This window comes from Talpa europaea (assembly GCF_964194135.1).
Source record: "Talpa europaea genome assembly, chromosome: 4".
NCBI lineage: Eukaryota > Metazoa > Chordata > Mammalia > Eulipotyphla > Talpidae > Talpa > Talpa europaea.
Window position 1 is genome coordinate 94519422 of NC_140070.1, and position 144179 is coordinate 94663600.

Below are 144179 nucleotides of genomic sequence, written 5' to 3' on the forward strand. Positions count from 1 at the left end.
AAGAAGGGGACAATAATTTTCAGTTTGATATCTGTCATCACCCTCTGTTACTTTTCAGAGTTTATTAAAATTAAGTGTGTTAATTCTTTGTTCACCCTGGAGCAATTCTGGAAAGAAAACCTATTTTAACATGGAACAGAGAAACTATTATGAAGGATACTAAGCTCACATTTGTTAAATGAATTTGTACTCTTGAAAAGAAATGTATAAAACGCACATTATAAACTGCTCTGCATGATTTATTTGTTTGGGTTTTGAAGCAACTTGACTGACACAGAGATCCTGCAGGAATGAATCTTTGGATACTGCAAAATCTTTTAACATAAGTAATACATAAAATTTAAAGAAGAATTTCAACACTGTAAGATATACTTAGCACTGAACCACATTATCTTCCTGCCTGCTTTGCATTTCCTGGGTCTAGCGAAGTCATAAATAGACTTAGGCGTGTGGTAAACTTGGGGTTTCTTAGCACGAACAGGGTGGCTAGACGTGGCTTAATTAAAGACATCAATTAACACCTGTGATACTATGGAATTGCTGCTGTGAGGCCTTCAGGAGACGATGGAGAAGAAATGGACATACTGTGCTGTCTATTCCATCATCCAGATACATTTTGTCAGGGGTAAGTCTTCCGTTCTTTCTTGTCTAGCCAGCCGTTTTAAGAGTGAAGGGGGCCTCTGTTTATTTAAAATGTCTGTGTCTGCTGCTGAAATTAATCACCAAAAAACAGATCTCTACTAAGGTTTTTAGTTATGTATTTAAGTGACAGCTATTGGAGAGATGTTAGCGTATAGCAATGATTACTAATGAATACTGAAAACAAAAAAGAAATGGGTGCTTTGTGCCCCTGCACTGAGACATTTTCACCCATTTCCTTCCTAAAAGGATCTCTGGAGTAATTGCACTAGTGTGCTTTTTGGAAATGAAATGTTCTCCAAGCAGTAGTCAGAACAATTTCAGAATACTAAAAACTTCTCAGAACCCCTCATGCTCAGAGATCCTTGCTCAACTTTTTCTCTCTCATGTATCTTTTTTCCTTTTAGATAAAATAAGCATTTCCTCTCCCAATACTAATGACTCTGGGTATTGAACATATGTTGAATTTTAATGAGGCATGTTAGTGTGTGGACCTGGGAGACGGAATGGGATCCTTAAGACACTGGGAACCAATACCTTAAGGGCTTATTTAAAAATAGCAGGAGGAAAGATTAGTTTTGCCTACCATAGCATGAGCATATTACAGTGAGCCAGGGTGTTTTAAGAATTAACTGCCTTTCACATTAAGTTACCAAGATTTTAAGGAGAATTTCTAAATCAAAGGTGACTTTGGAATATAGTGCTATCCATAGAATCAGAGCATATTGTCAGACAAAGGAGAGCTCACAGGGAGTTCCATTAAACTGACTAACCTCTGCCTACCCAAACTTTTGCATCCATAAAAGTAAAATAATTCCCATTTGTCAAGTACCTTTAAAAATCTTGTATCTTCTCAGATGTCTGTCATCTTTTTATCTCTTCCCTTTGTGAGCTTCAGTGGCACTCGTCACAATAATATATCATTCCTATAACAGAATTCCATGTTAATTCTAAAACTGAGGCCTATAATATTGAAGGCGTGTGAGAGACTCAGTGCTTAACATATTTCAAGTGTGCAGTGCTATTTGATGAGAGGGACTCTTCTTTTTTAATGTCTAGTATTTCAAAGCATTGATTATTGACAGAACTAACCAATGGTTTTTTGTCTTTAGTGGAAGCCCTACCTGCAATATTTTCTGCTTTCCTCCCCTTAGGATCCCCAGCTACAAAGAAATGAAGGTCCTTTCTTTCCTCATATCTCAAATGTCAAATTTCCTGCCCTTCTCAACTAATTTGGGAGGCAGTTGGAGATTATGAGGTTAATAGAAAGAACACAGATTCTAAGCAACCAAATTTATGTTCTTTACTGGAGATATGTCTGTGACTTGGAGCAAATCATTTAATCTCTCTGCCTGTTTCCTCTTTGATAACTAGTGTTAACAGCATCACTCTTTGGTGTGTGAGAATTAAACAAGCTAGCATGTGTAAAAGCCTTTTGGACACATGCATTAGTAAAAATTGCTGTATGCATATGAGTTATGTTTGCAGTTTCAGAAAATGCCTCTAGTATTATATGCAGCTGTTGATTCATAATCCCACCCCCATAAAGCCATTACATAAATGCAAGATTTATTGTCATAATAAGTTTGCTTGTAGACTTTACTTTTCAAATAGGCTTAATTTTATTCATAGGTAGTGAGAGATAACCAGATAAAGGGATAGTCAGAAGTTAGTCAATTCATCTAGTGCCCTTAAGTAAATGCCTCTTCCTTTGCATTAAGTCTCATGCTTCTGTGTTTGGATCAGGCACATGCTCTCTTCTGCCCCTACTGCAGCCAGCGAGATGCTTCTTCATTGGCTTCCTCACCTCACCAAAGTGATCAAGGATTTAAATTAAGAATCATTCAAGTTGAATTATGCAAACTGATGTTCATGACATTTCTTTTCAGGGATATGGGGAGAAACATCCAATGCGGAAAATATTTATGCTTCACCTGGCTCTAATGTCAGCCTGATTTGCCAAACCCAAAAGAAAGGCTTGGTGCAGATGCAATGGTCCAAGATCACCAATAAAGAAGAACTGATTGCCGTTTATCATCCCCTGTATGGCTATTACTGTACCGGTGGGAGTCCCTGTGACTCACTGGTGGCTTTCACAGAAGCTCCTGGAAATGTGTCAGAATGGACTCTGTACTTAAGGAACATGTCCTCCTCGCTCAGTGGGAACTACGAGTGTACCTTTACTATGTATCCAGAGGGCATTCAAACGAAAATCTACAACGTTCTCATTCAGACAACTGGTAAGCATGACACATAGAGGGAGGATAGTGCTTGTTTCCATCAGCTTACATTCATTTGACAAATATGCATCATGCACCTGCCCTGTGGTAGGCATGGGGCTAAGTACACAAAGATGAGGCCAAAACAGGAATTATCTGTAAGGGAAGCAGACATTGATCACACATACTGTGAAACAGGGATAAGTGATAAGAACTACAACCATCTTGAGAGAGAGCGCATGACAGGCCAGGGAAATTGACCCTGAGAAAACAACACCTCCACTGAGGACTGAAGAATGAGTAGACATGAGAAAATGTGTCCATGCTGGTGGGCCTGCAGTGTGGACACTCAGGGTGAAGATGGAGATAAGGAAAGACCAGATCATAACTGGACCTACTCACCCATATCCAAGATATAGATTTTCATCAAAGGGCCATGGGAAGTTATTGAAGTATTTTCAACAAAAGAATGGCACAGTGTTTGGAGCCTGATTGTATTTGTTTTATAAAATGATTGTGTTGGTTTCAAAATGAGAATGGATTGAAGGTGGACAAGAAGGAGAAGGTAGAGCCTAATTAGGAGATAAACCCAGGAAAGACAGAATGGTAGTGCAAGTAGATATAGTAAGAATATGTTAAATTTTATGTATTGGACATAAAACAGAGTGTAATAGAGCGGATATGGGGCAATGGCAGTATGAATGACGGGGAGAGAAAAATTGAAGATGACATCCAGGTAACTGGCATGCACACCTGAATGGTGGTATCATTCATTGAAATGGGGGATGGAGCAAAGAAAGGAGAGCAGGTTTGTGGGGAGAATTTATAAAAGTGGCTTAGGATATAATTCAGTATAAGGCAGGTAAAGTACCTCAGAGGAGGGAAGACATGCAGCATTCACACATACTTGCTTCAGAGGTCCGCATTTGAAGGCAAGAATCTTAGGCTTGAGTTCAGGCTTTTTTCTGACTAGAAATGAATTTTGTCTGGTCATGTAAATTCTCTGTCCCCACTGTGCCCATGGAAAATGTTGATAATAACACCTACCTTACGTTACTTGGCCCTAAAGTAAATAATTTCCATTTCTACTCATGGAAAAGAATTAAAATGAAGGCCAACAAATGCAAAATGCACTGGATATGAAATGTTTTTGACTCAGGGGCAAAGTGGCTTGTTAAAATAAGAGAAAAATAATGACTCGTGGAAACTACACTAACAGAGTCATGGAACTGCCCCGGACAATAAACATGTGTGGATTTATTATCTCTGCTTCTTATCAAGAGATAAGACCAGGGTATTAAAACAGCCCACCTTCCTCTAGGAATTTCTCCACCATTACCTTAAAATACCCTGCTCCATTGCTGTTTTCCAGGAAAAAAAAATTGTTCAGTTGGGGATGGGGTGGAGTTGAATGAAGAGAAACATAGAGATCTCTATAGAATACTGTTCAGCTACACATACTTTGGAGTCAGGTAGCTGGGATTTGAATGTGGCTCTGTCACTTACAAGCATCTCATCTATGGCAGGTTATTTCAAGTCACTAATCTTTTGCTTCCCTACATAATAGGTATGGATAATTACAGTACCTCCTTCACAGGTACTATTATTTTGATGATTGAAGGAGATAATTTATATAAGGCACTTAATATAAATCCTGCCAAAGGGTACTTATAGTTAAGTAAATGATAGTTTTCATTAAGAATAACAATAATAATAATGAATAAACACTATTCTCAATTCTTATAAAAAATGAGTGCTCCTCCCTCTCTTTTTATTTGCCTCATTTGGAACCCAACAGGACATCTGCCATTCATTAGCACAAAATCATATTGACCTTGGCCTTGCACCTAAATCTGCATGCTATACTGTTGCATAACTGAAGATCTAATGTTTACTCCCTTGAGAATTAGCAACATGAATTGACATACCCTATAGAAAATTGGGTATGGGATGGCTCAAGATGTGAAGACAAGAATGAAGAAGAACTAGCATGTTATCCAGGAAGGAGAGTGGTATTGCCACTAAGGAAAGCATGTTTCTTACAAGCAGAGGGAGCTAAGTTATAGCTACTAAAAGGTGCCAGCCACTGGAAATGCAGAAGCCACATCTACATGCTTTGCATAGTCTGAGATTTCCCCAGACTTCTGTTTACAGTCTTGCTGTTTGCAAAACAGAAAGAATAAAAATGGACCATAAATGAGCACCTGGAATAGAGCTAAGCGGGTAGACACTGAACACAACCGGCAGTTGCCAAGCAAAAGCCCTACCAAGTCCCCACCCAGTGACACCTCCCTTCCCTCTTCTGCTTTTGCTCCTCACTCACTTCTCTCACTGTACCACTTCCCTCTCACATTCTTGTGACATCCCCAAACTTGCTAGCTAGTTTGGGAAGCAAAGTGTACCAGAAGTACAAATATTTATGAAGTACATAAACAAATGCAAAGAGAACTCATGTATAAAAATCTAAATATTAACCTGCTGAGGAGCCACTGGTGGTTGGAACCACTTCCTGTTTCCGTCTGTTATCATCTGAGTCATTCTCCTCAGGTCTTTGCTCACAAAAGAGTGTGTCTGCATCCCTTGTTCTGGGAAGGTCTGCCATCAAAGGGACTTTGTTGTTTTTTTTTTACTGCATTTTGCTCCTGCATGTACCCTGGAGCTCTAAGGCCATAGATGAGAAATATAATAAACAGTTTGACATTTCTTCTTTTTCATTTTTGGTTGATAGGGTTTTTTCATAAGTTAGGAGCTTTCTGGTTATTGCAAGAAACACAGTTCTCTAAGTTAAGTCTTGGGTTATTTTAATGGAGGTTTCCTTAATTTTAATGCCACTGGATTCCAAAATACTGCAGATTTTAATATTTTGATGCATTTTAAAATTTGTAATTATTAGGATGCATTATGAGAGTACAACATGGCTTTAATCTTCCATCGGGAGGAATCCTTTTAATTTGGTTATTGGAAGCATTAGTAAGAGGAGGAGGTGTAGTAGTAATAATAGAAGGAGGAGGAGGAAAGGTAATAGAATTAATGTAGAATATAATATTTTTATAATCTATCATTTGTAGCAGAATATAATCTTAATAATCTTAGTCTAACTACATGCTATTATCCTACGTGAGGTGATAGATGTTAACGAAACTTACTGTGGTAATCACTTTGCAATATGGACACATCAAATCATCATGTTCTACACCTGAAACTAATACAATGTTATATGTCAACTATATGTCAGTAGAACCAGGGGGAAAAAAAATCAAAGACTGTGCCTCTATCAGGGGATCAGCGTATTACTAATATTGAGCAACTTTTCATGTTCTTGTGGTCATTGACTGTCTTCTTGGGAAAAATGTCTCTTCAATTTCTTCTGCCCACATTTTAGGGTTGTATTGGGTTTTTGTTGTTACTGAGTTGCATTAGTTCGTTAGACATATTGGATATTAACTCCTTATCAGATAGGTGATTTGAAAATATTTTGTCCCATCCTACTGCCTTTATATTTTGTTAATGGTTTACTTTTCTGTATAGAAGCTTTGTAGTTTGATATAGTCCCACTTGCTTACTTTTGCTTTTGGTGTCAGACACAAAAAAGATCATTGCCAAGACTGATGTCAAGGAACAAACATATTGAGTTTGATATGTATGGAATTTCTACTTTTAATTTTTTGAAGAATAGCCATGCTGCTTTTAAAAAGGGCTGTACCAATTTACATCTCTACCAACCTTGCACCAAGGTTCCCTTCTCTCCACATCTTCTCCAACATGTCGTTTCTTTTCTTTTGGGTAATATGCTTTTGCATTTTCACAAGTGTGATGTGATATCTCATTGTTTTGATTGTATTTCCCTAATAATACACTATGATGAGCACCTTTTCATGTGCCTGCTGGCCATCTGATTGCCTTCTTTGGAGAAAAGACTATTCAGATCCTCTGCCCATTTTTTAGTCCAATTGTTTGATTTTGTTTTTCTGATTTGTGAATTATTTATATATTTTGGTTATTAACCCTTGTTGCATATGACTGTCAAATAGCTTCTCCCATTCAATGGGATGCCTTTTTATTTTGATAATCATTTCTTTTGTTGTGCAAAAACTTTTTAGTTTGCAGTAACCCATTTGTTTATTTTTGCTTTTGTTTACAAAATGTAATAATGCATTAAAGACTTGAATATAAGACCTGAAACTGTAACAAGGTGGTGCCCAGGAAAAGGGGAACTTCCTGCCCTGTAACAAAACCATAAAATACATACAAGAAAATAGGGAATAGGCTCCATGACATTGGCCATAGAGATCTTCCTGGGAATTTTATTCCAACAGTAAGGGAATGAAGTGGGCTTGCTTGAAAATAAACAACAACAAAGGGCAGAATGGAAAGGGCATGGCTCATCACGTGACCCATGTGCATTCAATTCTCCAAATCAAAGATCTAAACCTCTACCCCCAATAGCTTCTGGAAGTCCTTATTCCTTCCATAGGTGCAGCAGCAGCATCACTTCTGGCAGGAAATGTAAGGCTTGTTGGGTCTGGTAGTTAGCTAATCTGTCTCAATCTTTATCGCTTTAATGACTCTATGAAAAGATACTTTGGTTTTTTGGCCCCACCCATTTCCCCCTATGGTAAGAGAAAGAAGTTCAAATAAAGACTCAAACTGAACAAACATTGTGATTCAATAATTATAAATGTCCAAATAGATGATGGTACATAAATGAATGACATAAGCCTCTATTGCAGCCACAAGTAGTTTAAGAATTATACAAAACTACTTAAAAAGCATAGGTAATATTTGTAGGTAAATGGGACTGCAAAAGATGAGAAAACATATGTATACAAACAAAATCCACATAACTATAAAAAAAGAAAAGATAAGAAAATTTTCAGGATGCTGGGATGATAGAGCTGTTTTCATTTATAAATTATTCTTGCTATTATTATAGGGTAGTTGCAAATGTGTATGTATATGTACAATAACTTTCCCAAAAAAGAGAGACTTTAAACAGATATTTTTCTCATGTGCTTTCAAAGAGTTTTCCCTATATATTTTTCTGCATCGCTCCTTTTTTGAATAAGGGTTTATAAGCTCTAAAAGGATAATTTGATTTAAAGACAAAAAGCAGGCCGGTGGATATCAGGAATTTGGTGAGAAAGAGGCATGAATAGACAGAGGAGCATGGGGAATTTTTAGGGCAGTGAAAGTATTCCGTATGATGCTGAGTCCTAGGGCAACTTAGAGATAATTATGCAGCTTCAGGGGCAGTGCAGGGACTTCAGGAGAGTTAAGGAAGGCTCCAGAGATAAGGGCAACAAATTCCAAAGGGGACTAATCAAACACCCCAGGACTAGGGGAAACAGGACATTCCTGGACAAGGATGATAGAGAAAAAGGACTCTAAGATAAGGGCAGGGACACACAGACTTAGTTCTGGGCACAGAGACATTTAGGCAGTGAGACCACCGAGATCTAACCAATCTCAAAGAGACTGGTGGAACCTTAGAATAACTAGGGAAAGAAGGTCTATATTCCCTGAGGCCCGATTCCACTTCGGCTCTTTTGGCCCTCCCTGACCTGGTTCCACTGGCCTGGAAGTCCCACTTTATTTCTGTCCCTTTTCTCCTCAATAATCTTTTTCTTTATCTAAATAAATCTGTCTTTTTTCCACTTGCTTGCCTGAGCGTCAGCAAAGTTCCTGCTGGGGCTTCGTGAGACACCAACCATGCTGGCCTAGTGCCTGGGACTCAGCACTTTCCCCACAGCCTGGGATCCGTTTGGGCTGGGAGACTAGGCCTGAACACCTGAAAATACAGTATCAACACTGCAATGTTCAAAACCCATAGACCAGACAACAGAGTAAACCCAAATAAATAAACTATGGACTTTGGTGGTAATGATGTGTCAGTGTGGATTCATCAGTTGTGGCACTAGTTCCACATGGTGAGAGATGTTGACAGTGGGGAAGCTGGTGTGCATGGGGCAAGGAGAACATGGGCACTCTGTCCCCTCAGTTTGCTATGAACTAAAACTTTTCTGGAAGTAGTTGCCTATTAAAATGTCTTAAAATATAAAGACATTTATTAAATGTCTTTAATAAAATATTAAAATGTCTTAAATTATAAAGTTTTATAATCTCTCTTATCAAGGAAAGCACCCATTTGGGGTTAAAACAGAGAAACATAACAAGTTGGAGTTCACGTTTGTTAGGGCAGTTTTCCTGTAATTTTCCAGCGATCAGCATCTCCCTGTGCTTCTTAGTGTATCCATTTTGCTATTTGTGCAACAAGGATTACAGTCTGGTTTTGCACTGTGAGGACAGATGGATCTGAATATCAAAACTGTTCTCATTTCTTCAGTAAAAAACACTTTATAAACCAATCACAGACCCATGACTTTTTCACCTTATGTTTTGTTGCAGTGACACCGCATGAATGGAGAAGTAACCATACAATAGAAATAGAGATAAATCAGACTCTGGAAATACCATGCTTTCAAAATATCACCTCAGAAATTTCGTCTGAGTTCAACTTTACATGGTTGGTGGTAAGTGTTGCCCTTTTCAGTGAATAACTGCAATCTTTAAATATTAATGAAGTAAAAATGAATAACAAGCAATAATAGGAAGGTAACATATTGAATAAGAGACAGGCCTTATGTGGAAGGTTGGGGAATGGCCAAGGTTTGGGGAGGAGGGGTTTGGGCGGGGCACGAGGATTCCTTCTAACTCAGCAAACGTCCAAGTCTTTGAATGCAGCAATTTAGAAAGTCATTTCTAAAGGTTAGTTCCTATTTCAAACTATACACCAAATCATGATTACAAAGAGAAAAAGAGAGTGATGATTCCTGGGTAGGATTCATATCCAGCAGAAGCCCCTACTCATAAATATGTTTTATCAGCAACATATACAGAGGGTTAAGCCCTCTTTTCCCAGAACCCTTTGTACTGCATTCTGGGAAATACTGTTTTATATCAGGAAAAGCAAATTCTGATGCTTGTAAAATATAAGAAGAAAATGTACATAAGAGAAGCAGAACTTGTTTAAGAAATAGTCCCTGCTCAATTCTATTAATGTCACAGGGATAATTGCATGACCCCAGAGTTACCATGTTTTCTGACTTAAAAATTTAAGAAAGTGAAAAATCTGAATTTTTATGAGATCTTTTCTAATACTTTCAACCAATGGCAACCAGATATTAACAAATCCAGTGATAACATAAGACTAACACAATTGTAAAGTAAAACCATAAACATAATTTCAAGAATCACATGATAGGGTACTTGTTCAGATGATCCAGAATAAAATTATATTATTTTAGATTGTCATCAAAATGAAAATACAAAATTTAAAAATTCTTATAGAACTCAGAGATCTTCATCAATGTAGTATCTGATAGAGTTTGTAAAACAGTGTATTCACATGATTGATCATTTGTATTGCAAGTTACCTAGATTTTTGTGGACTGTCATGGAAACTAAGCACAACATAAAAAGATTTCTCTAGGGTTGTGATAAATACAAAATAACTGACTTTCAAGTAAGTCTTAAAATACACTGTCTAAATATTTTTTGAATAGTCAGGAGTATGAAAAGAAAAAATATTATAAAATTACTTCCTCATGCAGTTCTAAATTCTACAATGTCTTTCTGTCTTCTATCAGAAAACACTTTTTCTCCCTTTCTAGAGCTTGATTTCCAAAATATAAGGATTCCTTGGCATTATGCCTACTCTTAGTATCATTTATTCTTAACTTAATATATTGTGGTTCTTACAGAAAGGTTAAAACATACAGGTGATCTCAGGAGGACAGAAACCTGCTATACTAAACATGACCACAGCCACAGAAATGTACTGTCTATGCCTTGCTCATATTACTATTTTCCACTAATAAGCAAAAAGTTTCCACCCTAATTATCACCAATTCATTATCAATGGGAATAATAAAGTTCATAATAAAACTAATAATCAAATTTAATAAAATTTTGTTGTACCTATTTTTGCTGGCAATTAAATTGATCTGCAATACTCTTATCTCAAGGATATATAATGTGGTTTTGGCAAGTAAATTCAAAGCTTTCAGTCAGCCTCTGTATTTTGTGACTAAACCTTTCCAAGGCACAAAGAAGTGTTACTCCCTTTAAAATCACCCAGCGTCTGCTCTAGTGAGAGAATATAGACACTGGATAAATTCTTAATAAATAATGAATGGATCTGTTTCTTGTGTTTTTTTCCCCACAGTACTGTTCATTGCCCTCATATTAAATTGCTGGTCACTAAATTCATGTTGGTTGTTCGATTGGTTAGTGAATGGCAACTCATTAACTATCAATGACTAGGTAACTGATAAAACATTCTTTATTGTGGGTTTTCTTCAAAGAAACTTGGAAGGCTATATTGATATTCTCTTTGGATCCTACCGTGACATTTAGGATAAATTAAGGACAGAGTAAACCAAAGGTCACACAGTGAGAGCGTAAAGTCCTACACTTCCACCAGGCCCTCAAGCTATGCTGTCACTTTAAAGAATGCATCATGAAACAGACAACTTGAAGAATCTCTCTGAAAGAAACCTCTTTTCAAAGGGAACATTGTATTGGCAAACGTGCTGATTAAATTCCTACTGTGCACTCCCCTTTTAAATGTCACAATCTATTTGTTCGTATGATTTAAATCTGTGCTCCACACTGTTGATGGCTGTGGGATTTAACAATTCTCATGAAGTCATCTGATGTTTTTATATTAGGGAATAAGCTGTCGCTCTTCATCTCATAACTGGATGGGTGTTTCTGCAGAGCACATAAATATTCCCTCCAGTCCATAGTTTTCTTTGATCTCTTGTTAAAGAATAATAATCACAATGACAAGCCACTTGTTCTCACAAATGTGATATAACTGGCTTTTAGAAAGAGGTTAAAAAGTGAAGATGGTGAAGGTCACCTCAGGACAGTAGAAACCTGAAATGCTGAAGTCAGTGACTCTGGGAAACTACTACGAGTTCCCACTTCAAGAACTAACTTATGCCCTGTCAGCTATTTTCCATATTAAAATTATTTGAATCTAGGTCAACAGAAAGGATAAGTCATGTATTCCTGTATGTGGAATTTTGTAAAATCTAATTAATGCCTTTATGATCCTCGTGGGAAAAGTTTTTGGAAGGATTCCCAGTTATCATTTTAAAATTTGTTTGTGTCAGATCCTGTGCTAAAGCTATGTCAAATAGGTTCCTGGAGCAGATACTCTGCCCTGGGGAAAGTTACACTCCAGGGTTGTGAGTACACAGGAGCAGACAGCCATCAGGTACAAACAGGGTCCATTGTTGGTATAACATGAGCGGTAACAAGGTCAGCACAAAGGGTAGACACTGATGGTCTTCGTGCATGATGGAGTGATCTATAAGAGGGCATAGAATGTGTGTGTTTAGATGAGATGCAACCAGTAAATAAAGGACAAGTGATATTTTTTTACTTTATGTCCTGGGGCCCAAGCATACAGCCATCAGGGAAATTGTGTAGGCTTATTCTGGGAGCTTCTAAATATGATACTCTAATATTCTGTTATCATTACAAACTCTAGTCATAATTTCCCATAGTGTACTTTCTAATTCAATCTAATAAACACATGTGAATCTCTTTTCACATCTAGGTCCTACAGGAATACAAAACTATATTGGGCATATTTTTCCAACCTTGCAATATAACTTTAATAAAAATATTTAAAAATGGGAGCATAAAGGAAAAATAGTATGACTCTGACTATATGGATGTGGAAAAGTTTCTTTGGGTATGTTTGAACTGGATAATTAAAAATGATAGGCCTATGAGTACAAGTTGGCAGTAGGTGCTGGAGGCAGGTGTTGAGGGACAATTTGTCCCCAAAGTTGGGGGGCAAAGAAAAATCTATGATTTTTCTCCCTAAAATCATGAAAAGGAGAAGGATTGTCAGTCCAAGATATGTGATCAAGCCACATAGTTAAAATTTAGATGCTAATGTTTCTTTAAATTGTTATTTATAAATATATCTCTTCAATAGGCTCATCTTCAATATTTTTAATGTTTTATATTTAAACAAAAAGTGAAATGGTACTATAAGCAATGTTGGGAAAACAAAACTATCACCTTTTACCTGGTGGCAGTTGACTCTAATTTTCTTCACTGAAATAAAAATTAAAGTGCTAGCCAGCCTACAAAGTGTTGAGAACCCTTCATGATGATGGGAAGAATATTGTTCTGGTGCTCTGCAAAATGAATGGGAGAGCTTTGCAAGTAGCCTGCTTTGGCCGCACTGAGTGGATAGTGAATAAATGGAGGAAATGTGAAGACAGAAAGCAATTTGAAGATAAAGAAGCAGCAATCAATGCAGTTAACAGAATTTACTGAATGATCTCTATACACTTGACACCTGCCTTGTAACATAGTCAATACAGCCAGCTATGACTCAGTCCACTCAGAGATGAGACAGTATCACTAGTCAAATAGTACCAATGTCCCTTTTCTTGATTGAAAATTCTGATTCTAGTATAAAATTCAGAAAGCTTCCATGAATTACTTGAGCTTTTCTCAGTTCTTTAGAGCCATAAGGAACTAGCTTTCCATGATTCAGTATGACCCACCTAGTTCTCATCATGCTAATTATTTTATCCAACTCCCATATGTAATTATTTATTGGAATATTTCCATCTGCACTTTTTTGTGAGAAGAAGGCAGTTGGAGGCTGATGCTGAGTTTTTCAAGTTTCAAAAATTATTTATTTTTCTTCTGTGGATCCTGAATCTGTATTTGTTTTTCTTGTGAATTTGTTCTCCTCAAATAGATTCTAAGCAGAAAAGGCAAGCACTCTTTGTTCTACTACTTTTATGAGGTTGTACACAGCAAAGTCATTAACAGCCTGACTTTTGGAGGGAACTTTTTGTTTTCAAGTCTTGGCTCTACTATTTGGTAGCTGTGTGACCTAAGATCTAAAATTAGAGCGAGGAAGGCCTCACCTCAGGTAAGGTCTATTTTCCCCTGGACCTGGCATCCCTGTTCTTTGATGCTAAGACTTAACTATTTTCTTACTTTGTGTGGTCTTTGAGCAAGTTACTTAACCTCAGATTATTGTAGGGAGTATACAAGACTTGAAAGAACTTTACACAGTGCCTAAAATGTAGTAGGTGCTAAGTAAATGTAAGCAATGATGAATAGTGGTCAGGACATAATTAGTACTATTTCTCCTCCCAACACTAGACGTTTCATTGTTTGCCTGTGCTGGTTTTCTCCACCACTCCTCTTTGCTCCATGCAGGCAGCCACCCCCTTTATAGCAGAATTTCTCAGGATCTCCTGCTGTACATTGCAAGGTATACTTTGCTACAGAACTCCATTATTCCCCAGAGAAGAACAAACCCTTTTCTATCTATACCAGTCAACTTCCCAGAGAAAGAAAAAACTTTGGCACAATGTGGGCTTTTCTGTATATCTTTCCTTAATCAATGAAATCATCCTGGTCAGTCACACTCAGCCCCACGATAAAGGAAAAAGCAGTTTTTCTCATCAGCCTTGAAACTCAGCATCAGCCTCCAACTGTCTTCTTCCCACAAAAAAGTGCAGATGGAAATATTCCAAATAGCAAGTCATTTACTAAATGATCAAGAAACACTATGAGCTCCAAATTCTTTCCAAAACCATTATCTACATGAAGCAAGAGCTGTAACACTTAGCTGTTGTGCTACAGGAACTGCAGGGGGCACCTGTCTCCTTAATTATTGGCCTCCAGAACAGCAAAGACAGTGGTGCCTTTCTCTTTTTCTGCTATCACCATCAAAAGTTTGATGCTCCTTTTAATGGTGACGCTTCTGTCTTCATAATATAAGTCCTCTCCCTTTAATTTTACAGAAACACAGACTCTTCGGTTCTCCTTTCTGTAGGTATCAGACACACACACACACACACACACACACAGCTTCAAGAGTAAGTCTTAAGCAAACTATGATTTGTTGTGAACAGCACTATCTGTGTATCTGTGCATAGAACCGATACCAGTGCTATTGCCCTAAAAACTGTCTTAGGGTAGGAGTTTCTACTATGTATAATCTGGGACTGTCTGCTTAGCAAGCCTGCCTTCATGCCTCTGCTGTGTCTGCTCCCAGCCCATACTTGAATTCTCTTACTCACTTGCTTCCATTTCTTCTACTCCTAATCTGTCTCAGTTTTTAAGGCTAGAGATTACAAGTAACAGATCTTTGGTTCCATTATTTTGACTCCTTCCCCATCCACTGCATTCCTCTTTACTCTCCTTCACTACTGTTCCCTGCATTCCCCGGACTCTTGAGCATAAGGAGTCAGTCATTTTCTGTTTAGTGTTAGATCAGTTATTCTCAGGCCTGGCTCCCTTGAGGACCTTTAGAAAAAATGCCCCAGCCTGAATTTCATCCCAGAACAACTAAATTAGGCTCTCTGGAGAAGAAGCTTATACATCAGAATGTTTTCAAAGCAACTCAGTTGAGAATATTAACTTCCACTAAAGAGATAGAAGAACCTGACCCTTTTTTTTTTGGATCCTTCTCCTTGAGTCCCTCAAGACTCTCACTGAGCCCTCAACACATTTATTGATATTGAGCTACTGTGACCACCCCCTTCACTTTGTCCATGGAAATTCTGGGTAGGGAAAGAATAATTGTGGTTTTTCTTCATAGACCCATGAAAGGATATGAAACAGAGAAACCAAGTACTCCAAATAAACTTTGATTTCCAAAATTCAGATATTCAGATTATTTTTCATGCATCCCTTTTAAAAAAAAATTTGTTTGTTTGTTTGTTTGTTTATACAAGTGCCGGGCACAGTCAGAAGCGTGGGAAGGTGAGAGAACTCACCAGAGCCAGAGCAGGGAACAAAACAGGCAGGCTGACAAAATACACCGCTGACGGGAGCAGTGGGCACAGCAGGAGAGGTTTGCTGGCCATGTGGGACTCTCACAGGCAGCCGGGGATCCAGCTTCACAGCCCAGCGCTCAACCACTGCACCACCTGGGGAGGCAGGTGGGATCCTTTTTAAAGGTAGAAGGGCCAGAACCATGACTTGACTGATATAAGGAGGTAAGGAGGTACCTACAGCACCTCATTTTCAGGCGCACAACTTTCACTTAAAAGACCCCAAGAGTAAGTGTGTCCTTAAATTTTGTGCCCTACATACTTCTTTACCTCATCCTAGTCTAGGATTTAGAGGAGAGCTAAAATGAGACCTTTTCTAGAACAATTTAGGGAAGAGAGGGTGACTATAATTATCTAGTTCAGATCAAGATTTAATAAGCAAAAGTTATATAGCCTTCTCAACAAATTTTAGCAATAAGATTCCAGAACTTAAAGTGAGACTTATTATCTGCCATTAGTCCCCAGCACTATACTACTCAAATCCTCCTCCTCCCCCAAATATGCAGCTTATAGCAGGTTATGAAGGGGAAGATCTAGTCAGAAGAGGAGCAAGTTTCTCTCTATGTTAGTAGAGACTGTTGGTGGTTTGTGACTGAAAGTTACATGTAATGATACTTTCTCTAGTAACATTAAATATCTCTTAATTTAGTATCATCCTCCAGACTTTTATAAGATATAGGTGAATTCATGCATGTGGCAAAATTGTGCACTCAATAACTGGTAACTAACTTTTCTCACCAGGAGGACAATAGAACTCAGGAAATACTTATCAGGAAATACTCAGGAAATACCCAACATCATCTCATCAGCAAGTCCACATCACTTAAAGACAGAGTCAAGCTGGGTACAAACTACAGTCTCCAGCTTTCTCCAGTCCAAGTCCATGATGATGGCCTGACATTCTCTTGCTGCGTTAAAGTCAATACTAGCAAAATCTTGAGGAGCTTCACCAAGGTCAAAGTTTTTGGTAAGAGTTTTCATTCATTCTCTCGACTCCCTTCCATCCTCCTGTCAATTTCTCCTGCCTTGGTCTCTGCTACAGAAGAAGAACCCTACTAGCTGCTGGGTAGCCAAGCAAGGGTTGCTCTTCTGGAACTCTCTTTTCTTGATGCTTGTCATTCATATTGGGGACATGGAGGAAATCAGGATGTTAAACAAAATGATGGTTCAGTTAGTAAAATAAAATCACAAGATTTTAATTTAAAATCTTAAAATCATAGATTGATCGATTTCCTGGTCACCACAACCTTAGTTACAACTTTAATGTTTCCTAAGAACACTGGCAATCTCTTTAATTATAAATGCCAAAGATCAATTGCTTGCTCATCTAATTGCCTTAGTTGCTTGCTAGAACAAGGGAAAAAATGAGTCCTGTATGAGAAGAGAAAGATGATAAGCACAACTCCAAAGAAACTGTGCACTCACCCCACCAAGGCCACACGGGTTAAGAGATTTCCAGCTGCTCAGCCAAGCCACCCATAGGGGTGGCCCTTTAACCCTGCATTCTTAAGAGTGTGGAGCTGAACTGAGATATCCACTGTGGTCTCACTCAAATTGCAGAGACAACTTCATGATGCAAGTTTGAAGGGATAGGTAGAAAAATATTTTTCTATTTTGAATGGAAATATTGCTATTTTCTATTTATGCAGAAAGTTCTGGCTATAGATATTTTTTATCTTTATGACCAATAACTGTTTTTATTTATTTATTTTTATTTGTTTTTTTTTTTTTAAAGATTTATTTTTTATTTATACAAGAGCTGGGGTACATGCTAGAGGTGTGGGAGGGTGACAGGATTCACCAGAGACAGAGAGGGAACAGAACAGGCAGACAGACCAAAAGCACTGGTGGGGGGAGCAGCAGGCGAAACAGGAGAGGTCTGCCACGCCATGTGGGAATCTCCCTGGCTGGCCGGGAATGCAGAGGCTGCGGACAGCTTCACAGCACTGCACTCAACCTGCTGCACCACCAGGGAGGCCCAACTTTGTTTTTAAAATCATTGTTAAATGAAGGCAAAGAGAAAAGTGGTGATGTGGATGAACATTAATTGTTTTTTAAAGTGAGGTAAACATAGAAAAAATAATTCCATAATACCTAAGGCCATGAGATGCTAGTTTTTCCTCAGTTCTTCAAATGCCAGGACAAGTGGAAAAAATCTTTGTTTTTACTCAGAATCTTTTGCATTATTATTAGAGGGCAAACAATTCAGTATTTTGAAGACAGCACCAAGCCTGTAATTCATAAAAATTTGAATATTGACAGCCAAGATTTGTTTCATTTAAATCTTTTGCTCACACTCTCTTCCTCCTGCCCTCCTTGTCTCTCCTCAGGGATGAGCTAGGAAGTAGTCAATTGCCTCAATGATTAGGTTCCTTATGGAGCCTGAACAATGTCTCAAGAAGGATTAGAAAAGACTGCTCGGCTCTCTTATTCTACTATTTGCTCACTTAACAGAGTTTGATTGTCTTAATACAAACATGGAACTGACTCATTTTGTCTGACTATTGGCAAATCAACAGACAGTCATCAAGGATGTGAAAAGAAATATTGATTCCAAGTTAGGAGAACTGTGTCCCATTTGATTAAGGGGTTTGCACTGTTTCTTGATTTAATTTTCTTATCAACATTTAAAGCATGTCCTATATCTCTGTCTCTACATGTCTGTGTCTTCTTTTAGTAGATGTATAAAATTAAGAGATTCTACCTGCTTGTTCATAGAATTAAATTTTCCCTGCTTCCCAACTTCCCCCCTTAACAATACCTAGGTTGTGTTTGAACCAGAGTTTCATGCAGACATTAATCTCTTTGTGGATGCCACCTGAGTGTCTGTTATAGTGGTCCTGGCACAATATGTATATTTTATTCAGAACCTACTCGATACCCTTTCCTCAGAATAAATCAAAAATAAAGCTTGAAAACCTTGAATTAAATTCTCAAGTGTATCACAAACCCATTTTACATGCCCTGAATTCAGCTCATTTCTTCTTCCTGAAAAATGTCTCCATTTGCTAATAGACTAGGGACCAAAGCATCTCCAATTCCTCCGTGACATCCTAAACCTCCCCCATCGTCTCCATAGATGTTTTGTTACTGAGCAGAGGGTCCCCTGCCATCACAAGTTTGCTCTCCCTCAAAGTTCTAAACCTGACCATTCAGAGCCTCAAAAAGCATCTTTTCCTTTATCCCTAAAACCTTCAGTAATTGTTCTTTTTTTCAAGTCCTGTTGGCCCCAGAGTACTATTGCGAAAAGGAGGTCAGGAATATCCCCTCCTCCCATTAGAATTTTAAGGTCGCATCTTTGTTTGGATTTCCCAAAAGAAAACATAGAGACAATAATTTGAGTAAAATTATTTGAGAAGTAAGCCTGGAAAATGTCAGAAGAGGGGTGAGAAACAATTCAAAGAAAAGAAGTAAGGAAGATAATAAAATGCACCTGACCAAGTCCATGACCACTGTGGGCTTAGAGCTCATTCCCTCTGGGGAAGAACACACCTGAGGATTATCCCCAAATGTGCAAGGAAACTGTTCTGATTTACCAGCTCCCCAGGGTTTTCACCATTGGGTCTCTGGGGCTGGTGTACTGAGTGTGCTCCCGAGGCCCCAGTGAATCCTCAGGAGCAAGTCACACACATACCTGCCTGAGGCCTTCAAGATGTAGCTGAGTCACGTGGCAGGCACTGATGGCACGTTTAACAGAGGTTCTTAATATTTTCTCAACTGGTTCAAGGACAACTTCATCTGCTATGCTCAAAAACTAACTTGAAGTCACTTTAGTTCAATATGATATTCTCAATGATGATTTTGTGCTGGACAATGTTAAGTGCAGAGGTGGAATTATGAATAAAGCTGCCTGACTTAGGGGACCAAAAGAAAGCAAAGTCTCTGAAATTTTCTAGTACCAAATAACTGAATAGTGTCAAGTGTTTTTTCCTCCCATTCAGGGACCTCCAAGTTATGATCTATTTCTAAGCCTTTAGACACATAGGATACACTTTTCTTCTCTCTCCTCATTGCTTGCCCCCCAAATCCACATTCCCCATTTCAGTTGATTCACCGGTAATCATCCACATATCAGTGAGATGTCTCATCTCTCAGGAGTCTTTTTATTCCCCAGTGTTATATTGAAACTTCTCTTAAAATCTTCCTTTTAAGCTCCATGGCTTCAATTATCATAAATATATCAGTGTATCCTGATTTACAATTCATGTATCTTTATTCTCCGTGAAAATGTGAATTTTTTAAGAACAATGAATGTGGTTTGTCCACCTTTGTATCCCAGGCATCTAGCATAATTCCAGGCACATAAATAGTTGATGAATTATGGATCTTATACACATATGCTGCGACAGATACGCCACACATGCTTGTCGTGAGTAAGATGGCATTCATTGCTACTAACTGTTTTATTTGCCTTTAAGCTAAGCCAGAAATGCCCATGATTGTGGAAAATAACTCCATGGATGTCTTGGGACAGGTGAGTGACATTAAAGCCTTTGAAAATCTACAGTATAATATGGCAAGCTGTGTTGGATTGCATTTTGTCCAGAACATTTTCTCCAAGGACCTTAGAACTTGGCCTTTGCCCCTCAGCCAGTTGATTTCTGATGGTGATAAACAAAATAGAGTTGATTCTAGAAATCCAGTGAGATTCCTTACTTTCCAAATTAAGACTCTTAGAACATGTGATCTGCGATCCTCATTCCTTACAGTTCCTGGAAAAATAGTCTCAATAGTTTACATTTCTTTTTAATAAAAATGGAACTCGATAGTGAGGGGAAAGCAGGGCAAAAAGCAAAGTGATTCCTGGTGTAAGAATGAGGTTTTTCACTCAGCTGACATTTAATTTTTTCTAATCCATTTCCTATACCAGTTTTACTGTTATTTTATTTTGAAGTGACAAGAGGAAATGTGCCCTTCTGTGCTTCTGCAGAACCCTGGCTATTTCTTAGGCAGTGGGAGAAAAAGAAGATAGAATATGGTCTCTGACTTTAATTTCTTGTGTACAGTTCTCAGTCCCTAGTCCCTGGGACCAGGGCTCACTTGCCAGCACCTCCTCTTGATCGCTGTGACCTTGGAAAATATCACTCATATTTGTAGTCAGTTTTCCCACTATATAAAAGAGGTAATAAGAATGTTTGTACATTGTTGTTGCTTTAAGCATTAAATGAAATAAAGTATGCAAATTCTTAGCATATTTAAGTATATTATATTTTTAATGACTTAGAACTCTTCAAAGTCCTTTCATATACCACAATACTATTACGTAATGCTTCTAACAAGCATGTGAATAGAAAAGGTATCTGTCATTTTATAGATGAAAAATTGAGATCTGGAGAGTCTAAACAACTGACTGACATTAATAAAAGGCAGGGGTGGGGTGAGTACTGAGCATGTCCACATCCACGATAGGACAATATCATGAGGAAGAACGTGCTTCAGGGGAAGATAGAACGAATTGACCAATGACTAGCTACATATCCTCATCAAGTAGTTAACCTCCATGTTTTCAACAAACTCATCCTAAAACTGGGTCATAATAAGTATTTCATAGGCCTCAGGATAAAGTCAAATGTATAGACGGTAACGAGGCACATGACAATAGTGGACATCTCAGGAATATTTCTTCTCCACTATTTATCCCCCACGTTTTTCTCTGCTTGTACATTCATAACCTGTGTGACCGACTCTAGGGCAATGTGGGAGAATGAAATACAGAACACAGAATGTGTTATCTGATAGACCTGGGTCTGAATTCTCCTCCATTGCTTATTAATTCTGGTCCCTGGGATGTTAATTCCTTACCTCTTCAGCAATGAATGGCAGCTATGATCCCCTGCCTTACAAAGATGATATAAGGATGGAGGAGAGTGGATGCAGAGCATCTACACTTGGCAATTATTAAATGTTTGCTAATGGCAATTCCCTACCCTTTCCTTTCATTCCTTAGAAATGAACCAAATCGGCAAGGATGCCTACTGTGTGCTGCTTATTCACTACACCCACAGCATTCAGTCTTTAGGACAGTGGAACTTGGTCAGTCATGAACTGTGTCTTCTAGCCTCCCAAGTTAAACTTACAAAGTATATTACTTAAATTTAGCTTTCCTGTAAAATAGAACACCTCCGTATTACTCTAATGATGATGCCCCTCAGGCTTATACCTGCCAGGATGTCCAGGAAGCATGTCCCTATTGCGGATGTCCTGTTTTCGTGTGCTGTTTTAGCAGGTGGGACACAGTACACAGCTTGGCTTCTGTAGAAGAGATGGAAAGGGAGTCTTTAACCTAATGCTCAGAGCCTCTCGAAGTAGATTTTTGTTTCAGAGCAGAGGATGCCAAAGAACCCCTCAGCCCACAGTCCTGAGCCCTCCATATGCTGCTTTGATGATGGCCCACAAGAAGGCACAAGGGGGGATACATGAAATTCCAATTTATTCAATGGCTCAGACTTTCTACAGCCCACAGATACCTTTTAAACCCATGATTGTGCTTCAACTCAGTCATTTCCTTGGGTCCTGTCCTTGTCACTTTTTAACTTTATTATATTAAAAAAATTAAAGGAAAAAATCTAATGAGGACTACCTATAGGAAACAAAAGCAACTGGATTAAAATGCAAAAAAAAAAAAAAGTTAAACAAGGTTTAACATATAAAACAGGTTATAACAATATAAAATAGACACCATAATCTAAAACCCATGCAGCAGAGTTTAGCAGACTAGCTCTGGTGGCTTTTTATATAATTTGATTGTGGTTTATTTTTTTTGTTTTGTTTTTGTAAATTCTAAATCCATGTCCACTTCTTGACCTTCTTAAGCTCCATTCCAATTGTTTGTGTGGGTGTGTATGTACATGTGTGTTTAAGATTAGGTTCTATTTTCTCTCTTTCTCTGATCACCCCTTCCCTCTCTCCTTCCTCCCTCACCCCCTAGCATCTTTTTTGGTTTATTAAGGCTCTGAGTTCAAAGGTCCAGCCCCAGAACTCACACCCACCACCATCACTTGCACTACTTGTGTCCTGAAAGAATACCACATCCCTGCGGGGAAATCACATGGGAAGTGAAATATGAAATAATTAGAATTCTTTAAAAATCCAGTGCAGCCTGAATTTTTCACAGTCCGGGTGTTTGTGCTTGTGATTGTTTCACAAACAGCTCAAAAGGAGGATAGATCTGACTGTTAGAGCTGGCTGTTGACGAATGAGTCTAAGAAGCAGAAGAGGCAGCTACATAGGTGAGGCCTGAACCAGGCAAGCTGTCAATATCACACCAGGGTACATTTTCAGGGTGGTGTGTGCCACGCAGCACTGGGGCCATCTACAACATAAAGAGACACTACCTCCTGTTGTCTTCCCAGGTCTCACCATTTCCTTCCCCATACCCAACTCAATTGAAAGAACAAACAAACAAACAAAACTACAAGTTCTGGAGGAATCGTGCAATACAAAGTCAGCTGCAACACAAAATCCACATTGTCTTCCCACTTCATTTTATTTTTTTTAAATTGGGAACATTTATTTATTTTTAAATTTTTTAATATATTTTTTAATATTTTATTTTATATAATTCTTACATCATTTTTCATTTTTGCACAATGTATGCATTTTCATTCTGGTTATATTCCCCATACAATTGCACCCCCCCTTATTTTGACCCTAATCCTTCCTCTCCCTGTCCCCCCATTTCATTTTATTTTATTCCCCAGTTAACATTTGGGACATAACCCCAGCAGCGAGGAATTTTTTCTTTCCCTATAGACTGTTAAGTCCCTTTTTATAAAAGCATCTGTGACTCTTTAAAGATGAACAGTTTACTAAGCGAATACTAGGTCGGCATGGTTAGGATTTCAGTAGCAGGAATAAAATCCAGAATCTACAGCTCAAATGAATTCATAGTTTGTAGGCACAAAACAAAAGAAACTTATTAAAATTGACCTCAGGATCTAAGAAATTGTTCTCTGTCCTTTGCTTTCCCAGACGGCTGTGGTCTCTCATCTTTCCATGGTAAATGTCTTCTTGGAGCTGTCTCTCCTGTCTTCACATTTCTTCTCTCTCCCTTTTCGTTTCTTTTTGATTTTTCTGCTCTTCTTTCATCGTCCTTATACACCCCATCTCTCCATCTTTTTCTCTTTCTGAGTTTCTATCACCTCTTCCTCACTCCCTCTCCTTCAACAGAGCTTAAAATATAAAATTATTTTTCATATATTGAAAATATTTTTATATATTGATGAAGAGTCCATAAGTTCTTTATGTTTAATTCAAGTCAGCTGAAATGGCTTTCTGTGCCAATTCCACCTTCCTTATGTGTGAGGTGTTGAAAGGACTCACAGGGTTCACAGCTTACAGTAACATAACCGCTTTACGAGAAGCTGTGCCCCACACTGCCACAGGGAAGACACAAGCGCTGGGATGGCACAGAAAACTCAGACTCAGGCTTCTTTGCTCTTCCACAGCTGGGTCCCACAGAAGTTCTGTATCCAGTTCTCACATCACCACCAATATGGGTACAAAACCATCAGTCCCAGGAAGTAGGAGTTCTGACGGTGCTGGGGTCTCTTAGACACAGTCCAGCACCTCAGCCAGGCTCGACCATCAATACCACCAAAACTCAGCTCCACCAAAACCAAGTATTACGCGTAAATCCCATTATTTTCATTCATCAGCGTTGACAGGCAGGTCTCTTCTGCCCATCCCCAAACAACTCACAGACCCCTGGTGGAAAAGTGACAGTAATCTTTAGCTAATATGTTTTGAAGTGGTGGCCAGGGGTCAGGACAGCTGTAGAACCCCTGCAGTAAGCATTTTACAGGTTAAGGCCTGCTGAGATTAACTGCATTAAGTCCAATCTTTCTCTTAAAAACAAAAGCCCATTAAAGTTCTTTAAATTTTGGCCAGAACCAGAATGGACTCCTTACTATGAGACTGAAGTCAGTATTTTCAGAATAGACTCCCCCATGCCCCATTTAAAGAAAATGGAATGGATGAGCTGCTCCTCCGGACAGGCCCTTCTCCCTCTGGCAGGCTTCTCTCTCAGCTCTCCCCTTCCACTTCCTTTCCAGGGTGGCCCTTTCCACTCCTCAGGGCTTGCTCTCTCCTTTCCACAGCCCTCTCTCTCCTGAGCACCTCTTTTTCTCTTTGGCTGGCCCAAGAAGCCAGGGCCCCCACCTGCTGCAGGAGCCTGTCCCAGTTGCGCTCAATGCTCATGGGGAGCTGGGGCACTGGCGTCCTGGGTCCCAGTGCTGTCCTGACTGACCATGGCCACTCTTCTCCAGTTCCCCTCTGTGCATGTGTTTTAGATGCTTCCACAGGGCTGTGGTTCCCACATTAACCCCAGGGCCATGGCTCACCTGCCTGCCACACAGGTAGCAGGTGGCATACTGATTGGGGTGGTGCCCAACACATACAATGGCCAGGTGGAAATACTCCCATACTTCCGAAAAACAGCTTCCCTTGTCCTGGGGCACAGGAGTGCCAAAGGGCCTACCAGTTCTCCCATCTCACTGCTCTCTTCCTCCTCCTTCCATCTCTAAGTCCTCCTTGGCCTTCATCCTGTTCCCTGTTCTTCCTCCTCCTGCCTCATCCTATTTCTTCATCCTATCTCTTCTAGAGCTTTCATTGAGCCACTGTGGCTTTTGTTGTTTTTTTTTTTAAGATTTATTTATGCATACAAGAACTGGGGTACAGGGGTGCAGGGGGTGAGAGGATTCACCAGAGACAGAGCGGGGAACAGAACAGGCAGATTGACTGAAATACACTGCTGAGGGGAGCAGCGGGCGAGACAGGAGTGGTCTGCCGCACCATGTGGGTTGCTCCCTAGCCGGGGATCAAACTCGTGCTACAGTGGCTGCAGATTGCTTCATAGGTTGTGTCTTAACCCCTTGAGCCACCAGGGAGTCTTACCACCTTGCCTTTCAGAAGGGACTATGGTAGCTTTTGGAGATTTGTAATAATAGTCAAAGGCTGGCCATGCCTGGACATGTGTGATGTTTCCTTCTCTCTGCCCACGGGAGAGTCAGGGTGAGTCAGAGCCAAGCAAAATGGCCTCTGAGGCTCTCGGGTACATCCCCTCTATGCCAAGATACTTGCTGATCCTCCTTGGCTCAGTTACAAAGAAAAAAAAAATTAGTCCAACAATTACAAAATCTTGCTGTTCTCTATATCAACCAAGACCATGGGTATTTTGAATGTTCAAAATTTTAGATTTCTTCTTTCTTCTTGATTCTCTTCCTTGCTGCTTCCACTGAAACAGCCTCAGGGTTGAGGTTGTCAGGATCCCCAGAGCTGGGGCCTCACTGGATCTTTGTGAGTATAGGTAGGCACAAGCAAGGACAAATACCAATGTGAGAGACTCATGCTTCTAAGAACTGTTGCAACAAACAGTCCAGAAGATATAAAGCCCGTCAGGAACTGGGCGATGAAGTTCCTAGAGTATTATAGGTGAGTTTATTCCTAGAGAGATCCCTCTGGGGCTGGGATTCAAAAAACTGAACAGTAGACTTGGTTGTTTTCAGTTGGGGCACTGGCTTCCTCATAGGAGAGGTGGGGTTATCTGGTCATTCTCGGGCAAGCAGCATATGCACCACACCTTCCCTGCACTATCACCTGCAAAGCCAACAGCTGATCAGACCTTCCCCACAGCAGCTTATTTCAGATGTTTGGCTCATTTACCCCAATTTAAGAATGGATAATGATATTATGTTTTTAAAACATCTGATTTCTCTCTCCTCTTAGGGTCATTTCTTTAGCAAATGGAAGCCTTGCTCCTCGAGCTTTGCAACCCTGGACAGTTAGGAAACATCCCCAGCCACAGTGGGTACTTACAGCAAGCAGGCTTATGACCTGTCTCTGCAGACTCCAGTGCAGGCTGAGTCCCACACAAGCCTTGGATAGCAGTAAACTGACTCCAGCCCAGAGCAGGAGGGCACCTCCAACTCTTGTTCCCTCCCACTTTCAAGGGAGCCTTGTTTCCAAGTGGGTATGTCACTATTGGCCAGATTTTTTGTTGTTGTTGTTGTTTTGCAACACTTAGCCACGAATGCAAAGCTTTTCTCCTCCCTGCTCTAACATCTAGAGCAGACGTTCATGAAGTAAAACAATAAGCCAAGCACCTACAAGCTTTAGTTGTTTCCCAATGACTAGATCATCCAAGCTCTCAAGCAAAGAAAGCGATTTCGGGGGCAAAGAAGGAAATATGGGCTGAGAAACTACACTCTTCAGGACACCTCTCTCAAATTCTTTGTCAGATTGTTAGATGGTGAGGTTCGCTTTGTAGTTTGGAAACTATGGATATTGTAAATAAAGTCACTAGAAATGCCAAAGAGTGTACAGAAAAGTGAAAGGAAATCTTCCAAATTAAAAAAATATATAGCAAATTGCAAAACAGATTTGGTGTTTCTTTTTATTGTATTAAGTAACTAGCGTGGGGAAACTGAGATGTTTTTGCTTCTCTTAGTTGGAATGAAATGAAGGTATGATAACCGCTATCAATATACATTGCATATAGTAGTATCAGTATATATAGAAGGCAAATCTACCTGGATATAGGAACATTTTAGAGATGCTGTCCATCAAAGAAAAAACTCTGAGTCCATTTAAAGAAAAAACTAGGAGAAACAATAAAAATGACACAATAGAAAATACATAGAGACTAAGAGTTCAATTTCAAATGTCAAAAAAGATGTGGGATGGGGGAGGGTAGTAGTTGTTAGGAAAAACTCCAAATAGGAATGAAGAGTTGGTAAACAAATGAAACTTTTTTTTTAATGATTTCTCTTTCTAGAATAAAAAGGTAAATTTTTCAAAATGATTCTAGGAAAAGTCCTTTGGAAATGGTTTTATCCAAAGTTTTGCCCAAAGTTATGGTCACCACTTCAGTATTACATCTATGGGAATAAGGAAATGATCAGCTCTACAGCCAGATTTGAATTCATTTTTTTCTGACTTCTTAATTTCATTTTGCTCCAGCCATCTGCTGACTTCCCCCTGTTTCCCGGGGCAGTAGCCACTGCCAACACTTGACTAGTGAGATGCTCCTCTGTGGGCTCTTTCCATCCATCCAGCTCTGTGATTCCCCACCACTTTCCACACTGTAGAATACAAATCATCTCTTTCCCATCCACAAAACAGATCTGTTTTCTAAGTTTTCCCATATTTTACCCTTCTCTGTACTCCTACAGAACTGCTCATAAACTCCTTGGCACTCATTAGATAATCCTTTTTGCTTTTCTTGACTAATTCCGTATGTATTTAGAACATCATGTTGGAGAAACTAGTTATTTGGCTGGTCTCATGGATGTGACAAGCGTGCAATGAATGAATAAATGATTGTGATTTTTCAGCAGAGGAGCATGTGAGTGCACTTGTAAGTTTGTGCACTTATGCTATGGTACATATTTTTATCTAATTCAACATGTGTTTCTTCTTACCCGTTTGGGCAAGTGGAAGTCCCAAATAAATAAAACTCTGCTTCCTCAGCAATTATATGTGCTTGACATTTCATAGGATGTGTGACCTAAATTTGAACTTGTTTAGTCTTCAGCCCTTCTATTATAGAAAGATTGGGAGGAGTTTCAGGACAAGAACCATATTCTGAAACAAAAACTTGGAAAATGAATCTGGAAATTCTATAGAATATTTGTGATCTGAATCATTACAGAAATTCTGAACTCAGAGAATCCACGAGTTAAATCTTTTTAACATTTTTATAACTTGACAAGAGAATTTTTCAATGAGCCAGTTGCTTTTGTAAAACAATGGAAGCCCCATGTGTTCCTGATATTACCATATCATCATATTTTGGCAGGTTAACTAAATATGGAGGAAATGAATCAGGAATTGTTGGAGGTATTAGCATTAATGCAAACCTTTACAACTTTTTGTTTTAACATTTCATTCCTATTACTCTTCAGATAGTCTTTCATGGACCACCTGAAAATAAACCTCAATCTTTGCCCTTTTTTGGATTAAAGAAACTGAATTCTCTTTCTTTTACTTAGTAAGAATTTATTTTAGGGGACCTTATTTTATTTCTGATTTACTAGAACAGAAAATGACATGATTTCATGGAGAGCTTTCCTGCCACATGAACAGATCTCCACTGTCAAGTCTTGAATAAGTGGGAATTGCAGCATTTGCCACCTGCCACCTTGAATTTGATAGTCTCTTCTGAAAGTCTCATTATTTCCTTGGGATTTTTGGAGTGATGTGTTGGATGATGTTAAAATGCATCTTAGTAAGGTCTCACCAGAAAATGTTATTTAGTATCCTCAAGTTTGGTTTTTCAGCTCTGTAAACCCAAAATCTTGAGATAACTAGTCTGTGGGGAAATTGGCACATAGAGCACACAGTTGCTCTTTACTGTTTAACCAGTTGTTGAAATTATTTAAGAAATAAGAACAACAGCTAGTCATATGTAAAATACATGTATTGATGAGAAAACAAGTAACTTTAAATGGGATTGTAATTTTGCCATTTTTGATTAAGTAATGGTGATCCAATAAGCGTTTTTAGATGCTTTCACCAGGTTGTGAAGAAACTACCATCTCACAAAAGAACAAACACAGTCTTGTTGATAAAGCAGAATCAACTCTAAGTTTTCTGGTTTTTTAATATAAGTTCCCAGTTTATTTGTTTGTTTATATGCATTTCAATGCAATGTGTTTTAAAGAAAATATCCTCTCTAGGGATTGAGGATGCAGCATCCCCAATGGTGCCACCAACAACTTTCCACTCCCTTTAACCACTCTGTCTTGTTTTCCCATCTGTCAAGTGGCAATAAGACATGTCCTACTTACCTTACAGGATTGTTAAGATATAAACAATAACTCAATTCAAAAGAGAGGTATTTATATTAGATGGTTCCTGTAGTTGTTACAAATAGTACTTTACATCATTTGGGGAAGGGAATCAACCAAAATGTGGATCTCTTTCAGTCTTCAATATAACAGAAGATTCTTCTTTGATTTCTGCCTGTTACAGCTTCTTCCTTCTATTATTTGGCTGCCATTTGGTATGATTTTATTCTGCCAAAACGTAGCTATCATTTCTCTTTTTCAGAACCACAATCCAGACTTGGAATATTAGTATTGTCATAGATTCTCCTTAAGTTGACCTAGGATTCTAGCCTTAATTTATAATATCTCCGTAGGAGATAGCCTATTTATAGTTCACATTTTAGCACAACCTCTTAAAGAGATGCTGCCTTGTTAAAAGTGGAGATGTAAAGGGGCACCAGTTTCTTCCAAATTTGCAAATAACCCTTTCTCTGTTCTGACTTTATCCCCAGAGGACATTTACCTGCTTACTGAATAATGTATTTCCCACAGCAAATCTCACATGGTTTATAGACGGAAGCTCTCCTCAAGGTGAAAAAGGTAAGGAAATCAATGGAAATGGGTTCAGCAAAAAAAGAAAGAAAACAGAACAATAGACATTGCCTCTGCCAAGTTGATCTTGGCATTTAAGAACAATTCTCATTCTCCCAAAATGTGATCTTACCTCCCAAATGACATTTTCTGATATGTCATCTGGCTCCTGCTAGAAATTGGGTGAGCGGTGGGAGGGAGGTGGGACATTTCCCAGCATGTCAGAGATACGGTTGATTTTGTCATCTCACACATAAAATTCATGTTTTATTTAAGCATTAGTAAAAAGCAACTGTTAAAAAAATAAGTTCAGTTGATTTTGATTTTGCACTAATATTTTCTTTTTAAAAAAAGTTTTATTTATGCATACAAGAATTGGAGTATAGGCCAGTGGTGTGGGGGGTGAGAGAATTCACCAGAGACAGAGTGGGGAACAGAACAGGCAGACTGATGAAATACACTGCTGAGGGGAGCAGCGGGCGAGACAGGAGATGTCTGCCGTGCCATGTGTGTTGTTCCCTGGCCAGGGATCAAACTCGTGCTGCAGTGGCTGCAGATTGCTTCATTAGGTTGCGTCTTAACCCCTTGAGCCACCAGGGAGGCCCGATTTTGTACTAATATTTTCAATAAAAAATTTCTTCTTTTTCTTGTAAGGACCTGGGTGGGATGGGTGTGGGGGCACTAGAGGAAGTACATGTAAAGGTCATGACTCAGGCCTCCCTGGTGGTGCAAGGGGTTAAGACGCAACCAATGAAGCTATCCACAGCCATTGCAGCACGAGTTTGATCCCTGGCCAGGAAGCAACCCACATATGGTATGGCAGACCTCTCCTGTCTCTCTTGCTTCTCCCCTCAGCAATGTATTTCAGTCAGTCTGCCTGTTCTGTTCCCCGCTCTGTCTCTGGTGAATCCTCTTACCCTCTACACCTCTAGCCTGTACCCTAGTTCTTGAGTGCATAAATAAATCTTTAAAAAATATATAAAGGATATGACCCTATGACAAAGAATATGTTCACCAGGAGGATTATAAATTCCTGGAGCGGGAATACACATTGAGACAAACTCAGGTGATAATGTACAAAGCCACATTTTTCATAGGTGGTAAACACAGCAGCCTCTGCCTGAACCATCCCAGCCATACACTGCCTGGCATAATGACCATGTTCCTTTTTTCTGAGTCATTTTCCCTCAAAGCTTAATATATTTCCAATTGTAACTGTGTCACATAACTCTTGCTGCGTTATTTTGAATGGATAAAATTAAAAGCTTATACTAATGAATGATTATATTCATCACAGTGTATTTTGAGACTGTTAATCATTTTATTATTAGTTTATTTTAATACCAGCTCACCCACATTGACAGGCTGTAATCCTAAAAGTATCTTCAAAAGGTCACTAATAAATCCGTTGTCCCGTACATATTCCCTGATTTGATGTGCCCATTTTCCTCCCACCCATGAGGCCAGAGAGTGTGGTCAGAATTCTACAGCTCAAAATTGCATTTAGTTATTACTTGGTCAAGTAATATGTTCAGAACTAGCATTTAGGACCTTTAACACCAAGAAGCTGTGAGAGTTCATAAATTTCTGACCTATGCTGACAAATGGTTTTACATTAATTTTCTGCTGCCAAGCATTCTATTTGGAGGTTGTACTAACAGCAGCAATTAAACAGAGTTTTATTTCTAAAGACGACTCACAAGACTTACAATGACACTGGTTATAAATTTAGAAGAGAGAAATGATATAATATAGCAATATCACAGAGAAATGATACAATACCATCACAGAGAAATGATATAATATCCTCACAGAGAAATGATACAATATAGCTTATCACAGAGAAATGATACAACATAGCAATAAGAGTAAAGTGAGAGCTGGTATCACATGTATATAGTTATAGCCAGGGATGCAAAGAAGTCAGACCTGGGATCTTCGTCCTGACTCTGTAAAGAGGAACCACCAAGGCAGTACAGAACACCTCAAAAGTGACAAGCCCTAAATGGAATCTTAGCTAGGGTTGTGTTATGTTTCCCTGATCACAGAGGAGAGTCCTGCTAACCGGGGTCTCACCCTGGGCAGGTGCAAATCATCAATCTCATCGTTATCAATAAACAATGCTGATAAGCTAGGACAACTGCCCCAAAACTCCTTAGACCTGTGGTCACAAACAAAGTAAAACTGTTCATCAGTAGTTTTCATAGCCTGTCCTTGGATCAATGTGATGCAGAAGTTTAGGTTAATTCCAGACCCTTGGCTGTAAGAATACACCCTCACTACACAGAAGCCGTGTCTGACTACTTTCGACTCTGTGTTGCCATAAACCCAACAGTCTTCAGATATCCCTTCCTGCTTTGCGGTCTGTCTGGCTCACACAGAAAACAGTACTGATGAATGTTGTCCTTATCTGTTTGGTAGAAATAAGCATTACCAATGAAATGAGAAAAGACAAAGGTGGATTTTTGGAACTGAAATCTGTTTTGACAAGAGTGGATGATAATCCACCAGCCCAATCAAACAACCTGACCATCTGGTGTGTGGCTCTGGCTCCAGGCCCTGGAAATAAAGTATCGAATATCTCATCTGAAAAGATAATGTTTTCCTTGGGTAAGTTGTCTATTTAGTAGGGTCAAAAAGGGGAGGCCAAGATTACTATAAATTCAAAATATTTCAAATGGGAATAGAATTCTCATTATTCCCATATTTTAATTTCAGAAAACTTTTTCTACACAAATCAAAATCATTAAATTTCAAATTAAGCTTTGTTTTGACAAACAGGACTCTACTGGAAAGAATTTCTTCAAATAAAATGTAACTGATTCCTGTTTCCCCAAATTTCTGGTGAAAACAGCAAATATTGGGCCTCCCAGTGGCACAGCAGTTGAGCCCTGGGCTGCGAAGCTGCCCGCAGCCTCTGCAGCGCCGGTTCGATTCCCGGCCGCTGGCAAGGATCCCACATGGCGCGCAGACCTCTCCTGCCGCCCGCCGCTCCCCTCAGCAGTTGCGTATTTCGGTCCTTCTGCCTGCTCTGCTCCCCACTCTGGCTCTGGTAAATTCTTTCACCCTCCCGTGCTTCTGACTGTACCCAGTGCTTATGTAAATAAATAATTAAAAAAAATCTTTAAAAAAAAAAGGAAACAGCCAATATTTGGTTGTTTAAATTTCATTAAAAATAACTCTTTAAAGATATTAGCATTTGGTAACCTACCATATGATTAAAATTAACATTTATATGCTAATGATCAAGAGGCATTTGAAAAACTAAAATTTCTTCTGAGTAACTAAAAACATTCAATTATATATACTTAATATCCATACTTAGGAATGAATAAACTATGAATATGATAACTATCCCTTAAGAATAGGGACTGTAACTTAGTGATGTTAGAGTACCTAGCTTGAGGAACAGAATCTGACACATAGAGGACTTTTATGACTTGAAAATTGATTTACAGGGCCATTCCACTTATTTTTCTACAAGTACAAAAAGATATATAGGATGATTTTGCTTATTACTCTGAACCAGATCAGATAATGGAGATTTCACTTACACATGCTGAAAGATGTGAGCAAATGTCTCAACAAATACACTGGCAACAGATATGCCTATAAAAAAAATAGAAACTTGTAATGGCAACTGTCAAACATGCATATGTAACAGTGAAGGAATACTTATAAAACTAAAACAGATTTGCAAATCATTGTTACAACTCTTCAGGGCTATTTACCACATTCCTATTTTCAGAGATGTTGTAGTTCATAACATATTCATAAAAAGCAGAATAATTTATGAGGGAAAGTCTTCCCCTTTTTCTAAGGCTACAATCTGCACTTCAATCCTGCCCAACTCAATCATAAGTACAAACATTTGATTACTAGGAGCTTAGGGTGGAGAAGTTTCTGTGGCTTGCATGAACCCATTCCCACTACTCAGAAGCAGGTGCCTGCTGAAACTGGGGCAATGCACCAGCTCTGCCAGTGCATATATTTATACCGCTCATGTACTTAGAGTTGATCATTCCAATATGGTCATGAGTTTACACTGAAACATCCATACTCAATTTTGCTCAACGCTAAGAAATAGGTATAGTTCCTTTTTAGAAAACTGGACATGGTTAGGGCTGCAGTCTTGGAATGGTGTGAAGATTACTGGTTTCCACTGGTTAAATGTCTCTTTCTCCAGGAAGCTTTCCCAGACTGCCCAATCTTGATTGCTTCCCCTCCTCTACATTGTAATACCCTGCGCTTCCACTATCACACGCTCAACAGTGTATCTGCCACCTGTCTGTTTCCTAGGCTGTGTGCTCTTTAAAGACAGCTCTATCCATGTCTCTGTCATTCACCGATACACCCTGTTGCCTTGCCCATAGCAGGCCCTCAATATTGATTTGTTAGAGGAAAAAGTGATGGGGCCTTAAGGGTGGGGAGGGGGGCTAAATCAATGCTTTTTCTTTCTATTGCAATGTTTTGTTCATTATAAGTGTTGTTTTATTCTTTCAGGATCAGTGAACACTCCAACTGATCTACCACTCACCGTTACAGAATTGACATTCAGCACTCAATCTTCTGCCAAAAGCATATCTCCTGCAAGTAAGAATGCTTTCATTCTTTACTTTCCATGAGCAAATATTCCTTTAACCAAGTAGACTGATAAAAATTTTTTTAGGAAAATGGCATGATATATGCTCTTTACTATCTATGACATTTTAGATAGAAATATTAAGGAATATTCTCATGACTTCAAGGCATTAACATAGCTGCCTAAGTCCCTCACTTGATGCCCTGGGAGAATCAAGGTCAATAAATATTCAGTGAGAAATTTAAATTCTGTGTTTATTATTAAGTGGGTTAATAAATTAATAGTCCTCCTCCTGTGTTCTCAGTGGGGTATTTAAGAAATTGGCTATAAATTGGGATTCTGTGGGGTAAAGGTAGGTAGATGGTTTTAAATTTAAATTTCATTTGGTTCAAATTGACTTTGACAAAGTTGACTTGTGAGGGCTTTGTATACAGCCTCCCAGTGGCATTATTAATAATAGAGGTCAAGCTGGTCAGTGTTACTATGGCAAAGGAACTGCACTGAAAGAGAATTTGGCATTGATGCAACAAATAATAAAATTCCCTTGTTTGTGGCCTTTGTGTTTAACAAGAACTGTGATGACTTTCTCTAATTAGAAAAAATATATAGTCTATGAAGAGTAGAAGTACAGTTTTCATTTCTAATTTAATTAAAACTATTCATTTTCATACAAAATGAGAAGGAAATGTGGGATAAAACAAAAGCAGCCAGTAGGAATAAGCAATTCCTTTCAGGGAGCCTTTGTCTAAAAGCCTGCAGTAACTGCAGGCTTCAGAAACTGAAGCTTGTAGCAGAGTAAGCACTGCTTGCAGATTACTTATCAGAAGTTTTACACATATGTGACTTTTCCTAGTTTTTGTCTTTTGTTTCCCTTTTTTTGAAGCTTTTCCTCTCCTATCTAACTCATAGCAATAAACATTGTAGTCTATGATATTCTGCATCAATAAATAATAGCAGATTCAAAAAGAATACCTTAAATTTCTTAGTACTGTGTAAGAGTTACCTATTACTGCCTAACAAATTACGCTCCAAATTTAGCAACTGATAAAGCAGTTATTGTCTCACATGGTTTCTAGGGTCAGTGACCCAGAAGCCACCAGCTGGGTGGCAGGCTCAGTTTCTTTCCTGAGGCTGGGACTGCAGTCACTTGAAGGCATGGCAGGGATGAGGCTGCTGCTTCCCAGCTTGTTGAGGAAGTTAGTCCCTCCCCACATGGGCCTCTCCATCTGGCAGCTCTCAATTTGGTAGCTGGCTTCCCCAGACCAAGTTCTTCAAGAAATAAAGTGAACAATACAAAAACCACACACCTTTTTATTACCTTCTCCAAAACTACATGCCATCACTATTCTATGTTAGGAGTGAGTCACTTAGTCCCACACATACTCAAAAGGATGAAAATTAGTTACAATTTCTTGAAAGGAAGAATACCAAAGAGTTTGTGAACAAATTGAAAACACCATTTCCTGTCACTTAAGAATTTTTTGCACAAAAAATTAAATGTAATTTAATATTCTTTGTGATAAGGTGATAAGAGGTAGAGTAAGCATTATCAGTCCCATTTTCCAGATGGGGTCACTGAGATGCTAAGAGTTTAAATGATAACAAGACTCAAAAGTGGCAGTTAGTGTTCATGTCAGTGTCTTTTGTCACTAGATACAATTCTCACTACATTAGACACCGTATTTCATCAACTGGTTAAGCCTAGCACAGAGTAATCACACAAAAGAAATATTAGTTGAACAAATGAATGAATAAAAAATATGAGAATAAATGTTTCTTCACTATGTAGGTCCTATTTAAAGACCCTAAAGTGTTGGAAAATGATCATTTGTGTTTGTCTTCAAAATGGTTGCAGAGTATTTGGAGAAAGATCACTCACACATGACAATGACCGTTCAAAGTAGTAGGGAAAGGTGCTGCATCTTATAGAATGAAATGTTCAGGGAGAGGTACAGACCAGTAAGTCCCAGGCTTTGAGTAAGAAAATGGCTTATGGAGACAGGAGCTATTACCTCAAAGAAATGCAATACATTGAATTGTGTATTATGTTCATTTGACTCACTTGAGAGCTTAAATACTCTCAACAAAGTGAACAGTTGTGTCATGGCAAAGATGCTCATAAGCATTTGAGAAGTTATTTGTAGATAAGTTGGGGTCAGTGGGATGGGAAGATTAGAAAATGTAGAAAAAAGACTTTTAAGTCCCAACCTCAGGATTCTAAATGTTATCCCTTAAGAAATGGGACAGGGACCCCATAGAACTTTTTTTTTTTTTAAAGGAAGTGAATTCAGTCACCAAACATTTTATTGAGCACTTACTCTGTTCTGGTGTAACAGATTCTTTTCTAGGTGCTGGGAATATAATGATGAACCAAAGAGTGGTGGGGGCGGGGGGCAGTCATGCTGCCATGACATAAAATTCTGCCAACTAAAAGCTGAATTGTATTTCTTCTAGCTGAGGTTTAGATGGGGCTAGCTGACAGACATTAAATGCTTCTATCAGACAAAACACAATACTGATTTCTATGAAAAAAATTCTAGGAGAGGAAAAGGCAAGTTGTTATGCTTAATGAGGCTATAATCTAATATAACTCTAGTAATAAAGAGGAAAATAGAGAATACAATCAAATAAATGTTAAAAAAAAAAAAACCAGAACAAATGCTATCTGATTTGCTCAAAATTAAGGATATATACTTGGGAAATTTCTAGAGAATCAAAAGATAACATGGGATCTCAAGACTCTTAGATTGTCAAATCTCACCAGGATATTTCCCCCCACTCTCCAGAGCAATTTATCAATGTCTGGGGCTGCCACAGTTGAGAAGGGGATGCTCCTGCCCCTGATGTGCTGCTAACCATTTTACAACACAGGAAAGTTCACAACAAAGAATCATCTGGGCCAAAATATGACTGGTGCTGTGGTCGAAAAAACAGTTTTCGATCCATCTCAGGTGTAATAAAGTAGCTATTTCTCACTTTACAAAATCTGGACCTTTCTAAAGGTAGTAACAATAGATTCTTTTATGGACAATTTTCAGTCTGTTTATTTCTCAAATTCATGGTTGATTTTATCTAAATCTTCTTAGAATAATCAATGAATTATTACTGAAAAATCCAAATTTTGTATTGGCAACCTGAGGGTAATTATGAAATCACATGACAGGTTACTTCTGCAGCTGGTAGGATTTACCCTTGTGTGTTCATTTAAGAGAGGAAGCAAGATAGAACATGTCATGGAAATGAAATTCAAAAATGTTATTTTATTCCAACTTGTAGGAACTATATTATTCAGCAGCAATTATTAAACTGCATATGCAATTTGTGTTCTTATTTTCCTCAATAAAAGGATATTTTGAAATCAAATGTTGAAGACAAAGGAAACAATACATTTTTTACCTCAGGAGTTAACCAGGGAAGCCCAGCTCAATTCAGCCTGAACTAATTGGTGTTTGCTGAATCTCAGCTGCGTTTGCAATGCTGTCTTAGGAAAAGACATGGGACTGACAAGCTAAGTGGCAAAATGAGACAAGTCTACATCAATCAGACACCTGACAAGTCTAGTGTGGGCAGTGCAAGCCGAACGTGGGAGCTGCTAAAAGGAGCTCCTAATCCACTGACTATGAGTTGTATACAGGGTATGTAGCCTAGAGAGCAGACCCCAGAAATGACAGTCCAGATTTCAGCAAGTATCCAAGATAATCATTCCTTCATCAAATAAGCATTAAATGCCTATTTTGTGCCATGAATATTTTTAGGTGCTCGAATTACAAAGATAAGGCAAGTCAGGGCCTTAGCTGCCCAGTGTTGATCTGGCAGACCCCACTTGCCTCATTTCCCATTTCACTGCTCACCAAGCCACAGACCTTTGGTGTGCCTCCAATTTTTATGTCTACACGTCTTATTTTATGTCTTGGACCTGATGACTTTGATTTCTGTATTAAACCCTCTCTGAAAACTTATGTAATTCTCTGTAGATCTTTTTACTCCTGGAAACTTTGCATAAAAAAGTTCAGTCTGCCTCTAGCTATTGGCCAGTTCCCCTAGGTGAGCACACCTCATCCTCAGTGAGGGTGGGAGGGGATCAATCTGAAACAAGTAGCTGCCCAAGGGATGCAGCGAAACAACTAGCTTAAAAGAAACAGGACAGAACTGGGTGCAGGATCAACCTGGAGGATTTGCCAGGCTGGATGAGGTAAGCTGAGTACAAATCACAGGGCAGCAGATCAGAGGATCCCTTGCAGGTCTGAGTGCACAGACCTGCACCCAGGGGAACTAAAATTAAGAAGGGGAACCCAGAGAGGGTCTCTAGCAGCAATCCTGTAGGTTGGCAAGGCAGGGGGCCCCGGGATCTCAGAAACTGGCAAGCCTCCCAGCTCCCAGCAAATCTTTACACTCTTTCTCTGGGTTCTCGCTGGTGTTCTCTCTCCTGCATCATCTCATGGTTTCAGCTCTTTTCTGGTCACGCTGCTTACTTGTTCTCCCACTGCTGCCACTGCTTTTATCGCCACCCCTAAGCTCAGGTGTGCACACTTGCACATGCATGCACAGCCATGCTCCAGTTGTCCACAATCAGGCACATGTGCCCCGCGCCCACACATCTCTACATTAACACAATCAAGGCTGTAGGTGATAGCCACAGAGGCTAGTGGTGTAAAAAACCTGATTTACCCTACAGAGTCTCAAGACAGTGAGAAGACCGGTGGTTTTTCTCTGACAGGAACTTCTGGCCTCTTCACCCATCATGTGGGTCCTGTCTACAGGTGTCAGGATAACTCTGTTGCTGTCTGATATCTTTGGCCTTTATCAGATGTATTCAGACACTGAAAAGTTAAAAAAAATAAAAGCTAGCGAGTGCTGGGGAAGTCTGCTCAGCTGTGGAGGAAATAGACTCCTGGAAGAGATGTGAAAGAACAGCTGATCTTCAGTCAATCATTTTGTGCAAAGACAAAATAAACTGAGTGCAGGATGTGAGAAGACAGCCAGGATGACTGCACTTGTTGGGGAGGAGCTGCAAGGTTGCGGAGTTGAGGGGAGGCCAAGTTTAAGTTAATGGACTCTGGATTTGGGCTGTGATCTAAATATCAGCAAATAGCCACTGTGGCTTTTTGAGTATGTGAAAAATACAAGCAAACAAAAGCTGTATCTGCAGACAGTGGTATCAGCAAAAGCAGGGAGTAAGGAGACAAATGATGTATTATTTCACAGTGATACTGGTTAAATGATAATGGGCTCCTATAGAAACAGAGCAGGAGTCCTGCAACATGAGCCTCAACAGGGTGGTCTGCCCACCTCGAGAGGACAATTGAAGGGGTGTTAGAAGACTAGCGTACAAGGGTCTTCCAGTGTTTTCCTGGCAAGTACCTGTAACATTTTACCAACTTCCACTTTGTATTACAGTAATAAGCAATCATACTTATAATATGTGTTACTTTTTGAGGGCCTTTGATATGCCTGACACCATTCTAAAGTAGTAAATGTATTATTTCATCGTCCCAGCCACACAATTATATAGATACTGTCTTTATCCCATTTTGCAGATGAAAATTCTGAGGTACAAAGAGGTTAAATAACTTACCCAAAATCGTGCAGAAAGTGGAACAGACCAGAACAGATGGAACCCAGACAGTCCGACTTCAGACCCTGAGCCCTATCGCCTCTGAGTATCCATGACAGGTGCCCAAGAAATGTCTTTAGAGACTGAACAAATCCTTTCCACTGTGAAGGCGGTGGCACTGCTGTGAAAAGTCAGCATAGTAGCTGTGCCTACTTTCATCACCCCCTTCTTTGGACCAGTATTTTTTGAGAAATGCAACTTCTGGGAATGGGGCTAACATTTTCCTCGGTTGGAAATTAATCCGGAAAACGACCTCCTCCATTCATTACTCCTGCCCTCTCAGCATTATTATAATTCTTATTTCCCCAAGCTATGAATTTAAATACTGCATATGAAACTCCAGTGCTTTCCTTGAATCCTAGGGAATTCTGGCACTGCGTCATTTTCCCAGTTTTCACCTGGGGCACACATTTACAGCTTGTGATAGATCACTATTTTTTTCCCCATACCTGTCACCCATAAATCAAAGATAGCCTTCTTGATGACTGGTTTACTTTGGATATTTGTTTTGGGGAAGTCAATCAAAAGAACATGGCCATCTGCTGCCCTCAGGGCTGGACCCAGGCGATTAGAGGCTCCTCACTCCTCCCCTGTTCTTGGAATGTGCCCTCTGCTCACTTTCTTCACACTCAGAAGCTGCCCAAGGACATATCCCTGACATAAAATGTGTGGCCGAGGCATGTGGACAGTCCCTGTGACTAAACCCAGTAAAAAGCATCTATATAAACTGTTAAGATTTGGTAAGGCAGGGACAGAAAACTACTCATCTTGCAGCCACCCTAGAGGAGGCGTCTGTGTAAGTTCCCTTGGTTATAAAAACTGCTGCCTGCCAACATGGGGTAATCAGTCCCTTTCAGCCTCTCTTGGTCCTCCCCATCTGGAGCTGGTTTCAGATTACACTTGGGTTATGATGCAACAATTTGTTTGGTTTTCCCCCCTTTGGGGTGAAGTACCTCTGGGGAAAGGCTATCAGACAACTACTCCTCAGTGTCCATAGAGGCACTGTGTGATGTGTGATGAGCCCTGCCATCTCCCCTGGGGGGGGGACCTGAAAACCCTTTCTAGCCCAGTCACCTGGCAGCGCCCATTTCCCTTAGACATTCAGGAATGTGTTTCCCGTGGGAAAACAGTCCTGTGTGGGGACTCAGATTTCATTAAACACATCTCCTTTATGCTAGGCTGAAGGTCAGTATCTACCTTATGCTTAAATCAAGGGTCATAGGGATGACTTGACTGTGATTAGAGGTGGTTGTTGGCCTAGACTCTTCTAAGTGCAGTCCTCCAGTTGCTGTCATTATGGTTTCAAAGTTTCTTTGTGCTAGGCAATTTGATGGAGTAAAATTGCATGTTTGTCGAGGAGATTAGGTGGCTATGCCTACAGAAGTTATGTCGATAGATTGGAAGGTCAAGTGAAAATATTACTACTTGAGAAAATTTCAGTTTCAATTTTACACAGGAATAAGGCAACATCTTGGAAAATTGAACATGAAACATGATGAACCAGATCACTCAGCCACCACCTGAACTTACAAATAACATTTGTCTTTGTGTTTGAATAAATAAGGTAGACTAGGTAGGTTAGCAAAAAATAATTTTCCTATTCCCGTCATTCTTTGCCCACTAAACTCTATTAAATAATTTCTTCCTGACCACTGAAAGAAATTTCAGGCTGTTCCTTGACTATTTGGGTGATTTTCATATAATAAATGTGTCTGGTTCCTGTCAGACACCAGAACAGACTTGTGTCAATTATTAAAAAGGCTTGTCAAATGTAATGTGAAAACTTTCAAAAGTTGATTTCATCCAGACAGTCTGCCCCGTCCCTCCCATTGTGGGTTTGTCTCATCTGTGGAACCTAGAGTATAAGGTGTGTGGCCTGTGTCTCCAGGGTGTGGAGAAGAGACTGTGGGTGACATCTTTTATGATTTCCTGCCTCATCCTCTCATCCACTCCTAGTTGTTGGCTCTGACTACCTCTTGGGGGGTCACAGGTAGGGAAAAGAGAAGAGATGTGGGTGAGGAAAGAGCTTCCTTGGAAGGTGGTTTAATCTGAATGTGGTGCCCTCTGGGTAGGGAGAATAAAAGTTGACTTCATGGGACACTTTGGCTGATTTCTCAAAAATCCCAAGACCAGCCTGTGGCTGCTGTTTCTTGGTGAGAATCACACCTCACCTCCCATCTTCTGCCTACTGCTTACCTGTAGTCCATGAGTTTCTGGAGGTCTGTCCCACTTGCAGGGCCTTTATTTTTTAAGTATTCTTTTTGGGTTGGATTTTATTTCAGGGCATCCTGTTTCATCCTGGGTAAAATCACTCCTATTGTATTTGAGGGACGTGTTCCTCTTCTCTGCAACTGCTCAGCACTGCTAGCAAATATGGACTCCCAGTGTAGATTCTTTAGCCTGAGTCAGGCTCTGGTCCCCTCTATCTCAAACTCTAGGACACACAACATGAGCTCTGAGTGGTTCCATTGAAACTACACTTCATTGGGCTAAGGTAAGTGAGTAGATTTTTCTTCCCCATCCCCATGAGAGGGGACCTGATGTACAGTAACCTGATAATTTTGTCCAAAGAAATCTTCACCCAGTCTTCTACCCTCTCACATAACCTTGAAGTTGATCATAACTGACAGGACCTACTCCGCTCTGCCTTTATATGTTCTTAGTAGGTAATATAGACTCTGCTTTAGAAGTAAGGATGACTTGTCTGTAACATTGTTCTTAACCTTTGGGACTTCATCTGGAGCAAGCCAATTAAAAAATGGGCAGAAAATCTGAAAATTCTGTTTTGTATTATCTATAAAAATGTAGATTTTTGAGAATAAAGTGACACCAACATCAGTCTATCTAAAAAGGAAATCAAGAAAACAACCCCATTACAACAGTGTCAAAAAGAATAAATATTTAGGAATAAATTTAAGTGAGAAGGTGAAATATCTTGTATACTCAAGTTGATAAAACACTGATGAAAGAAATTGAAAAGGACAAACAAGTGGAAAGACAACTGGTACTCACAGATTACAAGAATTAATATTCTTAAAATTTTCATACTACCTAAAGAGATCCACAGATCTGATCAATTCCTATCAAAATTTCAATCACTTTTTTTTTTACAGAAATAGAACAAGCAATCATAAAATTCATATGGAACCTCAGAAAACATTCAGCAGCCAAAGTAATATTCAGAAAGAACAGGCAGTTAGAAGCATCACACATCCTGATTTTACCCTGTACTACAAACATTATGGTACTGGCATAAAAAGTGACACATGGACCAACCCCAAGCATGTGCAGTCAACTAATTTTCTTTCTTTCTTTTTCATTGTTATAGCCAATTTTTATTTACAAATATAAATCTCTTCAAAAAGCTACATTCCTTCATTTTATCAAATTAACTGTAGTAAAAATGTAGAAATTGTATTTTAAACATGAAAATAAGAAACCAATGAACTAATTTTCAATAGGGGCACCAAGATATATAATGTGAAAAAAATTTTTTTTTAAAGATATATAATGTGATAAGGATAATCTTTTCAAGAAATTATATTGGGGAAAAATTAAATGGGACCCTAACATTATACCATATACAAAAATCAACTCAAAATAGATTAAAGACCTGGACATATGACCTGGAACTATACAACTTCTACATAAGCAAAGAGGGAAAGCTCCTTGACTTTGACCTTGGCAATAATTCCTTAGATGAGACAACAAAAGCTTAAGCAACAAAAGCAGAAATAGACAATTATACTACATCAAAGAAATAGCAAAATGAGCAAGTACAATGGTGGTTACCATGGAGGGGACTAAAGTACAGCAGAATGACTATAGTTAATGATACAGTATCAATACTAGAAATTTGCTAAGATAGTAGATTTTAGATGTTGTCTTTATAAAAAAAAATAAATTTTACCTATGTGAGGAATGATAATATGCTGGTTATCTTGAATATAGTGATTATTCTACTACATCATATCACAAAAAAATCATAAAAATCACCTTAAATATATAAAACTTGTTTTAAATAAAATAAAAATTAGTAACTCAGTGAAGAACTTATTGAGAGAAAAAGAAGGAAACATAATGAGGTAGTAGTTTCCCTGCTGAGACTATCAGGAAGTGATTATCCTTGGCTATAGTGTGATGGGTTGGCAAATAAAAAGCAGAGTTCTGGAAGGGTGGCCAGAAGTAAGGATACTTGGAGAAAATGGAGAAAAAAGGAGAAAAATAAGTAATATTATGGATAATTCCCTCTCCAAATGGGTTAATACAAGCAATGGAAAAGACTTGATGTGTAAATTGCCTAATACAATAGCTGATTCTTAGTAAGCATCAAAGTTCTGTATTTTGTTATTATTCCCTTTAAATTCCTTAGGGAAAACAGAGAAGGTACTTATGGTAAGAAATGGAGCAGTTGATTTATTAGCCCATCTTTGTCAAAACTGTGTGTGTGTGTGTGTGTGTGCGCGCGTACATGCTAATAGAAACAAATAATCTAGTCTTAGAATACTATGTCTATTTCTACTTGAGATGAATACTGAGTGGAGGAGGAAAGTGGGCAATGAGGAGCAGATACATGTTATCTCCAATTAATTATACCCTCAGTACTATATAACACCCCCCCATTTGTTTCAGCTAAGTTGGCTGTTCCTCCAACATACCTGGTCAATTCCACCTTTTCACTTGTTCTCTCTGCCTAGAAAATTCTTCCCCCAGAAATCTACATGGCTCACACCCTCATCTTCTAATTTCTGTTGAAATGCCACCTTCTTTTAAAGGAGTCTTTCCATGACTACCATATTTGAAACTACTGCTCCCCTCTGACTCACTTCCTATCCCCTTCCCCTGTTCTATTTTTCTCCAAAACATCGTTTAATATCCTGTGTGATTGTCTGATTTTCCCTGCCCATGGGGGCAGGGTGTTTTGTCTGTTCATTTGTTTATTTTTTGTCTGATTTGTCTACTGATATATCTCCATTATCTACAACTGTGACAACACATGGTTATCAGTAAGTCTTTAGCACAATAAATTATCTTGGATGAAGGAGAGTTTGAGAAACACAAAGGAGGAAGGGATTAACAAAGAAAGTTTTCAGGGATTCTCAAAAAAGGCCCCATAAAGAAAAAGGCACATGGTCAGGGTTTGAAGGCTTACGGCAGGAAATGGAGTGGTGATGATGTGAGAAAGGCATAGGTTATAAAAAGCCTTGTACAGATTTATGTGCCCAAATTATGTGCACCTAAGTGCCCAAGGACAGAAGAAGGGGCTTAAAAAATGTGGTGCACATGCAAAACATACTACTACTCAAAATTCTCTGGCCATTTGAGAAAACATGGATGGAAGTGGAAGGGATAATGCGCAAAGAAATAAGTCAGAAGGAGAAAGACAAACAGCAGATGGTCTTGCTTATCTGTGGAATATAAAGAAACAAAGCGTCAATAACAAATAACAACAACCAATAACAAACTCAGAAAAATTGACTGTGGTGCAAGCTTCAAGAGAGGGAGAAGGAAAGGACAGTGGGCAGGGGGCATACTGGACCTGGTGAAGGACATGCATGTGAGGCGGTATAATTTTATACCTCTGAAACACACGCATGTTGAAAACCAATGTCACCTCAATAAATAAAATTCAAAAAATAAACTCTCAAAAGAGAGATAAAAATAAAAAGCCTTCTATTCTGAGTAGTTAAGTGCTGGGTCCATGGTTGAATTTTCTATGGCTATGCCCTGGTTCCATCAATGCATGTGCTGCCCCAAGGTTGACTATACTTCACAAAGCCACCAGAGTGGAATGAATATAGGCATTGATGTCAGACAGCTTTGGAGTCAATTCTTGTCTCGGCTTCCTACCAGCTCTAAGACTGAGGGGAAGTCATTTCACCCCTTTAATACTGTCTCCTAAACTTAAAATATATTGCTTCTTTCGTATATTTATTCTGAACATCAAATATGAATATGCATAATGGGCAATTATAAAGCTAAGACCCAGATCGTCCAGTCAGGATAGTCATCCCATGATCAAAATCCAGCAAATGAAATTAATCTAAAAAGAAATTATGACCTTTACTTGTATTTTTAATTCCTGAAGGAGGAATGCCAAATCATCATTTCTTATTTCTTTTTTAATTACCATTTTACTCTTTATCCTCTACTTACCTTACCTTACAACTGCTCATTTGTCTCTTTTATTTGGCACATAACAGCTCTATATTAAATGATTCTCAAAATTTTAGAAATTCTAACTGTTTGGGAAATAAGAGTCCGTAACATTCCCATCTTTCCCTTTTTCTGGCAGTGAAGAGGGCAAATCCCAGTTAAGAGATTTGGTTCTTAATGTCATGAGCAGGCAACCAGAGTTCTCTCTGATAGAAAATGTTTCTGTCTCCTCCATTCAGCTCAGAACTGACTAGAATTGTCTTCTGGCTTAATCAAATTTCTAGTGATAATATAAAAGGGTAGTTTTAATTTTAGTGAAAAATGTTTTAAAGAGTGAAATAAAATTCCACTAGGAAGTTTTTCAAAATGTGTCATCTAACCTCATGGCAGTTTATGAATTAATATAAACAAACCATCTTGTATGAAGTAGTGTTTTCTTCTAAACCCCTTTTTCTGAAATTGAGTCATTATAATGTATCTCTGCACACCTGCAAGACTTAGTGACAAACTTTCAAACTGAAGGAGAAATAAACAACCAGCCAACAAAGCAAGCAACTCTCCATCACTGAGTCTGGCATATTACCTTCTACATAGTATGTCATCATATAGAACCAATATGTGAATGTTGAAGAGGCTTCGCTGAGTTGTAAAGTATAACCTTAACCTTGAAATAGAAAAGACAAAAAGCAAGCTGTCTAATTCATGTACTGAAATATGTGATGCATATAGTTTTTTTAAAGACATGGCTGAGAGGAATACAAATACTATCCTTTTAAAGATCTACTTTATGTTAAGAGACATTCACATATGTCCCTTAGAGTTACAGGATCTGATTTTTTATATTAATTTATTCTTTTAATTGTGATAACATTAGGATCCTCCTGATCAGGTACCCCACCCTGGGCACCTACCACCAGCTCATCCACAGTCCATTGTGCTTCCCACACTCTTTGTTCCTAACCCTCCCCAACCTCGCAGAATCTTCAGGTCAGATTCTTTTTTATTGAGGTAACATTGGTTTACAACACGGTATACATCACACCACCAGTGCCACCAAATGTCTGGTTACCATCCCCCACCATCCAGCAGTTGCCTCCAGCTACTCCACCCCCTCCTTGCCCTCTGGTAACTACCATGCTGCTGTCAGAGTCTAAAGGTTTGTTTTTGTATTTGTTTTGTTAGTTTGCCTTGTTTCCTTATATTCTGCATATAGTAAAATCATGTAGCCTTGGTCTTTCTCTTTCTGAATGCACTAAGCATGATTGCCTCAAGGTAAAAAGGAATTGCTGGGGCCTCCCCAGTGGCGCAGTGGGTTGAGCGTAGTGCTGTGAGGCCATCTGCAGCCTCTGCAACACCAGTTCGATTCCTGGCCGGCCAGGGAGCTACACACATGGCACAGCAGTCCTCTCCTGTCTTGCCCCCTACTCCCCTCAGCACTGTATTTCAGTAGATCTGCCTGTTCTGCTCCCCTCTCTCTGGTGAATTCTCTTACCCTCCCGTGCCTCTGGCCTGTACCCCAGTTCTTCTAAATAAATAAATCTTTAAAAAAAATTGCTTTCCAAGACACTGCCACCAGTGACTGCTGCCACAGTGTGATCGTTGTCCTGCCGCTGCTGAGGCCAGCAACTCTGTGCACAGTGACAGCTGATGTGCTGCAGCCCCACACCCAGCTCCATTCAACACGCAGGACACATGCTCCTCACGGGCGTCAAAGGCCCAGCCTTGGAATGCACAGGTCCCGCACACACTGCATTTACTAAAGCTTCTCAAGTGCCATGTGCAAGGCCACCTGCTGGGACTTGGCACCCGCTGCATCCACTGTCTGAAAGCCCCCACTCCACCCCACCCATCCCTCCTTTTCCTACTACATTCTTCAGAGGAGTTTTCTGTGGCTCTGAGTAGGCACTCCTTTTTTCATGTGTTTTCATATTTGGATTGGTTTATATGATTCTCGGACTAATGTCCATATCCTCCATGAACTGCGCTCCAGGGGAGGTGATCATTGCCTCCCCTGGGCTGAGCACAATTGGGAAGATAGAGGTTCCCAAATGTTGGGTGAGGAAATGAAAACCTGTATGCAAGGATTAGCAAGGGGTGATGATGTGGAGATTGTTAGAACTCAGTTCAGGAAATGCCAAGGATCTTAACCTTGAACCAGATATGAAGACCTAGGGTATGTGTACAGTGGGGATAAGGGGGATGGATATTGTAGATAGTTCCCTGAATGACTTCAGCTCTGACTTCTACATGATAAGCAAAGTCCACAGAAAAGAGATCATTCTCTCAATAATCTATGAAACCTGGTACAGACCCTTAGCCAAGACCCCCCACCTCCACCGCCTAAAAAAAATAAGAATTCAGCTGGAGACAATCAGACTGAAATGACCTTGGGCTCCCTGAGGATAGTGACTGGGCATCATTGATCCCTTTGTTCCTAGATGCTTATTAGCACTTATTCAGCGCTCAACAAATTCCATAGGCCTGCCTGTGAGAAGCATAGAGCGGCACTGATATCTGAACCAGCAGAGTAACACAAAGATCAAGGAAGCAAGCACGCCTGGGGCAATGTTCCTCCTCCCACACACTCCCTGAACAGCATCTTAGGTGGAATCAAATGAACCAATTCTCCTTCCCCTGCAGTAAACCTGCAGTAAGCAAGGATTTATGTCACATTATTTTCTGACCTCTAGAAAAGAGCATTTATTCAGTCATTTTAATATAAATGAAATATCCAGTCAAGTTATCATAATTCATCAGGATTCTAATGATCCCTGCCAGAATTAAATTACATGAAGCTAATAATCAGTGCCGATACCCAGTGCGGGCAGTCAGACTGGGTAGGGAGAATGTCTGTTAATGGTAAAAAGTATTTTAAAAGGTGGCTGGCAGTTGTTAATTAACTTGAGATCTCTAAGTAATGGTATTATAACTTACAAATAAGTCCAAAGATCTCTGATGATTGTTTCCTAGTTCTTTTTCTTCATCATCATGAATACTGTTGGTATCATATCACCCTGTTAAAAACTATTCCTGGGCCTCCCTGGTGGCGCAGTGGTTGAGCGCTGGGCTGCGAAGCTGCCTGCAGCCTCTGCAGCGCCGGTTTGATCCCCAGCCGCGCAGACCTCTCCTGGCGCCCGCTGCTCCCCTCAGCGGTGTACTTCATCACTCTGCCTGTTCTACTCTCCCCTCTGGCTCTGGTGAATTCTCTCACCCTCCTGCGCTTCTGACTGTACCCAGTGCTTGAATGAATGAATGAATGAACGAACAAACAAACAAACAAATAAATAAATACTATTCCTTTCTACTTTCACTTACTAAGTGACCATGTGAAGGTCAGTTCTCAGAGTAAGAGGCCAGAGGGCAGGGAAGAAGAATGAATGAGTGAATAAATGGATGAATGAATAGCACTGGTGAGTGGGAAGAGGGATAAAAGGCTACAGATGGATAATAAAATCCTCACTTTCTCCTACATGAAGAATGGGTCCCCAGAATAAATGGATCATTCTTTTCATTCTTCTGAGAATTGTTTAAAAAATGGTGGTCTCTCTTCCTTTTTCTCCTAACCTCCCCCCATCTTTTCACATTTTCTTCCTCTGTAACTGAGAATTACATCTCTTACTATTCAAAGCATTTCTTTACTTTGCCTTGTTCCAAAAGGGATATAATGTTATGAATGTAAAACAATACAAAATTAAAAAAATAAGTAACTAGAGAAAGGGTTGTAGAGAGGGGCAAAGATAAAACCATCCCAGTGAGCGAAATAAAATTCAAATTCACTCTGATCCATAGCTTCATGAAATTACAAGAACCAGTCAACCAAGAGAAAAGTATAGCTGCTCTTGATGTGGAGGCTGCTAGGCCCTCTTCTAGAGGGCGTGGTGGAGCAGAGCCCCAGCAACAGTATGTGAGCCTTGACCTCTTCCATCAGCCCTGCAATTAGTCTTCAGGCCAGTGTGTGCCAGTGGGAAAATGCCAGTGCTCAATGCTGTAATAACAGTTTTGCAGTGACAGGAACGTGATCCAATACTCAGCTCATGGCAATCAACGCTTAATCTAAAAATGTTTCATACAATCTTATGGTACATTTCTTATTTTCCCCAAGGCCTGTGGTCTTAATAAATGGTGGGTGGCTGGGAGCCAGAAATTCCTGCTCAACAATCTGAATTACTTACTGGTGGTTCAGTGAGGTTAAAGAAAGGGAGAATTACAGGTGACAACGTCAAAAGAAATTACTACCCCATCATAAAGCTAACACCCCAGCAAACTACCACTCTCTCACCTTTGACAATTAACTCTTTTCTGGTGCAGCATTTTGGAATATAATTCTTGACTTGCACCAACCTGAGGATGGAGGGACTTGTTATCTTGAATTAATCACCTTCAAGAGAAATCAAGGGAAATGGGGGTAACTGTAGAACTCATCATGAGATTCAAGTCTCCTGTCTCTAGGATGTGCTTATATTTTCAACACCTAAGTTAAACTGCAGATTACCCATTTTATGGCTTCTAAGATTGCCTTTTAGCACATACCTCATGCCAGGCACTCTTCTAAGTGCTTGATGTGTGACTCTCAATCTTTGCAATTACCCTACTAGAAAAATACTGTTACTTTTCAAGTGAGGGATTTGAAGAAAGAAAAAAAAAAAATCAAGAGGCTTTCCCAATATCATGCATCTAACTTAGAACCAAGCCAGGATTCTTCGGGGAATCTGGCTCTAGAATTCATGCTTTTAATAACCAAGCTACACTACTTTTGCAAAACTTCGAGTGGTTTGCAAATCTGTCTCCTTAAACTCCCTATGCAGGTCGTTGGGTCTAATGCAGACTTCCTAGCAGTTAAGAGCTATATAGAAACCTGTTCTCCGAGCAGGATGTGACTCCACTGACCCGGCCTCTGGCACAAAGTGTTTGCTGATTTGGACTGACTTACCCTGCTTCTGGGAACCTTTAGTCATCTTGGCTTCTCTAATATCACATGTCCCTGGCTTTCTCCCTGCCTCTCCGACTCCTCCTTTTTGATACCTCCTCTTCTGTCGGTCTCTTAGATGGAGCAGTCCTCACTGTTCCATCCTAGGCCCACTTCTTTTCCCCCAGCACCTACCCTCCTCACTATTACAATTTTGTCTGTGTGCTGGTGACTCACAAGTATATACTTGCAGCCGGTTTCAGCCCTAAAATTCAAACTCATGGTCAACTCTGCTGGAAATGAATGTCTCATATGCACTGAAAATCAATCTGTTCAAAATTTAAATCATCTTGGTGCCTCTAGACACTTCCAAAACTTCTCTCTTTATTTTCTTAGTTGATGATCTATGGTCCAAAAATCTACTCAAGTCAGAAAACTGGGAATTATTTTTGGCTTTTTCTTTTTTCCTGTATTCAGTTATCACCAGCTCCAGTTAAGCCCATGTGTGAAGTTAACCACTTCTCTTCTTCCCTATAGCCTTCACTGTCTAGGCCACAAATAATTTGCCACTGGGTTAGGGCATCTTATAAGGATCAGTTGAATGTCCTACATGGAGTCTTGGGGACATAGCTCCTTTCTGTCCTCATCCCTTTACTTTGCATAGAATGCTGCCAACATTTTGAACTGACCAGTTCGGCCCACCTTTTCTGTTCACAGTGCTGGAACAGCACTTCTTGTTTCTCTCTTTTTTCTTCTTCCCCATGCTTACTTGTCTTACTAATTTCTACCCTCCCTCCGGCTTAGCTGATATGTCACTTTCTCTTGAAAGCCATCCCTGACCTCCCATACCTTGGCTAATCTTTCTTCCTCTGGAATCTGCAGTCCCACCTCAGCTCTTATCAACTTGTAGTGTGATTATGCTTTTACTGTCTGCAAGGGAGGAGAAGCAGAATTTTTTAACAACAGATTCCAGAATTTCATTTTGTCCACTTATACTTGATATAAGCTCATTTATCCTTTTGGAATGCAACAAGGGCCAAGCCACTGGCTGGCGGCTGTGTTCCGCAACCATGAAAGAACCAGGCTGCATGATCCCTGCCACCTTTAAGCGGTGACTTCTGAGTTACCCTGCATCATATCTGGATGGCACATGAGGAAAAATCATGAAAGATCCCATGTAAGAGGTTTTATAGGCCAGGCTTTGAAATGACAACCTTCACCCCAACTCTCTTTCCCTCAGCCAGAACTCAGTACATGGCCACACCTACCTGCAGAGGAGGCTAGGAAATACACATTATCAGAACCAGAAAGAAGAGACTGGGTACACATGGGTGATTTTTAATGATGTACACCTGAAACTTATATAATGTTACAATGCAGTGTTAGTTTATTTTTTAAAATGAATACCAAAAGTAAAAAAATGCAATAAAATAGAGCCAGTAAATCATAAAAATAAGAAGAGTGGATTAGTGATCTGAACTTTATTCTTTGAACTTTATTCATTCATAAAACTTTATTTTATCATTGAACTTTATTCTTACTAAACTGTATATTCCATGAGGGCAAGGGCTTAATATCTTTCTCTTAATGTCATCTCGGTATTTGTCACATACATGAAGCTGTGTGTATAGTGTCTGTAAAACACTGCCCTGATGCTGGCTTCCCATTTCATTCCTCATATAGTAGCATCTGAGGCAGCCTCTAACACATTGGCCCATGGCTGACTATACTCACAGAGTTGGGAATAGCAAGTCTTTGGTGTTCATTGGCAGGTTGTATTGAAAAATAATTGCTGTTGATCATCTCTGTTTGTGAGCTATTTATATATGCATAAGCTGCAATGCTAGTTTATTTACTCTCCACCTATATTTTTTCAGAGATTTGATTACCCATGCTTTCTATTTAAGGTATGCCTTTCTCCAGATTTAAGGTACTTGGGAAGCAGAGGTGCCATTCAGTAGTAGCTTAAGCTTAAAGATGAATGAGCATATTGGCTGTCATATTGTGTGACTATTGTTGAAGTTCTGGTATATGTAGTACAGTGTTCTCTTCATAAAGAATGGAGAGAAATTTCTCTTGAAAATTGACTGCTGTTTCACTATTCATTAGTAACATAAGATATATTCTTTATTTCTTAACATTGTTACTAGAAAGTTCTGTCCAAATATGGGGTCATATTTATTAAGAGTACACAACATTAAGAAGTGGATTTGATGTAATATCCCCACTCAGGTTACAATAGAACTCAACATGCTTTTTCTAACTTTTTTCCTTGCCCTTATTTTTTCTTTCTATCTACTTCATTTATCTCCTTGTATTGCATATTTATGTAAGTCACCTTCAAAATAATTTAGAACAAAGGAGAAATACACATACATAAAATATATCAAGAATTTGTCTTCCTAAGAGATATAAACATGTTTTCAGTGGTGTATGATTATGTATTTTCTCCATCTCAATCTACCTTGTTTCATTCCCAGAAATATTTTCAAGCAAATATAAACTAGTCTTTTATTTGAAGGGGGAAAAAAAAGAGAAGAAGAGAATGGGAAGTGGTGTATTATAAAGATGGAGGTGACTCTGAAACTTAGAATTGAAGTAAATATGAAAACATATTTAGTATAGCAAGAGATTGTATAAAATTGGAATATTCATTGCAAGATAATGAAAAATGTATTTTGAAAGTGTAAATAAAACACATTTGGAGTTAGGAAAACTTGGTTACTATGAAATAAATAGTATTGAATATTGAACATGTAACCATAAATATATACCTTTTGGACTCAGCTCCCTCATTTATAAAATGAAACCATTAGATTATTTATTCACTAATTTTCTTTCCAACTCTAGTATTCTATGCTCTGCATGCCACCATTGTTAAGAGTAGTGGCATGGTTAGACATGCAGATGTAAACACCTGTAATAATTTGGGAATTATGTTTCCAAAATAGAATATCCAGCTACATCTTCAATAAGCTTTACAGACATGAGTTCATCAACTCCAGAAGCCACCCGTCAAAGTGAGTATGGGAGGTTTTCTTCTTATAACTCAAAGGGACAACACTCTCATAAGTTTAAGTTAGCTACAATAATCATGAGATTTGTGGAAAGGAATGTATTTTTTTTATTTAATGTTGATAATTTAGTTTTTAGTTTCTCTGTAGCAATTGTAATCTGATGACTATATATTGATATGACAATCACCACAGTCTTAGAAACAAGAGTATTTTACCTTTCATTTGTCATGGGATATTAAGTGATCTGAATTGTTGACAAAACAGAAAAAGAAAACTAAGTAGTGACATGTTGGCATAAAATAACTAGCAAACTTTTGCTTAATATGCCACCTAGGGTTATGAAGAGAAACCTGTTTTCAACTTCAGATTTCCCCAAAGTCACATAGATTAAAAATTTAGCACATCAAAGTAAAGTTAAATTACAGCTTAATAAAAAGGCTGAATCTGAAAAATTCGCCTTTCAGCCAGCAATTCCAGTGTGACTACCCAAGATTTCAACTACTCCTGGACCTCCACTGGGAAAGATGCCAAAAACTGTAAGTATTATTGATTCCCTTAGTATCTGCAGACCTCATTTTTTCACCCAATACATCTGTTGAACAACTGCTATGTGCTTTGTTCATAATCACATTAAAAAATAATTGCAAAGCACCTGTCATATTTAAAACATTGTTCTAGGGATTGGAGTTCTATCTATGAACAAACAGATTGAAGTTTTAAATTCTGGTGGAAAAGAAGCTGATAAATAGTGGTAAGTGAAATGGAAAAAAACAAAGCAGTAAAGAGAGAAAATGAAAATCAAGAGCAAGAGTGGATTACCATGTTAAATGAGGTGGGCTTGAAAGGCCTTAATGAAGAAGGTGATGTCTCAGTAAAGATAAAACTGGTGGTGAAAGAACAAGCAATGAGTAGCACATGAGAAGCAAGCTGGCCAAAATATGCATGTCACTGATAAATGCAGAGGGAGCCCAGTGTGAGGTCCAGAAATGGTCTGTTATTTTTAATCTAGCTAAGTAGCAGCAGCATCTACTGATGCATCTTTGGCAGACATGAACAGAATCTAAACAGGAAATACACTGACCTCAGTGGTATAAGATAAAGAAAATATGGTGGGGAAGTGGCAAGGAATTGTGGTTGAAACAATAAGAAGAGAAGAACATGGATGCTATAGGTATAAAAACTCTGAATCTAGTGACCAGGCTCTTTGTTATGAAGAGTAAATATCTGCCACTTTTGAAAAGCATTTAAGTTAGCTACTTCAAACCTCTCAAAGCCTTCTATATCCACAGGCTCAGTCATTTCACTGTTGGAAACTTCTTGGGAAATAAATCAAAGAGCAAAAGGAGCATGTATAATATAATATTGTTTTGTAGCATTATTTAATCTCTTTTATGGATCTTGGGTTCACAGATTCGGATTAATCCTAATCTTTAGTTCATAACACATTTTCATTATTAATTTGTGCATGACCTTCTATAATGTTATGTATTTTTAACAAATATTTTATGCAACTATTTTTGACAAATACTCTTACAAATTACTTTTAACAAATATATCAGTAATAGAAGCCTGTGAATAGACTAGAATAGAATAGAATAGAATAGAATAGAATAGAATAGAATAGAATAGAATAGAATAGAATAGAATACAAATATATCAGTAATAGAAGCCTGTGAACTCAATGCCCAAATATAAGACAGAAGAGGCAGTATCAGAAATGAGGGCACACAGAGATCCACAGGTAAGTAGGACTTTGAGATATGTCGAAGTCCGCAAGGAAAATGGCAGTGAAAAGAAGAGACTGGTTAGCAAATACATCTAAGAACTTCAATTTGTCTATAAGAAAAAAAAGCATTAAAACATCACTACCATGTATATTACTCAAAAATGGCCTTGTTATTGTTTGTGTGTTTGTGACAAATAACAGACCATTTCTGGACCTCACACTGGGCTCTCTGTTTCTGATGTTTGTGTCAAAAGCAAAATATCAAACATAAAGGAATAAGTGTGTTGTTGGTGATCATGATGTAAAAGCTCGAATTATAATGCTGTAACTGAAACATATAATGTTATAAACCAGTGTTGCCTCAATAAAATTTTACTCTTAAAATGTGCCTCTTAACTTATGCAAGTATATACTTGGTCTTTTTAATAGATTTCATAATGAAATCCTTCATTGTAATCCTTCACATTTTCTGTCCTTCTCTACTTGAAATCTTCAAATATCTTTATCCTTAGATCTCTCATTATCACTATTACCATACAAATAGCCTTATGAATTATAAAATCTAGGAAGGACTCTAAAACCCAGCAATTTTTCCCCGGTAGTAAAAGCCCACCTTACTTATACAAGGATAAGTTCTTGTTAACTACTTGTCACTTTTCATCCATAATTCTCTGCAGTGAGTTACTATATTTATAATCATTTACAAAAACACATAGGAGCCAACCAGTTAATACTGATTGCTCACTCCAAAACTGTTTTTGAAACATGTTTTTACTTGCTGGATTGGACTAAAATGTGACATCCAGTATTAGATGGTGCATTTGGCAAGATACATGACAGGCATTGGTAATGGGATTTCTTTTTCTTCCAGTATGTTTATTTCAGTGGATTTATGTAATGTTCAGAGTCAGAAAAAAGACTGATAGTGGATGGATTTCTGATGAAATAAGCCCACTGAAAATGTTTCTAGTGACCTTGCTATTTGTAAACATGTTCTATGTAATATTTGCTTCTCCATGCATTTTGTCTTGCTCATAAATACTTGATGTCACTAGAAGGTTCTGAGTACACTGCATATATACTAAATTTATAAATATATGTTTTAATATATTCTTTTTGTTGATGGTTTTTAATGAGAAAAGTTACCATGGATTTAAGATTATGGGACGCTAATCCTTTTGTAACTTCTAAGTTTCCTATAATTTAGAATAGAAAGGCATATTTTACTTTAGTATTTATGAAATGGGAATACCAAATATGACCATGCAAATACCCAAATGTAAAAAGGTTAATAACATGTTGGGGTATATTTTTATCCTGACACTGGTGATCAGGCCATGAGGCAGAAAACTGAAGCTTAATATTTTTGTCTCTCCCATTTTCCTTACCATCCATCTTGTTCAGAGAGCCTAAAGCCACAATGAAATCAGTCTAAGGTAGACAAGCAGAAAAATGATATGAATCTCCATGGAATCCCTATGCCTTCAATTTGTCCACTTACCAAAATCAGCAAGCTCACTGTCACCACACACATATACACACACATCTGGCTCTCCAGGTACCCTTTATTGACCTTACATTGGGGTCTTCACTCTGTTCTTTGTCAATGCATTCCTTCTGCTTTGAAATTTACATATTCTACTTAAATCTTGCAAAAGCATTTATTGTGTTACAGTTCCTGGCTGATTCTTCTCAGGTTCTAGGTAGCTGAGCCTAATAATTCCATAACACCCCTTCTATTTTCCATAGGCAGATGCGATGTAAAAGTTAGAGTTGAGGAGTTGATGGGCAATTGCAGAGGCAAGACCTGCAGCAATGGTGGGCCCTGCTTCTATTTCAGGTTACATGATAATCCTGTAGTCCCCCTGTTCTCTGCTGGCTGGGAGGCTCATTCTCTAAAATCACCTCTCTTGACCTCAGTTTCTAAAATCTTACATGTCTTATATCACCTCTCATTCCATGTTCCTAAGCAGTGGTCTAAAGCACTATCCACTCATTCTCCTGGTTAAGTTAGTTTCAAATTAAACATTTAAATTTACTTCAGTTTAAAATTTTATCTTCTTTTAAAAAAAATTTCAATTTCTGGGGGCTGATGGGTTGCTCCACAGCAAGCATACAAGCTCTGCACTTCCAAAGCTCATTAGTGCTGTCTTCTTCTCATGGTCAGGAAGGGTATGAGAGGCCCACCTATGGAGTTGGTGGTTGTAGCAAGAATGGACATGATAGTACCAGCTTATGCATCCTGCTGGAAGTGGTGGTGCTGGCCCACTGCATACTCACGAAGAGGAAGATGGGTCCAGAAGACCAGATTGTTGAGACCCCTTTATCCAAACCCTGCCATCTATGCTGTTGTTCTAGGGCTCAGAGTGCCTTAAAGAAGACTGGACAACCAGGAAAATATTGTAATACAAAATAATGATAGAATTCCAGAGAAGTTCAGCTTGCTGAATCGTAAAAGAATAATGAACTTTATCTGTTTTTTTTGTTTGTTTGTTTGTTTTTTGTGGGACCCTCTCCAGCGGCTAGGGAACAAACCGGCACTGCAGAGGCTGTGGGCAGCCTGGCAGCCCAGCGCTCAACCGCTGTGCCACCAGGGGAGACCCTATCTGTGCTTTTATCAAAAGAATAGCTGTTAAACTTCAGATATTGAAACTTTGATATGACACTCAATGTATTTATCTACAAAAGGACATGATGCCTAAAATGTGACAGTATTATTGATACCTGTAAACTGGCTACATATGAATGTCAGAAAATGTCATTGCAACAAAAGGCAAAAAATGCTTTTCTATTGAAATGGTTCCTGTTTTTACCATAGGAGAGAAGAACCCTTTTTGGTAGAAAGTTAAGCTAAGTCACAGTTTTCTTGCTGAATAAACTTTTCCAAAAGATAAATTTAAAGAAATAGTGGGAGAATCTGATATTTTGCTCAAGAAAGGATATAACACTTTATTTGAGAAACTCCAAATAGCACAGTGCCCTGTGTTCATTCATATTTTCACAATGGTAATTTACTAGACGACATTATCCTTCAAGTTGGTGTTTATCATCCACATGACAAAGTATTTTCATTCATGGATATTGATGAAAATGGTTCCTCAAAGGACTTAAAGGAGATTAAACATGATGATGCCTTGAAAACCACAGAATATTACAATCAATTAAAAAGACAATAGCAACATAATTGCACTGAGAGACTCTCAAGAGACATAAGAGTGGCAGATGGATTAGCCAACATGGAATTCATGCTGAAAATTGGCTATCTAAATTATAGATAGTCTTGTTTTAGTGCAAGATAAATTATTGGAGGTAGCCAACTATATCTTACTGAAGAGTCTATATAAACAAACACTTTCAGAAAAGAAGGTTCTCCTGTGAGAACAACTGATACAACTGCCCATATTTTCATCTTGCTGGAAGACTTTTACTTCAAATATTATTGGACTTGAAGTTTTTCCTCTACATTGTTTAATTAATTCCAGACATGTTGAATTGATGAACTGGAAACTCTTTTCTCCACCTCTCTTAACATGCTTCCCACTGTGTATTTCTAACAGTTTAAAATAAATTTTTAAGCTAAAACTAGAAAAATAACTCCCTACTTCTCTGAAATAGGTTTTGTCATTTAATTTTATCACATGTTTTTTAGGAGTTTTCTTATACTACAAGTTCCTAGAAGTATAACACAAGTTTTATGAAGCGGTCAAACAGTTTGCATGATTTTAAATATTATATTTTTGTAATTAGAGTGGATCATGTTGATGGTATTACCACCTCCTATAATTGTGTTATGTTTAGTTATTCTCTTTTAGGAAAATCAATACTGATCAGAAAAGGTTGGCACTTTGGTGAAAAAACTGTTGTTATCCACGTGTAACCAACCATTATAAAATGCTTTATATTGACTTGCTGATAATAAGCAACCCTTACTCTTGTATGAAATAAGTGGAAATAACTATAGCAGACTGCCCTGTTAATAATCTCTAGAAAATGTTGACTTAACACTTCTTCTGAAGGGCCTGATACCCTGCCTTTTCTGTAGCTGCAATTATCATTCACATCTAAGGAGAAATCAAGAAAGGGGAGAGCTAAGGGGCGGGGGGTTAATGTTTGTTTTGATTTATTTTGGGTTTGCTTTTATTTGGTTTTGGTTTATTTTGGCCTTAATGCCAAAGAACACAGTTAACTGGGAAAAAAACCACATATGCTAATGTTTTAAATAAATGAGCATAATGTCTGTCTAATGATTGCAACCATGTACTGCTGCAACCATGTACTGCTGCAGCTATTTCACTTTACATTACATTATAGACCTGTTATCAAATAGAGATATGTGGAGCCTGCCAAGAAGTGGGTCTTTCTTGCCAGGGATAGGGCACTAAACAAAATGAGTCAATAGAGCTGTTTCAAAAGCCATATGTGCTGTCTGCATTCACTCCCATCCACTCAAGGGTAAGGTTTGTCTTTAAATGCTTCAAAGGGGCTCACCCAGATGCTCTTCAGGCCTATGGCCATAGTGTCCTGATAATGCACTGTTAACACAGTTAAGTTTTTATAGTAAAACAAAATGTCATCTGCACTACAAACTATTTTGTTCCTTGGTGAACATTCTATCAAGGTTTTAGAGTCTTACTGGAGTTTTTCTTAACTAAAGTACACCATAACACATCTGGGTTTCATTTGCTTTTATTTTTAGAAGATAGAATGGACATTTGTACAGTCACACCACTCTCTGACCTGGAGGAACCTCTTCTGGAGATTTTCTTACATTTCTTCTTCCTGCTTCTAAGTCACAGTGATTGGGATATCCCTTATTAGAGACACCGGGGTCACAGCATTCTCTCAACTCACACTTTATTTGGGGACATTCTAATGTGTATACAGACTATGTCAATAATCTTATTTGAAGTATTCCTTGATACCGTGTTTTCATAATTATTAGTTTCAATTAAAGGTCAAGAAGGGACAATGAAAGTCTTAAAAATATTGATGTTTTAGTATTTTCTTCTTTATGCAGCTTCATGGATGCCCAGTGAAACATATAGTTCACACTCCTCAAGTGCAGGCCTGACACTTCATGGTGAGTACTTGGGGAAGACTTAGGGTTAGGGAAGGTAGTGGTTTCTTTATCTGGGCACAAGTGGAAAAGCAAGAACTAATAGGAAGCCAATTCCAGAGAGGAATTTAAGACTGCATCTTAATGATAAAAAAAAAAAAAACAAGTGATAATGAAAATGACAATGAATGAAATAAAAATTCTTTCTGGTCACTCAAAGAAGTCAGGGACCAAGTCATGGATTTCTCTGTTTTGTATCAAAATAAAAATTTATATCATAACATTTTTGCCAATTAAGTCTATAAAAATTCATTTGAGAAAATGTACTTTCATTTCTCTAAAATGTTGGATTTAAAATGTCATATCCCACCATCTTACCATTATAGAGTCTTGGTGGTGAGTGGTGACTATACATTTGGTGTAGGGGTTGTGGTAAGAAAGTGTACTTTTCATCAGAAAATGAAATGATTAGTAAGCGTGGATTTATCTACTCCAACATGGCCAAAGACTTTTTGTTGACCTTATCAAATACATTAAGGTGTAAAAGAATCAGTATTTTGAGTGGCTGGATCTTTGGTAATCTGGAAAAACAGGAATAGGGCCTCATCTTTCCATTACCCCAACTTAAGATATTCTTCCATATCCATTTAAGTATCTCATGGAGATTCTTTAGCACATATTGTTTAGTCGTACATGTTAAATGTCTTCTCTTTGATTCCTCAAACCAATAGTAAATTTCACTCCCCTAGTAACTGCAAGATGCCAGAATCCTAAATTGTCCATAGTAAATTTTACACATAGTATTTTAGAAGCATTTAGGCCATTCAAACTGAACTCTCCCCAGTAACAAGTGAAATCCAATCATGATTTGATTCCATTTGTCATGGTCTAGATGGCTGGTGGATCTGTTCAGATATCCCCTTTATGTCCCTAGGTGATGTCCTCACCAGTACAACCAGAAAATTTTCACAAGTTCCCACAAGTGCCAGTGTATCTACTATAAAAAATAACAGCAACAACGCCATGTCTGGTGAGTCATTTACCATATTTGGGGGTAGGGTTTTGTTCACTCAACAAATATTTATTGAGTGTCTACCATTTGACAAGTACTGTGGCAGTTTTGGATATACGATGCAAACACTAGTCTCCTAAGATTCTAATAGTAAGTAAATAATCATAAAATTAAATTTAGTTATGGCAAATGCTAGGCAAATTTAGTTATGGCAAATGCAAGGTGTTATCAGAGTCTATCAGAATGACATGATTTTAGTTGAGGACAAGAAAAACCCTCTCTGAGGATAAATTTAATTTAAAATTTAAACCATGAAGAATTACAGGTGAAAAGCAATAGGAAACTTTTCGGTGCTGTGAAAATACAGTCTGAGGTATGAGATTGTTGAAACATAAATTAACTGATAAAATGTTGTTAATGCAAAACACAATCCTTTTTTAAAATCATAAGGCAAAGGATTTTATAAAATTAGGATCTTCCTAATACAGATAATGATTATAAATTCAGAGGCATGCTCAACTCTGACTTCAGTGATACTCCCTTGACTGGTGAAGTCTCAGTTGATTTTATCTTGAAAGTCACACAGTTTTCAGGTCATTGGAGCATCATCCTGCATACAGTTTGAGCATAGAACTGAAAACTGGGGCCCTATCAATATTTTTAAGACCCTGATACCTTAAAGAACTGCTTAATTCAGTGACTGGGCAAGACTGGAACTCTCTTGCTCCACTACGTCATTCCTGAAGTCAGTGGACACGTTTTCTATATTTGTTTGGGAGACAATTTATAAGCATTGATATAAGACCTATTGAAAACCCCCTGTTCTTTCATTTCTCTAAAATGTTGGAGTTAAAATGTCATATATCCCACCATCTTATCAGTATAGAGTCTTGGTGGTGGGTGGTGACTATACATTTGGTGCAGGGGTTGTGGTGAGAAAGTATACTGCTATTACCTATACAGTGTTGTAAAGTAATGTTACCTCAATAAAAGAAGAAAAAGGAAAGGAGAAAAAAGCAAATAAGAAAATCCAAAATCAGACCTTTATTTTACATGTGAAGTTTTCTTTACTGAGTAAATTTGGAATATAAATCACAGTTTATCACATTTGTTCATTAGCTGTTACAAGTAACTTTTCATTTGGGCACATCTGCCAGGGATTGCTGAAAACCTTGGGAAAATGAAAAAAAAAACTAAATATCATTTATGGAACATTTTAACATAAAAACAATCAGTTGCATAAATGTAAACACAGAAATGAGAACAAGGCACTTACATGATCCCAGAGAACAACTGACATCAATGATGCCTCATGTTCCAAGCAGGAGAAATAGTTCAATTAATCTATTTTCCAGTTGCCAATGTTTCTCTCTCTTTATGCCCTTTTCAGGTACAAAAGATACAAAAACAGATGGAATGCCCTGGTCAGTGATTGTAGCCGTATTACTCTTTTTCTGCATGTTACTGTTTGGTCTTGCAGTGAGGAAATGCTATCAATATCAAAAAGAAATGTAAGTATAATACTAAGATATGTGGGAACGGGCACTTTTACTCAACACTTAAATATTATTCCTGTATGGGGTTCCTCTTACAGTTACCTGAGGAAGTAAGGCTCAGAGAAGCTATGAAGCTTGCCCTGTGCTACACAGTTGGGATCAGTGCACAACTTCTGACGTGGTCTCCCCCTGTGTCTGTTCAGACAATAACACATTAGATGGGATAGTCAGTGGGCATGAAATGAGAAGTAAGCCTCAACCCCCCCCCCAATCTGAAACTGATTTTTCTTTTAAACTTCGTTATTTTTTTCACTGTCATGCATCTCTGAACTGCCGGACCCAGCCAGGTCTGGATGCTCAAGTGTGAAATTGAGTAAGAAAGGTAATTTTCAAAAATTTCCAGCTGCTTATCAGCCGAATGGACTTTTACTGTCATTTTACCTTTTCCTCCAAGGTGAAAAGAAAAAATTAGTGGCTTACCCCCTTTTTGTCTCATTGAAATATTTTCCAAAATTCTTCTCCCTCTGTTCAGCATGTTGAAATGGCTCAGAAAGTTAAGACTCACATTTCCGACTCATATCTAGTTGGCTCAGACCCTGATTAGAGGAGACCCTTATAACATATAAAGCTGATCTTCTCTGTCTCTTACTATTACTATCTAATATGACATTGACCATTGTGCAATACCTTCTTCTCTTTTTCTCAGCTTATCCTTGAAGACTCTATAACCACATACAGAGAGGGTTTTAGAGTAAATAAAACAATAACCCAGTACTCAGAAATTCTGGGTTCTTGTCTAAAGACATTATTTTGGTTACCACATAACTTTAGGAAATTCTTAATTCCCTGAAAAATAAAAAAGGGCAAATTTTCTAGAATATTTCTACCTTTTGACATTATATTTCCATTAAAATGTAAGAAAGCCTCCTCTTTTTTTGCTTTTTTAAATTTATTTTTTTAATATATTTTTTACATCATTGTTCATTTTTAAACAATGTTTGCTTCCCCTGCCCCCAGGTGTAGTCTCCATAGAATTTCCTTCACCCCCCCAAAAAAAAAAATCTATGTATAAGAAAGCCAGGTAATAGGCATTATGGATTTTTTAATATTAAAATAATAAAATGGGACTCTGAAATTATGAATTGTTTTGTTTTGAATTCAAATATCAGTGCTATGTTAAGATGAAGAACAGTTTCTCTGTATCTTTCTATATATCATCTATCTCTTTCTCTCTCTGGAGAAATTAAGGTGCTATGGATTAGCAGACAGGGTTGGAGGTGATTGTGTCTCCGGACTAGATGTGCTCACAGATATATTTGCTTTCTGATAGCAAGAGAGCTGGCACACTTGCACAACTGAATCTCACACTCACCTGTGTGCTTAATGCATTTCAAAGAGATGTGTGATGCTAACAGGGTCCTGTACTTTGTACAAAGGTGGTTTTAGGAATGTGCACTGAGTCTAACGGAAGGGATTCTAACATGATCCATCCAGTAACAGGGATTCAGAAGATCTTTACCTCCCATCTCTACCATGTCCCCACAGTGCACAGTGGGAGATAGTGGGTAGGCATGGAGAAGACTATTTAAAAAACTTAAGAAGATTTTAAAGCCTTAAGTCTTTATTCCCAGAATTTTGAAAGAAATATTTGAACTCACATAAGAGAAACACTTCTTGGATTAGAAGGCACTTGCTATGAAGAATATAGTTTCTGATTAAAAGACTTGAGAACCAGAGTTCTTTTGAGCAAGTGGATTAAAAACTGAGTGTCAGTTATCTACAGAGTAATACCCAATTTGTAGATACAAATGGCATATAATGTAAGCCTCATTTTCTGATTTATATCCATCTGGATCAGACCATGGTTATGTTATCATAAAAATGCTTTGCAAACTGTAGAATACCACATAAATATTAATTAATGCTATTACCATGATGTTCAAATGACTGATAGGACTAACAAGCAAAAATTTATTTTGGAAAATTTCTGAGAGAACTTATGGCACATGTCTCTTTCTCTTCTCTACTTCAAAAAATGTATAAGATTACTTTAAAATTATCCTTCATCCATTGCCTCACTTTCTTAATACTGAATGAGAAATGTTTTGTTCCTAGCATGGAGAGACCCCCACCTTTCAAGCCACCTCCACCTCCCATCAAGTACACTTGCTTTCAAGAGCCCATTGGAAGTGATCTGCCTTGTCACGGGATGGAAGTCTAGTCCCCTGGGACTCTGCCACACAGCAAAACTCTGCTATAATCCTAGGGAGAAGATATATATTGTGCTTTGTGACTAGGCAAGCCTCTTTTGCAGCTGAAATGGATGTCTGAAGGAAATGACTTGCTTTCCCAGCAACTCACCCTCTCATCTGCATGAAACTTGAAAGTGAAGCAAGAGTAAGAGGCTATGTCATGCTTGTACCCCATGCAATCTGTAGGGATTTTCTTGTTTATGTAAGAAGTGCAAAGCAGGCTGCTGTTGTTAAAAAATGCTTGCCATATTTTTATTTTTCATTTTAATTCTCTGAACAAGAACAATGGTTTCAAGCATATGTACATGCCAGCTCTTCTCTCTGGACCAACATTCTAAACTATTTGCCAAAATTATGATAATGTCTCAGGCTTGTTGTATGCACTAGGAAAATTATAAAAAGAATATGGAAAATTCTAGCAAGTGTTCCAAACTCTAGCAAAGAGTTTCCAAAGGGAAAGTGCTACTCATCTTTGTACTGAAAAACTATTGTTTGTTTTTACTGAAAGAGAACAGAATGCTTTGCATGAGAACTCCAGTTCCAGGCCCCCTTCACCCTTATTTCCATCATGTTCAGTCTGGGTTTTTGCCCTGTAGGGTGAGGAAGGCTCAAAAGCGGTGTGTAGCCAACAACCAAGTAGCTTAGCAAACATAATACCCACAAATCTAAAATTATATGAGGTAAGATTCACCTCATTCTTACTCTGTGTGTGTGTGTGTGTGTGTGTGTGTGTGTTAGAGAGCAAGAGAAAAGTGCACAGAATGCCTAACACCAATCCAATTCATTTAATTCTCACTATTCTCTTTTTAGAGAGGACTTTCCTGTTCATTCAGTCTACCTGTTTTGATCTGTCTTAAAACAAATAAAAAACTTCAAGTCACGCTGGCATTGATGAATTAATCCCACTCTTACCAATCTTTTACAGAACAGTTGCAACAGGAGCTATTATGTTGGAGAAGGAACCTAGTCAGTCAGACCTGCTCTGTATTCTGCAGGAGTTAATAAGTGAATATATGTCCAATTCCTCTGGTCTCCTAAACCTCCTCACACACCCCTGTGCTAGGAGGGATAGGCAAATTCTCCATGGACTTTAGTCTCAAAAGGAACATTTAGTTCATTTGCAGTATACTCATCCCTGACCTCACATGAGAAAAACTTGGAGAGTTTTTGTGTTTTAAACACCGCGACTATCCCACTCCATGTCAATGAAATCAGAATTTCTGTGGAATGAGACACAGGCATCAGACTCCTGGATGATTCAAGCCTTTAACCAAGATTGCGAACTGCTTGAACAGTTGAAGTCCCTTCTGATTGATCAGAATCTTGGAGCAGTGTTTAAATCTGGTGGTGGCTAGCCTCCATATGGCCCCTGTAATTTTTGCCTCCTGATATACCTCTGTATAATCCTCTCCAACAATGAATAGAGTAGACTTGTATAGCTGGCCAGGAGAAGGCATACTTTTTACGCTTGGATCATCTTGACAGTGAGTGCCAGTCCCAGACCTGGTACAACCAATATCAACACAGAAAAAATGGCCAGAGAGTGAACCAAGTTCAGCTTGTAACTTCTGCCTTGATCTTTTTTGTATCACTCACACTGGGGGAGTCCTTCAGGTCACACTGGCATTGATGATCAAATAAATTTTGCATTATAGGTCTTTAAAATCCTTAAAATGTTTGACCAGGATGCACATCAGAGTTAATAAAGAGTTAGAGGTCCTGTGAAACTGACTTGTCCAAGGTCACATAATTATAAGTGCTCCAGCCAAAATGATGACCTAGCTCTTTGATTTTCAGTCCAGGGTGTGATCAATCTCCATTATAACATGATATTTAACTTTTTTTATATCTCTTTTTACTATAGACAAGAGATATTTTATGCTTGTTCAAGCAAAATTGATGTTTTTAATGTCCAGGTAATATATTCCAAAACATACTAACAGAAACAACAAAAAAAGTAGAAACAATTGACTATGGAACTGGGTTGACTAAGAAAATTTTTAAAAATAATAATTAGGAAATGAGAAGAGAAACTAGAGTATCGAGATCAGAAGCTGTGAAGAAAGCTTAGGGAAACTGATCAAGGCCAGAGATCATAATAAAAGGACATTGTCTTCAAGGGTCTGATCAGGGGGGATGGTTTTTGAAGGAAGACTTCTTGACAGGACAGTCACTTTGTTTTTTGTTGTTTTTTTTTTTAAGATTTATTTATACACACAAGAACTGGGATATAGGCCAGAGGTGGGGGGGGGGGTGGAATGTGTGGGTGAGAGGATTCACCAGAGACAGAGTGGGGAGCAGAACAGGCAGACTGACTGAAACACACAGCTGAGGGGAGCAGCGGGCAAGTCAGGAGAAGTCTGCTGCACCAAGTGGGCGGCTCCTAGGATGAGGATCGAACTCATGCTGCAGTGGCTGCGGATAGCTTCATAGTGCTGCATCTCAACCCTTTGTGCCACCAGGGAGGCCCCCAGGACAGTCACTTTGATTTGAACCTGAGGGTTGAATCTGCACAGACAGATATTTTGTTCTCTAAGGGCCAACATACATAACCTGAGTTTTTGACAACAGTCATGACTATGTCAACCAGCAGAGACTGGAAATGGACAGTGAAAGGACCACTGTGGGGGATAAAGACATTTGCTGGCAGAAATGGGCTGATATTCCAGAAAAAACACATGGTGAGATGGTGAAAACAGGACATTTTATTTTCTACCTCCTGCAAAGGAGCTTTTTTCCCAGCATCTGTGATTATAAAACAAGGCTCCATGCTACATGCTGCCACTGGAAAAAAAGAACCAGAGAGCAGGAAAATGTGACCATAGGCAAGATCAGGGCCAAGGAATACTCTTGATATTATTCTTAAACCCCATCTTGTGTTTCTGTAATGGGTCTGGACATTAGTTGAGTGCAAATTAACAAATGAAGGAGAACAAACAACAGAATCTAATTTTTTTCCTTTTTATATATTGTTTAACATCATTGTTCATTTTTAAACAATGTTTGCTGGTTTCACTTACAGGAGGAATATAGGGGAACCAAACAAGACATCGGGGGGGGGGGAATAATGACAATACAAAACACAACACAACAAAAACAGACAATAATAAATCAGAGACATACTGCAGGGGAGGAGGTGGGAGAGGGATCAGAGGGAGGGATTTGCAGAGGAGACTGAGGTGATGGTGCACAGGTGCATGGGGGAAGGAAACTATGGGGACTACACCTGGTGGGGGGGGGACAGAATATTTTTTTTCCCCAATCTGCATCTTTGTGCCCTTTGAACCTCGGTTACATTCTTCGCCTCATTTACTTAGTTTCCTCATGTTTGTTTTAAGTCTGTGAGCTGTGATTATAGGAAGGACACTGAGGAGACTAAAGGGGAAGGCTGAAAGCCCAAGATCACAACATTGAGAAGAGAACCTCGGTGGGGTCCACCCAGCTATCCTTGGTAAGTGCCAGGAAAGTGTGTACATTTGCCCTGAGTTCTGTCAGACAATTCTCCGTTTATCACCAAAGTCATACAGACAGACAAAACTGATCATGTCATTCACTTTTATGCCACTCAGCTGTTACGAGAAAATACTCCAAAGCTCTGGGAAAGCAGGGGAGAGTGAAAGGAACAATAGCTACATGAACTGGGAAGAGAAATTGATGGTCGCCCAGAGAATCATGTACAAGAGTTAGCTCCTCATTCTTCACCTTCTATCTTCACGATATAAATCTGCTTAATTAAAGTTGAGTGAGGAAGAAGAACCAGGATTTAAGAATTCCACCTAAGAATTAACACAGTTCCACTCTTCTGGGTGACTGTGTTGCACAGGATCATTTTTACATAAAGTGGATTCAAAAGGACATGCTTTGATGCCTAATAGATTTGAATCTGACATAATTACAAATGGGAATTGATTTCTGAGTACCTCTTTTGGATGGCCAGTTTAGGGCTTATAGATTCCATGCTCAAGAAACTAATGTAAAAAAAAATTAACAACCATTCCATGCCTTCAATGAGTATAGATTTTAATGAGATAGACAGACATTTAATCAAATAAATACTATATGGTGTGATACATATGAAAACAAAAGGTATATATACATAAAAGATACTATATAGTATGCATACTATAATTTATTGTATAACTATTGCTGCGACTATAACTATGCACATATGTATACCCAGATGCAAAGTAAGGAAAAAAATTAACTGCTTTAAAATAAAAGGATTTGAATGAAAAAGCTAAGTCAAAATGTAAGTGATGAACTAGGCAAAAATATTCACAACAAATCATAAGGCAAAATTTTACAAAGAACTTAAAATTAATAAAGAACTTACTTGAGGCTAAAAAAAAAAAAAACACCTCAAAATCCTGTGGAAAAATAGGTCAAAGATATAACAAGAGTCAAAGATCTGTTTATGGGGGTGGGGGGATGAGTGGAGTTTTTTTCTCTGTTCTCTGGATATTGTTTAATTTGAAAGTTCAGAAGAAAATAAGTGAGGAATCATCTTGCAAAGTTCACTGTTTCTATTTCATTTCTGGGTTTTTCTGCCTTAGGTACTGGCTGGGATCCACCACAACTTCAATCAATTTTTCTTTCTTAAGGAAATTTAATAGAGTCCTTTGATTTTCCTAGAACTCCAGGGAAAACCTTTCTTCTCACCATTAAATTATTTCATATCAAAGGAGCCTAAGCTGTGTCTTTCCAGACTTCACCCAAGAGAGTTTTCGTTTCCTCCTCAAACCCTTGGGCAGGGTTCATTGTTGACATCTTTGTAGAAACTATAGCAACAGCTCATGGTTCCTAGCAGTCCCTGGTGGGATCCCAGCCACAGGGCAGGAGTGGACGCAGGTTTCTTACTGAGACCTTCCCAAGCAGGAGCCAGCAGCAGAGACTAAGCAGCCACTTTCCTTTCTCCTTCTAGACAGTTTTTATTCATTGCCCCAAATGTTTGGTACATGCTTGACCAATAGATATTTGTTCAACACTCATTTAAAGACAGTTTCTATTTTACTGTTTGCCACTCTTGCTTTGGTATAATGTTCAAATCAATATCAGTGATGTTATTCCCAGTTAAGAAAATGCAAATTGGGGCATGGCACCCTCCCCACCGCACGCCGCAGGACCCACCGCGCGGTCCCCAGTCTCCCGTGCCGCCTCCCCCAGGCCTGTCCCAGGGCTTAGCTGCACTATGGCAGCAGCACAGCACAGCACACTCGACGTCAAGCTTGGCGCCAAAGCTGATGGGAGACCATTCCGAAAGGCCTCCAGTCCATTTTCCAGGAGCAGGGCATGACAGAGTCAGTGCACACCTGGCAGGACCATGGCTACTTAGCAACCTACATAAACAAAAATGACAGCTTTGCCAACTTGAGAATATACCCACATGGATTGGTGTTACTGGACCTTCAGAGCCACGAGGGTGATGCGCAAGGCAAAGAAGTTGAGTGTTTTGAACAGAGTAGAAGAAAGAATGAAAGAACTGAGTCAGGACATAGCTGGCCAAGTGAAGCGATTGCCACCCAGAGATACTGGCCCACTGCTGATGGCCGCCTGGTTGAGTATGACATAGATGAAGTGGTGTATGATGAAGACTCGCCATATCAGAACATCAAAATCCTTCACTCAAAGCAATTTGGGAATATCCTCATCCTTAGTGGGCATGTCAATTTGGCAGAGAGTGATTTGGCATATACACGGGCCATCATGGGCAGTGGCAAAGAAGATTACACTGGCAAAGACGTTCTGATTCTGGGAGGTGGAGATGGGGGCATATTATGTGAAATAGTCAAACTGAAACCAGAGATGGTCACCATGGTAGAGATTGACCAAATGGTGATTGATGGATGTAAGAAATACATGTGAAAAACGTGTGGTGACGTCTTAGACAATCTTTTTTTTTTTAATTTTTTTTTTTTAAGGAGAGAAAGTACATTAAACTTTATTTATTTATTTTTTTAATTTTTTATTTATTTATTTATGCAAGCACTGGGTACAGTCAGAGCAGGGAGCAGAGCAGGCAGAAGGACCGAAGTACACTGCTGAGGGGAGCAGCGGGCTGCAGGAGAGGTCTGCGCGCCATGCGGGACCCTCCTCCGGTGGCCGGGGAGCAGCCGGGGATTGAACTGGTGCCGCAGAGGCCGCCGGCAGCTTCGCAACCCAGCGCTCAATTGCTGCACCACCGGGGAGCCCCTTAGACAATCTTAAAGGAGACTGCTATCAGGTTCTAATAGAAGACTGTGTTCCAGTACTGAAGAGGTATGCCAAAGAAGGGAGGTAGTTTGACTATATGATTAATGATTTGACTGCTATTTCAATCTCCACATGTCAGAAGAAGATTCCACATGGGAATTTCTCAGACTGATTCTTGACTTCTCAATGAAAGTACTGAACAGTATGGGGAATACTTTACACGGGGGAACTGTGTCAATTTGACTGAAACCCTGTCGCTCTATGAAGAACAGCTCGGACACCTGTATTGTCCTATGGAATTCTCAAAGGAAACCGTCTGTGTCCCTTCATACTTAAAATTGTGGGTATTCTACACTGTTTGGAAGAAGGCTAAACCTTGAAGTTCGGCTCACTCCAATCACGTGTGCAATTGATTGTGAATTCCTTCCAGTTTTCTTTTTTTAAATTATTTTTAATTTAAAAAAGCAAATGGAAAATGTATATTTTGATGAGCTAGGGTGTTATTTTTTGAAAGTCAGCTGAAAGATGATTAGACACCACAGCAAAAGCTGCTAAATGCACTGAAACCCTAGAATGTGATTTTTGTTACTTTTTTTTCTGTGTAGGCCTCTTTTTTTGTTGTTGTTCGCTCGTTTGTTTGGTAGCCTTTCAATTTGCTTGTTTGGAGGAATGGACATCATTGTTTTTATTCTGGAGGGAAGTTCTTGTTGGTGTTTCTTTCCCAAAAATTGACTTAGAGATTAAAATTTGGTACTTACAACAAAGTTAAAAAAAAAAAGTGAATATCAATGAATCAATAAAATCACAAAAGAAATTGAAAAAAAAAAAAGAAAATGCAAATTGTGAACTCCTGTGTCAGATTCAAATGCCCTGGAGAGTGTGAGTTTCTTTGCACACCTCAGTAAACATAAGTGAGGATGGGGTCTAGGAAAAGTGAGGGCTCAATTAAGTATGATGTGAGTGATTGACTGGTGATTGGGGATGAGTGAATAGGAAGAAAAGAAATGTCATGGAACAGACTCTAGCTAAAACAGTATCTGTCACTCAACATGGTGAGCTAAGGGTGTGTATGTGTGTGTTTGTTTGTTTTTGACATTTACATGTTTAGGATGTTCTTTTTGTAGAAGGTCAGTCTGGGTAGGAGAGATCAGGGTCTAAATCTAGGTGGTTTGGCAGATGACTTAGATTGAATTAGCTTCTGGTCAGTTTCAAAGTTTCATGCAGATTGGTAGAATCAGGAAGATATGCACAGGTCCAGGGACTCAGTAAAGATTAAAATAAATAGAATACCAGAGGAGGTGGGGGATATGGGGAGATGTTGGTGAAAGGGAACAAACTTTTAGTTAGAAGAAGAAGAATTTCTGGGGATCTAGTGTGCCGTATGGTGACTACAGTTAACATACTGCACTGTATACTTGAAAGTTGCTGAAAAGAATAATCTTAAATGTTCTCACCCATAACAACAACAAAATAGTAGTTATAAAGGTGACAGATACATTAACTAACTTTATTGTGATAAACATTTTCCAGTACATATGGGCATCAAATCATCACCATTACACACCTTAAACATACACAATGTTAAATGTCAATTATCTCTATAAAGCTGGGGGTGGAAATAAAATAGTCAGATTAGAAATTGTGGCCTGAAACTCAGGAGCAAGAAAAATCTCAACAGGTCAAAGAATAGCTAAGGGAGTTCTCCACTTGGGTCCAAGGCCTCTTGTCTTCAGTCTCCTTTATGTGAACTCATCAGGCCTTGTTACTGTATATTTGGTGCCAGAAGGACTGTCAAGACCCTAAAGGGTAAAGCTTTTCCCTGAGAAGAACAGAGAGGTGAGTCTTATGTAGAAGTTTTTGGGTCCTCTACTCTCTTAAAAGAGATGGTCGTATCTTATGGCAAAGAGAAATCTGGCCATATCTCCGATTCTGCACCTGCTGGGAGCTACGTTGCCGAAGATTTGGGCATATAGACACTATCCCAAGCTTGAGCTCCAAATGCACAGTAGTCTTTCATCTTATCAAACTGAGTTGGGGCATAAGTGAATCAAGAGAGAGCTGTACTTTGTCTAACTGGATTCTCCATGTCTTTCTCTCAGTCCTGACAATTTCATATTAGGGACCATGAATGGCCAAGGATACGGATGGATAAATGTGTGCCAGAGAGACTCAAGGCCACAGGGCAAACATAAAATATCTAGAACATCAACTTTATTCAAGTTGGAGACATGTTTATTGTATTTTTCTGTTCTATAATATATAATATACTTATATGTTAACATATATGTATGTATATATGTATAAATTTTTGAATGGATTTTTAAAACACTATACCACTTGAAAGAAATGCCATGACCATTGTTTGCCATGTGGGGCTCTGGGCATGCATATTTACTCTTCTCTAAGGTTACAGCCCCTCAGGTGGAAGGGCTAACAAGTTCTGCCAATGCCACACACACACCAGTCCTACCACTGTGAAGGTGTTAGAAATACCTAAGATGACCCCACAGACCATTTATACTCTTCACCCTGAGAACTTCAACAAATGTTTTCTGAGGTTGGCTTCCTTAGGTCAGAGCATCCCATCCCAGGGCTGACGGGAGGAAGGAGAGAAATTTGAGCTCTCCCACAAGTCAGAATGAGTGACCAATATAAAAGTTTTATTAGAAAACTACTCTCAAAACCATAATCTCGTTTTTTCTGGTAACATGACTTTTTTTTAAAAGATTTATTTATTTACACAAGAACCAGGGTACAGGCCAGATGCACAGGAGGGTGAGAGGATTCACCAGAGACAGAGCAGGGAACAGAACAGGGAAACTGATGAAATACACTGCTGAGGGAAGCAGGAGGCAAGACAGGAGAGGTCTGTTGCACCATGTGGGTTTCTCCCCGGCCAGCCGGGATCGAACTGGCGCTGCAGACTCTGATGACAACTTCACAGTGCAGTGCTCAACCACCTGCGCCACCAGGGAGGCCCTGGTAACATGATTTTAAAATAACAGGTCCATATTTCTACATGACACCTCAGTCTTCCCTGTTCCTGCAAAAAGAAGTTGAAGACTTGTATAAGGAAAGGTAATAGGGAAAAGAGGAAGGGAAGGTTTAACTGTGTAAAGCCAAAGTGTATCAATGACTAGAAGAGGAGAAAATCAGAGCATGGCTAAAATGGGGACTCATGGCTTCTACTACTTCATTTGTTTCCTAATGAAACTGACTTCTAGAGCATTCTTCTTTATACTTGGCTCTACCTAAAGGATGTGTGAGATAAACTTTATCTTTTACTTCTGCTACTAAAAGGAAACAGTAGCTGTAGTCATAGATTGTTAAGATAAATTATGACTTTCTCCATGTCCAGTTTGACATTTTAGGAAGGGTGGAGCAAAACAGTGGCTGCGTGGGTGCACAGCTGCAGAAACAATAACAAAGGAGAATCTTCAAAACCAAAAGCCCAAGCAACATGCAATGGCTTTTGACTAAACCTAACATATAGAGAGAGTTGATAAGGGAAAAAAATTCATGATTTTTATTTACTTTCACATTTGTTTACTTTCCTTAAATAGATTTTTCGGGTTGATGGTGTTTGTGCAAGCTTGTCATTTTTATAATAAGGATGGAGAGAATGATAATATCTTATCTCGGTCACTATGATACTTACTCCTTGGATGACACTGCATCATGCTATTTCCAACTGATGTTAGCAACCCAAAATGCAGTCAGGTCAGTAAGGAGAATGCATTCCTTTTTAAAGTTAAGTTTGCAAAATGATAACAAATGTATAGTGGTCATTCTAATTATGAGGGAAATTCAAATGAATACAAATATACACATTAGAACACACAAGTTCTCCTAATAACTGATGTCATTCTCATAATCCCAGGAACCTTGTGGTGGGGAAGCAGGAGCAGAACAGTGGGTTTTCTTGCATGCTTCCCACAAATGAACTATTTCTGACAAACAAATTCTTCTCTAACTGCATAAATTTATACACAACATGGATAAGAATTGCTTACTTTACCATTTTACCTATTCTACCTATTTTTTTAGAGCGAAATTGACATTTCAAAGCCTTGACTGAAAGCATTTGGGACATAAAAACTCCCCCTGGAAGCTTATTTAAAAGGCAGAAAAAAGAATGCCATCCACAGGGGACTTGACTCGGTTGGCTGGAATCTGAGCCAGGAATCTGTATTTTTGCATAAGCTCTAGTTGTTCCTACTGTGCTGGGGATGTGCAGACAATTTTAGGTTAATTGAAAGAGGAAATTTACTGAGTGCATGAAATGTGCCTTTCATACCAGAAGGTGGCTCCATAACATATTAAATCAGGCGCATTGCAGCTAACTAGCTAACTAGCTGAAATATAAAGGTCCCGAGGCCTTTATTTTCTCTCCATTACATTTTATTTTATTTTTTGGAAGCAGGGATGTTGTAGGAGGTGGAGTAAAAATGTGCAGGAACATGGTGTGCTAGAAAGTATTAATGGATATTGAACTAATTTTGCAATAATCAGTTGTTATTAGCTATTACGGTGTTACTGTGGAAATTTTCTTTGAAGTGTACCAGAAAATTTTGACATTCAACAACTAGAAAAGGCACAGAGGTTCTGGGCTCTTCCTGAACACCACGCTTTCAAATCTGGGAAAAACAATCTTACAGGTGGCGCCCATTGTGGCTCGCTCTCGCCTCCTTAGAGAATCCCAGTTGTGAACCATACAGATGGCATGGGCATGTCTTGATGCCAGGCATCACGACTTCCTGTTTAAAATGCTGATACTATCTTATTCAGTTTCTTCAGGTTACTCACCTGGGTATAATCACAGAATGGGTAACATGGTCTCCACTTCTAGCCCTTAATCAACAAAACTGTATCAACAGCTCCTGTGTCTGCCTTCCTATGTCAGGAGTGTCCTGTGAATCATGTGTTGATAAGACAGTCCGCTTCCTTGCCTGTCTTTCCTTAGAGGCTCCTCAATGTTCCAAATTGCTACATTGACGTCATTCTTCCTAGAGTCAAATGCTGCTATTGTCACAGTGTCCCCAGCACTGCCATGTTAGTGACACGTTTCCCCTCTGTGATTCTTGGTAAGAGGCTTGAACTGGGGAAAAGAGGGTAGAGATGACTAAGGGCACACTGTTGAAACGAGGCACAAAACAAAGATGGTATTCCATCCCATCTTTCATTCACCTGGCTCTTCATTTCAGTACCTTACCCTCCCCATACCCTCCAACCAGGAAAAAAGGAAATGTAAACAGAACAGACATCACTGTGGAATTCAAAGCATCTTCTGATGTCACTCACCTCCAGGAAAAATCCCTCGACCAAAGGCACAGTGCCTGGGTTCTGATTCTTCCTGAGAAATGTTTCTTTCTGATGCAGCATGAAGACCTGGAGGTAAGATAGTGAGGGTCCTACTTTAGTGGGAGGAGGGAGCAGAGAAAGCCCTAGCCTGTGTCATCAAGTCTATATGCTTCCTCTGATGTTCTTAGGGTACCATCAATCAAATAAAATCCAGGTCATCTTGTCCTGCCAACCAGACATGCCCAAATAGTACACTGTTTAGGCAGTTGCTCTGGGACCCTCACTATTCATTTATGTCATTAATATAAAGAAAATGACCTACCCTACGGTTTGTGGGTTTTTTTTTTTTTTTTGACACTTTCAAAATATAATGTAACCTGTAAAAGAGGACAGGCAAAAATTATAGTCACCTCTTTAGAAATTCACTGGGGCCCTTGATGAAGTAAGAATAATTTTGCTGAAAAATAAAACAAAATTTGTAGATGTATTCATAGAAACAATTTTGTTGTATCTAACATGAATGAACAATTTAATGAGAATTTCTAGTGATGAGGAAAAATTTCAGAAGTAGCCAGGCTATTCTCTTGAGCCCCAGAATGATAGGTTCTTGAAGTTGAGAAATAGGGACAGAAAGACAAGCACTGTAGTTCAGAGGGGTCATGCATTCAGCCTGTGTGCCAGGGCTTCTGCCTCTTCTGATTTTTTTCTAAGTTAGATAGCTGACTTCAATGATTTGCCAGAATGACTATTTCTCCAACCATTCTTCATTTGAGTTACCTTCCTAAAGCACAATATGAATCAGTTTACTTGCCTTCTCAAAAACTTGCAAATGCCCCTTTGTCAATAGATTTCTTTTTTTTTTTTTTAAGATTGATTTATTTATTTACACAAGCACTGGGTACAGTCAGAAGCGCGGGAGGGTGAGAGAATTCACCAGAGCCAGAGCGGGAAACAGAACAGGCAGACTGATGAAATACACTGCTGAGGGGAGCAGCGGGCGGCAGGAGAGGTCTGCGCGCCATGTAGGACCCTCACCGGCAGCCAGGATTAAACCGGCTCAGCCCAGCGCTCAACCGCTGTGCCACCAGGGAGGCCCTGTCTATAGATTTTTTTAAGCCTAAACCCTTCAATATACTTTGGTCATAAACAGCTTTATCAGGTTTATAATAACAATGTCAACACCTAATGGGATACCACTGCCACAGCGACCAAGAGCCTCAGAGTCACTGCTCTGCCACTACCCAGCTATGAGATCTAGGGCAGTTTATGTAGCCTTTAAGCTCTGGTGTCCTTTGTAAAATGGCAATAGTAACAGTACCTCATTCACCTGGCTCTTGTAAAGGGTTAACGACAGCAAGTGAGTTACAGTTCCCACGACTCCACCTAATGTCATTCCAGCATATGGTCTGTTTTTTATATCGCCTATTCATTGATAGAATGTTGCCTGCATTTTTTCAGCTACACATTTCTTTTCCACACCCAGATCTTCCACTATATTCCATTTCAGAACATTGCTCTGAACTCCGCATCTGGCTTGATGCCACCTCCTCTAAACGTGTATCCACTGGCCTTTCCCCCATCTCATCATAATCCTCTCCATCGTCCTCATGTAGCTCTACAACCTTTCATTCCACCTCACATTACCACTTGTACTTCACATATTCCAGTCTCTTTTCTCCTGCATTATGTATTATCTGAGGTTAACTTTTATTTAACTTTTCTTCCATTCCTAGGAGCCACTGGCTACATTTATACATGATAAATACTCCATTTGATTATAGTTATTAAAATCGACTTGTTTTATATTTCAATCCTTTTAATTTAGTCACTTTTTCCTTTGATTAATTTTATAATACAGTGTGCAAACTCTAGATGTTAATTTTTATCTCAAAATAATTTTTCCCTAAATACCTGTAGCATAATATAAAAATCCCACTGACAATTTTGTTTCTATTACATTACATTACAGAAAAAATAATCCTTGATACTTAGGAATTCTTAGCTGGGATTCTTAATGTAAATTGTTTTAACTGTAAGAATGATGTTAAAATATTATAAAAACCTTGGGAAAGAGAGCAAAAAGGCAATACTTATTCCTTCATATGAAAAATGAGTCTTTTTTCCAAGGCTTAGAAACATGTGATCTGAATCAGCAGCAGCATTTAAGACCAAAAACTTGTTAGAAATGCAGAATCTTGGGTCCATCTCAGACCAACTCAATCAGAGGATGATTGATTTGTACATTAAAAAGCACTGCCCGGAGGTACTACTGAAAATCCAACACAGCATGTTTTAGAAAGCATCTACATTCTCCGAACAAATATTTATTGAGCACCTGTTAGAAGCCAAGTATTGTGTTTTCATGTGCAAGATTTCCTCCAGGGAGGAAGAAGGAGGAGGGGGCTGTTGCCTCCTTTTAACTTTGTTTTTTTCCTTTCAAAATCACGTAGTGATTGGGAAAACTTGCTGATTTCAGAGGTGCAAAACATCTCATTCTGAAGTGCTTCCCCTTCTCTTGTTTTTGAGTTCTCAAACAGTGACGTCTCTCAGACTAGAGTTTTCATAGTGTGCTCACGCCTTCCATTAAAGAGATGAAAAAAAAAAGGGGGAAAAGAAACATTGAAATTTACATTCCACAGTTCAGAGTAAAGAACACATTTTGTTCACCTTAGGCAGGTTCCAAAATGTTTTGTGCTTGGGAATTAAAAAAAAAAAATCAAGTTCAAGAGAAGTCCAGAAAGGTGACATTTCAAAAGTAAACCATGAAATATTTCTTCACAGAGTGATTTTTCTAGCGGAAAAAAAAAAAAATATGTTGTTGACTCAAGCAGTTAGGTGGCATATTCCCAATTTCTTGCAGGGTACTTGAAGCACAGAACACTATATTGAGGTGCCCTTTAAACATCAGAAGATACATGATAAATGGTGTATATTTTATTAATCAAGGGATATTCTTGGGGTGGGGGAGGGTAATATGCAGCTCAAAAGGCTGAAAATCAGTCTTAAATGAATATTAAGATTGGCCTGGAAGAGAACATTTTAATAAGCTGTCAAGAAAGCAATAACAGCAAGAGTTATAGATACTGAAATATGGGTGAGGTGCAGGCATAGTTGTTGAGAGTTACCTGGGAGATGGGGAGAGGCTGTTGCTGATTAAACGCCAGCTGACCTCCAGATCTGCACAGGAGCCTTCAGCAAGCTGCTGTTTACTTTCCCCACCAGCTGGAGTTACGAAGGGATTGGCGCCTCAAGCCCTCCAGGGGCCACTGTTTAGCTTGGTTTGTCTGTTGGCCAAGACGTTCCTGTGATTATCGGTGTGCAAAGGTTTCGTCTCATCAGAGACCCTATAGTTTACCACCACGGAAAAGTACCATGAAGAGGTAGGCAACATTGGGCCTCCCCTGGTGGCGCAGCGGTTGAACGCTGGGCTGCGAAGCTGCCCACAGTCTCTGTAGCTCCGGTTCAATCCCCAGCCCGGGAGGGTCCCACATGGTAGACCTCTCCTGCAGCGTCTGGTGCTCCCCTCAGCAGTGTACCTCGGTCCTTCTGCCTGCTCTGCTCCCGGCTCTGGCTCTGGTGAATTCTCTCACCCTCCCGCGCTTCTGACTGTACCCAGTGCTTGTATAAATAAATTAATATATCTTTAAAAAAAAAAAAAAAGGTAGGCAACTTTGCAGAAAATAGGGGAGTGGGTATGTGTGCTGACAAGCCTAGTGGTTTGAGGGTCTGGTCCTAAAATAGGATTTCCAATTAGCGCCATCACATGAACTGTTGTGTAAATGCTCCAGAACTTGCTTTTCACTTATGATAGAGGGGTCATGCCAGCAATCCCCCTGCTTGGGGTGGGGGTGTACTGTGAAGATTAAATGGGACAAAGAATCTGGAAGGAGATTCTAAACAATATGGCAGTACAAATTTACAGTATCACAGTATCATGATTTCCTCTTCCAAAAAATGAGACTAGTATCACAGAACTTCCGCGAGTTGGTATGTAGGTAAACTGTAATCACGTAAGGACTGAAATGCAAACCAGCCTTGATGTTGTCATCCAAATATGAGCTAGAGTTATGAGATATAGAGCCTTTCTTTTTATTTATTTATGCATACAAGATCTGGGGTGTAGACTAGAGGTGCGGGTGGGGGTGTGTGTGTGTGTGTGAGAGGGTTCACCAGAGACAGCGTGGGGAGCAGAACAGGTGGATCTACCGAACTACAGGGCCGAGGGGAGTAGCGGGCAAGGCAGGAGAGGTCTGCCGCGCCATGTGGGTAGCTCCCTGGCGAGGATGAGGGGGGGATCGAACTCGTGCTGCAGTGACGGGTGATAGCTTCATAGCACTGAATTTAAAAACCCCTGAGCCACCGCGGAGGCCCGATATAGTGCCTTTCTCCGTCTCTTTCTCTCTGATATTCCTACTGCCTTGGCAGTTTGAAAATGTAATTCATTCTCTCTCGCCTCCCTTCCCCACCTTTCCCCTCCCCTCCTTCCCTCCCTCCCTCCGAAGGGAAAGAAGGAAGGGAAGGAACATCTGCGGTCACGCTTAACTCCGGGGAGCCGACCGCCCGACAAGGCAAAGGGTAAAGGCCGGGTCAGGTCCAGCGCCCAAGCCGCAAGTCCCTCCGCCCGCAGCGCGGCGGCCGCGGAGCCCAGCGGCGGGCGAGGGCGGGGGTCGCTACGGGGCAGCCCCACGGGCGCCGGCCAATCCGCGCGCGCCCCGCCGGCGGCCAATCAGCGGCCGCCTCTCCCGGCAAATCTGCCCGGCAGTGCGGGGCGGGGCCGCCGGAGTCGGGCGCCGCTGGTTACTCCTCCGAGCGCCTCCAGGTAGCCGCGGGGCGGCCGGTCCGTGCGGGCGCCGGGGAGGGCGGCCGGCAGGCCCGGCGTAGGTGCAGCCAGGTGACACACACGGGAGCACCCATGCGGCTGGCGGGGATGCGGGTGGGCGCTCACGTGTGCACAGACCCACCGGCTCGTCTCGGCGCTGGGTGGGCACCTGTCGTGAGTGGCTCCGGGCGTGGCTGCTCGTCGGACGTTCAGTTTCTGTAAGATTTACCTAAGGGGCCTACCTTCCCCGCTCCCGAGGGGCTCGTAGGAAGTTTAACGGAGCCAGGGCTGAGCAGATTAAAGGAGCGGAACAGCAACTGGGCCAGAGGGGGTGGGGTGTGGGGGTGCTGGTGGGTAGGGAGCCAGCTTTTGCCCCGTCTCCCTGGCAGGAAAGGCGTTTGGCAAGACTGGCGTGACAAAGGTGGCCCTGAGGTGTCTGGAGAGCCGGGACAATGATGATCACTGAGTGAGTGGCACTGGGCTGAACCCGGGCCATCTGTTGACTGACAGAAAGGGATGCTAGCAGTTAGAAAGGTGAGGAGGAAACTCAGGATGGGGACCATCTGCTCTCCCAACCCCAGCGGGACAAAGGCATCATCGGAGGTCTGCAATGCCGACTGGATGGCCTCGCTCCCCCCTCACCTCCACAACGTTCCCCTTTCTCATCTGGCAATCCCAGGTATTCTTCTCTTCCTGCTTGTTCCCACTGTGCTGAATTCTGCCATTTTAGTGTTGGTCGTGGGTTGTGTTGCTTTTCTGTTATTGTGTTGAGAAAAATAATTGTTGGTGGCCGTAACTAAACCGCTTTTTATTTCCAAACCAGAAACTTAGCACTGAAGCAGCTGCAGTAAAGAGATTTAAGCACACTGCATCACTGGCAAAAAAAAAAAAAAAAGGAAGGGGGAGACTCTAGAGAATAGAAGTGCAGTTTTTTGTTTGTTTGTGTCTTTTTGTTTGTTTTCATTTTAGTCTTATTCTGTCTGCTCCCTTAGTGTTGGGGAGGGGATGCACATGAGGGGTGCATTTACTTGAATCATTTGGAAAAGGAAAGATGAAGCATAATGAAAAAAGTCATTAACAATTTTGGATCTGGATCAAAATTTTAACTATTTTTGTCCTCCTTTATCTCATTGTTCATACTGGAGAAAGAAACAAATAACCAGATTAGCATTAGAGAATAGGTTCAGAATCAAGACTGAATATAAAGACACATTTTTGTTGTTGGAAAGCCAGAAATAGACAATGCAAGTTCTTGTCACAGGCAGTCATTAGGTGTGATAAGGTGGTGGTGTTGGAAGATTTGTCTATATATACACAGGTGTCTGTCTAACTGATCTAGAACGGCAGCCTTGAAAAGCAGGTCAGGTCTAACCACAGAGTCTTTGCTAAGAGTTTTATACTTTATCGTCACTCTCGTATTTGTTCAGTGTGTCCTTTTCTTCCATTCAAAAGCTGATTTAAAGCGAGTTTTCTAGGGAAGGATTTTAAACTGCAGTGGTCTTGGCCTAGGGTTCTGGACATAGTCCTCAATGCTGGTTGTTGGAAGGCACTCCTATGACAGGGATGGACCACTCACTGCCAGTCCTCTCTCTCACCTGAAGGCATAACAATTTATTTTCACCCCGTGAGCACCAGACAAACCCCCAAGCATCCCTGGGAGCAGTCTGCCTTTTTGGTGGCCTGCAAAGATGACCTTATGCAACCCCAGATCTCTGCTTTCTCTGCATGAAGAAGAATAGTGCTGGCTTCAGATACAGTTTTTTTCCTTGCTTGCCTCCTCTATTGGACTTCTTCCAGGTTCATTGTCCTCATGGACTCTTTCTGCTTTTGAGCAAGGAGAGGACTGCTAAGTCCCTTTATAGTTGTGATCACTTGTGTTTTATCAGCCATTTTTTACAGCTCCTTGGGAAATGCCAGATGGTCATGTTTCAGAACAGGTCTTTTCCATGTTTAATTGATGCCTGTGGAGTCATCTCCAAAATAATGCACGGGCCTCCTTTAACATTAGTCATTTGTCTTCAGGCTTTCCAATGGAATTGTTTTGTTGTTTCATATGGCAAGTAGTATATGTTTGTAAGCAGAATGGCATCTTAGGCAGGTTCTAAATGACTCTATCATTTAGAGGTAGGTTGGGGCTTCCTCCTTCCTACTTTACTTTGAATATCTCAAACCACAGCAGCAGCTTTGCTCCTGACTTGCCTGTGCACTGTGACTCCAGGGCTCTAGGAAGCAGCTGGTCATTTGTTCTACAATCTATAGGGTATCTCACAATAGGAGCAAACAGCCAGGTGTGCTGCTGTAACTGGAAATTGTATGATTAGCCACTGTGGGGGACACAGGAATTTGTTCACACTGCTTTGTGGAGTCTAGTCCTTCTAAGCAAAAACATAAGCCTTGATTCCGCAAAAGAATTCACCACTGCGAATGCCCCTTTCCCAGAAGTAGAAGGGACATGTGCATATGTATATATAATCTGGAGACAGGAAAATCTCATACTAAGTGCTAGCCATTCAAGGACCCTCCCTCCCACCCAACCCACCACCCCTGCTAGTTGTCTTTCCTGTACCTAAAGCTAGTACCCCCCAGCTAAAAGATCTGCCAAACCTTGCTGAGAAATTCTGAAATACAAAAGGCATTCAAGAAGTAGAGACCACCATCTTCCTCCCCCTCTCTATCACCTTCTTCATGGCAATATTCTTGCCTGAGCTTTACCATGCATCATTAGCATATGTTGCATCAAATCCTTACCTCCATGATACATCTTCATTTTGGAAATAAGGAAATTATTGGCCCGAGAGGTTACGTCATTTTCTCGAGATCACACAAATAATAAATAGAAGAACTAATATTTAAGCCCCTGTGTAACTGGTTCCAAAGCCCACGCATTATCCCTTGGAAGTGCAGAGCAGTGTTGATGGGGGTGGTGAAGGTAGTCTCCAACTGAAAGTCAGTTTTCAAAGATCATCCTCTGTACCAGCAAATGAAAGAATTTTTAAACTAGGTGGTCTTTATTGATTATATATCACTGTGAGGAGATATATACATATATGTGTTTGTATATATATTTGTTTGTATGTGTATGTATATGTATCCTTGCTTATAATTATGTAATCATCTGTGTTTAGAATTAGAACCTGGTAAGTTTTAAGTTCAAAATTCGCTTAGAACTCTGTGTGTGTGTGTGTGTGTGTGTGTGTGTGTGTGTGTGTGTGTCTGCCTGCGAGCATGTGTGCACAAGTACTTTTTGCATATGCTAATCTAGAATATCTATAAGATTGGGTAAGACCTGTCAGGATGGGGATCTTGCAGCAATGCCATGGGAAAAGGCAAGGGTTCTTGCAATAATAGCAGAACTGAAATGGAGTAAAACTATGTCACATTTGAGCACATGTGCTACATTTGCCTAATCGTGATAGCAGAGAACATGTGTGAATGAATGCTCACCTCTCAGAAAAGCCTTGATTTATTATTCTCCTTCCACAACTGTTAAGAACACCTGTAAAAGACCAGTGTCACCCAAACACATTGAAATATCTTGGAGAAGAACCACACAACAGTTTTCATTGCCAACTGTACAGAATTATTAAAACCCTTAAGCTAAAAAATCTGGAAATTACAAAATTCAGATTTTTTAATTAAAGCTTTGAGCTCTACAAACACCTTCACTGATGAAAAAGGATATTCTTTATGGACAAATGTACTGATCGGGGAAACATTTTTTAATAATTGTACAACTTTTGAATGAATTCTTTTTCTGTATACTTTGATGCTATTATTTTTTTTTTAAACCATGCTCGTTCCTTTTTTTTTTTTTTATTAAAGGGAAACTATTTGGTCTATTGGAAAGTATGTTGAATTTGATATTGTTGATTCTGGCTGTGAGATACTGAAGAAGTATCTAAATTTCTTGGGACTTAGTTTCCTCATTTGTAATTAAGATGCTGAATTAAATCAATATAGAGGCCTTTTCAGATTAAAAATTCCGTGATTAATTTGAGGGTTTGTTGGTTTACTTTTGTTTTTGCCTGTTCTTTGTCCAAATGTATGAAGAGATGAGAATGAGTCGTTTTAGATATAAAAGCCATTTCTTTATGTCTCTTGAAAATTATTTTTGTCATTTGTGAACAGGGACTCACAATTGCCAGAATGAAGCAAAGTTCACTTACTCTAGCATCCTAAAAGGGAGTAGATTAGTCTTCTAAATGAACAAACCCTGAGTACATCTTAAGAAACCTCTTTGCTGAGTCCTGTGGGAGCTCCAACCATCAGCTGTGTGGTGTGTATGTTTACCTTCACCATCCATAATTTTCAGAAAAACTAGTTGAGGTAAATACTGAAACAGAGATATAAAGAAAGTGTCGTCGAAGCATACAGATTGGAAAGATTAATTCCAGTTTTTAAGATTAGTGACTACTTTGTTGAAAAATGACATTTAACCTGGAATTTGAAGAATGGTAAAAATTTCAAAGGGTGTGAGTTGGGGTCAGGATTGGAAATGAGATTTTCCAGGTGAAATAAATGAATCAATGGAGCTAAGGGACTAGGGATATATTTGGAAAATGCCTCAAAGAATCCCTCAATTTTACTTTGTTGTGTTTATCATAGCACTTCTCAATACATTGTTGTTTTTAGTTGTATGTCCCATGGTCTGTGAACAATTTGCTTACAGATAATGACTTATTTCCCTTTATTATCCAAGATCCTAGTACAGAGTAGCAGCTTTACCTTTGGTGACTGTTGAGTGAATAATTGAACACATGGAAATGAAGAGTGAAAATGCCAGAAAAGTGACTTGCAGCCACTGTCATTTCCAATTGTGATCAGTGCTAAACTGATAGATTGGGTAGGTTCACCTTTTGTAAATAACTGTATGAAGCAATTCATTCTCCAATCAAATATTGTCATTTTTATATTATACTCTTGTAGTTCTAGCTAAGGCTCATCACTGAGCCACATTAGAAATGAAAATTCTAACACCGAGTAGAATAAAGCATCAGAAACAATACTCTGGTATAACTTCTGACCTAGGAGCAGTTCATTTTCCCTGCATTCTTTCTGCCTTCCTTCTTTCCCTGTCAAATTCCAGCTTCTCGTGTTTCCTGTCTGGTTATGCCTCAGCCTGGTCTCATTTCGTGTTCCCCTCTTAACCTGTCTCCAGTGACCTGGCTTGCACCCTGATCTCTCCTGCCTGTCTCACTTTCTCCAGTTCCCAGATGATTCTCTGTTCTCAACTTGCTTCAGATTACTCCCTTTTCATCCTCACCTTTCTGGAATCCTGTCCTTTGCTTATATACTGCTGCCTTTCACCACTGGAGATTTCTAGAGCTCTTCTCCTGTGACCCACACTCACTTCCCACTTGTGTGATGTGGAGGCAAACTCAAGTCTGGTGTACCTAAAAGAGATTGATGGGGTGACCACCCAGGAAAGGTACAAAGTACATTGTAGAGCAAGATGATTAGGTTGGTTCACTTCAGGAGCCATGAGTTCACTCTAGAGCAGTTCCATCTTCCTCTGGAAGTTGGGGCTGTGTAAAACCAAGAATCAAGTGAATCTACTAGGCAGATCCAGTAAAGAAAAAAAAATCATCTGGGACCAAAATGGTCTCTTAAGTGGCAACAGTGTTTTTCAGTGGCTGTTTTTCATTTTTTCTCTGGGTAGTCATGGTATAGAATAAAAAGAACCTATGACTTTGGTGTCCCCATAAGTAGGTTCATCAATCACAGAAAGCCCTTAATCACAGAAAAGCCACAAAGAATTCAGGACCCATACATGTCTGTAATGAAGCAAAATCATGGATTGGTTATAAGTTTTAGTGCTGGAGTCACATTGTTTGGATTTGAACCCCAACTCTACCCTTAAGATTCTGTGACTTTGGGCAATTTACTTAATTTCTCTGTGCATGCCTCAGTGTCTTCTGTAAACAAAGATAATAATGGCACTACCTCATTTGGTCAGTGCAAGAATTAAATCAAGTCATATAACATGCTTAGGACAGTTTATGTCACAAAATAAGCACTATATAATCATCATAAGAGTTGTTATTTTGATGATGTGTCTTTTTTTATATTAATCACAACCTCCAATTATTGAAAGGCTGTGCCTGGAATTGACCACACAAAAAAGGTGTAAGATACAGTCCATACCATCAGGTTATTTGCAATCTAGTTAAAGAGCTGACCTCTAGTTAAGGAGCTGACCTTCTAATTAAGACACGTGGCTCAGTGTTCTCTGTCTGATCAGAGCAGGATAACTTGCATGGCTGCCCCTAAGGGGGCTTGAGAGTTTAGGGAAGGCCTGGAGGTTTGCCCAGAAAGTGAGTACCACGGGAGCTTAAATGCAACATGAGGACAGTAGATAAAAAAAGCCAGGAAATTCTCTTCAGTCATTTACTCTGTCCTCCCTCACCAAGTTCAGCTGTCAAACTTTATCATCCAAAACCTTTGGGAAAAAAATCTACTTGGGGGCCTCCCCGGTGGCGCAGCAGTTGAGCGCTGGGTTGCGAAGCTGCCCACAGCCTCTGCAGCTCCGGTTTGATCCCCGGCCGCCAGGCGAGGGTCCCACATGGCGCACAGACCTCTCCTACCACCCACTGCTCCCCTCAGCAGTGTACTTTGGTCCTTCTGCCTGCTCTGCTCCCTGCTTTGGCTCTGGTGAATTTTCTCACCCTCCCGCACTTCTGACTGTACCCAGTGCTTGTATAAATAAGTAAATCTCTTTTAAAAAAAAATCAACTTGTTCTGACAGGACCATATTGTTAACTTTGTTTCTGTTCTTCTCATTTCCCATCACTTGTCTTCCTAACCCCTGTCCCAGTTGAAGAGTAGAAATAGCACAGAATGCTTCACTTTGAACAAATCTTTTTTTTCTTTTTTTAAAAAGATTTATTTATTTATTTGTTTGTTTATACAAGCACTGAGTACAGTCAGAAGCGCGGGAGGGTGAGAGAATTTACCAGAGCAAGAGGGGAGAGCAGAGCAGGCAGACTGACGAAGTACACTGCTGAGGGGAGCAGCGGGCGGCAGGAGAGGTCTGTGCGCCATGTGGGACCCTCGCCCGTAGGCCGGGGATCGAACCGGCGCTGCAGAGGTTGCGAGCAGCTTCACAACCCAGCGCTCAACTGCAGCGCGACCGCGGAGGCCCTGAACAAATCTTTATGCATGCTTTATAACTCCTTCCCCAACCATCAGAATAGCTTCATGATCCCTCTAAACATATACTTCACCCCCCCACACACACATGCACACAAACATATACATATCACCCAACGCACACACCTGCACACACACTGAGCTATGACCTTAGCATTGCTCTCAAGAGAGTCTCAATTCTAATGCCTGTTACTATTTACCCTTTACAAAGATCCTCAAACATACCCGCTGACATTTCAAGTCCTAGGAGTTTGCTGCTTTTACCTGCATGCTGCAGTTTCAAATGTGCTTCTGAAGTCAGGGGACTTGTTTTTCTAGAGCATGTGGTCTGACGTAACCTCTACTCCATACTCCAGGGTTGACCCATGTCTCTCCCCAGTCTATAATAGCTTATAAGTATAGACACACTAGAGGTAATAATATTAGTGAGATGCTTTTGCATCCTGTGCCTTTGGGAAAAGCACAAACCATTTTTCAAATGCTGACTAACCCTAATTAGAGTTTCAAATCAGACCTGCAGAGGAGGTATTATTTATAGACATTATAATAAGTGGGTGTGTTTGTGTGTGTGAAAAGAATTCAAACACACATCGAAAACCAAATGTAAGTGGAGAACTGTGTCTAAATCTGTTTGCGTATTTACATGAGGAGTCCTTCCACTTTCTCACATCTATAATATTGATGAACACCCATGAGAACCAAACTATACCTGTGAGCATAACAATGGTAGATTTCTGGGTCGTTCCAAGATAAAGTGGATCTGCCCATGAGGCCTGCACTGCCTGAAGAGGATGTCTGAGTGGTGTTATCTATGAAACATAAGCAGTCTTTCTTGGATTCATTGTCTACCAAAGAGTTGAAATTTCCTAAGAGAGTAACAAGGTTGATTTTTGTGGTTTTTTTTAATTTTAATTTTCAATTATTCTATTGGCTATAAAGTACTCTTTGTTCTCAGAGAATAGTCAGCTTTTTTCCCCTCTGCACAGCTCTGACAATATCAAAATAAAGAGGGGAAAATAGCAAGCATGTATGCCCTATAATGCTAGCATCTTTGGAGTACAACAGCAATCTGCAGTAGTGGCAAACTGAAAAACTCTTAGATTATCAGACTAAAATGAATATTTTATGAACATATATGACTTAAAGGCTTATATGTTGAAAGCAATATTCTTTTTTTTTTTTATAAATTTTATTGTTATATTCCCCATACAATTGCAGCCCCCCCATTCTGACCCCAATCCCTCCCCTCCCGCCCCCGCCCCCCTAAAAGTGTCTCTGGTTCATAGTTTTTTGTTGATTTTGATTTTCACTTTCTTATAGTTATTCATTTTCCTGGTCCCTTATTTAAGTTTTCTAGATTCCTGCTATGAGTGAGACCATCCGGTATTTTTCTTTTTCTTTTTGGCTTATTTCGCTGAGCATGATCCCTTCCAGCGCCATCCATGTTGAAAGCAATATTCTTAATGTATAATTTAAACAAGATGAAAAAAAAGCCAAACAGATAAAGAAAACAACATCCCTCCCTTCCCTGGATTTAATTTTTGGTCATGATCCAGGTAGGAGGTGCCCATATGGATCTTTAAGAGAATTAAATGAGCACACTGTGTCAATTTGACTAAAAAAAATATTGGTGCTTGTTTGTTCCTTTTGCTTATTTTGTCTCTCATTGCCTATATTTTTAAATGCATTGATTTAAAGGAAAAAATATGTTTTCAGAGAATATTTATTGAGTGCCTTTTGTGCCAGGTATACTGTGTTAGATGAGGTGAATGTAGATGTGAGTAAGAGTCTTCTCCTCTGCACTTCATGAAGTTATGATCTGAGAATAAATCCAAAATTCAGACACCAAGAGAAGAACTCATAGGTATTATAACACTCAGAAAACCAATAGCCAATTCCACTACTGGTGGGAAGAAGAAAACATGGAAGACCGGACTTGCAAGACTCAGGTTGAATCATAAGGAGCAAATAGGAAATACCCAGGAGTGACAGGCAGAGGGAAGCAAGCAGAAGTACAAGGAGCTGCAGGTGAGGGGTGACCTATGGAAACCCAAGCAGTTTAGGTTTCATTTAAAGAAAGGAATGGAATTGAGACTGGGAAAGTAGGCTAATGAACCTTGTGTGTCATTCCAAGGTTAAATTTTAGAAATTATCCTGAGGGCAAAAATAGTCATTGATAGACTTAGTCAGGAATGGATGAAAAACCTGCCAATAACTGCTGTGGATGAAGAGAAATGATGATGCAATTATTAGAATGCTGAGGGGTAAAAGAAGAGACTTCTCATTTCCTTCATATAATATGCTCTTCCATATGGCATTCCCTTTGCTAGGCTCTGATGACTCAGTGATGATCGATACAAAGAGTGTCCCTGCCTTCAAAAAGCTGACAGTTTAGTAGGAGAAATGGACTTCTAATCAAGCAGTTGTAACAGTTTGCTATATTGAATGATTGGGGAAGTAGAGGTTACTGCCAGAAGAAATATGCTTGTATCAGGCACATCTTAAGACTAGAGAGTCTGGGTGAAAGGGAGGCCTCCTGGAGCAAGTGATAGATAAACTGCAGTCTGAAGGAAATAGGAATAAGCTCCCAGGATAAGAAGGAAAAAGAGCATTCTAGGAGTAGAAATAATATGGGTGAAGACCTTGAAGAAGGGGTCACTGAAGTTGTACCAGAGGTTGTCAGGAGAAGAGGGGTAAAGAGTAAAGTGGCATGATTCTGAGCAGTCTAATAAGCCTTGTTAACATGATTTAGTTTTACTTTAACAGGAGTGGGAAGGGTTTGAAGCAGGTGAATGACAAGGTCAACTTCCTGTTTTTGAAAGATCATTTTGGTATAGTCACAAAATGTATTGGGACTGCAATACAGTGCAGTTGGGATTGCACTTTAGCCAGGAGACCGCTGAATGGCTGTTGAAGTCATCCAGGTATGTGAGGCTGACCATAAAATAACAGTGAGAGAGCAGACAAAGGGAAAACAGGCACAGAAGTTTTTAGGAGGAAATATCAATAGGACTTAACAATTAATTGGAGGGTGAAAGAGAAGGCATGAGTGACTTAGGTAACTGGGAAGAGGGTGATGGCATTCCCAGAAATATGGATACAGGACAAGAAATAGGGATACAGGAATAGTGGTAGAGGGAAGCAGATATGCTTCGTTTACAGCATGCAGAGTTTGAGGTACACATGGGACATTTCAGAATTGGCAGAAGGGTAAGGCAGCACCTATTGGAAGGGGTAAATTTGACATTTAGCCAGAGCTAAATCTGACATTTCACAGTTTATCCCACCACTCCCCTTACCCACAGCTATTATTGTATCTGACATACAGTGACTTGACTTTGAAGTTGGTATCTTTATTTTTTAATAATTTGCAAAGATTTCATCTAAAATTTTACTTCTTTCATGAAATCTGTCCAGAAGTTCTAGTCTCGGGTAAGCGAGCCTCTCAAGCTCATCTAGTGTTCTACTAGTTCTGCATGAATTTTGTCATTTCTTATTTAACTATTTTCCCTACTCATTTTGAGAATAGGGGGCACGGGCCAGCTATGTGCACTATACACCACAATCCCACTGTGAAACAGAAACTTTTGGTCACTTCACTACCTCATCAAATACCATTTACTTCACAGACTGACACCCAGAGTTACACCAAGAGATAAAGCAGGAGATAAAGCAGGAGAATTTTGTAGGAGAATATTTAATGTAATATAGCTTTCCCCCTATCCTAATCTTTTCCCTGTTTTTCTCTAAACTTCCATATTACTCTTCCTTTTGTTGTAAAAGCTGAGACATTGTTAGAGATAATATGATTATCTCTGAGCTGAGAAGGCTCATAGGGATGATCAAGTGCCCCTTGTGAGTTGTTATTTTACCAAAGATAATGTCATCTCTTCAGAGACAACAGGGCGATATTTACCTAATAGAGGAACAATTTCTTATTCATGAGTTGTTGATACAGTATCTTATTTGGGTGTGTGTATTGAAATCTATTGGACATTTGAAAAAGAGAAAGTCTTTCAAAAGAAAATAGATACCCATCCATATGTAGAGGATTTTCAACTCCCTCCCATACAGGAATTTCAAGCCTTTTAATACACATGGGTCATAGGTAGTTGGGCTTACTTAGAGACAATCTGTGGCAACAGAATTCCCAGGATGCCCTGCAGAGTTCTGTGGAAGTGTGGCAACTCTGGTGACCCACGAGGACACCTCTAGACCAAGAGTAGAGACTGACTGTTGGGACAGGCCTTTAACCAGAGAGCTCTACTTGTATTTGTTTTTCCATAAAAATACTTTGACATCATTCTAAATTTGAAAAGCACCCTGAAAACTTCTGATTTACTCCAATCTCAGCCAGTTGAGGGTAGACTCAGACCAACTCTTGGATCCCAGGCCAATGTCTATCCTCACACAGTGGGATGCCCCTTGGTTTCTCAGCATATAGAAAATTATGTCGATCAACATCCTCCACTTCAAAGTGATATGCTGCATATAGCTATTTTGTTGCATTGTGGGTAATTACAAATTCAGTAGGCATCTGATTAAAAATTAAATTGGCCACATGGCCCTCTCAGATTTTGCCGACGGTTTAATAGTTATTATTAACACTCACTTATGTACCCTCGAAAATAATTAAGTTAGGGAAGTGAAGTTTATCCCTTTGGAAGTTGGCAAAACATAACGTTTGGGAAATTGCTAATTATCTACTTATCTTGAACCTTGGACTTGTGTCACTATGTTATATATCATTAAGATGCCTCCACATTTGTACACTTGTCAAAAGGAAGTTAAACCTGAATTTTCCCCAAGGACCTAATTCAGGTTTGTGAAATGGGAGATCCCAAGGTGATATTATTAAAAGATAATTTCTACAGGTGTAAAGGACAGAGTTCCTTTTAAATTGTTCAGTGAGATCTTTTATTACAGCTGCTCCTTTAATCATCTTTTCTGGTTTATTTTTGTCCTCTGTGTTTTCTGACACATTCCATTTTATTGACCCATATAACTCAAGCTAGGAGAACAGAGGCAGATAAATGGAGTTGGGGATATACGGGTGTTGAGGGTGAAAAAGTGCAGAGTGAACTCTGCTTAAAGAAGATGGATTGACTAAAGAGGAGTTCAGAAAAGATCAGGAGACCTAGGCTTATCTGCCCCAGGCTCATTTCAGTCTTCATGCTTGCACTTGTTTTATATACGTATGCTCAGTATCTTCCATATGCCGGAAGCTTACTCAGTGTGGATACTAGGCATAGATTAGACATGACATGATCTCGCACTTAAAAATTCACGGTCAGGTGTCAGTGACAGATAAGGAGATAATTACCAAGTTCATGTCATGGAGATGTCCCAAGTTCATCATGTATGAACAAAATGATGTAGATGCATGAGACAGAGCAATTAAATCTGATCAGATGAACTCACAAATGATTATGGCCTGAGTCACATTTCAGTATTTAAAATGGAAAGGTAAGGACCTCCCCAGTGGCACAGCGGTTGAGCGCAGTGCTGTGAAGCTGTCTGCAGTCTCTGCAGCATGGGTTCAATTCCCGGCCAGCCAGAGAGATACCCGCATGGTGCGGCAGACCTCTCCTATCTTGCCCACTGCTCCCCTCAGCAGTGCTTTCCATCCATCTGCCTGCTCTGCTCCCTGCTCTGTCTCTGGTGAATCCTCTCACCCTCCCGTACCTCTGGCCTGTACCCCAGCTCTTATATAAATAAATAAATATTTTTTAAAAAATTAAAAATAAATAAAATGGAAAGGTAAGTAGCAAAGACATTGTGCCCATGAACTAGATTTTTTTTTTATTATAAACAGGTCATTTGCTATATTCAATAACCACAAGGCCCACTTGTCATATGTAACAGTTAGATGAGTATATATATATATAAAATATATATTAAATATATATAAAAATATATTTGTATATATTTTAAGATTTATTTTATGCATACAAGAGCTGGGGTACAGGCCAGAGGTGCGGGAGTGTGAGAAGATTCACCAGAGACAGAGCGGGCAGCAGAACAGGCAGACGGACTGAAAGCACTGCCGAGGGGAGCAGTGGGCAAGACAGGAGAGGTCTGTCGTGCCATGTGGGTATCTCCCTGGCCAGCCAGAAATCGAACCCGTGCTGCATAGGCACCACTGTGGAGGCCCTAGTTACTATATTGTTGGCTCAAACATGTTTGTTCATAGCTCAGCTCACAGAAATGTTTTAATATGCAAAACTATAATCTGTTCATGTCAAATTTGCTGCAATATTCATAGACGTCAAATACCAAAATTATAATATGAGTTGTTTTCCTACAAAAGCTTCTAAACATCATCAGTATTTGAGGCTACATGTTTACTCTTGTGTCTGTAATTATTATCTTAAACCTTATCTCTGCCTTTAATTTTTGTACACATGGAAGGCAGCGTAGAGTAGTTCAGAGTGTAGGTTCTGTTTTAGCATACCTAAGACCAATCCTAATTATTAGTTATGTGACCTTGAAGAAAAAGTTTAATCTTTCTGTCCTTTAGTTTTCTTAACTGTAAAGTGGTAATCATTATAGTATCTATTTAATAAGTGTAAGGTTAAAGGAAGCATAGTCTCCAAAACTGCCCTCACTCTGACACCAATTACAGGTTTGGGGGTTCTATAGATCACCTATAGGTTCTATAATTTGCTAGAAGGATATGCAGAACATATAAAGTGTTATAGTTACAATTACTGTTTATTCCAGCTAATTGCTACAGATTAAATCAGACAAATGAAGAAGTATATAGGACAGTCTAGGAATGTTTCAAAGAGGAACCTCTCGCAGTTCTTTCCCTGTGAAGACATGGACAGTACTACTTCCCTGCTTTTGATGTGTGAACAACATGTACGAAGTATTGCTAACACAGAAAGCTCACCAGAGCCTTCATGTCCAGATTCTTTACTGAGTCTATACAAGTCTGCGTCCAGTATCCAGCCCCTGTAGAGGGAAGCGTATATATATATATATATATATATATATATATATATATATATATATATATATATATATATATATATACCGCGTCATCAAAGTGATCACTGTAAGTCTCATCCTTAGACTTTTTGATGTGGTCCTAAAGTCCCAGGTAAGCAAAGAAATTCTGATTAGCCAGGATTTTATAAGGATTTAAGAGGTTATTTCCCAGGGGCCAAGGACAAGCACAGACCTATCTCTGGGCAAGGGTAAGTTCATTACTATACAGCAGAGTTATTTAAGAATTAGGTAAGATAGTATGTGCTGTGTGTTTAGAATATTGCCTAACACAAAACCAGTATAAATTTCAGATATAGAGCCATTATAATGACAATTCTTTCTGAGTGCCTAACAGTACCTAGCATCATACTATGTACTACAGGTGATCCTTAAAAAGTTAGCAAGGTGTCGATCATTATCTTTTTGGAGAAGTACTAAGGTTCAAATAAAGCCAATGAAAGCAGAATGAGGTGAGTTCCACAGTGAAGAGACAAGTTAACTATTGCAAGAGCCTAGGAACAGGAGAGCTTACCTCCCTCTGGGGCTGAGAAACAGCTACACTGAGAAGAGCACCTGGGCATTGGGCTGTGCGGGATGAGAATGTCTACTTGGGGGGTAAAGGCAGTCCAATCAGAGGGAACCAATTGGATATAATTAGGGATGGGAAAGCAGGGGCACCTTCAGGAAACAAAGGCTGCCATGACTTACTGTAGAAATGACCGGAGAAAGAAATGGAGGCAGACTGGAAAGATAGACAAATCAGATTGAAAGAGATTTTCAATGAGGTGCTGGGCACTTTGTACTTCATCTCTAGACTACAGGAAGCCAGTGATAATGTAGAGGCCAAAGAACAGCCTTAAAGAAAATGTGCTATCCTGTTTTCTGTATTTCAGCTCTCTGTATTTCAGCCACTTTTGCCCTCCAGTGCCCACACTTCACTTGGTCAATTATAAATCATCCTGTAAGAAGCAGCTTAGATACCAGTGCTAGACACACCTTCATCCAGGCCATATCATGTGCCATTGGTTGCTTACCTGTCTTTCTGCTGTATATAGCTGTGTTTTGTCTTCTCTGTATACTCAGTTTCTGGTTCAGAATAAATACATATATATCCTATAGAAAAAAGGGAGGGAGCCAATGAGAGAGCTATGGAATCTTTAAAACTCCACACAAAATTTAAGCATAAAATAGACATATTTCAAGTTAATTTAAGAAGAAACTAAATTACAGAGAAAGTGGCAGTGCCTAGGGTAGAACAGAATCTTATAACTGCATTTCAGAGTTCTTCTCGAGAAGTCCCAAGGCTTCAAAAGCACAATAATAATAATTGACAGAAAAAAACAACTTCTGTTTGATTCTATATACCTTATATCTTCACAGCCTAATTATATAAGTGTCATTATTTCGACCTCCATTTTGCAGATGAAGAAATTGAGATACAGAGAAGCTAACTAAATGGCAACCAAAGTCCTTATTACAACACTAGACTTTTGAAAACTCCGGCTTGTCAAATTCACTTAATTACATTTGAATAAAAGACATTTATAGAGTCGGAGATTGACCCCATTGTTGGGCTATGACTGCAATTCCTTTTGTTGGTTGTACTGAAGAGTAGTTTTCCTTTCATCCCAGCGCTTGTTTCCGTGCCAGGATCTGCTTCCTGAGCACCCATGAGCATGGTTCTGTTTGAAGGACTGCCTGCTAACCTGTTCAGGCTGAACAAGTCACATTTTCTTTTTTCAAGACCAGACATCTAGGAGATTTTTTATTGACTCAGAACAAAAGCAGCCTAGTAGTTTAAGTGTTCTGTGTAGTAATCACCCAGCAAGGTTCCAACAGAAGAAAAAATCTTTCTGCTTCCACATGGAAAGATCCTCAGAGGCTTTCAGCAGGTGTGTAAGCTTGTGAGAATACTCATCTTCCAGAATGGGTTGTGTTTTCATTCACTTTCCCCACTGTGTGTAATGTACACATTCCTTTAGCCTATCATTTTGTGTAATTTAGACTGCTACTTGTTGGATTTTCCCTCCTCCTTTTTTTCCTTTTCATCTGTCGGAACACCTGGCTTAGTCTTTCATTTATGGGAAAGGAAAAACCTTTCTGTTCTTGAGGAGATCTATAATAGCTGACAAGCTTCCATGGAGCTTGGCTCTTGTGCATTATGTCAGATGAATCTTAAAATAACTCTTCAGCCACCCAAAGTGACTATGAAAGGGTTTTTTTTTTTCCCCAAAGTCCCCAAGATAAATTTCATTAAAATATTGCACAAAGAAATAAAACACTAGCCTTTGGAATGAAACACGAAGCAAGAAGTGAGCCACTGGCTACTGCATTCAGTCAATGTGCAGATCGAATGCTGGTGAATGGCAGGGTGACAGTGAGAACCTGAATCTGTGTGAAGGGAAAGAATTTCTCCAGAAATTTGATGAAATTCTCAAATGAACCAAAAACAAATACATACCACTGTCAGGCTTTGGACTGATTTCCTTTATTGAAAATATGTGTTCTATCTGTAGTACTTTTTGTGCTGTGTAGTCAGTACGCAAGAAATATTTCTTATTCCTTTGCAGTGATTAATAATCCTTGTTAAAATGGCTCATACATTCTTAAAATAGGGTCATAAATTATCTGTTAATAAGTTGGAATCATTTGATTCTTAAGATGGAAGAGACCCTAAGGCTTATTTCATCTACCTTCTTCAATTTGAAAATGGAGAAACAGAGCGCCAGTATGAATTATAAGCTAAAATTCTTACAAGTATTCAGAGCAGAACCAGCACTGGGATTGAAGGCTCTGAGCTATGGAACTGCGAAGGAAATGTTTTCACTGAGAGAAGGTTAGAGTGCCCTCATGTGTCCAAAATAGAAATTCTTCATGTGTTTACAAAATTTAAAATCATTTTAATCTTTCCATCAATTTTCCTGCACTAGAATGAGGTTCAGGCGTTTGCTCTGAACGCAAACCCTGTGATCATGATGTTACCACAAGTAAATATGTAGTGCATTTGACTTCATCATTCAGTAAGGACATGGAAATAATAATATCTCTAGAGTAGCTCTCTGTGGTTTCAAGTCTGACCTGGGTTTCTGTCCAAGTCAGCCACTTGGAACTTTTGTAACCCTGAACTAATTGCAAAAAGAGTGTGAATCTCAGTTTTCTCATCTTAAAATGCATGTAATCACTACCCTATAGGATTCGTAGAAATCAAATGAGATCATGTAAGTAAAGTGTCCAACTTGGCATTGGGTATGTAATAAGTATTCAATAAACTGAGTTGTTATTAGTTATTTTCAGGTTTGAGTCCTCAGTGGGTACCACTATGGCGTTCACTGTGAAGGAGCTGAGGTTTAAAGGCTGGAAAGGCTGATTGTCTTTGGGATACTTTTAGCTCTTGGATGAGATTTACGCAAGCTCTTGGGGCAGAGGAAAAGGAGAGATAATTTATAAAGTAATACGTACTGAATATTTGATTCCTTCAAATTGTGCTGTGTAGTCAGTATGAAAGAAATATTTCTTGTTTCTTTGCAGTGATTAATAAATCCTTCCTTCATCTGGGCAAATTTCAGTGAAACTAGGGCAAACAGCATTCCCAGGGATAGACTCTATTTCAGGAGTAATACTTGGTCTCTAGCACTAAGGTTCCAGAAGTCATGGATAAAGTCTTTACTAGATAATGTTTGAAAATTAGATTCTATTTATGGGGTTTGATCCATTTCTTTTAGAAGTCTGTATTTTTTGAGAGGTAACTGTATTAAAATTAATAAAGAACAGAGGTGGAAAAAGTAGCTGAATGAATGCTCCTTTTGATTTTAGTTTTAACCATTTTATGAAAAGAGCTATCTCAGCTTCAGTGTTCAGCAGTTGTCCTAAATCAAGTCTTTTTGCCCCAAAGAACTTGAAATAACTACTTCCTCCCCACCCCCAACAGCCAACCTTTTTATATTTGAAGGAAGGAGATATTATGTACAATACAAGGAGGCTTGACCTTTAAATGTCAGTGGAAATGTAGAGTTTGGTGATTCTGTCTGTACCTTCCCCTGGTTTATTGAGGAATTGACCAAAATAGTCCAATAGTGTGTACATGGGAAAAGGGATGGGGGTGGGGGTGTCAAAGGGAGCACAGCACCATTGCTTCTACCTTCCTGTTTTCACATTACCAGGGAAAGGGAAAGGAAAGATTCGTCAGGACCCTGTGATCTAAATACTTCTTCCACAACCATGGGAGCCTTATGTAAATTATCACTCTGGAAGAACAGGAAAAGGCTGCCTTAAGTTTAGAGCCTCACCCCTAGGCCCTGGTCCTTTCTGGGAGTTTGTTACCTTTAAATAAGAAAACAGCAGAGCACAAGGCCAAATCATTTATTATTTAATGAAGTCCATCATCTGTGGTTATGAAGTAACAGAGTTGTAGTCTCTGAGTCCCAGCAGAGATAGGGTATGCTCAGCAGAATTGTGCTCAGCAGCAATACACCTGCTGCAGAATGCTGCATTCTCCATCATGCCTTGCTGGGATATACAGGGTGAGCCTTGAACTGAACTCAGTTTTTTTTTTTTTTTTGAGGTATAATTGATATAAAGCATTGTAATGATTTCAGGTATACAACATGATGGTTCAATCTCTGTATATTTGAGATAATCACCACATCCTGTGAAATGATCATGTCAAGTTAACCCCTGTCACTATACATAGTTATGATTTTTTTTCTTGAGGTGAGAACTTTTAAAATCTTTTAAGAGCTTAGTAACTTTCTATTTAACAATACAGTTTTATTAACTGTAGTTACCATGCTGTACTTTACATTCCCATGATTGATTGATTTATAACTGAAAATTGTACATATTAACTCCCTTCACTTACTACCTTTAGTTCCTCCACCGTCTCCTCTGGCAACCACCAGTCTGTTCTCTGTATCTTTGTTTTTTGTTTTGTTTTGTTTTAAAGATTTATTTATTTATGCATAAAGAGCTGGGGTACAGGCCAGAGATGCAGAGGGTGAGAGGATTCACCAGACACAGGAACAGAACAGGCAGACTGACTGAAATACACTGCTGAAGGGAGCAACAGGCGAGGCAGGAGAGATCTGCTGTGTCTTGCGGCTTGCTCCCTGGCTGGCCAGGAATCGAACTCGTGCTGCAGAGGCTGTGGATTGCTTCATAGTGTGGCGCTTAACCCCTTGCACCACCAGGGAGGCCCTGTTCTCTATATTTTTTAACTTGTTTTGTTTTGTTGTATTTTGTTTCATTAGATTCTACTTTTAAGTGAGATCATCTAGTAACTGTCTTTTTCTGTTCACTTAGTATAATGCCCTCAAGGATGATCCATGTTATCAAAAAATGGCATAATTTCCCTCTTTTTTATGACTGAATAATAATCCATTATATATGGGAATATTTTCTTTATCCATTAATCCAACAGTGGAGATTTGGGCTATTTTCATGTCTTGACTGTTGTAAATAATGCTGTAATGAACATGGGGTACAAATATCTTTTCAGCATGTTGTTTTTATTTCCTTCAGATATATCCCCAGAAGTGGAATTGCTAGATCATAAGATACAGTTCAGTATTTTAATTTTTTGAAGAGCCTCCTTACTATTTTCAATTGTGGCTGCACCAGTAAACATTCTCTCCAACACTGTACTAGAGTTGCATTGTCCAAACATTAGTTCTATTGATTTTTTTCATAATAGTCATTTAAAAGGTGTGAGGTGATCCCTCATTGTGGATGATTAGTGATGCTGAGCATCTTCTCATACCTCTTGACTTTATGTTTGTCTTCTTTGGAAAAATGTCTATTCAGATCTTCTGCCCATTTTTAAATCAGATTGTTTTTGTTGTTGCTATTAAATTGTATGTCCTTTAGATACAGTGGATATTAACCCCTTAATCAGATACATGATTTATAAATACTTTCTCCCACTCAGTAGGTTCCCTTTTCTTATGTACATGGATTTAGTTCTGTATCTCAATCCTGTTCCATTGAGCTATATGTCTGTTTTTAATGCCAATGTCATGCTGTTTTGATTACTATAGCTTTGTAATATAGTTTGGAATCAATATGGTGCCTTGAGGTTTGTTTTCATTATCAAGACTGCTTTGACTATTCAGCTTTTATGTGTGTATGTGTGTGTGCATGCATGTGTGGGGTTTCATACAAATTTTAGGATTGTTTGTTCTATTTTTGTGGAAAATGACATTGAAATTTTGATAGGGATTGAATTGAAACTGGAGGTCACTGTGGGCTTTATGGACATTTTAACAATATGAATCTTCCAATCTATGAGCATGAAATATCTCCATTTATAGTTTTCAGTTACAAATATCTTTCATTCCTTGGTTAAATTTATTCCTAGGTATTTTTTTTCTTTGATACAATTGTAAATGTGTCTGTTAACTTAATTTCTCTTTCTAATAATTTGTTATTAGTGTATAGAAATGAAACAAATCAAACAAACAATTTACTGAATTCATTATTTCCAGCAATTTTTTGGTGGAGTCTTCAGGATTTCTGTATGTAATAATTTGTCATCTACACCTAGTGACAGTTTACTTTCCTTTCCAATTTGGATGACTTTTATTTCTCTTTTCTTTCTTAATTGCCCTGACAAGGGCTTCTAGTACTACATTAAATAAAAGTGGCAAAAGTAGATGGCCTTGTCTTGTTTCCGACCTCAGAGGGAAAGCTTTAACATTTCATTCTTAAGTATGGTGTTAACTGTGGGTTTATTATATTTTATGGGTTTTGTTATATTCCCTCAACACCCACTTTGTTGAGTTTTTCTCATAAATGGGTGTTAAGTTTTGTCAGATGCTTTTTCTGCATCTATTTAGACCATATGACTTTTATCCTTTACTTTGTTGAGGTGGTATATCACATTGAGTTACAAATGTTGGACCATCCTTAAATCCTTGGAATAAATCCCATTTTGTCATGGTATAACCATTTTAATATGTTGTTGAATTCCATTTTCTATCACTTTGTTCAGGATATTTACATTTACGTTCATCAGGGATATCAGGGATATATTGGGGTTTGGGTATCTAGGTAATACTGGCCTCATAAAATGAGTTCGGATGGGTTCCTCTTCTATATTTTGCTTTTGTGTTTGTTTTTTAAGGTTTCTACATTTTCTCCCCATGGCCAACCCTTTTGACCCTTTTCTTTCCTCTTCCCTCTCAACCTTAAAAGATGCAGGATAATAATCAAAGTGACTCTGATATAGGCACTAGGTAAGGGGAGGTAAGGAGGGATAGTCCAGCAGAAGAGAGCCCCTGGTATGATAGAACCTGAAAACAGAGTTGAACAGAAGCATGTGTTTGCTTCAGACATTTTAGTGTTATGGCACCCCTTCAAACTGTAACCTTAAAAATAGTTATGCATTATTTAAAGAGAAAAAAATAAATGAACTATACTACATTTTTGAACAATCCCCCTTTGGTTTGTCATCTCTCTAAAGTCTCTCTCCTCAGCTCTGCCGCTACCTAGGTGGGGTCTTTCTTTCCATGTCCAATTCTCAGTGTTTTCAGCCTTCCCTCCTAACCTCTCAACTTCTCTTCCTAGCAGAGCAGCTGAGTTCTTTCCAAGCATCTGTCTCTGAACTTGCATACCCCCACCCACTTCTTAATAGTGATTCAAGTATGTCAGAAAGCTATTAATGTCAAAGATGAATATTTCAGTTGTGCTTAGCAAACAAAAGCTACTATAGTTACCAGGATTTTCTCTCCTTAGACATAGTTCAGACTTAAAATGATTTTTCCCCCCTTATCACATGTTCATATTCAAGATAAAGCATTTACTATGTGCATTAAAGAATGCTTTTTTTTTTTCATAACACGTCACCATTTTATAAGAAGCCACTGTTGAAAACCTCTATCAACTGGCACCAAATTCTTTAACATGCCTTGAAAATTGGCTCCTTTAGCCACTGCCCTGCTGACCTGTCTCTTAAGATGGCTATTCCTGGAAGCCCCCAATACTGGCAGAACTGGCTGTCATGAGTTACGAAGATGCTGGAGAGGGAGAAGAGTTGATTTTGGCATGGATAAGAAGTCATAGCCAAACAATCAGGGATCTAGAGTTCATTTGAACCATTGCCCTCTGAAGTGCCAGAGAGGCGTCCCTGCCTGTATTCCCTGCCACTGAATCTGGGTCTGACTTTAGTTCTTAGGGAGTGTATTGTTACTAAATGTTTCTTCTTCCAGAAATTTGGTCTTGCTGATAAGTTCCATACTCATATTGAGACATGATTTTAGTCACTTCTTAAGTATTGATCTCTCCAAACCTTAGAAATATTCCGTTTTAGATCAAGTCTTATCCTTATTGGGAATGTTTTACCTGCGTTAGTTTTAGTACATTTCAAAATTTTTGACTTTCACAAAAGTCACAGGTTTATGAAATGGAAGCCATTTAGTGAGACCGTGTATTTGAGGGCCTAAATATAAAGTTTACATTTAAGTACTATTCTTGAAAGTTTTCTTAATAAAAAATTTTATGAAGTCTTCAAGGGTATATAAATAAAAGCATAAGATTTTATTTTCTCAGAAAAATTCAACTTTAAAATAGTTCAACAAATGACCAAGTGGCATCTCTGAACCTGACAGCGTCAGGACGAACTATTGTTCAGCTGGGCATCTCGCTATCTCATCCCAGTTCCTTCTGGGATCTGTTTCTCTACTTTTCTTCCTTAGGAGATAAGGAAATGACTCTTTTCCTTTGATTTAAACACATCTTTTCTCTTTCTGTATAAAGCATGACATTCATGCTTAGTATCTTTGGCATAATAACTGTATAGCTGTATGTCTGTACAGCATATCTCTCTCTTTACTGGTTGCACTGATCATTGTTTCAGCTAGTCTAGCCTTTATCCCTGCCTAGATACCTGGAAGCTAGCATTATGTGAAATACCTACCTTTGTTAGATTGTAGGCACAGTTTTTGGCCTTTGTGCTTGGGCACCCTTAATATCCTTTTGTTACTGTTTTGGGATGGAGAGCTTCTTTGCTGCTAAAATGTTATTAATTTGTCTAGAACAAGGTTACAGTGTGTGTATTTTACATTAATTTAGAAAAATAAATTTGACATTCAGTGCCATTTTGTGCTTCATCAACTCCAGTGGATAACTAGCAAGATAGCTGTACCCATTTTCTTATAAGTTTCCTGCATTACTCTGGCTTCACAGGGTGTAGGCTAATACCCAGGAAAAGATTATGTAAATTACAAATCAAATTACCTAAAGTTCAAGCTGAGATAAAATAGATAAGCCCTAATTGAACACTATTCCCAATTGAAAATTGTGCATATTCAGTATATGTTCTAAAGTCAAGCTTGCAATGGACCAAACCATCTTTGTTGCGGTAGAGATAATATAATGAAGTCCTGATCAAAATTTGAGGTTTCCATATTTAGATGGCTTTTCAAATATTGTCTTTAAAAGAATTTTTGCAGAATGATTATTAACTCTATTAGAGTTAATATGTTGGGCCTCCCCGGTGGTGCAGCACTTGAGCGCTGGGTTGCGAAGCTGCCAGCAGCCTCTGCAGCGCCAGTTCGATCCCCTGCCACCAGGTGAGGGTCCCACATGGCGCGCAGACCTCTCCTGCCACCTGCTGCTTCCCTCAGCAGTGTACTTCGTCAGTCTGCCTGTTCTGCTCTCTGCTCTGGCGCTGGTGAATTCTCTCACCCTCCCACACTTCTGACTATACCCCAGTGCTTGTGTAAATAAATAAATAAATCTTAGGAAAAAAAAAAAGAAGAAATTCTCTATGTTGATAGTAATAAAAATACATCCATGAAGTAGTAGATTTTTTTAATTCTTCAAACATGCTCTTCCAAAAATATAATGGGTTTTTTTCCCCCTGAGTAAGAGTTTTATCTGGATTTCATTTTAGAAAAGCCAGCTTTAGTGTCAGCATCCACACATAGGCATACACATAAATACAGTGGTAACTGAGAGAACATTAGTTCCAAACATCTATACTTACTATGAAGTCTTGCTCTCTAAAATTTGCTATAACAACTATAAGATTTTTCTTATTCACTACCTCTTGAAAAAATGTCATTTTAGTGAATTCATATGTGTGGGCTGACAAAAGCACTTAAGTTGCAGGTTCACCCAGGTGAAAGGATGTTTCCACAACTGCATTTCCCAGTAGGTTCAACTTTCAACTCAACACACTAATGATTGCAAATATTGTCTAAAAAAGTGAGAAGTCTCGATGAATAAAATAGATGAATCCCAGAGGCCTAAAAAACCCACAGGCAAAGAAAAATCATGATTAAGTATGTTGAAAATGGTGACTAATACAAACTTGGCCGGGCTCATGTCCCTAAGAACTATGCATTAGTGTTTTTCCAATGTCTAGGAAAATACACAAATACTTCTGAAAGTAATATTGGGGTTTAAAGTATTCCATAATACTTTATATTATGGAAAGATTCCTTGTGAATGCATACATGGATATTTGAATGTTTTAGTGATATTTATGAATACTGACAGGGTTTTGTGATGGTTTAAGAAAAAGCATTGTTGTTTTTTCCACTTGAAATAATGGATTATAGGTTTTCACTCTCCAAGAATCTGCTATCTGACATGCTTTTAGCAATAGATTGGATTTGGTTTTTTATCTTTTTTATTTTTAAATAGCGCTCACTTGAGGATATCTAATTCTAGAATGTTAAAAATGAAAAGTTCAAGAATATTCTTGGAACTGTCTTATACTTCCAAATTGTATAGTCACTATTTATTAATTCCTAAGTTACTGAGATATCGAAGCAGTCTAGAGATAATTTATATTTTTAGTTTCAGTGCCAACCTAAACTGTAAAATACTGTGATCCAAACATCCTTTTGATGTTAATTCTAGTGTAATCTAAAATAAGTCACTTAAACTGTTAAACTCATTTTTCCTATCTCCTCTAAATACTAACTGCCACAGCTGACCCCTTAATTTAAATATTTAATGAGGCTTCACAACATTATTTATAAGCCAGTACTATTTCTCAGTTATTACTCAGATACATGACACAAATGCCTTAATAACAAAATAATAATAATAGTATATTTGAACTCATTTTGTTAACCAAGGACTCTTCTAAGTTTACAACTGAATTAATCATTTAATCTTTACACATACCACTGATTCTGACATTGTGTTATCCCCGTTTTACAAATGAGGAAACTGAGGCACAACATTTCAGTCACATAGTTACCAAGCAATAGATCCAGCCTGAAATTTAGACCCAAATTTAGACTGCGTGGTACCAGACCCCATATTCAACCTCTAGCAGTTTTCACCATGGTTTATTCACAGCTATGGCACTTTACCAAATTAGGTCTCAGGATTCACTTTTTCTAAATGTCTACTTGCTAAATCTTATAAACTGCCAGTCTGTGTTCTTTGTGGCTGAATAGGAGAGGAATGACTGCGCCTGGAGCTGCCTAGTGGAGATATTTCTAAAAATAACTGGAAAGAGGGAATTGAGTTGGTTTCCAACTGAAATGAGGAAATTGAGTTGAGTGTTCTGGGGGTTGGGGTGGAAACAGAACCTTCCAGTAGTGGGTCACCTTATGGATGGGTTCAGTGAGAAGCTGTTGCTGGAGGTAGTGAGATCTATGCCATTAATGATAAAGCGAGGTACAAGGTGAGAAATTCAACCTAGATAAGTCAGGTGTCCATTTGGCTACCAGGGAGCTCAGTCTAGAGCAATATTCAACCTTTTGTCCTTTACTTACCTCACTAGGGAGTCTTTTTGGCCATTTCTAGCTTGTGCAATCCCCTACCCCCATAATAAAATTTTAATACCACTAATATAATGTGTAACTGTTTAAGTACTCTGTGTGTGTGTGTGTGTGTGTGTGTGTGTACACACACAGAGAAAGAGAGAGCTTTATATAAAGAAGAGTAAAATGTTTTTCATCCCCCCAAGGGCCACTTTTTCTTGCCTTGAGAGTGACAGCCTAGAAACACTGTTACTGACACGTTGAATGGTGTGAGTAAACACAGGGTAGCAGGGTGGGCTTCAGCAAACCAACTTGGAGCTCACCCAAAGCAGAGCAATACCTAAGGGGAATGGGGGAAAGAGTTTTTCTTAAGTGGATGAGGTCAGAATTTCTTTGCCTGTGGTCTTGTATGTTCATATTCCCTCAAGGAGTATAGTCACCATGTAAGGTGAAATGCCATTCTGGTTAATGAAATGTATCATTTGGGGTGTGAGGTTCAACTTCTTTTTTGTTTTATTTAAAGACCAAGTTCCTAAGAAGCTTGCTTTAAAGTATTTCTAATTGAGTTCAGAAAAATGGCCACTACTTCAATTTGCAAGAAATGGGTAATAAAAGTGTTTTAACTAAAAACTGCTGTGTGCTCATTTGAGATTCCCTAGTCCCCAAATAGCAAATCTCTGAAAGAATCAAGCAGCAATGGGTGTTCCAGATAAAGAACAAACTAGTTGCCCCTAGTCCTCACCAGGCCAACACATTGTCTTGCGCTTGATCTCATGGGTTATCTTGTACTCTAGTGCTGTCTCAAAGGAAATAAACTATAAACATCTCACTAACCTTTTCCCATTCGAATTTCTTTCCTTATGATTTTGCTACCTCAGTAACTTTATTTTGAACTGTATAATCCACTATACATCTAGAGTCCTAATTAACTTTAAATATTCTCACCTAATTATTTACTAGAAGGTGTGATAAGGAAGGCAAGTCCTCCGCATATTTTTATTCTCCACAAATAAGCTATGTCTATTCAACTGGTCAAAAGGCAGGAGGCATTCCTGGAACAAAAAGAATGAAGAAAGGTATCCACCAGATTATTATTTAAAGGTCTGAAAATGTTCTCTCTTCAACCTGAGGAGGTCATCCCCCAGAGTCATAAAACTTGTTAGGAGAGAATAATTTTACTTGAATGTCAAGCTTGGGTACCCTATAGAATCCCCTCGGAGCTTTTCAAATTTTCCATTCTCAATTGCCACTGTACAGGGATTCTGACTCATAGGGTGGGATCTTGGTCACTGGTGTTTTTCAATAGCTTGGATGGTGGGCATCCATGGTTAAAGGTCACCATTTTGGATTACAAAGTTTTCACATACATTGTCTAGAGTTTTGTATATAAAAGAAGGCAAAGATGAAAACTTTGTGGTGTCTACTGACTGTATAAGGAAACAGGAAGTGACAAGAATGTCATTGTTAAAATGAAAAGATTACAGAAAAATTAATTTCTAAAATTTGGAGGAAAAAATCTCTCACCTTTGTAGGGCTAACACACAAAGGAATGGAAGGCTCCAGAAAATAGTTGACTTAGTGAACTTTCATTTGGAGTCATTGATTTGGAGCTCTTAAGGATCAAGAGTAGCAATAAAAGGATGGGAAGAGCCTCAGATGGGAAAGGGAGTGTAGGTCACAGGAAACAAAAGCAGCAGGACTGGCCTGTGCTTTCAAGAACTTGACAGTGAGGAAGAAAGAGAGGGCAGTCACTTGAAGGGGTAAGACATGTAAGGGAAAGTGTTCTTAAGATAAAAGGAAGCACTTAAATCTAGTTTTGTTCTTAAGATAAAAGGAAGCACTTGAATCTATTTTAGACAGAGATAAAGGAGCCTCAGAGGATGAGTGAAGATGCATAGGCACTGCTGGGTAACCCCAACAAAAATATGCCCATGGCAGAAATCACAGAAAGATGAGGTTCTGACCTGTTATCTCCTTTACTGTAGCAGAACTTAAGGAGCTCCCGTGCACAATTGTCTTAGAGAATGAGGTATCATCTAGGGCAGGGGGAGGCAGCCCTTATTATAGACAGTCTTCATATATAAATGTCAGACTTTAATGCTTATACCTGAAACCCCTCTAAGGTTATAAATCAGTGTTACTTCAATTAAAAGAAATGTTTTAAAGTAAGATAACTTCCATTGGATATAGAAGAGGAAATTTTGATAATGAATTTGGGGTCTGTAATAAATTTGGGGATTTCCTTTTATAAGTACTACTTGCAGATTGCATAATGTGTAAATATTCTGTTTGTAAGAGAGGGGAGAACATCTTTATCCTGCTTTTTGAAAAGAAATACTTAAATGCACTAGTAGCTGAATGTTCCTTCACTCACGCTATATGAATCAAAAGCTTCCTGAGAAAAAAATGTAAGTATAAAGGCAAAACTATTGATGGTGGTTAGCTGGTTGACTTTCACTGCTGTAGACCTAGGTAGGACAAAGGTTATAAAACATTCAACGCACAGTCTGCTCCACTGTCCTGCCCTTCCCTATCAAGCAGGGGGAGGGAGTGATACTGGGCACAGGATGTCATAAAGGAAAAGAGGAAATGGAAAAGGAAGCAAAGAGATCAATAGAGACTCTGTGTTCCCAGGGACTATGCAAGCCCTCCCTCTTCTGGGGGATGTGCTGGGCACCATGTGTGTCCCTCTGTATTCAGAAATGGTCCCCTGGGTCCCATTGCTATCATTTTGCTACACAGTTCCCAGACATAGAGTAAAGCACTGGAGGTTGTTAGCACATCTCCCTCTGGAGATAAAACTGGGCTCAGCACCAACAAGAGAATACCAGAGGGAATTTGTCTCTCCTTTATGCTTGGATAATGGCTGTTCCCTGATACCCAGGGAAAAATTAAGTTCAATACATGCCTTGTGTTATATTGCACACTCAATCCTGAACAGCTGGGCTGCTAATACAATTTAAAAATAAAAGATAACTGGCTGATCACCATCTATATGTTAAGTATGCAAAATTAATCTCTCAATGAGGAGTATAAAGATTTCCTGTTTCTCTATAGCCTAAGGAAGGAGAGCATTAAGCGGATGTCCAGTGAGTCTCATTAACAGAGACAACCAATATGGAAAATCCAGGGGGACTTGTCCCATATTTCTATTAGTAATGGCAATTATTTCCACCTGAAAAATACTAGTAATTTTCTCACTTGCAAAATTCACTTTGCCTAAGGAGCAATAAGTATGCTTTTTCTTAATAGTGATATCCTCCCTGTGCTAGAAACTACCTAAAAATAAAGCAGCATTTGACACACTTTTTTGCTTTATTTGTGAAAGATAAAATAGAAGAGCCATCCCCGAATATTTTTTCAAGAAAATGGAAATAACACAAAACATCAGACTTAAATAAAATTCCATATACTTTATGTGACATACCTACTTTAAGATTAGTAAAATGGATTAGTGGTGACAGACAACTGATGTTGCAACAGGAACTTTAGTTCCTGCGGAAATGGGATAAGGGACACAGCAGTCATGGGGCTGGTTTGCAAGGCAAGACTCTGGTACTTGAGCAGAAGTTCTTGCACCATTCATTGAAAGCATGCAGGCTAGTAAAAGCTGATCATCAACAATGGTATGAGGAATAAAGTCCGGAAGGTGAGATAGGAATGGGGAACAAAGTTTTACAAGGGACAGGGAAGGGGGCATTGTGACCATGTGTCAAGAGCCATTTGCGTCAGCAAAGTATTTGATGTTATCACAGGCAGAATTATCCCAAGACCACCATGGAGATAGTCACGTAATCAGGTCTGCAGCGGCCTTGGCATCCCTGGGCCTGCCTTGTGATACAGCTATACTCCTCCATAGGTAGTCAAGGAATTCTCTGCTGTGATTTATAGATAGTAAGTAGGTCACAGTTGCCCATGAGTGGCCAGCTAGTAGCCAGCTAGCCATAGGAATCCACAAACTAATGAATGTAAGAATTTTAATTCTGGTTTAGTAGTGGTTAAAAGGGTTCATAATCTCAAAAAGGTATTTTCTTCCTAGATTTTGCTTACAAAGCACAGCTGAGGGTCCTCAACCTCAGAGTCATTCACAGAGCTAATCAAATAATTGCTGACATTAGGTAGAAACCAGTAACAAAATGAAAGGTATATGTTAAAGATGGTTTTTACCATTAGTTTCCAGTGACATATTGCCTCAGTATAGTCAGAAATATGCATATTGTGGGTCACCTAAACCTTAATAATAGTAATGTCATCTCAGCATCGAGAGAACACCTACCCTCTTGTGCTTTTTTTTTTTTTTAAGATTTATTTATTTATTTATACAAGCATTGGGTCCAGTCAAAAGCATGGGAGGGTAAGAGAATTCACCAGAGCCACAGCAGGGAACAGAACAGGCAAACTTGACAAAGTACACTGCTAAGGGGAGCAGCGGGTGCGGCAGGAGAGGTCTGTCGCACCATGTGGGACCTCACCGCGAACCGGCGCTGTGGAGGCTGCGGGCAGCTTGGTAGCCCAGAGCTCAACCGCTGTGCCTCCAGGGGAGGCCCCCTCTTGTGCTTTAAGACAGGAATGGGACATGCATTTGATCATTTAGTAGCAGGTTTACTCTTTAAGAGAGGAGGGTCATATAACTAATCTGTGCTGAGTTCTTCAAAGTGTGTATTGGATCTGTCATGTCATCATTCCTACTCACTCAGACTTTCACTGTAGGAATAGAGTGTACACAAAGCATAATAAGGGGCAATTTGGTGTTTTTTTTTTAATTCTACCCTTCCTAGAATTTGAATATCTGTCACAGCATTATAGAAATAGACACAATGTTTTCATAACTTCTCTTTCAATGACTGCAAGAATAAAGTGGCTATGCCACCATAAAAAAACTCTTCTATGAGGAACACTTAAGCAACTGAATTCTTCAGCAAGCAGCTTTGTTTATCCAAATGTGAGAGTTCATTTCCTCAGAATAGCATCCTGAAATGAAATTACTAGATCAAATGGTATGAATATTTTAAAACTCCTCTTTCTAAATATATTGCTAAATAGCTTTCTAAAGAGGCATTTATTAATTGACCTTACACCAACAATATATGAGAATTATAATTTTACCCCAGGCTTAATAAAAGTGCTAATAAGACCACATAACTTTTATGTTTATTTCATTCCCAAAAAGCTTGACAATTTTTTCCAGTATTCATTTACAATTTTCTGTGTGTATTTGGTTCTTAATTTTGTTTTGTTTTGTATTCCTGTCAATTGACATTTTTTTTCCCAACTCCCATCTCAGCTGCTCTCCTCACCTTTTTTATTTTGTATAGGATCCCATGATTCATTCAGCTACTGGGTAGATGAGAAGTCTCCAGTGGGACCTGACCAAACCCCAGCTATCAAACGCCTGGCCAGGATCTCCTTGGTAAAGAAGCTAATGAAGAAATGGTCTGTGACTCAGAACCTAACGTTCCGGGAACAGCTAGAAGCTGGAATTCGCTACTTTGATCTCCGTGTGTCTTCCAAACCAGGGGATGGCGACCAGGAAATCTACTTCATTCATGGGCTCTTTGGCATAAAAGTCTGGGATGGGTTGATGGAGATTGACTTGTTTCTTACACAGCACCCTCAAGAGATTGTCTTCCTGGATTTTAACCACTTCTACGCTATGGATGAGGCCCACCACAAATGCCTGGTTCTCCGGATCCAGGAGGCCTTTGGAAACAAGCTGTGCTCAGCCTGTAGTGTGGAGAGTATGACACTGCAAAGCCTGTGGGAGAACAAGTGCCAGGTAGGGGAAAACAGATGCACTTCCATGGGCAAGAACTTAACTCTTCTGCTTTTTCAGTATTGCCAGCTGCAGGGCAGCAATCTCCAGGGTTCTGAGGCTGAAAAACATAGATTGTTTGGAATATTAAACATACGCTTACTGGTTCCTGGGCCCTTGGCTAGCTTCCAGGGCTCCCCTGGGCAGCAGTGAACTAGAATTAACATCTCTAAATATTTACAACTTGCCTGGGGATCTGTTTGGCGTGAAGCTGATCCTGAATTACTTGATCAGAACCAGCCCAAGGCCAAGTTGTGAAATGGTACCACTTGGCTTTACCATTTTCCTCCCATATAGTCTGGTTTCAACCTCCTAGTTCCCCCTCAGGGGTAGACTATTCAATGCTGTCTTCAATTCAGTGAATACCTCACCAAGGTATTGACTGGCAAGTGAAACATTAACTGACAAAGGCAGGTGAAGTGCTTCATCTCAGGAGTGTTAACATTTTAGAAGGTCATATTCCCAGAGTCTGGGTCAAAGGGGAAGAGAGCTTAGGATGGAAGAACCAGTGAGAAGATCCAGGGTTTTAATGGGGTCCTAGGAAGGAGTCTGGAACACAGGGAGCAAAGGAAGTGAGGAGATTGTGTGGGAAAGTGCTCAAATTTTGAATCTGTTAGAAGGTATTGCACACAGCATGAAAATAGAACATGAGGTTTCAAGGCAGACTCCCAACTTCTGTTTAAGTGGAAACACCAGGCTATTTTGTACATCTGTACATACACTAAATGTCTTTCCACAGAGACTAACGCGTTAGGTTAACCCTTAGTAGCTATTAAAATTTATGTAAGCCATATTTCCTCATTAAAAACTTCAAAGTGATCTTTTACCAAATATTTATCACACCTCTCCCCCCAAAATCTAAGTTTATTTCTGTTTAGACTCAGAGTCATAGATACTAACAGGTTTAACCTGGGGAGATTTCTTTCCTCCCATACAGTCTTTCTCTTGCAATATTAAATAATAGCATGACAATAGCAGCAGTAACAACTAACATTTACGTAGTCTTTATTCCATGCCAGTAGGTGGATCACCACATTTAATCCTCTCAACAACATAATAATTTTGTAATTATGCTCATTTTAAAGATGCGGAAACTGAGGCATGGAGAGATTAAGCAACTTGCCCAAGAATGTTGTTCACGAGTGGCAAGAAAGTGGCAGGATTCTGTCCCCTGCTGTTGGACTCTCCAGAGTTCCGCGGGCTTCTGCTGCTATCCTGGGCTATTCACATTATTTTGTTGACTTTCACAATTAGTGTCTAGAAGATGCTGGTAAAACACTTTCTCTGTATTCTTGAGTCCCAAATATAGAGGCTCTCAAAGAATAAGCAGAATGGGAAAAAGGGCCAGAGAGCCATAAGAGGGCTTTTGAATATTGTCATTCAGGTAAGGTTAAATTTAAGTACAACTAAGTTTGTAGCATGTGTGTTATAGTGTTGTAATTTTGTACACAAACTGTATTCTGCAGAACTGAGACTATCATAGGTAGAGTGTGGGAAGAGGGGAGCAAAGCAGAGAGGGACCCAATGAGCTATGGTGGAGGATCGTGGCTGCCTAGATGATGGGGTAACATACCATACATATTAAGAGGGGTAACTATTTATACCTCTAAATCATATACAGTGTTGTAAACCAGCAATGAAAAATAAATATAATAAAAATTGCATACTAACTTGCTTAGAAATCTGCAAGAGTAACACATGTCTTGGAATAATGATCTCGAGGTGATTTTCCAGCAGCACAGTGATGCTCTATGAATGTCTAAGTATGAGCTACTTCATCTTCCAACCACAAATACTCCTAAACTTATCAAGGAGATTGTGATGAAATGTCTGATAAAGGGGGCAAGTCACCCATTTGAATTCTGCCAGTTCCCTGTGCCCTTTCCTTTCCCAATGTTTTCCTGGTTGTATCTCTTAAAAATTAAACCAAGACATCTCAGTCTTCATCATCTCCCTTCTGCTGGGGCAGTGCCTTACCGGTAAACTTCAAATGTTCATTATGTAGTGAGTTTCCTTGTATGCAACCCCCTGAATATTTTACACCACAATTTAATAGCAAGAAGGCAAATTTCATTTATTCAACATGCAGTTACCTCACAGCTCACATCTATATTAATGTACATAGTGGCTGTGGGTTTTAGGCCATTTAATCTGCAGTTCACCAGTATTTAGTATCTTTATGAGAAAATATGATGACTACATAATACTAGTAAAATACAAAATAAATCAGTATACAGTTGCAAGATAAAACTCTCTTAGATGTACTACATATACAAAGAGAGGGGGTTTCTAATCAACCAAGTGAATAATAATATGTAGTATAAATCTATGTCCCAGGGGTCTCAGTGAAGAACTAATCAGAATAAGAGTAGGTCGATGAAGAAATAATTCTTAAAGGAAATGAGATTTTAAACCTGAATTTCAGGAGAAGAATTGAGCATGAATTGCTAAGCTGGAAGGAAGAGTATCTCAGAAAAATACGGAAGAATTAGGTAGCCCTGGGAAGAATTACTGCCCCCAGAAGTCTGTAGAGTATGAGTGGGTTTGCTCAGCCCACTACCAGCAGAAATTTCCCTTATAAACTCCAGGATCAGATTGCTCAAGTGGCTCTTTAGGAAAGGCATGCAATGTCCCTTTTGTATAATTTGTACTTCTTACATTTTCCAAGGGAAAGCGAAGTACAGCTCTGTCCTCTTGTCCCCTGATCCCCTAACACGCTTCTCAGCTACCAGACGGTACAGGAAATGGTCTGGTGGACCCTGTTGAAGGATCACACAGCCCTGCCTCTCCCACAGTCTCCATTCCACAGGCAGCTTGCAGTCCCCGACCTTCCAGATACACCGCCAGCAGGAAATCCTTCCCAATCTCCCAGGCAATCTGCTTACTGTGCGCCTGTGATTAACCTCATTAACACTCGTGTTTAGCACAGACCTCATTAGCAGTCAGTCAGACATTACTCAAAACCATTAAAAACAAGAGTAATGATCAGCCCACCCAGTGCATCCAGCCTGGTGCTTCCTAGCTCAGGGTTCCAGGGCGGTAGGGACCTTAGTCATGAGCTAATGCACACTGGAAACAAGACCACATTCAGAGCCCCCCTCCTCCAATGCCTGGAGATTATGCTGTTGGGATAGCTCTCCCAGGATTGCAGTCTGGGGAATGTAAACACATATGCTGGACCTTCCTTCAAGAGAGATTACTGGTGCCTGGAGGAGAAAATATATGGTGCTACTAAAAACCTAACCTGTAGGACTCTGAATTGGGACAATCAAAATAGCAATTCTCTGTCCCTCTGCTGCCTCTCATTAACTAATTAATGCTGTGGATGTGGCTTGCTAATTATTTTCCAAATCACCATCAGCCTGAGAGGTCCTCCTAGAGGCACATCGCCTCCTCCAGGGACGCCCTCCCTCCCTTTTGGGCCGGGCAGTTTCATTCAGTCAGTGGACACCATCCAAAATCGGCCTACTCCCAAAGGAGTTCAATGTGTCGATCTCAAATCCTACATCTCAGGATTAATCTCGTGAACCGTGCTTTAATCTTTGCTTATTGATTTTTGTAAACACTAATCTTGAACTTCCACTTATGTTTATATTTGCCTTTCTTCCAGGTAAAACCAAGGAGTTACAATTCAGCCTTTTCCTGAATTTCTCTTCTTCTGTTTTGAACATTTCAGGTTCTTGTTTTCTATCACTGTCCCTTCTACAAGCAATACCCCTTCCTGTGGCCAGGGAAGAAGATTCCAGCCCCCTGGGCAAACACCACAAGTGTGCGCAAACTGATCCTCTTCTTGGAGACCACTCTGAGTGAGCGGGCCCCCCAAGGCTCCTTCCATGTCTCTCAAGCGATTCTGACTCCAAGAGCAAAGACCATTGCCCGGGGCCTAGTTGGTGGCCTCAAGAACACCCTGGTTCATAGGTAAGAATTTGCCTCCATCCTGTGGAGAAGGTTTGTTTTAAAAAGCAGAACAAGCAAACAACAACAAAAATTTACTGTGACGCCTTTCTGAATAAATAGCAGTAAACCTATGTAATTTGAAGATTTTAAGAAACAGCAAAACAAAAAAAACCTTATATTTGAAAAAGCTGTGTGTTGCAAATGGAGTGAATTACTGTAGGGTAAAGAAAATGTCAGGCTTTTCTGCCCTTCCGCCATCAGGATAGATGATGGATCCTTGTCCTGAATGCATGCCTGATGGCGGGCACCTGGAATAGGGTGTGGGCATAGGTAGATGGGATTCAGCTGAGCTAAGACTGTGCTTTTAAGGGCGGCGTCACGGGGTGATGCCAGCAGCCCCAGCCAGCAGCAGCAGCAGCAGCAGCAGCAGCAGCAGCAGCAGCAGCAGCAGCAGCAGCAGCAGCAGCAGCAGCAGAGCAGCAGAGCAGCAGTAAAAGCCGAAGCAGAAGCCGAAGCCGAGAAGCAGCAGAACGAACGCCAGAGAGCCCAGATAGAGTGAGGACTTGCTGGGGGCTGGGAGGCCTGCTGGCCTCCCAGCCCCCCAGCCAGCACCCCTGCCTGCCATATGCCTGGTGAACCCCAAATAAAAGACCTGCAAAACCACTGAGGACTCTGACTCCTTTACCTGATCTGCATGGGATCAGAAAACCTGCACTGTGCCCGGTCCGGCCCTTACAATTACTTATAGCCAAAGAATCTCTCAATACTTTGTTAAAATGTATTTATTGTCCTATAAGTGCTTTCTACATTTTGATCCAAAGACAAAGCGCTTTAAACCAAAACCAGTTTATTAAGTTCTGGCCCCAGCCATGTGTTATTCCTGTGCCTGACCTCACAGCCAGTCCAAGTACTCACTAATTTAAGAGACATTAAAGGAGACTGCTGTGCTGGGTGCTAGGGATTTGAAGATGGCCCTTTAAGGATTTGGGATGGCTTTCACCTTTCCATTGTAACAGAGCCCTGACAGCAATAAAAGATGCTGTGGGTACCATGTCATATTTTCAGTACTTCTTCAGAGCAAAACAGAGTCTGACCATCCCATTGAGCAGGGAAAGCTTCAGGAATTTGTATCAGGTGATGATTCTTTATCCTGAGCACCAGCAAATGATAGTTGTTAAGAAAGAGGATGGCTTATACATATGTAAGTGGATGCATGCAAGTCTGTGTATATGACTATGTGTGTAAACATGATGTCCATAAAGGGTATGTTACACATACAATTAGATAACAGGGCATGCCTTCCAATCCAACTGAGAAAGCACATGTGTTTGGATAATAAGAGATGTTTATAAGAAATCCCTTTGGTTTCTAAACTCAGGTGGTAAGCACCAGAGTTCAGATAGTGAAAGATTCATTTAAAAAAAAAAAGTGACCCTTTCTGGTTGGTTCTGATTTTGGATAGCCTGACTTGAGGTGATGGGAGTTCGGATGGTAGTTTGAATGGCAAAGAACACCTAAACTTTTCTTTCTTTTTTTTTTTTTTTTTAATTTTTTTTTAATAGAGGCATGTTATTTATTTATTTATTTGTTTGTTTGTTTGTTTGTTCTGTTTATACATGCACTGGGTACAGTCAGAAGCGCGGGAGGGTGAGAGAATTCACCAGAGCCAGAGCGGGGAGCAGAACAGGCAGAAGGACCGAAGTACACTGCTGAGGGGAGCAGCGGGCGGCAGGAGAGGTCTGCGCACCATGCGGGACCCTCCTCCGGTGGCCGGGGAGCAGCCGGGGATCGAACCGGCGCCACAGAGGCCGCGGGCAGCTTCGCAACCCAGCGCTCAACCGCTGCGCCACCGGGGAGGCCCCTAAACTTTTCTTTCTTCATGAGAGTTTCTGATGAGATTGGCCATGAACAAACCCAAAAACCCCTTTCTGTGTGACTTTACAAACCGTGACTGAATTAGTGGTGCTGAACTTGTAAAAGACAAATTCATGCACCATTAAAAGATCCAGAACCCTGATCTTTTTCTCTTTATTTAAAATAATATATTTTTGGGCCTCCCCTGGTGGCGCAGCGGTTGAGCGCTGGGCTGCGAGGCTGCCCACAGCCTCTGCAGCGCCAGTTCGTTTCCCCGGCTGCCAACAAGGGTCCCACCAAAAAAAAAAATAAAATAATATATTTTTCTCTGTGCACCCCATTTTCTCCATACCTTTGGTAAATCTGTAAGATAACATTATTTATTTATCCATTCAATAGTCATTGAGCACCTAGAAGGAGCTTGGAGGTACGAGAGATACGAGATGAATAATGTAATCTCTGCCCTCAGGGAACTTTCAGTCTTGCAGGAAAACATAAATACACATGTAAATTTATATAAAGCCAATGAAAACTCATTCTTACAGACATCTGTGCAAAGTTATACTAATAAGGGGTAGGAGATATTTAAAAACAAGGTACACTGTATTCTGAATATAAAGTACCTTCTTGAAGATGATTTTATTTGATTTTATTTATTTATTTATTTTTAAAGATTTATTTATTTATTTATACAAGCACTGGGTACAGTCAGAAGCGCAGGAGGGTGAGAGAATTCACCAGAGCCAGAGCAGGGAGCAGAGCAGGCAGAAGGACCGAAGTACACTGCTGAGGGGAGCAGCGGGTGGCAGGAGAGGTCTGCGCGCCATGCAGGACCCTCCTCCAGTGGGTGAAACCCAGCGCTCAACCACTGTGCTCAACCACTGGGCCACCGGGGAGGCCCGATTTTATTTGATTTTAAAGTAACCTTATGAGAGGGCACATTGGCCCTAACATGTTATTCTCCCCAATTAAGATGGCACTCAGTGAGGCTTTGTGACCCAGGCCCAAATAGCTGGTAAGAGTCAATAATATGACTCGATTCTGAACTTCTTGTTGTTGGACTATTTCCCTTTCCAGTGTTCCACGTGGTATTTTATTATGGGAGTTACTTAAAAAGGTTACTAAGACCACTTTCCTGAGGGCTGTGAAATGTGGTTTTCTCACCAGTTAAGTGTGGTTAATAGTACCACACAAGATTATAGAGTCTTATCATGAAATGGTCTAACACAGTGCCTGGCACAAAGCAGGCATGCCATCCCCACCTGTAGGAAACCCAGAAAATCAGTGGACCAGCCTTGCTCTCAGGTGGCCTCAATGTCAAAGGAAAATTTCTAACCTTCTGCCCTGCAGACAATGGGACTTTGTACCTTCTGGGACTCAGGTCAGCTAATATCTGGATCAGCCTTCTAAACATCTTGGTAAATGTCAGGAGTTAAGAAAACAAAGTGACTCCTCTTCATACTAGGTTCTACATTTCCCTTTCTCTGTAATCCTGCTTATGTGATCCTTGCCTTGGGGAAGGTTGACACATGCAACCCGAGCTGACACAGGATTCTTTGTCACCTGAGACTGCAGGTGCATGCCGTTTCCTCATTTCTGCACTCAGGTTCCAAGCAGATCCCCTGAGTTTCTGTTCTGGATAGAGTCAGCTGAAGTTGTCACCAAACCTTCAATTTCTTAATTCCCCAAATGACCAGATGGTGGCGCCTGCACTTTACTCAGAAATACCGACCTGCTCTTTGAAACAAATCTGAGCACTATCCTGCTCAGTATTACCATGTGGACCATGGTGTATTCCTGGTTTCCGTCTCCAAGGGAAGACTTTATTTTCAGTCCTTCATTCTTAAGACACAATATTTTTCACTTAAGCAGTGGGATATAACCTTTTTAGGAAAATTTCTTACCCCAGTGCCCAAATATCTGTAGTTTACAGTCTACCATTTACGATTCCTTCTCTAATGCCAGACACTTCCATTGTACTTACTATATCCCAGGTATGGTTCTAAGCACTTTATATCTATTATTTTATGCAATTCCAAAAAAAAAATCTACATGACATACTATTACATGGGGATATATACTATTATCCCCATTGTCTAGAGAGAGAGACTGGAGCATTTAATAAGTTATATATAATTAAATTAAAAGTATCAACTTTTCAGAAGCCCCAGAGAAAATTGGAAGTACCCCTGTGATGGTGAGCTATTAAGTGGCTATGAATATAAAAGTACTGTTTGATTTATGGGATGTATTTCCGCCCAAGGCTAACTGGAAAATCCACTTACTGTAGAGACCTGGGACTGGTAATAGTTGTCAAAATAAGAGAAAAAGAAGGACAAAATGGTCCTGAGGTTTTGATAGTGTTGTCTAGGAGAAGACCGAGAAGTCAGGTTTATGCTAAAGAAAGGGAGGGTGGCTTCCAAGTAGAAACGGAAAGTTGGCAATCAAAGAGAGTGTTTCCAAAGAAGAGGAAGGATCCCCTTAAAATAATAAACTTTGCTTATTTTCAATTTTGACCTAGAGCAAAAAAGATTTTTCAGTCCCTTAACAAAAATATAAGTCCAATTGTATCTTCCTTAAACTCTATAAAGTATTTAGTGAGCTATTTTTACCATGGTGTAAGATTGTGAGTACTCTTCATTGCTCCCTCTTCCATAGCCATGGGATTTTACACTGACTACGAATCAAAAGTATCACATTAAATTGTCATCATTTGTTTATGTCACTAAGCTGATCTGTTTCAGGCAAAACATTTGTCTATCACCTAAAAAGTCTATAATTTATAACGTAACACCAACAGACTATATTTGTGAGAAAAGTGGGTGAGCTTTGGTCTATTAAGAAGCCATATATACTTCTGGAATGAGTGTATATCTGTATGGAAAGAGTGAACTTTGACCCATACTTCACACCATATATAAAAATTAACTTGGATGGAGCTTAAATCTAAACATAAAAACTAAAACCATAAAGCTTTCAGAAGAAAACAGAAAAAATCATTATGAATTGGGAGTAGGCAAGTTTCTTAAGCAGGTCACAATAAATCATTTAAAAAATTGATAAATTGGGCCCCATCAAAGCTAAGGAATTCAATTCACCAAAATAGCCCATGGAGAAAATTAGTAGGCAAGTTACAGCCTGGGACAAAACATTCAAAAATTATATTAATCAGAAACTAATATCCAGAATATATAAATAACTTATATAATTCAAAAATTAAAAGAAAAAGAATAGGTAAAAGAATTGGCCAGTTATCCCAAAGAAGATATTCAAATAGCCAATATGTATATGACCAACTCTCCAATGAGATTTAGTTTGAAATTAAAAAATTAAATTAAAAAAATCTTAGAATGCCTAAAATTGAAAAGGACAGCCCCAGATTTAGGGAACAGTGTGAAGCAACCAGTCATACTTTGTTGGTGAAGATGTACAGTGGAATAATCTCTTTAAGAAAAGGTCCCCATTTTTTTAATAAAACTAAATGTAAACCTATTCCATAATAATGCATTTCAGTCCTTAGTAAGTATCCAAGAGAAATGAAAATACATGTCCATGAAGAAAGACTTGCATAAGATTATCCACAGCACTTTTATTCATGATAGCCAATCTGGAAACAACCCATTTATCATCAACAGGAAAATGAATAAACAAGCTGCAGTATGGTCTGCACAACAGAATACTACACAGTGACAATAAATACTACTGATGCTTGCAACATGTATAAACACACAGAATACCTGTTGGATGACTTACACAAAGTTGTAAAACAGGCAGATTTAATCTGTGGCAGAAAACAATCAATATAATTTTTCCCTCTGGGAGGATGGGGCAACACTGTTGGGGAAGGGGCATGCAGAAGCTTTCTAGGGTATTGGTAATGCTCTCTACCTTGATATGGGTAAAAGTTATATGTAAAATTTTGTCTAAACTAGTTTCATACATTTTATTGAATGTAAGCTTTGTGTCTAAGGAAGAATAATCTGAAACTATCTATTAAGCCCTCATTAGTGGTATGCATGCTCAAGTATTTAAGAAATGTGTATAAATGTTTTCAGTTGAAATTTGTTAATATATCGGATGGACTGATGGATGGATAGAGTGATGGAGTGATGGATAGATATGTGGTAAGCAAATATACAGTAAAATGTTAATGGTAGAATTTGGGTGGTAAATATACATATTATAAATTTTTTTCAACATTGCAATATACTGGAAATTTTTTAAATTAAAAAAGTTAAAGAACCAACCAATAATTAAACCCTTGATTAATTTTTCCATGTTTTATTGATATCATATCTTCCATTCCAACACATAAATCCTGAAAATACAATTCTTTGATGGAATAGAGATCATTTCATCCCTGAAAGAGATTGACACTTCAATGAACAAACTTCTGAGAGCTTTTGCTTTTATTGACACACTTTTGTTACATTAGTGGAAAGGTTTTGTTTGTTTTTCTGGAGTCCTTCTAAACTGTACTCTCTGTCCCCTCTGTTTAGGAATCTTCCTGCCATCCTGGACTGGGTGAAAACTCAGAAGCCTGGTGCCATGGGTGTCAACATCATTACATCTGATTTTGTTGACCTAGTGGACTTTGCCACAACCGTCATCGAGTTGAATGACCTCCTGCAGGAGAATCGAGCTTTGGCTAAATGCTGATTTAATTTCTTATTTAACTTAACGTTGAATTTGTTGATCCAGGGTAGAGTTCCGAAGGGTTTCCTGTTAGGATGGCCCCTGGGCGGTGATGGTGTAATAAGAAGAGGAGGGAATTTTTTTTCCCCTTCTCATAGGGCCATTGGATAAAATTATAGGCCTTTTAATTGCATTTTTTTTCCAAATGAGACTTTTAAATAACCTAAGTCCAAGGGAAGAAAACATGTTTCATGTGATCAAGGTCAGAATATACCCAATGGCTCTTGATGCTGAATGTAATATGGAAGTGGGGTCTCCAAGTCCCATTGGGGTATTGAATATCCCCTGATTAACCCAGTTCTCTGTTGGCATCCCTGTTTGAGCCCATGAGAAGGCTGAACCAGAAAGGCATTCCTGAGCAAAAGAAGGATTCATTGCTGGTGTAGACAGCCTTTATAGGGTGGTTCATATACCAGCCTGGAGCTCTGAAGAGAGGATTGACCAAGGTCTGGTTCTCTCTAGGATGTTGAATGTCACCACTTCTTCCCTGAGAGATTTATTTATCACTAAAGTATTTCAACCTCAAGTTGTTCTTACGCAGCTTGTGCAGGTAACTGTTCACTTTCATTCTTTAGATAAACAGTGCATACTGTCCTCAGTGTCAGAAATGTGTTTCCCAGTTAGAAAACACTAATTCCTCGCTATTTCTTTTGGCCCTTTCTTGTAACTGAAAGGAACAAAGATAGAACTTTTTGGCGTGGGCCCAATAAGAGATAGACATGCATGTTTGTTGCATGCCAGATTTCTTTGATTTAATTCTGTAGCTTTCCCCAAAATGACTGCTAGGTAAGCACATGCATCATTTTGGCAAAGTCCTCTCCGAAGTGGGATCTTCAAGCCAGATTTTGGAATTACATGCCATTTTTGTCTGCCTTGGACTCAGACCTGGGCTGATGGAAGGCATCAAGTCCATGACACCATGAAGGCAGACACAGAATGCATGGGAAAGTGCAATGGATTAAGAGTAAGCTCCAAGTGGGTTTGGAGCCATTCTGTAATTCCTTGAAAACAAGACTACCTCGGGGACGTTTAAGATGACTTGTATGTCATCAGGAATACCCAGTGTTGGAACATTTCCAGTTCGTGTCTTGATTGTTCTGCTTTCAGCAGGTTGTTCTGAGCCTACTAATCACCACTGCATGAGGGCTTTGAAACTCAATAGGAGCTTTTTTTTTTATTGATAAGAGGTGCTTAGCTATAAAAAGCCCTCTTGTTTTATTTATTTATTTATTCATTTATTTATTTATGGATTAATTCTCCTCAGTGCTTCTTACCTCAAGAGCACTCACAAAGGAGCTTCCTGAACCTTTCTCACCCAAGTCAGATGCTGCCACGGTCTTCCTCCCAACTGGACCATGTATCTCAGGACTGTGAGTGACCTCTGGCTCTGCTGTAGATGTCCTGGCTCTCTCCCTCGTGCCAGGGACTCATTCATGTGTGGGTGCAGTCCAGATCTGAGACGCTACTACCAAGCCATGCGCTGGGACAGAAGATGAAATGGGTCATGAAAAAACTCTCAGTTCTTAAGGAAGACCCTCCAGAAAATGTTTGAATTAGAAAGAAAACTAGACTTAGAAGTGTGTGCACTTCACTGGTCCTCAGAACTGTCAGAATCCCAAAGAAGTGTCAACTTCTGAATTCTTAAGGAGGAAAGATAATCATGGGATTTCTGATGGTTGTGTGTACTTACAAGACCATTGGACCACCTCCCTGCAGCTTTCCTTTCCTCTTCTTACACATCATAGATAAATTTTGCACGTCGCCCGCAGTGGCAGGTGTCATTGGTGAGCTGCTAAGAGCATGTGCACACCCCCAACTCTTGGTCTTCCAGCCTTGACTTCTGTAATGAAAGCCCCGACCTTTGGCTTCCACAGCTTGAAGTCACAGGACAAACATCTCAAAGAAAAACTGGTTCAACTTTCCCTTTCTTGAACTTGAACTCCTCCCCAAAGTGGTTTCTGGGATTTGATTAATAACTTTAAGGCTTTCCCTGGAAAGGAGTGAGAAAGTGAATGCCCTCACTTTCTCAATTTTCTTTCAGTCCTGATACTAAACTCCAGTGACAAACTATGAACCCCCTGGGTTCAGGGTTTTGTTTGTATTGTGATTGGTTCACTTGGGTCTTGTTTTTAATTCTTCATCACTTGCCAGGGACCAGATCATTTCTCTTCTTTACACTACTTGTTGCTTGGCAAAGATTTAAAGAGGCCAGAGAGCATTATTCTGTTGTCTTATTTGAGCCTCAGCTTCGTCCAGGTGCTTGGTGCTGAGATGCCAGGTGTGCTGACAGGATGCCGGTGACACCCAAGGGCTGCTGACACTCAGAAATGTTTACTTGATTTTCTCCTTCAGTTTTAAAATATGAAGTTACACTTCTTTTGGGTTGGAACATTAAGTGCACAACAGCGTTGACAGGAGAAATGCCACAAAGCTTGCCGCACAGCACAGAACAGGGAGCCATGGAGGCATGCTGGGAGTCCTGCCCCAGGCAACAAGTGCGAACCATGCCCGCTCCTTCCTGTTGCTTTGGGTCACTGGGCTGGCTGGCACTTTGAAATTCAGCACAGTTGTTCTGGAAGGCCATGGGAAGATTATTTACAATTCACTCTTGAATTAGCAGAACCTCTGCTCCAAGAAAGAGTTGCTTGACCTATTGTAAAGAATATGTGCATTCTGCTCCTTGACCTCAGGCCAGGTGAGAGAACTGTGTGATGGGACAGAGGGGAAATAGACTTATTCTGAAACTGCCAACAATAAAAATGGTGGCCCAGCCACATCACTATTCTCGCAAGTTCTAGGGACATTTCAGATCAAACAAGGTTATCAGACTTGCTCAGAATTAACTTTGAGATCACCTAATAATCTATTTGATTGAGCCAAAGAGGACCTCAGTTTCATAGGAGACTGAGTTTTTTCATGAGCTCTTTGCACCATTTGTCACTAGCCACATTTCCCTGGCTTTGTGGCAAAGGGAACCCTCCAAGGTTTCCCTAAGATTAGAGTGTTGTTTAAAGGCTTGCACTTGGAGCTTGTTAGAGATACCACTGTGGTTTTATGAGTACAGAAGATAATCTTAGGATTGGAGAGAGAGGTCAAGATGGAATTGGTTGAAGGGAATGATAAATTATTAGAATAAAATTTTTAATTAATGACAGATCTATAAGGATCATGCAAAAATTATATATATATATGTATGCTGTATCAAACTGTATAGTAATTAAGTTTAGTTTTTTTCCTTAGTGCTGAGCTCAGGTCTCTGAATTCTTGAGAACAGTAAAGTCAGAGTCCAAACCCAGGATCCTATATAAATTCAAAGAAAAGCACAAGATCTGAGCCCAAGTAATGATTGATGTTAAGAATCCTACTTCTTTCGTGAATTCATATTCAATTCATGAAGTGTACATTTCTGTTCAAGAAGACAATGTAGTGGAACATTCTGGAATCAAATACAGTTTTGTAGACTGTCAGGATTTTGTAAATCTTACCAAGAAAGTGCTCCCCAAAGAGACATTATTATAGACCAGCTAGAAGGCTTGGCACTAAACTAAAGGCAGAGAAACAAGGAATTAAGGCTGAAATAAAACAGCCTTTTTTCTGGGAAGGAAAAGGAGCTACACAAATCCAGGCCATCTTACAGATTTAGTTCATGCCGCAGTTGAAGTTTTTGTGATATTCTTGATTGCTTGACTGCAGACTTTTCCTGTTAAGTTCTAGAAAATAGAACCAACTGATTAATGAATGGGGCACAACCCTGAGACTCCCTCCTTTTGGCTGTGAGAGTGGTCCTGTGCTCTGTCTGCCTTGGTCCTTTCATCTGGAGTAAAGATGCTGCCTGCTGCTTTAGTGCTGAGTATTTCTGCAAACCTTGCTCAACTAGCTCCCCAAATTACCAGGTTGCTTATTTGAGGTTAAATGTCTTCTCCCCCAGGTTCACGGCTGTGGTGGTTCTTTCTTGTGTGGCACGTGTGGTGAAATTCTACTTGTGCTCATTTCTTAAGTGTGATGTAGGATGACAAGATGAGTGTGACAGAGGTGCCTTTAGTGGTCAATATAATGAGGCAAGTTATGCAGAAAGAAACCTGCTGATAAGTGTGTGTTCCTAAGAGGTGAGCCTTTCCAGTATGGGCTGAATAGTCAGGTTATGCCAAGAGGAAACAGGTAGAAACTGATAATATCAAATTCCACACTGACAGGAAGTTTTTTTTGTGTGGCATAGTACATGGCTGTCCTAGTCTCACTGACTCTCCAGCAGCTGCCTTGTGGTCACCACCATGGTTCTACGACTCACCAGTGTTGCCGTGGAACACACGGGAGAAAACTGATTGGATGATAAGGGATTTAGCTGGAAACTTTTCCCTTAACTCCAAATGATGTCGAACAGCTCTTTACTGCCCCAAGAGACCCACTATCTCTTTATCCTCTGTGTTCTCCAGATTCCCCCTAGAAATTGTGACACCAGTGCCACTAAATCTCTGAATTGGCCCTAACCTTTGAGAACTGCACACAATGCTATTAACATTGAACGGCACACAATGATATAACACAATCTCAAGACACTGTAGAAATATTCTAAGATCATCTTTTGACCTACAGTGGATATCATATTCTAGTCTTTTCTCTGATGAACTTAATTTTAGGACTTTTCAAACTAATTTCAAAGGCACATAATTTGAAAAAAAAAACTCTGTTTCTGGGAATTGAATTCAATCCCATAGTCTATTGAAACAACCCCATCAATAGTCAAGAGATATTTTCTATCTCAACCTGTCTCATCTCCTCCATAGAGTCACACTTCTCTTATCTTCTGGCCACCCACTATCAACTGCTGGTTGCTGTTAGTCACAGGATACTGGCAAAACTTACTGTAAAAGGCACACACATTCAGTGATGTTCAGGCACATTCTTATCACAGTGCTATTTGCTCCTTACTCTTCTCAAATGCATTATTCTGCCCCCTCTCTCACCCAGTCACTGGAACTGTGCCTAAGCTTGGGGCCAGTTCTTCATTCAAATAGCAGGGTCTTGTTCCCAAGCTTTGAGCCCAATGGAAGCACAGCACTTTGAAAAGTCAAATAGGCCTTTATTAGCTCTGTGTATTTGCAGGTTTACACTTGTTGATAGTTTATAGCACTAATAACAGTCATGAATGCATATACCTATATGATAAATCTTAAAACATATTCTAGGCACAGTGGTCCCTTGCTATTATACTTACTAATTTACAACCTAATATTAATACATATTACATGCAGATTGTGATGCATTATTTGTATTGTGTATATGCCAACTGTAATACTTGACCTCACTGATCAGCAATTTGAAAATACTGAGTTTGTCATAGTGAAAATAAGTCTTGGTCAACTCAGATGATACATGAATCTGATAAATGCTCTGTTAGATATTATATTTTGTTTTCTGTGTTTTATATTACAGTGCATGCTGTTTGCTAAATTAGAATTTAAAATAACAAGTTTTAAGGTTAGAGAATTTTGCATATATGCTACTTGGAAATGTATTTTGTGACTTAATTATCTTGTTCATGTACATTTCACTTGATATTTTCCATCCCTAAAAAAATAATTGTGCAGATATCTCTCTCTTTCTTTCTTGTTACCTGGATTAAACTGCTTAATTCAACTTAAAACATTGTAAAGCCAGATTACCTCATTTTAACTGTGAAAAAAGTTCAATAGATATGACATTGATGTCTTTTCTTGTATTTACTTGGAACTACCTAAGTGGAATTAAACCTAATAATAAATATAAGGATTAAACCTAATAATAAATACAAGATGTTGCAAGCACTTTCCTTTGTATGCATATTTTATTATTGCCCTACTTCTAATTTTGCTTTAAAAAGTTATAGATTTAGCATCAACGTAATGCCTGGTTAGAAGGTATTGCATGAAGTCTCTCAGTTGTGCCTGGCACATGTTGGAATCAGCTAAACATGCCTGCAATCTCCAAGATGAGCCACGCATGAAATGTGCACACAGCCTGTTAACTGTGCTTTTCCAGGTTTCTTCCTCAGCGTATCAGCTGTTTCTACTACACTTAAACCAGGTCCAACCAACATTCAGAATTCACCAACCTTTGTCGCTTCCCCACATTGCTGTAGTTGTCAAATGTCCAGAAATAGAACAATGCACAGATTATATGTTTGTAAGCACAGAGTAAATAAGACTGTGCCTGCAGTTTCTGTTGGCAATGAAGATTCCAATATTTTCCTCATTCTTAATTCTTTTTTAACAGAATATTTGAGACCACATAATTTCAGTGAATTTCTCTTCTTGCCCTATTCCCCTACAAAAAGTAGTGGGTTGAGGAGAAAGTCCTTTGTATGAATCTAGTAGCAGAGATCAAATTTATCCTAAGTAACCATTCATCTCATGGAGTTGAACATTACAACAGGTAATTAGGAATAATTATATTTCTGTTTAAGCTACAATAGCAATTAAAGAATATAATCAATAATCAGAATTTTCTACCTATACTTTTAGGCCTTGTTTAATGAAACTACCATACTGTCCTCTTGGCTTTGGTAAGTACCATTTTCAATCATTCCTCCTGGCTTCAAGTTAAATATCCTGTTAAGTGAGTAGATCTTAAAAGTTCTTATCACAAGAAAAAATTGCAGCTGTGTGGCAATGAATTTAACTAGACTTACTGTGGTCATCATTTCATGATATATACAGATATTTAATTATATTGTATACCTGAAACAAATATGATGTCATAGACCAATATCTAGAGCTGGGTCCAAACACAAGCAAATCAGGTATAACCTGCACTGTAATTGCAAAGACACCAACCTGCTTCAATACCTGAATATTCAATCCATGTTCAGAGGGCCTCTGTAATACTGTGGCTGTGTCTCTATGGCAATTGACAATGTGATTCTATGACAGTGGGCTGTTACATTATGTATGACCTCTTTAATATCTAATCACATATTAATTTATCATTATAACTGAGTTACAATTATTTAGCACATTTCAGAAATGCACAGACCTGGGATTCTATCCCAAGTCTGTCGCACCCTGGCTGTGTAAACTTAGGTAACTGATAATCTCTAAATATATCAGTATAAAGGTAATCACACCTATTATGTGGTCTTGGAGAAGAACAAATAAGAAAAATTATGGAAGTTCCTGTCTGGTATCTGGCACATAGAAAATACTAACCCATAGCTATTAGTTTTGTTCATAGGGGTAGGGGCTTTGTACCTACCTCCTCCACATGGCCCCCAGCAGAATCCCTTCAATATGATTGACTGCTAACCATTGTGTAGACTGGTGAATGATTTTGCAGGAACTAATTAATTAACCAGTAAAGTAGCTAAGTTCAGATTGTGAAAGAAAAATTTGCCAAATCACTGGACCAAATCTGTATTGCTCCAACGTAGGATTTGTGCCACTGGTGGTCTGCCAGGTGATAGGGTGGAAGAGGGCCACATTTGTAAATAGGATTAATATCATTAATCACTTAATCTGATTAGGTGGCAGGAAAGTCTCAGCTTAGTGAGGAAACCTCTAACCCTTGCGTATCTAGCAAAAACAACAGGTAGTAGTATCCACTCACATTTAGTTCCTTTTGTTTTGCACTTACTTTGTGGCTATCTTCTTTTTGTAGTGAGTGATTCTGGACTCTCCAATAGTGTAATAAAATCTTCTTTCAACCTAAGTTCATTTTAAAATTTTAAAGAGTCTACCATGAACCATAGGTACCTCAGTGGTAAGTGAAATATAGTAAAATACATTTGAAGAGGTGTGAACCTGTACCACTGAGTCATATACCACTGAATGCTGTATACCAATGTTATTTCAGTATAAAAAATAAAGAGTTCACCATGAAGACACCACAGGAATGAAAGAAGTTTGTGGTCCTATGTAGGTTTTTAAAAATACAGTTGATTCTACCACGTGCTTTGGCCAAGAACTAGATTTGGCTGTGCTTTCTTTTAACTTCCTTAACTAACTACATGTATAAGTAATAGATTGAAGATTGCCATTTTTTTCCATACGGGAACTTTCAAGACCCCACTCCAGTCTTCATTCACTATCCGTATTGTTTGTGGGATCGTTTAAGCCAGAAGAGAAGAGAACTGGAGTCACTCAGCACCATAGACAACCAGGGTGGGCTCAGCAACATGAAATGCAGAGAGCAAGCCCCATTTCTTGCAACTTGAAAATGATTCCTTTTCTGTGAATCCCTGAGGCTAAATTGCCTGAATGTCCTGGATTTTGTTGTATTTCCCACCCCCCAAAGGAATTCTTCTTGATCAGCAGTATGCCTCTTTGTTTACTCCTGTGTAAATCTGCTTACTATGACTGAAGGAGTGTTTTTATTTATTTATTTTAAGATTTTATTTATTTATACAAGCACTGGGTATAGTCAGAAGCATGGGAAGGTGAGAGAATTCACCAGAGCCAGGGCGGGGAACAGCACAGGCAGACTGACAAAGAAATACACTGCTGAGGGGAGCAGCGGGCATGGCAGGAGAGATCTGCGCGCCATGTGGGACCCTCTCCTGTGGCCGGGGATTGAACTGGCTCTGCAGAGGCTGCGGGCAGCTTTGCAGCCCAGCGCTCAACCGCTGAGCCACCAGGGGAGGCCCAGGAGTGATTTTATTTCTAAAACCTAAAGCCTTTCCTTCTCAGAGATGATGGGAGGTTGCAAGGGAGGAGGGGCCAAAGCCCATGTACCTCATATCTCATCCAGGATGGCCTGAACAAGTGCCAGTAAACAAAAGTGCTAGTCAGACCAGGGTGTTTTCACAGCTGGGCAGTGTTTTAGAAGAACATGGAAGGGGGACACAGAGGTGTCAGTCTCTGTCCAGTAGCATCATGTGATTGAGAGAAGCCTTAAGCAAGCAGATGGCTTTAATCTTAGAGGCGTGGTATCTAAGTAATAGGAGTTATCCTGTGGAGAAAGCACCAAGAAGCAGAGTTCTTATTGCAAAAGGAGGCCACTGAAAGCTGTTCTTTGTTTAACCTAAGAATTTCACTGCCTTTTGACCTAATGATTTTCCTGCCTTGATTCTTGCTGGGAGTTTACTCAACCTGAGGCTAGGGAACCTCATGTCTAGGCCCTTGTGAAATATAAGGGGATTTAAAAGAAGAGGTTAGATTGCCTTTTGCAGAAGCTCCCCCCACCAACAGCCTTGTGAGTGTAGGAACTTGCCACTCATCAGAGTAAACTGTGGACCCAGTTTGCCATGGGCCCAGAACACCCTGAGATGACTCACAAAATTTTAGATGTAGTATACTTTTTCCTGGAAAAGGATGTGTAGCATTCATTCAATCCTCAAAGGAATCTATGATTCTAAAAAGTTACAAACTACTGTATTTTAGGTACCTATGAGAATAAATTGTCACTTAAACATTGATGAATGAGCAAAAACAATTAATATAGGCTAGCAATGGAAAGGCTTATCCTTCTATTGAAAGAAAAACCTGACTAAATTAAGATGCATATGAATTTATTACCTACAGGTGCTCTCTAAGTTTGGATAAGACAAAATGAGAAGGAACAGACTAAGTTCTGTCCAGGGATCCTGAGGAATAGATGACGGGGGGAGCCAGAAAAGTCAGGCATGAGGCAGACATGTGGGACGAGTGGGCACTATGCTCAGATCCTAATGCCACATTTCAGGGGGCACAGTTGCTAGACTTTGGAGTCTTCCCATAGAAGTCCTTCCACATAAGAAACTGAGGATATTGAGTTTGGAAAAGATTGAGAGGAAGGTAACAGGGAAATCAAATATTTTCAGTTGGTTACCTGAGTGAGATTTTAGAATCTTGTGACTGTAGATGTGGGAGGGACCAAAAAAGATTGCCCAGGCACTAATGTTAGAAATAAGACAATTGAAACACAAGAGAAAGCAAAGTAACCTAAAGCAGACCTGAGACTAGACTCCGGGTCTCAAACCCCTTCTCTGTCCTTTCTAACCATTTCCAAATCCTGCCTGATGTGCAGAAAAGAACTAGACCCAAGAGCTGCCATTTCAAGAAGGTAGAGCTTAGCTTAGTAAAGAGATTCCTGTGTGAATTAGGGTACTAAGACAGTAAGCTCATCATCTTAGAGTGTTTCTGAGTGTGTATTAGTTTCCTATTGTTGCTGTAACAAATTACCACAATCTCAGTGGCTTATAAACACACAAATGTATTACCCTGCTTGTCTAAATACAGAAATCTAAACTGGGCCAACAGGGTTGTGGTCCTTCTGAAGGCATTGGTGGAGAATCCATGTCTTTACCTTCTCAGCTTCCAGAAGTCAGCTTCCTTGACTCATGGCCCCTTTCTCCCTCTTCAAATTCAGTAGTATAGCACCTTCGAGCTCTCTCTGGCTCTGTTTCTGTCATACCTCCTTCTTTGATTCTGACCTCTTATGAGGATCCTTGTGATGCACTGGGCCAACCTAGATAATTCAAAATTATCTCCCATCTCAAAATCCTTAACTTGATCACATCTGCAAAGTCCCTTTTATGATGGAAAGTGACATATTCATAGGTTCTAGGAATTAGAACATAGACATCTTGGGAGGCTCTTATTCTGGATACCACAGAGTACATTAACACTGGTATTGGTTTTAGAGCAGACCTGAGTTTAAATCCTGGTTTCGACACCCTAATGCTTGTGTGACCATTATTCCTTTGAGCCTCATTCCTTCATCCATAAGAATATGAATAGAATTTCAAGGTCTTTATGAGGATTTGTGGTAATATATATAATACCTCACATATAGTGCATTCTCCACATGACAACCATATTTGCTCCAGGAACTTCTAAATGTTTCTCACCAGATAAGAACTAAGTGGAAGAAAGTCTATTAATAAATGAGAGGTTTGATAAAGTGACTTCCAAATTCCCTCCTGAGGATGTTAAAAGAATGTGAAATAAAAGAGATTTTCTTCCCATTTACACATGACTTGTCTACTTCACAGATCCAGTTACAAAGTAATTGCTTTTCTGGGTAGTAAATAACTAACAGACCCTGTTTTTTGCCCCTCACCATACTGCTGTCTGATCTTGTCACCCAGATCCCCGACCAGGTTTGAGCAGGACTCAGAGGCTGGCCTGGTAAGTAATGATTGGCCAGACCAGACCAGCGCAAGCTCCCTCCTTCACATCTGTCAACACACCTGACTGCAAGTTACTGCCTGTGACCACTGTCTCAGGGGCCAGAGAGCACACGAAAGGAAACAGAGGGGAACACCTCTATTTCATGCTTGGGAAAAGTCGGAGCCTTGCCGAGACTTCTTTCCAGTGTCTCAGACTCTTCTTCAGGAATTGGAATAGCCATGATCCTTCAGTACTGAGTCAGCAAGGAAGCAGAGGGAAGAATCCAGATTCAAAAACAACAATCAAGGTAGGTAGGTGATCTGCATGGTCACAGGCCCTTCTCTCATGATCAACATTCAAACTTTGCACAGCTTTGTAGCCAGAGCATCACCATTGATGGTCTACTGAAGGCGACATGGTGGGCGTGAGTGTGTGACTAGGATAATCAGTCATTTGTCCACCAAAATGTGCAGAAAAACAGGCTGTATTTTTGAAACTTGTTCCTCTACAGCTGTGAAAAGTTTGGAAGGTTTCTTTCATCTTTCATTATGAGAAATAATCTTTGTAATTTATGAAATTCTTCCATCAGCCATGGCTCCACAAACATGGCTTTCTTCCAGAATTTTGCTTGCACGAATTTTTTCCACTTTCAAGATAGACCAGAGAGGACAGTTTGCACATAAGTCTGAGGAACATGCTGTCCATGCAGAATTCTGTCAGCCTCAAATGATAAGCACTCCTAGGAAGCCATGTGCATTTCTCTGCTTTGGAACCTGGGGAGTTAAAAGTCTTGAATTTGCTGGAGCGGAATCAAGCCTATTTACCTAAGCTTATCATGCTGGGCAGACAAGTCAATCATTTACTGATGCGAGGCTGTTTCCTGCCTTTGAAGGAGGACCAAAAAGCCCTCGCATGGCCGAGTCTCTCTCTAGAATAGATACAAGGCAACATAGAAAATATTCTTCACTGAAGTATAGACCATAGATTTTTCAGACAAGAGGACATTTCTGTCCTACCCAGAATAGTAAATACCTTAGGATCCTTCCCAGATTAACAATAAATATATATGAACAAGACACATGCATAAACCTGATGCCAAATATCATCTCAGATATAAATTAAAACCTTGTGACTTTTGGAGACCTCCCTGGTGGCCTACAAAAAAGAAATACACTAAAACGATACAAGAAATTATTAATTGATTCTTGAAGGAGAGTCAGAATATTAAGCAATCATCAAGAAACTTGGAATCTTTCCCATTCAAATCTACACATTCTGGGAATGTTATTTTTAATGAACACGATCTAATCTTCCTTAGGTCTGAATGTAATTTCTCTAATTGCAGAAACATTATCCTATTGTCATCACATAAGCTTGTCCAGTTTGTGCAATGGCTCTTGGCTTTTATCATTTTTAAAGGCCTGATGACAGGGGAGCTTATTCTCCTAAACTCCTTTTAGGAGAGGGGTTGTAGCATGTATCAGACAAAGTAATGTTGGACACTATTCTAGTCAGTCATTTATGGCACCGAAGTGAATCCCGGATGAGGTTTGTGGCCAGCATTTTGAGTGGTTCGGGCAGTTCACTAGATGAGACTATCGCAGAGTATGACCCAGAAACAAACCCTGTGTGTGATTTTGGGTGAGTTTGTGGCCACCCCAGGAATGTGGTAGAGAATTGTGAAAGACCGATAGATTTCAGTGAATATATTAAGCTCTGTAACTCTTGAGTGTGTGTCTGGTTGGTTTCCAGAGAGGTTTGTAGATAATGGGAGTGATGGTGGTGGTTTTGAAGAGGGGAGGCTGTGTTATGGCATTCGGATACATTGGCCAGATTCACCCACACTAGTGATACTTGTCCTTTCTGCACAGCATCTGGCTTTAGGCCCAGCACACTCATGGCCCATGATAGAACATTTCATGTATTTTGGTATATTAGTTGAGAGGAGATTATTCTTGAGATTGACTAGACTAGATAAACATTATTATTCTTTTTATATGTTAAGAAGTTAGAACCCGGAAGTTAATTAATTTGCCCAAGTTCACAGTTAGTCAGTGGCTGAGTCAGTTCTGCCTCATTCTAAACCCAATGATTTTTCCATGAGGTCATGGAGTTAAGCACTTGTAGGAGTACAACTGGGGTGAAGTGGGGTGGGGTGGAGTTACTAAGGAAAGCAACACTGACTATCCTAGTCAGAGCTTCTCCACTGGGTCCTCAGATATGTTATACTAGAGTCCAGTTGGGTATCACTATAACCAAAAGGCCAGCACTGGACTAAATTGGACCTTCTTTGAGGGAGGGAAGGAGAAAAACAGGTTCCCCTTACCTGTTTTTACCAGCAAAGGGAAGTGTTCCCAGTCCCCTGGCGATAGAAGTCAAAGGAACCTTCCCAGTCCTGGATATTTCCTAAGTAAACCCAGGCAATTCTCAGGTTATCTCTCTCTGTCCTCTTTCTATCCAGAGACACAAATCCACACGCCACAGCTAAAGTATAACATCTGAACTATTTCCAGGGAAATGACACCATCCCAATCCATCTGTGGGAACTCAAGAATTTAATTATTATTACATATCCTCTCACTAATATCCACATATCTAAATCTAAAGCAAAATAAATAATTTGGGCAGAAAGAGGCTTAAAACAAAAGGAACCACAAATATTCTCTCAGGGCTCCCTACACTTGCAACCCAAAGTTACCCATGTTAGATTGGAGTCCAAATGCCTTGTGGGTGCCATTTAAGCAGTAAATGAGAACAAGATAGCTGCAAACCTTCCCCTGTCCCCCACTTTTGTTTCACTTTTGTTCAGATACATCCTAAAAATTCCATTAGCTGTCTGGTAGAAATTCCAAAGCAGCCACAATTTCTGAGCATGTACAAGATTGAGATAAAGAAATGCCATCTTGAAATGCGGTTGGCTAAACATCTATGAACAAAGAGTTTCCTCTTTTTACTGACCCGCCTTATACATACCTAAGAGTGTGATAGCAAAGGCATTACAAATAGGGATTGCATCACCAAGTCCACTGAGTACCCGGTGCTAATACAGCTGACCCCACATGAACCTAACTCACACACTCCCCTTTGTGTTAACTAAAACATCAGGATTAAGAGAAGAACTTGTAGCTGAAATGCAAGGACTCATAACAAAATTTTACCCTCATCTAGTGCTTATTATGACCAGAAAATCGGCAGCTGTTTTTTGTCTGCATTTTTTCATTGAATCCCTATAATAAACTCACACAACTTGCCTTAGTCCAGGACTGGTGAAAAGATGTAAATTTTGAGCTGGGTCCTTCTGACTCAAAATTCATGTTCCACTCTGTTCTGTTAAAAAAAAAAAATCACCCAAAATATAAGGAATTTCTGTATTTAGGGAAGCTAAATATGTTAAAACTATGTAGTTTTTTTTTTTTTTAACTTCATAACAATCCTTTAAGAGGAGTGTCATTTTCAGATAATGTCCTTTCGGATAACCTGAGACTCCATAAAGTTGAGCACCCTTCTCAGCGTCACTCAGCTAACAGGTTCCTTAGGTCTTGGGGCTGCAAATTCTTTGACTTTTATTTCTAATACTTAAGCAGTTCTCTAGATCCCTATGGCTAGCAAATGGCAAGAGGGGACATACTAGCTTCCCTCAAAAATCAGAAATGCCCAGTGACTACGCAGCCTGTTCTGGGCCTATGGAAACTCACTCAAATATTGAGACTTTGTTTTGGGCTGGGATTCTATCAGATCAGTGTGATAATGTTCTTACTCTAATTAGATTTCTGTTCAATAATGAAGATACTTGTTACTTAATATGAATATGCTTTAAAGGCAAAAACCTTTCAAATTCACGTGTCCATGTGCACAGTAAAATATCAATGGACTTCTTGCTAGCAGAAGGATAAGAATCCACAGGCACATGAAATGATGCTCATGGCAGGAGGATGGGAGGTTTACAGACAGGTTTACAGACCCCCTGTGGTGTCTCCTGATAGACACAAATCTTCTCTTGGTTAACTATAATTAATGGATGTCTCAGGGTCAAGCAGCTATCAAATGTTAAGAAACCTAAGGAAGTCCTCCTATAGTTTGGGAATCTGTAAATGGTGTAGACCCAACACCTACAAAAACCAACCAACATGATAGGACAATATTTGTATCTTATAATTTCATTTCAATCCTACTTAAGGTGCTCTGAGGAGTTGGGGAGCCCCAAGAAGCTGTGCATTCGTAGGAAACTATTTTCTTATTCCTGATGCTTCTTTGGGAACTGCTCCTGGCTGGCCGCCTGAATCTCCATGTGACAGTCCCGTTGTCCACATACTTGATTTGGAATTAATATCCATCTTCATTTCTCCTTTTGTCCCCATCTATCTGACCTCAGATGCTCTAAGGATTGTGGTGCAGGAGAACCCATAAACTTTGGGCAATGAGCTGAGAATTAAACCTCTACCCCTGCCTCACACCAACTTGAAAATTGTTCCTTTCCTCTCTCTAGTTCCAAGGTCAGCTTTCCCTTGGGGGCAGTTAAGTCGCTGAAGGTCACAAAAATCTGGCAATTCACTATACTTGGAGGAGTTCCCAGGAGGCAAAATGAAAATGAGATTGTTTTCACATAAGATCTCTGTATGTGGAGGACAGGATTCAATTTGAAAATGCAGTTTCACTTTTCAGTTGGGTAACTCCTACAAAGCTCAGTGTTATGTTTTGTTGTGTTTTTGTTTTTTTTTTTCTAAAGCCAAAGCAATATCAAAAATACTTCCTGCAGAGAATTCTAAGGAGGGAGAATCCATCACTGGCTAATGTTTTCAAGGATTTGTTTCTTAAGATAAGCCTCATATGTTGTTTGTAGTTAGAACACTTGTGTATTTCTGTGCATTGATGGCTTTCATCCAGGGGAGCTGCCTTGTGGTGCTCTCATTAGATTTCACAAGGTAAGCAGCTGAAACTGCGGGTAGTGTACAAGCAGACTACAAGAGAAGAGTCAGCCTCAGAGGACCCCCCAAAGGTGTTGCAGTCAGTGAGCAGGCAGTGGTCTCTCTGTGACCTGAGGGAAACCACACCTCAATCTGATTCTACCAATTTCCAGGAAATACACCCTCAAGTTCAAACATGTGTATTCCACAAAATTTAGCACTGCTTTATAAATAGGAATCCTGAATACAGATAGGCAAGAACCAGAGGCTAGACTTTGCAAAACCTGATGTTCTCCACCAAAATTCATTTCATTTTGTTTCTCTTTGCCAAATGGAAATGCCCCTGATAAGAGGTACTGTTACAGAATGTAGTTGTGCTGGCAACTTGCAGATCAACAAACAGACTCATAACCCATAGCCCAACAGGGCATCCTAGTCCTGATTCCTCCATTGTCCTGCTCTAGGGGTCAGTGCCAAATTTTTTTAAAGATTTATTTATTTATTTATCTATTTATCTATCTATCTATCTATTTATTTATTTATTTATACAAGCACTGGGTACAGTCAGAAGCACGGGAGGGTGAGAGAATTCACCAGAGCCAGAGTGGGAGGCAGAGCAGGCAGAAGGACCGAAGTACACTGCTGAGGGGAGCAGCGGGCGGCAGGAGAGGTCTGCGCGCCATGTGGGACCCTCCTCCGGTGGCCGGGGAGCAGCCGGGGATCGAACCGGCGCTGCAGAGGCTGCGGGCAGCTTCACAACCCAGCGCTCCACTGCTGCGCCACCGGGAAGGCCCACACAGTGCCAATTTTTAAACCTCTTTGTAACTCAGTTTCAATTCTTCACCATCTGCGTATTCACTCCGAATAACCACAAACATTTATTGTTGGGTCATCCTTAATTCTGCAATAGTCTCCTACTCTGTTAGACACTATTTTTGAAAAAGGATTAAATAATCTTAAAGGTTTTAAATTTATGAAGTGAGCCAAACCACCTCTCTGAAGCAATCATCATCCCCAGCTCTTGAAATGGGGAGGTAAAAAAAAAATTGCTAAAAAGATCTCAGGGCCTCCCTGGTGGTGCAGGCGGTTCAGTGCTGCACGGTGAAGCTGTCTGCAGCCTCTGCAGTGCGGGTTCAATCCCCACCGGCTGGCGAGAATCCCACATGGCGAAGCAGACCTCTTCAGTCTCGCCCGCTGCTCCCCTCAGCAGTGTATTTCATCAGTCTGCCTGTTCTATTCCCTGCTCTGGCTCTGGTGAATCCTCTCACCCTCCTACGCATCTGGCCTATACCCCGGTTCTTGTATAAAAATAAATAAATCTTTAAAAAATTTTTTTAATTAAAAAATAAATAAAAAATAAAAAGATCTCAGATACGTAATCATGAGGCTGTTATGAATTGGAGAAACTGGACATTAAAGCTTTGCTAGAGAAGGAACCCACTCAGCTGGGAAGATACAGGGAACCATCTCTGAGTTCCCCCGCCCAGCTGCAGCCCTGGCAGCCACACTTGGCTTTGCCACACCTGTGTGTCCCTAATACAAGCTCCAGCGAGCAGGCAGTCATAACTATTATCCTCCCTTTAAAAATAAACAGGGGCCCCTAGAGGTGACGTGATTTGCCCAAGGTTACAGAAATATGGCTGTGAGTCAGGTGGAACTCTGTGTTGGTGGAGGAGGGGATGAAATTACAAGGAAAAGGTAGAAGAGTAAGGAACAGATTTTCATCTCCTCTGAAGTTCACAAAACAATGGAAAAGGACTTTGGAGAAATTTTCAGTTTGCTTTGGATCCAGAGACCATGCCTGTCGTCCTGCCCTGCCCTGAGCCACCTCAGCAGCCCTGCCCAGGGTTACTCACCTAGGTGGTTACTAACTGGGTGCCTGTGCTCATGTCCTTTCTTGTAAGTTTCAGGAAAGCCTCTCTGTAATAAGGAGAAGGCACAGCAACAAGAAAAAAGAATTCATCAAAGCCATTCCCTGAGGCCCTGAACTAAAAGGGCAGTTTTCTTTGGCGGGATGATTTCCCTCTTACATTCTGCAGAAATGAATGGTCATCGGGATGACTGGCAGAATTATGACATTCCATTAAAGCCTGATGTATTTTATTTTTCATCCCTGGGGTTATTTCACTCCTCTCTGCTCTGCTTCTCCATATATAAAAAAACAAACAAACAAACCGATAGAATAATGTTTGCCCACGATGCCATTGTATGAAAGCAGCCCAGGGCAGTCCTGTTCAAAGGGGCCTGTGCTCTACCAAGCACTGAGGCATGACAGGAAGTTTTAGTAAAGAAAATGTGAGTGCTCATTGGTTCACTTGATGATCCCCAACCCATGACCAGCAGGCTCTAAGGCCCTGAGGAGCCACCATCAAAGTAACAACAAAGAATCTCTGCCAACAAGGACAGCACTCAGAGAAATTTGTCATCAGTGGCTGAATTGTTATTCAGAGGAAGAACTCCTTGCCGTCCATTTTTGTCCCCTTTTAAGGAGAAGAGAGGGAAAGACAACATTAATTGTCACCAAAGGATACCTGGTAATTTTCCCAGTGACAGGAGAAAGCCACAAGTTCACTAAGAATTGATTGGCTTCCTAGCAGAGTCCTCAAATGACTTTCTTTTGTTCATAACAAAAAACTTACTGAATTTCCCCTTTTGTCAGTTTTGATCCTTCCTAACACCTAATTGACTTCCTAGGTCACCTCTTGGGGAAAGGGATGGATAATGCAAATAATGCTTAGTCAATACTTTGCACAATGATCTATCTTGTACTCACTGTTTAGATGCCAGGAAATAAACAGAAAACCACCAAAAGTCACCCATGGGTAACCTGCCATTTACATTCATTCAGTTAGGGCAGGACCAGAAGAGAACAGGCTTATGAGTCAGCCCCGAACTACCTCTCAATGTGGTCAGAGGGCTAAAATGGTCCAATGATTTTAACAATCATTATCAATGTGAAACTTAGCTCAATCACAGACCTCAATGTACTCCAAGTTAAACGAAACAAACAAGGAACTGAAATATGGGACAATCTCACCTATTCACTACAAATGAGCAAGTGATCCAGCAGCAGCTGGCGCTGTTACAGCTTCTTCTACAGCATCAATGAGTAGACAGAACTTCTTGAATTGAACCGAACTCCTAATATTAGACTGGAGTCTCTAGTTCTGCTACTTTTCTAGCAAGAGGAAAAAAATTTCAGACGCAGTATGGAACTCCCCCAATTTTTCCACTTCCCCGGTAATTTCAGGAGGCCATCTTGCTGCTTATATACCTACTCATATTCTTTACTCAGCCCATTGATAGTCCATAGGGAGTCAGATTCCACCGGTCTCTCATCTTTGTCAAAGAATCTAATAGACTGTGGAGGTATGGAGTTTATCTAACAGAGACTTTCCAGAATATGCAGAGACTGTTCCTGATAATTCCATTCTTCAATGCCCTCTAAACAGAAAGGGAGGAAGGTGGCATTTTGAGCAAAGGAGAATTTAATGTCATAAGTCTTCAAACATTTGGGGGCAACTAGTATTTTGCTCTAATTGTGGTAGAACTAAAATAGTTTTTAAAGTTTTGTCTATGTGTGTGTGCACAATGCCTGGAAATAATTTTAATATGAGAAACGTATTAGAGCAGTTTTGCAAAAAGTTTTTTGTAAGTGTATGGCTGAACTATTCCTGGGTGTGGTTTAAACAAAATCTAGATACTTGTTTAATTTCTGGAGTTCATTAGCATATGTCTGTCTAAAACACCAGCCTTAAGGACTTCTATTGATAGCATACCCCTTTCTCTAAAATTGTTAGAGCACATTTTGATCATTTTTTAAAAGGAAAACTACAAAAACTTTTGGCATGTAAAAATTTTTTT

At 39.5% G+C, this 144179-nt stretch overlaps 3 protein-coding genes and 1 pseudogene across 4 annotated transcripts; 3 read left to right on the forward strand and 1 right to left on the reverse strand.

Moving 5' to 3' along the window:
* Nucleotides 1-564: 564 nt before the first annotated feature.
* Nucleotides 565-65891, forward strand: CD96 (CD96 molecule; the record flags this gene model as incomplete). Its single annotated transcript, XM_084232656.1, has 13 exons — nucleotides 565-625; nucleotides 2529-2879; nucleotides 9264-9388; nucleotides 16490-16715; nucleotides 20167-20222; nucleotides 30027-30114; nucleotides 32527-32715; nucleotides 34609-34698; nucleotides 54315-54383; nucleotides 54845-54916; nucleotides 62097-62192; nucleotides 63565-63685; nucleotides 65786-65891. The coding sequence occupies 13 exons, from the start codon at nucleotides 565-567 to the stop codon at nucleotides 65889-65891; spliced, it is 1650 nt and encodes a 549-aa protein (XP_084088782.1).
* Nucleotides 24706-25322, reverse strand: ZBED2 (zinc finger BED-type containing 2; the record flags this gene model as incomplete). The annotated part of the gene is given in 6 exon segments (XM_084232103.1): nucleotides 24706-24817; nucleotides 24819-24960; nucleotides 24963-25223; nucleotides 25226-25262; nucleotides 25264-25298; nucleotides 25301-25322. Coding segments are annotated over 6 exon segments (609 nt in total).
* Nucleotides 65892-71095: 5204 nt separating the features above from the next.
* On the forward strand, nucleotides 71096-72491 carry LOC311169452 (spermine synthase-like; annotated as a pseudogene). Its single transcript has 2 exons — nucleotides 71096-71848; nucleotides 72117-72491. The product of its transcript is annotated as a spermine synthase-like (transcript).
* A 10256-nt stretch (nucleotides 72492-82747) lies between these two features.
* Nucleotides 82748-124312, forward strand: PLCXD2 (phosphatidylinositol specific phospholipase C X domain containing 2; the record flags this gene model as incomplete). Its single annotated transcript, XM_084232332.1, has 4 exons — nucleotides 82748-82910; nucleotides 113406-113866; nucleotides 117579-117820; nucleotides 124153-124312. 4 exons carry the CDS (start codon nucleotides 82748-82750, stop codon nucleotides 124310-124312), a joined length of 1026 nt encoding a protein of 341 aa, XP_084088458.1.
* Nucleotides 124313-144179: the final 19867 nt, after the last annotated feature.